Here is a 144,179-nt window from a genome sequence, read left to right as displayed (position 1 = left end):
CAGTCGGCTGTGACGCAGGAGAAGTTACCGGGCGAGTATTCGGTGCACAGAGTCCGAGCCCAGATCCGACCCGACCAAGAGTTGGGTACGGAGAGGGTCCGGGACTTGCCGGGCTTGAGCGCAAAGCCAGTGGGGGAGAGAGGCGCCGAATTGGCGCCGGAAAGTATTCCGGGCCATACTTGGTAGCGGCACTTGTTGACTAGCTTGAAAGAAGCTGAGTTCACTTCTGCAAGAACCAAAAAAATTTAGAGAAAAAATGAAATTTTGAGAAATGGGTTTTGATTTTCCGGGAAATATAAGAATTGGGTGGGAGAGATAATTTGAATTTAGAGATTTACCTGAGAAGAAAGAGAGTGCGAGAAGTGTGAGGAGAGAGGCAGAGAGTTGAGGACGATCCATTGAAGAAGAATGCCAAAGAAGCTTACTTTTCTTGAGAGAAGACTAGAAGCTTAGAAGGATTTTTCTTTTGCTTTTTGTGGTTTTTGGGTTAAACCAGTGGGGGAAAGCGGCACCGTGTTGGCGCCAAATTTTACCGGTCAAATTTTACTCGACCTTTTTCCATTGCACCCGTCAACTGTCTCCAATGCCTTTGTTGGGAGAGATTTGTATGAATATGGAACGGAACGTCAAGCCAAGCCGATGGTGTCTCAAGTAGAGTCTATGGAACGCCAAGAAATAGTTGAGGATATTATTTGAGACACTTGCACTTTAGCATTATTGATTTATACAAGCCATTGTTTATCCGGTTGATTAATTGAATTGAGAGGAAACTCTAGTGTGTACTGGTCCAACCAGGCTGTGTACATTTGGCATTGTCTGGGACCCGGAAAAGGAAAAAGAAAAAAAAGGAGAGAAATGCAGTGGCGACAGAAGCAAGCATGAAGCGGCACATGGCGTGAGTGTGATGCTACGAGAGGATTTTGTGTACTTCAATTATTATGGTAGGGCCTTTCTGTAATCTACATTTATCTCAATTACTTTTTTTTTTTTCAACGAACCCTCAATTACTATACATGCCACGTTCTTTTCATTCAATGCCCAATAAATAAATAATAATAATAATCATAATAAATATATGTCCGTAACTTGTCATCAGTTGTTTCTCTTTAAAAAAAAAAAAAAAAATACAAGTCCCTTTGTGTAAGTGGTTTAAGATCAATATCAATAATCAATGATTCTCTTTCAAGGCTTGCTTGGTAATGTTCTTTGTTTTTTTTTTTTTTTTTTTTTTTGGGTGAAACTAGAATATTCATTATTAGAGCAAAAGCCAGAAGTACAAGGAAAGCCTACAGTAAAGGCAAGCAAGCTGCAAATAAAAAAGATAAAAGGTAGTGAATGAGGTTACATTTGCTAAGACGTTGCAACTAAAGCAAACACGTCATCCCCCAACACCACCAAAACAAAATAAGCATTACGGAGGATAGGGTAAATCATCTTTGTTAAGCACATGAACCAATCAAGATGGACGTCGATTGACCCAAGTGTTTTCGCACATCTCCAAATTACTTAGCAATGCCAAGCAATCTGCCGTCTAATTGGCCGATCTTACAGTCCAAGACCAGCGACAGTCTTGGAAAGAATCCCTAAGCATCTTGATTTTCACCAAGATCGGGCATCCTTCCCAACTGCCATTTGTTATATCCCCCATTAAGGGATTGATTACCTCCAAAGAGTTGGACTCGAAGATGACCTGTTCATAAGCAAATTCAATAGCCAACTCACAACCATAGAGCAAAACCAACGCCTTCATAACCGCTACTCTTGGTGCCAAGATGGTGAGCTTCCTTGTAGCCATGAAGCAATCCTCGTGGTCACGAACAATCACGGCAGAACATCCACTACCATTGGTAAGGAACTAGCTGGCATCCACATTGACCTTCAGGAAGGCCTCGTCGGGGGAAGGGGGCACCACCAAGAAGGAGCCTGAGTGGTGCTCATGGACGCCTGGGGGGGGGGGGGGGTGTGCAACGGAATAGAACGATAGGCTTCCTAGAATGCAATAAGGTTGTGAGAGATACAAAGCACAACTTGGTTAGGGGTAATGGACTTATTATTGAAGATATCATTGCATCTTGCCTTCCAAATCTTCCAACATGTAAAGGCAATGATAGATAGCAGTCTATCCTTGTTTGGCATTTGACTATAATTCGAATTAACCATTGTTTAGAGCTAACCAACAAAGAATGTGCCCTGGTGTCTATCAATTTGAAGGCTAAGAGGCCCACCAAACTAGATAGGCTCCACCCAAGGGCAAAAGAGGAAAAGTTATGCCACTGACTCGTCATAGGATTTGCAGATAGGACACAACGAGGAGGGAGACGATCGGCGCATGAATAATCCCTCCATAGTTGCTAGTGCCTTATAGAGCGCCCGCCAAAAAAAAAAAAAATTAAAAAAAAAAAGGTCTGATCTTAGGTGGGGCTTGGATTTTCTAGATACCATTCCAAACCCAACCATGAATAATGCTGAAGGGTGATGTTTGGTGTTCACTGAGGGCAGTGTTCTTAGAATGGATCCAGTGGTAATCGGAACAGATCGAGAAGATACCACGACGATCAGCTATCCAAATTAGATGATCACGGTGAAAAGAGTCTCCAGTATGGGTATCCAGAATGGTATTCATCTCAGTATTAGTTATAAACAATCATAAGAATTCAATATCCCAAGTCTGAGTGGTCTGGCAGATGAGTGAGGAAACTCGAGTATTAGGAGTAACATGCCCATTGTATTGGGGGATGGGGCGACAAGGAAAGAGGGCAATAAGCCACCTATCCAACCAAACCCGATTGTCCTTACCATCCATAATCTGCCAATGCATCTCCGCTAAAATAACGTTGGGGCCCACAGTGAGGCTCAACCAAGCCCAAGAAGCACGATAACATTTCTTAGCATCAAGGAAAGTCGAGTGGGGGAAATATGTAGCTTTCAAAATCTGAGCCTAAATGGGACTTGAGGTTTTGGATAAGTCTCCAACATTGCTTTGCTAGCAACGCATCATTGAAATCCTGAAAATTCCTAAATCCCATTCCATCCTTCTTTTAGGGCAGCCCCAATTTGCACTAACTAATTCAATGGATCCGTCTTTCCCCCTTGCTATCCCCACCAAAACCCAGCAATAAGAGAGTCTAGTTCTTTACACAGTGATACAAGAAATTTAAATAGGTTCATTGGATAAGAAAGAATAGCCTGTATCACTGATTTGATGAACACCTCATTCCCAGCAAGCGAGAGAGAGCCCTACTTCCATCCCTTGATTTTGCCAAGGACTCACCCCTTAATGTAAGCTAGCCCCTGCCCTTTTGATTTTCCCCAAATAGATGAAAATCCCAGGTAGACCCCGAGGTCGATCATGGAGGGAATTCCCAAGATGGCTCAAAGCTGAGTTCAGGTGTCAGACGAGACATTGGTGCCAAAGTACACAATAGATTTTTGCAAGCTTATTTGTTAACCTGAGGCAAGGCAGTAGGAATTTAGGATTTGTACCAGGCTTCTCACAATTTTTTTGGTTGGCCTAGAGGAAGATGAGAGTATCATATGCGAAGAAAATATGAAAAATAGAGGGGCCATGAGGGTTCATTTGTATATCATTGAGAGACTCACTCGTCATTACATCTTGGATAAGTCTAGACAGTATATCGCCAATCAGGAGAAAAAAGTAAGGAGATAGGGGGTCTCATTGGCAGATACCCGAGAGGAAGATAACTTATTTCCCAACTGCCCATAACGATAACTGCAAACTTCACTGTTGAGACGCAGTTCATGATGAGGTTTGTTCACTCTCGACAAGATCCCATTTTTTGACATAACCGCCTCTAGGAAATTCCACTCTACTTGATCATATACCTTGTGTATATCGAGTGTGATACCCAGCTTAAACTTCCTTTTTACCTTTCTAAGCTTGAGAAAGTGGAAGAACTCATGAACAATTCCAATGTTATCCTGAATTTGCTTATCCTCTACAAAGGCATTCTGCATAGGTGAGATTAACGTAGATATCAAAGACTTTGGAGACGATCTTAAATGAGTAATTGCAGAGATTGGTTGGGTGAAATTGATACACAGATTCTAGGCACAACACATTGGGGACAAGGACCAAGTGCATAGAGTTTAGCTAGCTCGTATTGCCCATCCAGACATATAGTCTTTCACCAACCCGTTAACCTCATTCACTATTATCTCCTGAAAAGAATGATAAAAAACCCCTGAAACCCATTAGGGCCAGGTGCTTTTAACCCCCCCCATCTGGTAGATAGTAACTTTAATCTCTTTTTCTAACACCAGCCTAGTAAGTTCGCCGTTCATAGTCTCGGATACAGAGGGTAGGACGCAATCAAGGACGGTACCCTAATCCCTATGCCCATCCAACGTAAATAAGGTTTTAAAGTTATCCTCCACCAGGTTGGCAATCCATTGCGAGTAGTAATGACTCGTCCCAAATTTTTACGAATTTCAGAATAAGGGTAAATTGGTAATTTCAAGTTAGGAGATATTATTTTGTGTTTGTTTTTTTTTGGGCTTGTTTAGTGTGCCAGTAAAGGCCCACCCCTGCTTTTTGGTACCCGGCTCTCTCCCTCTATTCTTCTCTGTAAACAAAGAACATACTACCACCACCACTCGCCATTCTGGCAAGCACCTTTGCCAACCACCACCACCTTAAGACTTTCTCATTCACGATCTCAAACCCAGGCCAAAGCTGCAACACTCGACAGTGGTACAAACCACTGTTCACTTTCCTCCCTGACAAACCCCCAACGATGTCTCGCCACTCTTGATGTTGGTAATTCCCTAGAACATTTTAGAATGTATTTTAGGGTTTGATTAAGGTAGGTTTTAAGTCGTCTTCACTTGTTAGATATAGAAATCCGGGGATCCTAAACCCAGTTTTTGATGAGGGATTCTGTGACTTGCAAGCCGTTTTCTGGCCACAACGCATCTCCAAATTGGTATGAATCTCTTCTTCTCATTCTAAGCTTCATTTCTATAGCTAGAACGCTGAAAATGGTGAAGAAATGAGTTCGAACGAAGTTCTAGAACCTCTACCCAGATTCCAAACGACCCATGGCCTGAAACCAGGTTGACCCGACCCGTAATCCAAAATCGGATATAAAACCGAGCAACCGGCCTAACCCAGAACCCAAAACCTAGATTCGACCCGGATCCGACCTGATCATGACCCAATTCCCAGATTTCGAAGGTCGGCATGTAGGTGCGGGTGGAGGGTTGTCATGGCTGACATATAGAGCACATGTGCCACTGCTGAAAGTACTGTGGACGGTGGCGTTAGTGACTTTCCGGCCAATTTTTTCGGTGTGTGGGGGAACTTGAGGTCATTCTTTATGATTTTTTACGTCCTGAATCCGATAACGACGTCTATTTTCCCAAACTCAATCATTTTAATAGAGTTTTATTAATTGGTCTCTTTTAGGTGCGTTTGTTGTGACGACCTCATCCTCTCTAGTTTGAGCGGCTTTTCGGTGACAGAGTATTTGTGACTGGACCTCTTCCAAAATGCATGTTTTAATTACTAGAAAAGCATGATTTTATGACTACGTTTTATGAAACGCTTTATGAAATATCATGCTATATCGAATTTACATTATTGAGATATTTTATAAATATGATTTATGATATGATGTTTGAGCTATTGAGCTCCGATGAGATATATTTTGGAAAGATTATGTTCATGATTTTCTGTGCTTATTTAGTGGTTATTCATACTATGTGCCTACGGGCAGAAGATTTATATATGCCTTCGTGTGAAACCCTATTCCAAATTTAGTGTATTTTCATATTAACGGACTTATGAAATTACCTTTTTACCCTTGAGTTGACTTTATTTGACCGTCTCGTCAAAATGCGTAGTCTTAATTCAATTAATTTATTCTTATTGAATTTATCACCATGAACATGTAGGTGCGAACAAATTTGGATTTGGATTTATAACGAAGATTTTACGTTCGAACGTCGAACGTTTTCGGATATTTTGTGGTTCATAGTGCATGTTCTTAAATTGCGAACCAAGGGGACCCACATGGAGATTTTTGTCCTCTATCCCCTTACTGAATCCGAATCCCCTTCTACTTTTTGGATTTCCTCCTAACTCTCCTTCTCGTTTTAGCTGCCACATGGCAACTCCCATTCCCCATTTTTTTTCTCTCATTCTCTCTTCTCTTCCCCTCAAGTACATTCTCTCTCATTCTCGTAGATCTCTCTTTCACTCTTCTCTCTCCCCCGAGGACACACCCACCCACAAAGGCAACGACACCATACTTCACCATTACCTCACTCCGTGCTCTCTTTCTCCCTCATCCTCTGTGAAGCACAGAGAACTCAAGAAGCTCTTCGGCGAGCCGCATGGCTTTTGAGCCAAACTCTGACCAGCTTCGGTGACGACGAGGAACCACGAAGGTACGAACCTCTTCCTCTCATTCGTAGCTTCATTCTAGGGTTAGATCATCAAGTCTAGTGAAGTATCGGAGTCGATCGGAGCTCAGGAAGCTCCGATCTTTTCCCTCGCCGAAATAGGGTCAAACCCTACCAACCATCCAAGTCTGGCCCAATTTGTTGGGACATAGAACCAGCCCAATTGGCCAACCCAACTGGCCAACCTAACCTATTAACCCAATAGCCCAACCCATTAAACCTAAAACCCAAAACCAGGCATTTGGGCCACAGAACATGGGCCCAGGCCCAACTCAGAGAAACCCTTTGGCCTAGAACCATGAAACCCAAGCCCAAGCCCAGAACTGGACCGACCCAAACCCAGAACCAAGTTGACATGTGAACCTACACGTGGGAACGCGTGAAGGGCTGCATGTGCAGGCGCATGGAGTAGACGTGCCTCCGCTAGAGGTACTATACTCCGCCGCCATCTACGGCGGCGCCGATGACTTTTCCAGCCAACTTTCTGGCGACCCATCTCGGCTCGTGGCCGTTGGGGCTGCCACCTTGGGGCAACACATGAGAGTGCATGAGGGTACCATAGGTGCCCCTTTATGTTTTTCGACTTCCTGAATCCGTTTATGATGTTCGTTTTTTGAAATTCAATCGTTATAGTAGAGTTTTATTAATTGGACCCTTTATGTGCTTAGGTGCATTTACTAGTGACATTTTCGTCCCTCTTATTTCACATGGCTCTTCGATGACGGAGTATTTGTAAGTGGACCCCTTCTAAAATATATATTTTACTATTAGAAATGCATACATGAAAAACATGATTTAATGGTTCTGTTTTATGAAACGTTTATGAGTAAATTAGATTTACACTTTATGAAATATTATGCTTTATTGAATATTTTGGAATTCCATACTTTATCGATTTTTATGTTATTTGTAGTATATATGATGGATGACGATATCCTATGAAGATGTTTTAAGATATGATGTTTGAGTTACTGAGCTCCGTTAAGATATATGTACTTATGTTCGAAAATATTATATTCAACGATTTTTGTGCTTATCTAGTGGTCACTATATGCTTTCGGGTGCTGTAGGAGCCTATGGGCGATTGATATCTATATATGCCTTCGGGCGGGTGTTGTAGGAGCCTACAGGCGATTGATACTTATATATGCCTTTGGGTGGATGCTATAGGAACCTACGGGTGAATGAAAGCCATCGAGCAAATGAAGTTCTATATGCCTTCGGGCGAAGGAAGAGTTCTATATGCCTACGGACGATACTGATACCAGTGTTTAGCACACTATATATGATATATGTTCTTGACAGGTTTTATGGCATGCTAGAGTTTTCGGTAAGCCTACTACTTATTATGCTATATGAGTTTTCATAAACTTTGGGGGTTAGTACATTGTTGAATAATTATGTTAGTACTACTTATATATCAACTTGGTCAACTCATGTTTGTTTTGTGCCCCTTTAAGACATAGGAACAAGGCATACAATCCGAGCTACGAGGCATTCCCTTACCAGTGATATTGTGCCATCCTCTTTGTTTGTCACATCACATGTAATAACACTTTCTGTCACATATTCCGCTTGTATTCTGAACTAGATGTATGCTCTAAACATGTCATGCATTATCACTATCATTTTATTGACAGCTGAATAATATTATTATATCATTTTGGTAAGGTTTGTATATTAATATTACATTACGTAGTTATGCGCAAAATTTATATCCATGTTTCACATGTTCTCGGTATATGCATTCATTAAATGGCTTGCGTCACCCTCGAGTGTTGGCCAGCACGTGGCCATCCCACTGTTCCTCAGACATCGGGATCGGGACGTGTCACTTCGGGCGGGTGATGTAGAGCTTACGGGCGGAAGATTTATATATGCCTTCGGGCGGATGATGTAGGGTCTTCGGGCGGGTGAAGTAGGGCCTACGGGTGAAAGATTTATATATGCCTTCGAGCGAGCGATATAGGGCCTTCGGGTGAATGATATTTATATATGCCTTTGGGCGGGTGATGTGTGGCTTTCGGGCGATTATGAAACCACTACTAAGCACACTATATATGATATATGTTTTACGAAGGTTTTATGGCATGCTAAGGTTTTCGGAAAACCTATCACTTATTATCTATATGAGTTTTCTAAAACTAGGGGTTAGTACGTTTGAAGAATAATTGTTTTAGTATTACATATATTTCCACTCATGCTTTGTTTTGCACCCCTTTCAAGACTTAGAATCAAGGCGTACAATCTCGGCGTTAAGGCAATCCCACATTGGTATCTTCAAGTCCTCTCGGTGTAAGACCCATTCCTTTGTTTGTACATTTTCATAATATTCTTTCTACAATATTCTTGATTAGTTGTATGCTTTGAAATGTTCCCACATTCGCATATTCATTATTAGTAAAATTTACGTGTTTTATTTTACGTTCATTCTTTCTTCATATTTGTACATGCATGTTAATATGGCTTTGTCACATGCGAGTGTCGCTAACATGTGCCTACCCTGGTGTTTGGAGTGTTTAAATGTATAACTAATCTCCTCTAATTAGCTAGATTTAAGTCCTAACCTGATTTGAATAAGATAAGATAGGATAATGTTCGAGATAGGAAAGGATAAGGTTGGTTAGGATAGGATAAGATAAGGTTGGATAAGGTTCCTTATTTCTTGCTATTTCCTTATCTTCTTTGCATTAGAACTTCTTTCTCCAGATTTGTAGCCTTTCCTAGCCCTTCTTGAGTTCAATTTCGTCCATCCATTTTGCTCCAAAGTTAAGCTATCTAATCCATGCCCAAAACTGCTCCATTTAGCTTCACAATGCACTTTTTTGCTCCTTTTGCCATTAGGACCTAAAAACATACAAAAATAGCTTAAAAGACTAAAATAAATGGTAATTAACTAACTAAATGCAAGGAAACAACATAACCAAGTAGCATAAATATGCTCCTATCAAATATCGGGGTTGGGCGTGTCACGAGCCTTTTACCCATACACCGTTACCATCTTTAATTTTTTTTTCTACCTTATTTTGTCGCCGGCGTTGTAGGGTAGAACGATGGAATAAGGTAGTATTAGCATTTCCTTCTTGAACCCACCACATTCTAAAGCATTGCTGCCAATACTATTCCTCATGCTCCTGAGCATGTCAACACGGTTGGTCACGGTAGCAATCTCATCCTGATTATCCTCCCAATTTTCTTGCAAGGCATTGAGCTATTCTACCATGTGTTCAATTTCTAGTCCCCACTTTTTAAATTTCTTTTTACTCCATTTGACAAGTTGAGATCTACAGGCAGTTAGCTTTTTCTACCACGTTTCCCTTCAATTCCCAAGGCTACTTAAGTTCCAGCACCTCTTGACAATATATTTGCATTCTTCATCTTTGGCCCAGAAAGCCTTATACCTGAACAACCATTTTCCTAAATGCACGCTAGGTTCACATTGGACAATGAGTAGGCAATGGTTCGAGCCCATCATGATCCTGTGAGTAACCAAGGTATTTGGCCAGAGTTCTTGCCATCTATTGTTTGCAATTGCTCTATCCAGCTGTTCTTCAATGAGGTCACCATTTCGAGTTCCATGCTAGGTGAACTCTAGGCCTTTGAAGCCCAAGTCCATTAGCTCAATTTTGTTCATAAAATTCTGGAGGTAGCATAGACGGTTGTATAGAACTTCCGCACTTTCCTCGGCCGCCCCCCTCCCCAATTTCTCATGATCCTAGATAAACTCATTGAAATCACCCCCACACAGGCAGAGTATGTTAGTTAGGCTGAAGGCATTATCCATCCAATTCCAAAACTCAGCCTTTTCTGCACGATAGGATGTAACATACACCCAGGTAACATGCACCCAAAAATTTGAGTCATTCATACGGATGCAAGCATCAATAATATGCTGGAGGAGAATAGAATGTTAACTTTCAGAAAGACATCCCACCACATACTAAGACCTCATGCTCTTCCAATTCGAGTGACATTAAAACCTTCTAATCTATGATCTTTCTTTTTTATCTCAGATACAAAGATCATAGAGGGTCTATACTTCCAGATTAGCCCATGAAGGGCGCAAACTACCCTGTCCAACCTAAGACCACGACAGTTCCATAAGGTCGCGTTTGGTACGTGGGACGGGACGGAACAGAGTGGGACGAAGCGTTATGTCCCACGTTTGGTGTGCCTAAAATGAGTGGAACGCGCTGTTCCACGGAACAAGTTTTGGATGATTTTTTGTTCCACCTCCCCCACTAAAACGGGTTGTTCCACGTCCGTGGGACAGAAATTTCCAATATTTTAAGACAAAAATGCCCCTTGTCTTTTTCAAAATTTACAACATCAAAATCATATAACAAACCCTAAAAACTATCTTCTCTTCTTCTTAGTTGTTCCTCTTCACCTCTGCATCCCTCTCCCCTTCACAACCTTCCTGCTCATCTTCTTCTGTGTAGCCTCATAACCTTCCTCCTCGTCCTCTTTCGTGTAGCAGCTCTGCGAACTTAGTGGTCCTCAAGTCTCTCTCTCTCTCTCTCTCTCCTCTGTATTTTTGGGTAACTTGAATGTTTAAATTGGTGATCACAAAATCAAGATTTGTTTGTCAGTTACAGTATTAATAAGTGCCTGATTTCATTTGTAAACTAATTCTGTTTACAATAAATCCAAGTTGTTTGATGGGAAATCTGGTAAGAGGCTGAAAGTGATAGCCTTTCTGCTTTTAGCCAAGAGTACATGATTTCTTATGCCATTGTGTTCATCGGATTAATCCAGAGAAGAGTACATGGCCTTCCTACACACCGACACGGCTTGGACATGGGGCAGGGGCCTTTTGTAAAATATTTTGGGAGTAGTTTTGGAAATATTGAATGTAAAAAAAAAAAAAGGAGTCCCCGACCTCAACCTAACTTCAGTCATCTTTCTCTCTAATATCCCCTCCCTCTTCAATTCTCTTTTTCTCTTCAGTTCCTTAGTCACTTGGTTCTAGCATCTAGCACGAGTACTTCCCTATATTATAAATTGATATATGTAATGCTGTTATATTATAGTTGTTGTGTCCTAGTTGTGTCAATCTGTGCAACATAGCCTTTGACACTGATTATTCAAAATGTTTCATTATTAAATTGCAACAATTTTTATGTAAGGCAATATTAGTATTGAGTTCTACTTCAGTTTGCTTTCCTTGAAAGAAGTTTCCTTGGCTTGTAATTTTTCTGGAAGCCTACTTACATAAAGCACACATGGAACTACAAATGCAAAAATTGATGCCTGTCTAATGTAAAAGTAGAAAAAAGCACAATACAGCCACATCATAGACACTAGTCCTGGATGACCTAAGAACCATTCTTCAGAGTAAGAAGCCTATTTAACGCACCAACAGGCAACCATGCCAAAACAAAAGACAAAGGACAAGCTAATGAATTACTGAAAGACTCATACGAAACCTCATACTGCAATGCTCAAAAGTTGTCACATAACACTGCCAAAGTCGCAAAAATTTCTAATGAAAAGCTACATTAAATCCACTAACCATCAACTTTACTTCACAAGAAAAAACCAGTAATAATCCAAAATGTGCTAAATCACTTTCCCTTAGCTATATATATATATACATGAAACATATACATGTATATATGAAATTTCACCCATACATCTAACAGATTAATACATATGGATATAGTAACCCTTTTACTGGTAATTGCCCCTTCTGCTCTAATCAAATGAACCATAACCCGAAAAAATAAACTCATTTTCTTTCCAACAAATTACACAAACTCTTTAGTTTCTGGAAATGTTTCCTTTGAACCAAGAACCTCTTTTGTTAACACAAACTCCACAAAGCTGGTTGACTGTACTTTGTCTTTCTTTTCAAAATTGTTAAAAAGGAATTGGTATTGAAGACACTTTTAAGGGAAGATGATTACCATTAAACCGTAATATTATGTGACTATTGAAAAGAAAAGAAAAACTAAAAAAAACAAAATGAAAAAATGATTTGATGCCTCACACCTAATAAACAACAGATTGAGACATTATGTGGCTCTAAGTAACACTAAATGAGTGCTTGAAATGGACAAATATATATATTTTTGTAGGGTTTTTTGTTTTTTACTAACCCCATGATCTCTTGTCAACCAATATCTCATGTCAACTATTTTCTTATGCAATCAATATCTTATTTGTTCTAAAAAACTTAAGGTTTGTTATCTATAATAGGCTTATCAAGAGTCAACCAAAGAAAAGCGGCGTGCTCAAATTGCTCAAGGTTTCACTCCATCTCCCTTCTATTTTTCTTCCTTCCCATTTCTTGTGGAAGTTCTCAAAATTTTATTATTGGTTTTATGTGTTCATAATTCTTTAGATGGATGGAAACGTGAATAGAATTTGAAGTTAGAGAAAATTTGATATGTTGTTGAGTAGACCATTACCCTTGTAAAAAGTGTGGGACCTTGTTGTCATATTTCTCACTGAGCATTTGAGTTCATGATGATCATATGGCTCAATGGTTTCAAGCTAAGAAAGCAACGTCCATAAACATTATATATTATTACTTCCTTTTAATTTCAATGACTTACTTCATTAGTCGAAACCAAACCCTCCAAGTGAACTATTTTGCGTTGTATAGGTTGTTGGTCCTTGCTTTTTATTATACATTACATTATCATTATTACCAAGTCCAAGTATCTAAAATGAATTTAGCGTATGTTGATGCTCCACTCATTCATGTGTTGTTTTTTTTGCATGTGAAGGTATGGATGAATATGAGACTCAATTCTTTGTTCTTTTGAACATTTGGATTATAATGGCACAAGTCTTTTACTATGAATGCACAATTGTTGAGGTATAGACAACAACAAAGGAGACAACGGGAAATAGCTAGTTTAGAGTAGAGGACATTTGTTAGACTTCATGTTAGGAGAGAGGAAATAAATTGTATCACGCGATTGAGTGATACTAACTGTTTGTGGGAGCTACGAATGGATAGGAATGCATTTGCAGTTTTATGTGATTTACTACAAACTCGTGGTGGATTGGTAGATGATGGTCATGTTACAATAGAGGAGCAAGTAGCTACTTTTGTTAACATATTAGCCCACCACAATAAAAATAGGTCAATGCAAGTTAGATTTATTAGGTCTGGTGAAACTATTAGTCACTATGTCAGTAGAGTATTGCGTGCATTGCTCAGTTTGCAAGATGTGTTGTTTGCAAAACCAACCCCTATCCCAGAGGATTGCACGGAATCGAGATGGAAATGCTTTAAGGTAATAATCATAGTAAAATCATTAATAACATAATTATTTGTAATTGCTAATTAATATAAGTTTTTCTTTTGTCTAGGGTTGCTTAGGAGTGCTAGATGGAACATACATAGGGGTCACTGTGCCTGATGTCGATAGACCAAGATATAGAACAAGGAAGGGTCATATAGCAACTAATGTGTTAGGCGTATGCACACACGACCTCAAATTCGTATATGTGTAATCCGGTTGGGAGGGATCAGCTACTGATTCGAGAGTTTTTGGTGACGCTGTTACTACAGCTAATGGCCTCAAGGTCCCAACTGGTAAGATAGACAAGCACCTAGTATTTTTCCTTACCTTTGTTGGCCAACAACTAAAATTTATTATCAACTAATATAGGTACATATTATTTGGTTGATTCCGGATATATGAATGGTGAGGGTTTTTTGGCACCGTATAGAGGCACTAGATACCATTTGCAAGAGTGGGAAGACAATTCACGTGAACCTAGGAATCATGAAGAATATTTTAATATGAAACACTCACGTGCTAGGAATGTCATTGAGAGATGTTTTGGCCTCCTCAAACGACATTGGGCTATCTTACGAAGTCATTCCCACTATCCAATCAAGATTCAGGGACGAATAATCACTGCATGTAGTTTACTTCATAATTTTATCAGAATGTATATGGCAATTGATCCTGAAGAAAATGCAAGGCTTGCATTTGATGAATTACCTATAGGGGAAGATTTACTAGAAGTATTAGCCTACATTGAAACCGTTGAGTCAAGCCAAATATGGACTCAATGGATGGATGATCTTGTAAGAGAATTATATGATGAGTGGAGAGGAAGGAGGGCTTGAAAATTGGTTAACATGGTCGTTGTTGTAATTGTCTTTTATTGAGATGTGGACTCAATGCAGTTGTTGTAATTGGCTTGAATATTCGTAACATCAAGACTATTGAGATGTTTGTTATTGTAATATGGTAATTGGGAGTTATCTAGATTTTATGGCTTATTTGATATGTTTATTTGTGTTACTAAATTTTAATAAATTTTAAAATTAGGGTGTAGTTAGTTAGGATTTTGAAAGAGGATTTTATAAGACCTCTGAGGATTTTATGGCTTCTTGCATTCCTATTGTTGTTCTCTTCCACGTAGTTGTACTCAGTCCTGCAAACCTAGTGCTAAAACCTCTGAGGTTGATAAACCTAAGCTTTGGGCAAACCCTAATTTATATCTGTTTTCTGTGAAATTGGTTTTCAATTTGTAAAAGATCTATGCATTTTTAGGGAAATTTGACTCATCGTAGAAGCTTTTCTGCAAAACCCCATTCGTTAATTTGGTGGCTTTCAATTTGTATAGCTAATAAATAATTTTGATTTGGTAATTGATTAGTACAACTAATATAAATTTAGTCATTGTCATTTGATTGTGTTTCTAATTTAAAGATTTCAATGGAAACAACAACACATGAATGTGGTTTTCTATTCATTATATCTATGTTTATTTGTGTTACTTATGTAATATATGGCTTCTTTGATAGATTATATGGCCACCTCACGTAATTGGATTGATCATGAGGAAGATGTACTACTTACCATCCTCGAGGAGAAGGTTGCTGATGGTGTTAGGTGTGAGACCGGGAGTTTTAAGGCTGGTACTTTTGTAACGGTTGCCTCCAAGATGAGGGAACAAATTCCTGGCATTAATATAGAGCCGAAGCATATACAAAACAAATTGAAGCGTCTGAAAGAAAAGTATTCGTCAGCATATGACATGATGAATACATCTGGATTTGGTTGGGATGATGAGAAAAAATATGTTGTTGTGGATATTGACGAAATACTATAGGAATGGGTGAAGGTAAATTTTTTTTCTTATTCTTTATCAATTAGTTGTTTTGAAAGTCTTAACCTTGATTTCTTTAGGTTCTTATTGTAGAAACATCCCAATGCATCTTGCAAACCAAATAAGCCATTCCCGTTGTATCCACGGCTATGTACGGTGTTTGGGAGAGACCGAGCCACGGGTAGCATTGCTGAATCAGCAGCAGATGCAATTGAAAATATGGGTTTGGAAAGTGAGGATTATGAGACTTCTGAGATGCCTCCGCTTTCACCTACCCCATCTCCTTCTATTGCTACGTCTAGTGCTTCTCAACTTGTTAGGAAGAGGAAGAGGAGCAGGAATGATGGTGATGCAAATATTGTATCTATTATTAGTGAAGGTTGGAATAAAGCTGTTACTGAAATGAAAAAATTAGGTGAAAGTTTTACTTTTAGAGAAGCAAAAGCTAGACTACCTTCTGAGCTTCAGGCCATGGGTCTCCCATACGATCAGGTGTTAAGAATTTCAATGAGCTTAGTGAAAGATACCGATCTGATGGGTATTTGGACTACCTTGGATGACTCACAGAAGCCAGATTTTATTAAAGTGTTTATGGAGAGCCTTTGAGCATTTGTGGTTTTAGTATGGGGAACTTTATCAACTTCTAGTGTTTTCATTATTGCTTTAGCAAGACATTATTTGTTTTTTAAGTCAGGACGAATGTTTGATTTCGGATATTTCATGTTTAAGTTATGCATATTTCATTTTCTTTGTTTAAGTTCTAAATGTTTAAACCCTAAAACGTTTACGATATGCATGATCATTAAACTTATATATTTTTCAACATTTGTCATGTGCTCTTATGTGGTTTGCCTTGTTCCTGCAATGGGGAATATTTAGAGGGGTGTCCTTCTAAACAAGGCCAATTCTAATGTTTGTAGAACCTGAACTCCCTGAACAACAACCTACAATTGAAAGGGCCAAAATTAGGGACTAAAAATTGAATTGGGGTGTGGGTTTTGCAATTTGCACAATAAAATTTGATGGGTTTGTGTGAAAATTCGAATGAAGGTGTAGAAAACGAGAAAAATTACAAATTTTAAAGGGGTTTGCATGTGAAACACAACATATACCTATTAAAATTTGGACCAAGAAAAACAAATAATGGATAATAGTGTTCAAATTTGATTAACTTATAAAAAATATATATATATATAAAAAAAAAAAAAAAAAAAAAAAGAGTCTTGTCCCGTTCCGCCCATAAAATTGTACTAAACAACAGACGGAACATGGGTATTTTAGTCATTTTAATCTTTTGGTTCCGTTCCGTCCATGTGCTACCAAACGCAGGACGGAACAACCGTTTTGTTCCGTCCTGCGCGTACCAAACATAACATAGAACATCCATTCCGTCCCGTCCCGTCCCTTCTGCGTACCAAACGCTACCTAAGAGGTGTATTATGGTGGACCTGCAGTTGTTGAAGGCCAGCCGCCAACACTTCAGAGGGATCATCCCCTTTTTTGAGCTTGCATCTCCTTCTTTTCTACTCTCTCAATGTCTTCAAGATATTCCCAATACTCTTGGCACTCAATGGAAACCTCCTGTAAATTTTCCTCCGCATAAATGGCACGCTCGCCTTTCAGGCACATTTCTCTTATGCTCATATTTCGGATGCTCTATTTCCCTTTCTCAGATTAGTTACCCAGATCACCATTTTTTTTTATTTTTTTCTTGGCTGATAAAGTAACTTCAGGCACCTTTGTCTCAGAGCCCCTCTTGTTTCCTAAACTCATGAGTCTCATGTGTTTCCATTGTAGTTGAGCCAGAAGCTGGGTTGGGAATATTCCCCTCTTGATTTATTGTTTCGGATAGAAGGTCTTGATTGACGATGTTGCCCATCAGTAGTGAGGCTTTCTTGGTTACAAGACTTGGCTGGTGGATGAGTTTCTCCTAGATCTCCTACATTTTCATGGATGGCCCAATGTCCTGTTGGATTGGTAACCCAACCAAGTAGGTGGGTTGGTGGTGCAATTACCTTAGGCTTATGAGGAGTTGGCTATTCAAGCAAAGCAGATTATTATTCATTATCCATTGGATAGATTACCTTACATTTCCCATGCTTCTGATGTTTTTGCTTTATCCTGTTCTCTGCACATTCTTTGTACTGTGTGCCTCCTCTTGGTCATTGGGCCTCCTCACATGCCCAGCTTTCTCCAACCTCATATTTGCGTCCATGTTGCGGACTCGCTACTGCGAGTCGTCTTTCACCACCAATCTCACAACACCAGCCAACCTCCGCTCATTCGGGTTAATAGTTGTTGTTCTAGGGGCTTCCTAAATATCATGAATAGACACCGTTTTGGTCCATTCTCCATACCCAGCAGCACCGCCCTTGTTAGGTTCAAACGAGCATTCTGTGTCAGTATGCCTGATTCTACCACATCGATAACAAAAGTCTTGCAATCTTTCATACCGAAACTCGATCTAAGTATGTTTGTATTGTTCCCTTGGTAGCCAACAACTTGCAGTCAAGGGTTTGATGGTATTGACTATAACTTTCACCCTCAAGAAACCACGAGCCATGGAAAGGTCCTCCATTTCCTCAAAGTGCACAATCTCCTTGGCCAGGTGCTTGATATTCGATTCTGTACTTAGGTTCAGAGGGATTCCCTTTATTTAAATCCAAAGGGGAACCTGATCCATTTGGATTTCTTCTAGAGTAAGTTCATCTGGCCATCTCTTCACTGAGAAATTTTGCTTCATGACCGCCCAAGGTACCTGAGTAAGGATCTTGTTCGTCGTGTTCTCATCCGAGACAATAATGATGAATGTGTTGTCTCTGACCCATTTTATTTATACCTCTCCTAACTCTCTCCATAAGGATCTTAAGATATTCCTGACCCCCATTTGTTCAGGGCTCTACCAATCAGAGTAACACTCATTAGTTTGACCCCGTGCTATTTTGTTGTTATCTCTGTGGATTCTTCCAATTTGACCCCCTGACCCCCCATTTTTTAAATTTTTTTTTTTTTGAAAAAGAACAAGGAAAAATGAATAAAAGAAACGAGCGAAGAAACATACCTGAATAATTAACAAAGATGAAAGGGATGTGGATTGGAGAATTGTAGCCCTACTAGTTTAATACCCAAATTTAACCCTAAAATCATATTGGGGAAAGATGAATTGGTATATTAAAAACCTTTGACATCCATAGTCCAAGATCGAATACCTAACTCTCGAATTTCTTAACCCATGACACTACAAGATAGGAGAAGAAGAGAAAATGGAAGAAGATGGAAGGATTACCTGTATTTTTGCCTTACTGTTTGAGCATCTTTCTCGGAAACCAAATAGGGGATGTCCGAGGTGAAATTGGCAAAGTTATTGGAAGCACAATCGTGATTCGCAAACACCTAGTCTTGGAGGTTGGAAGCACAATCGCTTGCAAGCATCGTGCACTACAGTTGAAGAATTTGAGAAATGGGTAGACTAGTAGAGAGACAAAGTGACGACGGCTTGTTTTGTTTATGAAATTAGGGTAAGAGGCTGCAGGGCACGGGTTAGACTTAATCTAAGTTCTTTTATTTTTTTTATTTTTTTAATTAGTTTTTCCTTCTTACACTTATTCTTGTTTTAAAATGTGAACTTGTTGTACATGTGTCATTCTACAATACTCCTCACTATGGTTATATGACATATATGCTTAATTTGTTTTTAAATTTTGGACTTGTTGGATACTCTTTTTGCATTTGATCATTCTTTATTATCTTATCTATGGATTTCATACAAGTATAATTTTTTGAGTATAATTTTTTGTAAGTGTCAATATGCACTTATTTACAAGATATACAAGAAATTTACCTAAATCCGTCTAGGCTGCCTAGGCGCCCACCTAGACCCCGCCTAGCTGCCCGACTAGCGCCTAACGTTTTTTAGAATCTTGGATTCTTCCAGGTGAACCACCAGGTCATCCACTTACTGTTGAGCCATTTTGTCCTCTGCTTCTCTTTGTTGAACTCTTTCCCCTTTTGGTCTTGTGGTTTGTAACGATAGTGGGCTCTTAATCAGATTTTTTATTTGTTGTGTCTGATTATGTATCTCCTTTTGGCCTTCTCGGTTGTGATATGTGGGGTAGTTAGCAAATTTCTTGTAGTCTGATTCGCATGTTGGTCGAAGTTATTTCCAGATCTATTGGTGGTTGAGGCTAGATTCGTTTCAATAACTGACCAAGGAGGTTGGGGGTAATTACTCATTCGAATCTTTCTCAAATCATCCTCCCATCGTTTGCAACACCAGGTTAGAGTCCATCCAATCCACTAGGGTGTGAAACACGTAATAAATAGATAGAATGGGTCCCAGACTACAAGTTTCTCTTCCTTGCTCCCATTGTGACCCCATCCTAGGCACCAACACCAAAGGTTGCAGAAAAGCATTTCGGATTAGGGATTATTAGGGTATAAAGGACACATAAACAGGTGGGTTAACACCATCTTTTGTGAGTAAAATGTATTGACTGAAGTATTTCTAAAAATTGCAAAACTCGTGACATTAACATATTGTCCATATCGGCGTCAGGTTAGTACGATTTTCCTGCTACTGATTTTAAAAATAACTTCCACTCCTTCATGCTTTTCCACTATTTCTCTTGTTCTATCCTAAATTGTGAATGAAGGGACATAATTAAACAAACTGAGAATATGACAACAAAATAGAAGTGCAAAAATCTTTTCCCTACTAAAAAAGTGGTCAGAGTGGAGTAGTTCTAATTGGAATAAACTGTCATTTTATTTCTGAAATTGTCATACAATTCTCAATTTATTCATTATACTTATTTTTCAGTAAATTAAGGTCACAAACTACATTAAAATACTCATGCGGACAACTGTCTCATTTTTTGAGATTCCTTATTCCAGTGATCCAATTATTATATTTTGGGCTGCAAGGGAAATGGACAATGTTCTTCCACAAACCTTATGCATCTATGTTAAAAACCACAAGCAACATCATATTCAAACTATAATTGTGCAGAAAATTGTTATACTTTAGGCAAGGAAAAACAAACTAAGGCAATTACTTTGCTTAGATGTATTCCAAAAATAATAGATCCAACATACAATTATACTTTTCATTCCGTTTTTCATGAGTTGTATAATATTGTCAAATTGCAGCTTTAACCTGTGTTACTAAAGTTGTACACATTTTCTTTAATGATAGAATTCTTTGGCCCTAAAAATTGGTCTCAGGAAGGAGGGCCACAAAGCCAATCTAGCATTATTGTGTTTTGTGACATATATGTTCTTCAAATCAATTATTTTGCAGCAATAAATATAAAATTTGACCCACTTCTTGTATTTTGCTAATGGGGTTGACCACATTTCAATTGATTCTTTAGCACAAAACTAAGGACCCATTCGTTCTAATTGAATTTCAGGTCAATGTAGGGTTCCAAAAAGCCAAGTAATTCTCTGATGAGCACAAAAAAACACCCTACAAACTGTTCATGAACATATCAAGAAAAAAAGAAGAGCAAAAGTTTGACCAATTATTGAGTTTTAATCATTGGTAAGGATAAAGCAGTATGTAAGAGCTTACTTAAGCATATATTTCCCTCAGTAGAAAAAAAAATGTCTTTAACTTGAACAAATTAATACACCCACAAATTCTAAGTTAAGTTTAAAAAGAAAACCATGTTCATGTGTTTTCAGTTCATAGAGATACAACGTCCACGAATTAATGGGTTAATAACGTAGTTGGAGAGGATTTCAGACTGTTAGATAACATAATATATTTGTGTTGTTGGATTGTGAATACGTAAGTAAACTTGTTGTTTGATTTAAGTAAATGAATCTAATAAATATAATGGAGATCTTAACAAAAAGAATTGATGGGTAAAATGATGATTCATCATAATTAGTCAGCATTACTGGTTAATCTCAATGATATGGCTTTTGTGTTTTGGTCCCCCACCTTATTTAGACTCCAAAACATTAATGTATGGAAACAAAATTCATAGCAACTAACATGCTTTGTCTCTAGATTTGTCACACAAAGTAACGTTTCAAGAGATGAAAATTTCGGAGACAAAATTAAAAGGGATAACCATGCTTTGTGCCTTTGTCTTGGTTTTAGCCTTCTCGTCGTACTATAGCTTTATGAATATTAGAATTCAATTGTCTTGATTTGCAGTGTTGTTCAAGACCAAACTACGCAACTAGCAACTTAAGAATTGGGTAGGGATTTTGACAGACGCAGAGGTTAGCTTTTGGCACTCCCATTGCGAGAGAATCATAACTATAGTTATAAATTACTTAATTTGGAGTGTTAAAAGTTAAATTAAGAGTATAAAAATCAGTACCCTGACGTATTGATAGTACTTTTACAAATAGTGAATGCTAAAGATAATGGAGCAAACACGGCAATCTCATAGAGATCAATTTATGAATTCGGTAATATACGTAATAATCGTTGACCTGTACGACTATATCATAATGGGCACAATTTGATGGAGTTATTTCTTTGTTGATTTCACATAACAAAACTACAATGGCGACCTAACTAGGGCATCATTTTGCTCTGAAGTTGCTTTCAAACATTCTACCAAACCAGTACTAGACTGCTAGTATTAGTGATCTGAAGGGGAGTGCTAACCCTTGATATATATACATATATCTATCTGGTATCTGCCTGCGGTACTTTAGATCTCATATCATATGATAAACAGTGATACCACCAAGGGGTCTGGATGATAAGATGTAATATGTGAGAATAAGCATGCATGTATAATATGCAGAATCATATGGTGCTGAGGGCTCAGTCAAAGGAGACACAAGTCACAGGGAATGTTTCTGGTTATAGAGACTAGGAAGCATGCCCAAACAAAGAATAGGATGTACGTGGGTGCCCAACAAAACCCATGAATATGTTGCCCTGCATCCAAACAAAACTTTTTACACCTGATGAATTCGTGGTGATTTCTTAAAATCATTAGCACTACTGCATAAATGGGTTTATAATCCTAATTATTTAAATAAGGACAAACTCATCATCATGCTTCATCATCATTAGGTGGAAGATAATCATGTAATCTCTCTGGGTGACTTTGTTGTTCGAATTCAAAAACCCTATCAATCTTCACACTGCTTTGAAAAAGGTGAAAAAGTGGAGGAAAATATATACGTTCTTGGTGTAATATTATTACCGATAGTTACCCAAATGTTTGTCATCTGGTTAAAACGGTGAACTATATATATAATATACTGGACCTTTTACTCCTTTTTATTTTTCATTTATTTTATTAATCTAGTCTTTTCCTTTTGTTTTTGTTAAAGAATTATTGTAGCATGGTTTAGGAAGGCTGTCTGTTTTTGTTATTACGATGTTGGAGAAGGTTCTCGGTTTAAATCTTTTAGCCGACAATTTTTGAATAACTAAATTAAAATACGTGATAAAACTAGCTAGCTATTAATCTAGAAATACTTCTCATCCTAATGTTGAAATAAGTCACAAATTTTAATCCCTACAATCACATTACGAAAATGCAGCAGCAAGGAGTGATAATATGAAAGGAGATGCTATTTCCAAGCGCATGCACATGATGCAGCAAGCAAAACTGTGGAGACTGGTGTTTTATATTGGCCACATATTTTGTCCACGATGTGAATTCTAGTGAAAATAATAAGGAACCATGTGAAAGGCTGTGGAGTGAGTAAATAAGTAAGATTTTTTTCTGTTGCAAGGCGGTGAGATTTTCGATTGGAATTTGGGCTTTGTTTTTTACAGCAGCAGCGGTGGTGGTGGGAGCGGGAGTGGGGAGGTTCTGTTCTCGAGTCCACCACACCAAAAAGCAATTGAGGGAGGAGGAGATTTTGAGGTTGGCAAATACAATAGATAGCAAAAGCCATGTGAAAAAAGCAGCTTTTCTTCTTCTTGTAAAGTGACCACGCCCGTTTGGCTGCAATCATGTGGTCTACTTTGTTATAATTTCCCCCCTTCACTGTTTCCCTTGCCCTGTGTCCCCCTCCCTCCTAAGCACCTTGTTCTTCTACAGAAATTATGAAAAAAAAATTAACACGACTTGCATTTTTTGGTTTTACTATATTACCCTTGACCAAACTAAATCTTTGCTTGTTTTAATTTCCTTCCAAAAACACTCCTAAAATGTAAAAATATGCATGCATAGATTCATTAGGGAGCACATTCCACGCAAAAGAGAAAGCCAATGTAATTTGTACACATCCCTTGTTTGTTATAGGGTTACATAATTCTTCACTTGGATGCATCTGTTACTCTACATATAGGAATTTTTTTTACATGTAACTTGTTCCCTATTGCCTTTCTCGATCATGTGATGACATATGCAGAAAAAAGTGACATCAAATCTATATATGTAAGCGCAACTTGCCATTTTTATAAATAACTTATGCATGTTTTTATGTACATTTTATACATGATATCACATTATCATCTAAAATTCATTTGCAAGACAAATACAATAACAATTCTCTTGAAAAATTGCAACGAGACACTATATTTAGAGAAAACCTTGCCTACCACAAATTTATGACATCTTTATCTTTATTTTTATTCACGCAATGTGTCATAGAAGGAGAATATGAATATGAATCTATTTTTTTAAAAGAAATTTTATCATCTTTAGGATCCAATCAAGAATGCCATTGTAAAGATTATGTGTACTTTTATCTAAAAGAAATTGTGTGGCATGAAGGTGATTATGGATAGTAAACAAGGAGATTATGTAACTAAACAAGTGTAATAATCATCCAGCCAGCTCGGGAAGCGGGTAGACCCGCTCGTGCGGACAAGCCATTCACGCTCCACATAATTAATTAGTTTACAAACAAAATTCTAATTAACATCACATATTAATTTAATATTATGAACTAAACAACAAAAATTCCCCTAATTTTAATGACCAAAAAGGGCCCGAGAACCATCAGGTTTCGTCAGAGCCACCCACAAACCCCCAAAAGGGATTTACTCCCTTCCCAAAAATGAAGGCAGATTGTCTGCCTTCCAATTTAGTTGTCTTTTTTATTCTCTCTTATTTTATGCGATCATGATTAAGTTGAGTTAATATTTTATATTCATATTATTTTTTATTTTATTATTTTTATAAAAAAATTAATATAAAATATTAACGTGTCTTAACTGTGATCTCATAAATAAGAAAAAGATGAAAAAGGCGTCTGCCTCTCTCAAAAATACCCCCTTCACAAAGGCTGAGAGAGAGAGAGAGAGAGAGAGAGGAGAGAGAGGGGAGAGAAAGAGAGAGACAGAGAGAGCGGGGGGTAGACTTTCTCAGGCTTCCGAGAACCAGAACCCACCTCGTGCATTGTATATATATACCCCTCTCCTCACTCAACTTCGCCACCATTCAACTCAAAACCCACCACATTTCTGTATTGAACAAATTAAGACAACCAGATTTTAGTTCAACCCATTTGAGTAAAGGAGGGAACTCTTTAGCAATGGAGTCATCAGATAAGGTGGTGGAAACAGTGATGGTAGGAAATTATGTAGAAATGGAGGCAGATGGGAAGGCCAAGAGCTTCAAGAGCAAGCTCTCCAAGTTCTTATGGGATGGTGGGTCTGCTTATGATGCTTGGTTCAGCTGTGCTTCCAATCAGGTTTGTGAAAAGTCTGTTTTTGAAGAAAAAAAGTAGTCTTTTTTTTTTTTTTTGGTAAGTGATTGTGTTAATGTCTGTATGGGTTTTTGTTATGTGTTTTGCAGGTGGCTCAAGTTCTGCTTACTTTGCCGTACTCATTCTCGCAGCTGGGAATGCTCTCTGGGATTCTCTTCCAGCTTTTCTATGGCTTGTTGGGCAGTTGGACTGCTTACCTGATTAGCACACTCTATATTGAATACAGAACCAGAAAAGAAAGAGAAAAAATTGATTTCAGAAACCATGTCATCCAGGCAAGAACTTCATCTCACTCTCTAATTATAAATGTCAACAATAACGCGTCGTGTAATCGTTTATGTTATGTTGCTAGATTGTGAATCTTTACGACATTTTCCACGCAACCCATGTTTTTTTTTTTTGCCAAATTCTGACATGGGTTTTGTTATTTGGTGATTAGTGGTTTGAAGTTCTTGATGGACTGCTTGGGAAACACTGGAGGAACGTGGGGTTGGCATTTAACTGCACATTTCTTCTATTTGGATCTGTCATTCAACTCATAGCTTGTGCAAGGTACCTAAGCATCTCTAACCCTTATCTTTAACTCCATCTCCATTTTTAAATCAATTTTCCAATAAAAAATAAGTGAAAAGTAATAAATATCTGGTCCTTTTTCAATTTCCATGCAACTGTGGGCATCTTTCTAAATGTTGTTGTTAATTTGCAGTAATATATATTACATAAATGATAATCTGGACAAGAGGACTTGGACTTACATCTTCGGAGCTTGCTGTGCCACCACTGTCTTTATCCCTTCATTTCACAACTACAGAGTTTGGTCATTTTTGGGTCTTGTTATGACCACTTACACTGCTTGGTACCTCACCATTGCCTCCTTCCTCCATGGCCAGGTAAATAAATTTGTTAACTTTAATCACCTAATTACCCTACAAAATCTCCATACATGTTCATTGTTCATGGTAATTTCTGTGTTGTAAAACTGTAAAAAAACTTATGATAGGTTGAGGGAGTGAAGCACTCTGGTCCGACTAAGCTGGTGCTATACTTCACCGGGGCCACAAACATTCTATACACCTTCGGGGGACATGCTGTTACTGTGTAAGACGCAAGCCTCAGATTTAGAATATTGGCTTCTATTTTTCTGCATTTTAATTTATGTTTACACATTTAATTAAACCTTAATTTTCAACATCAATCCAGACCAGGACAAACTTGAAATGCAGTATACAATTTACACTATTTTTTAAATGTTGAGAAAAGAAAAACCCATGTTTTTTTTGTTAATTACAAAATTACACATGCTTATGTAATTTTTAAAAATTTTGAATACTGTTCATGGGACAAAAATAAGCAGAAAACAAGGGGCTTAACGTCATTTGAAAGTGACTAAACCTTCTGTTGTTGGGGACATGATCTAACCAGGGTATCTAATGATCAATCCTTTTCAAGAAAAATCAAATCTTCTTGTTTCCCCTGCTTGTACTCTCCCCAGTATTTACAACTATTTTTCAGAAAATTCCCATGATGCCCTCATTTCTTGTAGAAAATTATTATTACTTGCTGAAGATGATGATTTAATTTGATTAATTTTGGTGGGGGAAATTGAAATTGCAGGGAGATCATGCATGCTATGTGGAAACCTCAGAAGTTCAAGGCCATATATTTATTTGCTACCCTGTATGTGCTGACACTGACCCTTCCCTCTGCATCAGCAGTGTATTGGGCATTTGGAGACTTGCTTCTTAACCACTCCAACGCTTTCTCTCTCCTCCCTAAGTCTCCCTTCAGAGACATGGCTGTCATTTTAATGCTCATCCACCAGGCATGTACACATATACTTAACTCGTTACGCTCTCCAGTCACACGTCACACTTATGTTGTAAATCCGACTCATTGTAGTTTAGATTTACTGAATTTTTTTTATTGATTTGTGTAATCTAAACTGTGGGTTTTATTGTGTGTTTGCAGTTTATAACATTTGGGTTTGCATGCACACCACTATACTTTGTGTGGGAGAAAGCCATTGGCATGCATGAATGCAAGAGTTTGTGCAAGAGAGCAGCAGCAAGACTGCCTGTGGTGATCCCCATCTGGTTCTTGGCCATCATCTTCCCATTCTTTGGACCAATCAATTCCACCGTTGGATCACTCCTAGTCAGCTTCACAGTCTACATCATCCCAGCCCTGGCCCACATTTTCACTTACAGATCAGCTGCTGCAAGAGAGGTACCCCATTACACCCTCACACGTGCTCATGAATTTACAAATTTACCATCTTAACTGCATTGCATAGCGTATATTTTGTCCAAATCTGCAACGCCAGATGGGAAGCCTGAATCAAGTACTTTTATCAGTCTCTGTGTATTGAGTCATAAATTTTGACCAAACAAAAATATAAATTCATTAATCAATAAGATAATCATTAAAAGAATAAAATTTTAATTAAAAAAAGAGAGAAAAAAGAACAGAGAGGTAGCGTGTGGTCACAGTCTAGCAGACCAGACCCGGCTCTCCCTCCTTAATATTTTAACCTGTAAATTGTATGATCCTTTTGGATAACTGGGGAATTCATTATTTTTCTACTTTCAATTGATTAATCCAACAGAAAAAGCAATAAATATCAATATCAATATATGTATGTATGTATGCACAGTTCAGAAAAAGCACAAGATTCTTGCTGCATCAATTGGAATATCGATTTCGTACCTGATACAGTGTTGTATTGATAATTGATGCTCCTTTATCTGAGGAGGACTCTAAAAATCACCAACTGGGTTTTACTTTTTATTGATAGTTGATGCATTATATGTGCCGTACTCTCTGCGTGTAGTTAAATACTCAGATGCCAACTGTATGTGAAACCCTTTGTGTTAAAGCAGAGAAATTCTTTCCTAGGGTAGAATTTCTTCAGAAATTATTACCTAGGGTAAAACTTCTCGAGAAATTCTAAAGAGATTCTTTCAAAAGTGGAATTCTTCATAAATTTTTTGTTACCTCATGTTTTTGACACAATGTTTATTATGTTGACACGAAAATTAACATTAAACTGTGAAGTGGCAAAGAATCTAGTAGAGAGCTCCACTTTAAGAGTCTCTTTAGCATTTCTCAAAATTTCTTTGTTGGTTTCTGGTACCAATTACAGTATATGATTTATGGCAATGTTGTGTTCAGGGTCTACAGCAATAAACTTGTGAACCTTAATTGTTGGTCTATGCTGATATATATATATATATATATATTGATCATGTGTTGACAATGTGACATGTTTAGGGTTTACAGTCATAAATCAGTAAACTTGGATAATGCCTCTATATTTTTCTAATATCGACCATATATTGGAAATTAGGTAGTCTAGATTGATATATTATACCAGCCAATCGTGCCCATTTTGTGTATAAATTGTGTATACAATGTTTGTATGTATACACTTTGAATTTGTATACAAGAATTTTTTGACATGGTAGGCTTAACTATGATAGAGCAACTTGTTTTTTGCAATGGATTTGTTGTTTTAATCACAATGTGACTGATGGTTTTGTGATGAATGGTTGTGATGATGCAGAATGCAGTGGAGAGCCCACCGAGATTCCTAGGAGGATGGATAGGATCATACACAATCAATGTGTTTGTGGTGGTGTGGGTGTTTGTGGTCGGGTTTGGATTCGGGGGGTGGGCGAGCATTACAAACTTTGTGCACCAGATCGACACATTTGGCCTCTTCACCAAGTGTTACCAATGCCCTCCGCCGCTGCCGCCCATGGTCTTCAACACAACTTCCGCTCCTCCTCCTCTCCGCCACCCTCTGCCTCGCAATCACTCCCATACCCCTTGATTTATGCACTCCCACTTTTGGTTACTCCACGCCCGGTAGTAAGCCCAAATGGACACAACAACAAAGATGTGGAGTTGAATGAAAACCCATCAAGGGAAGGAAGAAAAATGCTTGTGGCCTATATTACGATTTCCACACCTTCAAAGTAGACACCCCCTATTTTTGTCTTTAAATTTCTGCCTTTGTTCTTTAGGGTTTAGGGTCATTGCCATGAGTCAAGAAAAAGGGGCAACAAATGTATGAAATATTTTGTTGTTAAATTTATAATCTTCGTTATACAATGTTCAAATGGTTGTCCTTCACCTCTCCAATGTGTTTAAATATGGGTCTCTTGATACTTTTTTTTTAATTTTTTTAATTTTTTTATTACATCGATATTTTTACACTAAGAGTAGGGGGAATTCGGCCAAGTCACACAATGGGTAGCCTAAATTGATATTGAATTCGCCATCCACGAGATTCGAACCTAAGACCTCTCACTTCTAAGCGAAAATGAATATCATCAGACCGTAGTACTGAGTAGCAAATAGTAGTAGTTCACTCAATCGAATGTTGCAAGAGGTCTGTCAAATGGTTCAAAGCATTCTTTGTATACATCTGAACTTGCGTGTTTGATTTTATTCTCGCCGGAAGATTGCCTCGTAATGGAATAACGAAATTAACCTAGTGTCACAATGTGAAAAGATGATAATCATGGATGCCAATTATGAAAGTGAAATACATACCAAGGCTATCAGTAAGGCACCTTCACAAATTGTCATGCATGACTACACTTTGTTACTCTTTTCTTCAAAACAGAATAATTTTTATTTATTTTTATTTTTATTTTTATTTTTGAGAAAATCAAAACAGAATAAGTTGAAAAATGTGAAGCGGTGCAAGTGGAAGAAGTATAATGATCAAACCCCACCCCACATTTTTCCTCTAATAAATAACATGAATTAAAGTATTTACTGTAATTATTAATTTAAACATTGCTCCATTCTGCCCTATATTCATATTTGGGTATTAATGGAGTAGACACTTTAACAGAAGATAAGTACACAATAAATTGAGGCAAATAATGCAAGATTATAATTACTTAACAACCTTGCTTCATCGAGTGTACTTTACAACCATGAACCAATGCCATACATTATCGATAGTTTTCATTTGTCAAACATATATTGTCATGAAATTACTCAGAATTCGAGACTAATCAAACATTCAATAAGAGTCAGCTTAATTATGGTTTAGATTCACAATACTATCGAATCCTAAACCACAATGACGGTCATGAATAGTATGTTGTTCTTTTGCGATACTTGCATATGCTGTCATGAAATGCTTACATTCTGAGACTTACCACACCTTCTAGCAATAATCAATCCAATCCAAATTCACACTATTAACGACCGATTTCCTTTGATTATTTTGGTCACTCAACAACTTAGCTTGTGCGTATGTGGATTGTCCTCTTGGAGCTCATGAAATTAACCTCTTAGATTCTGTTGTACAGTTTCCAGCACATCACTTTTGATTTTAAATTTCCTGGAATTCCAAATCCAATGCCTCCCACTTTACTCAGACCTTGAAAACGAAAATTCATCGAGTAAAAGCACATTGCATGCAGCATGCAAGCTATCCATAAGGCACAGAATATTGCTGAAACAGCTGATAGCTAGCTTCTCTCTCTCTCTCTCTCTCTCTCTCTCTCTCTCTCTCTCTCTCTACACTAAAATCTGCGTTAATTCCCAGCTCCCAGCAGTTTCCATGATTACGAAAGAAACCCTAATGTGCCAAGCACAAAGACAAAACCCTAACGAGCAATACAGAGAAAAGGAACAAGAAAAAAAGGTGTGCCTGACGTAAGGGAATGTATGATACAACTGATAAGGCTGCATGCATTGCAGCTTTTTTGTTTTTTGGTTGTGGAGACGAAATAAAATTGGATTGGTGGGTGTGGTGTGGGAATCTAATAATCGAAAAACCCTGATCACAGAGAGAAGTGTCGGAGAAGAGAGAGCTACAAAGTTCACTTTTTTGAGAGACCATATATATAAAAACTTTAGATTAGCATGCGGCCGGCCCCTCATGAAAAACAAAAGCTTTGCACCTTTTTTTGGTCTCTCTTTGCATGGTTTTGTTCTTGCTTTATTCGCTAGAGAACAGGACAATGATTCAATCTGGAAGACAAGCCTTGTGATATATAAGTGTCGATTATTGGTGGAATTTGATCCGCAGCTTTTCTAATGTCATTAGTTATTTATATATATATATATGGTTGCCACTGATCCAACAAAAATTTTGTGATATTTTCTGTTAAGTTTATTACTTATAATCAAAGCATTTCTTCTCTTGTTAGGACCACAATACAAATGGATGAGAGTTATTTTCCCCACTGGAGATGGACATTTGATACTAAATATTTTTTTTTTGTTTCCCCACTGGAGATGGACATTTGATACTAAATATTTTTTTTTTGTTGAAAAAAAAAATTAAAAAAATAAAATTTTGTATTAATTATAAAATAGTAAAATCAGAGAAAAAAAAATGTTCGGTAGGAGCGCCATGTGACCAGGCTTGAGTAATCACCCAATAATAAGATACCACGTTGTCAAACTAAGGAGTTATGATATAATCTCAAAGACACTTTGGCTAAAAAAAAAACAAAGAAAACATCACTACCAATAAGAAACCTTTCAAAAATTTAAAGGAGAAATCTTATCCCTTATTATTATTATTTTTTTTTTTAAGGGGCTTTAGAGATAAGGACTTATTAAAGATGATTTTTAGAATATAACTTGCAAGGTTTTTAACATCTAAAAAAGATCATTCATTTTAATGCACCATGACATGTCACCTATAATAATACCACATATTTTACCACAATTTACATGGTTGCCATCTTAATTTTTTAGAATGTAACCTACACTTCCTGATTTCAGAAACGTAATAGAAGGGGTGCGAAAACATTCATATCACATAATTGAAAAGAAGACATGAAAGCATGCTACAATTGCACCTGTAATCAATGAAAATTTTCAAAATTTAAAGTGGCAACTGTCACAACAATATTTTAGGTATTGTTACCTTCTACAACTCCATAGAAATATGTTTGAAGCTACAATAAAAAGAGAAATTATTGTTCGGCTTAACGATTGGCTACCTTCATCAGAACCTAAGAATCACTTGTAAGCTACGGTTTGTATTTTAATTGTTTTAATCAACAATGTTGTTGTTGTTGTCTTAATCATAAGCTATATGGTGTGGAAAATGTGTGTAGCTCTCATAATCAACACACTAGTTGATACTTGTGTTGCTTGTTGGTACAGTTGGTATGTTTAGGTTAGATAGTTTTCATTGTTTTAGCAAGAATAGATTATTTTGCAATGCATACCCTGTGTTTGTTGAAAGCCTATGTGGTAAATTTTCATTTGGTGGTTTTGTTTTTAATTTAGGTACGACCAATTAGGTTCGATCGATTTGGTACAATCAATTAGGTACATAGGATGTGAAGCACAGATGGAAACATTGTAAGTAGAATAGGATGTGATGTGAAGGTGGGGGGTGAAATCTCATTGAAAAATAGTTTAATGTACATCATAGCTGGGTAGGGATTTAGGATATGGCCTAACGTATTTGCTGGCTGTGAAGTGCCATCATTTTTTTGAATTTTTATATGGTCATTTAGGTCCCATTGATTCGGTATGATCAATTGGGTATGTTACTTAGGATAGGTTCAATCATTTCGGTACAGTCAATAAGGTACGAAAAACTTATGTTTGATTCCAAACAACACCTGATGACTTACATTTGATTCTTAACAATACTAGATTAACCATTGCTACAATTGAAAAACTTATATATGTTTGCTCAGTTCTCTGAGCTTGACAATGATTTTTACAACAATGGGTTTCCAACACCAATCAACAATCCCAGATTGGATTACGGGTTCAAAAGCGTGGAAATTGCCAGTCAATATCACAACAACTGTAGGTGCAGTTGACGATGAGTAATAAAACTAAAATCACCAAAAAGAACATAGTTCTATCGATTTCGGGTTCAGTATATAGAAAAGAAGTGTGAACATCGTCATTAGCAGAGAAGGAGGAAAAAACTTCATTGCCTCCAAAGATGGGGAATTCCATTGTAACCAAAAGAGGAGAGATATGAAGAATCAATAAATACAAAACATTAAAACATTGATGTGTACCTAAGGGTAACTAGGGAAACTAAAACTACAATAATTCTATAAAAGATGATTAAATATGACATGGAATACTATAATCTGACGTGGAGGACTATTTTTAGTTTTTAATCTTCCATACGGTATTACTAAAAAAAATAATCTTATTTAGGGATTAAAATGAAGTTTTCTATTTTTTTTTTAATTTGTCATAAACTAAAATTTTAAGCAATTTGTCATACCAACTGTTCGAAATCATGAATTTGTCATCTCTTCCTAACTCCGTTAAGTTTTCCATCCAGTATAAATCATGTGCCTCGCACATGACTTGTGTTTAGGGTTATTTCGGTCATTCCAATACCTTACTTCCCTTTTATTAAGTTGTATTCGACAAAAAACTCTAAGGTTTCTAAAGAAACAAAAGGGTGTACTGAATCCGAAAGATTTTTTTTATTTGGTTCTTTGTTTCATTCGAAAGATTTTGAACATAATCAGGCAACGAAACAATATTTTTGATGTGATAGCATTGAAATGATCATGCAATGTACTCTCTTTTGATTGCTCAAAATATGTAATGATAAACAAGTAGGAGTTTACATTTTAGCATGTCACAAAGACATAATTTCATATGGGCTCTATAAATGAGAAACAAGTTACGTTTTGTGCGATAAATGGAGTTGTAAATGTATATGCGCTAAAGAAAAATAAAAAAAATTTAAGTGTTTGTACTAAAGAAAAGAAAAAAGCTTGTGAAAAGATATTAAAATGACCTAAATAACCCTGAACACAAGTCATGTGCGAGGCACATGACTATATTGGATGGAAAACTTATTGGAGTTAAGGTGAGATGACAAATTAATGATTTTGTAAAGTTGGTATGACGAATTGCTTAAAATTTTAGTTTATATGACAAATTGAAAAATATGAACAAGTTCATATGACATTTTAAAAATTTTCCCTTTCATTAATTGGAACCTCTTATTCCTTTTCAATGATCCTTTGGTTTCTATCTACGTCATAATTTCAAAAATAGTAGTCACTTAATACTACGGTCTAGTAGTATTCCTCTTCACTTATAAGTAAGAGGTCTTAGATTCGATTCTCACCAAAGGCGAATTTGAACCACATTATTGATAGCCCATTGTGAGGTTGAACCCACTCTCACACTCTGTTAGTGTAGATAATAATGCAGCCGATTTGGTCAGACAAGAACACCAAACACCTACAAGCCACTATTTTTTAGGGTGATGCGTTGCCAGTGACGGAGCTAGGATTTCTTGTGAGGAGGGGCCTCACAAAGAAGAAAAAACAAATAGTGGTTATAAAATTACAAATGCAAAACATCATAATATTACATCCAAATAATTAAGTAGTCAAAATTAACATGTCCATAGATAATTTTATCTATTCATAGTAATCATAATTATCCTCAACGAATTTCATATTTTGAGACCGTATGATGTCATCTATACTATTGAAAAAAATAATAAACTCAATAGAGAGAATTACTAAAAATTTGCAAACCCTAAAGCTCAAGTAAAAGGTAGGATAGAATAGAAACAAATGTTTTTATAGAGGATAATAGAGTTTTAGAAATCTTACTGTTCTTTATTCAATAAATTTGAGATTTGGAATGGTTAAATATATGAAATTCAAAAAGAATAGGGGAATAACTTTGCCAATGCATAAGTGAAAGACAATTTTTTTTTTTTTAAATTAAAAGTGAATGATGGGTTTAATCTAAATGTTATTGATTTGTGATAAATGATGATTTAAAATATTATACTTAATTTTGGGATGGAATTTGTTGGATCAAAAATAGATAATGATTGGATTTGTCTAAAGTGTTGAGAAGGGTTGCAAAGCAAGGTGTAATACTAATCTTATTTTTACAAGTGAAGGTAGGCCTAGGACTACTCTAGTCCTAGTATGCCTCCGCCAATGTTTGTTGCTTGTCATAGCAGCCCTCAAACATGATGGTCAGGATGATTTTTCGCTGTTTAGAAATATATTACACAACAACGTAACGATGATTAAATAGTTGCCCCAGTGGAAGATTGAATTCAATGAACAGGAGACGAATAAAGTTGCACACAAGTTAGCATGGATGACTCTGAATTGCGTAAATCCTATTCTTTGGTTTTAAGAACCTCCTAATGTAATTTTGGGCATTCTCTTTGAGGATAGTAACTCTTAATTTGTTTGGTGCGGGATACTCTTTATCCCTTAGACCGGGTTAAAATCCTCGACAAGGTTTTTATCAAGACCCTTTGCATGCACTCTATCCTCATTGATTTGTATGTATTTCTCCCATTAATGAATATCGTACCTATTTCTTAAAAAAAAAAAAAAATTATAAAAAAAAATCAATAATAGTAGACCATGTTAAATCCTCGACAAGGTTTTTATCAAGACGCTTTGCATGCACCCTATCCTCATCGATTTGTACGTATTTCTCCCCTTAATGAATATCATACCTATTTCTAAGAAAAAAACAAATCAATAATAGTAGATTTACATGTCAACATATTTAAATTTTTTAATAATTTTCAAAACATTGCATTTGTTATATTTATATATATGGCTAAATTCGATATCATATATTTCTATTTATAATTTGCAACCATTTTTTAATTTGCAACTTTTAATCTGTACGAATTATCTTTTTAGTTTTAATGTGTACCATATATTTAATTCCTTTTTGTGCCCATATTTTTAAACTTTTATTTGTACCCTTAATTTTTAAAATATTTTATTTGTCCTAATAATTTTAAATTTTGATTTGCATACTAAATCAGGTCGGGGGTGCATTTTGTGGTTAACATTTTTCATTTTCGACATTGAGATTGGTATAGATTTTTTTTTAACAAAAATGAGATTGGTACATTCTTTTGACATAGAAAACGTGTATGGCTTGCTACATTTTTTTTTGACATTGAGAACTATATATACAGGTGAAATTAATTGTTTTTTATCCCACAAATTGTGGGTTTTAAGTAATATTATACATTTTTAATAGAAAAAAAAAAGAAAAAGATATCTCATAAAATGGGAAGTTATAAAATTTAAAATTTGTAACTCTCATAATAAGTTAATACAATAATAAATTACATTAATATTAATATGTTGAGGGGTAGAAGTCAAAGAATTGTGATAAAAAACCGAAAATCAATAAGATTTCAATTAAAGAACAATAGTGAGTAGAGATCGCATTCAAAATGTTCGTATACTTTTAAGACTATTATACCCTAGAAGCCTCGAGTCAAGCTTTCTTTTCTTGAAAAGTTGAAGCTCCCAGACCCTCCAAACAAATGATATTTAATAGATTACGAAAAAAATGCCGCCATGGTGTCCACACGAATTCAAAATAAATTCAAAACTGAAAATGATATAAAAACCTTTTAAATTACAAAAGTACATGCCATGATGTCGACACTAATTGATATAATGGTGATTTGGTGAATCCCTCGACTCAAATAGCCGGGATTAAAAGACACCTTAATCTCTATATGTATAGTGTCCCTGCTCTCTACAACATCTCGATTGGTGCCTTGTAACCCCTTGGAAGTCATGCCTGTCTTGTTCTTCTTCTTATGCAGGTAAGTGAAACTTTAGGTATTTTGCATGTATGCTGTGATCCTAAATCCATGTTGTTGCTCTTTGGTTATGTCTTACGAGTAGGTGACCTATATTTCGTCGCATTTTTATTTCGGTTCTACCCTTATCACCTTCTTCTTCTCCAGCATATTTACATAAACTCATCCAACTTTGAAATTTCTACACTAAAATAACGAAATTTGTAGAGCCTGAAAGAGCGAAAAAAATGTAAATTTATATATTTAAAGTGTCGCATAGGTTAGTAAAGTCGTGTTTAAAGTATCACATATTTAGGAATGCGAATGAAGTAATTTATTAGACCTTTAGGTTCGTCTGTCTCTTTTTACGAATTCGTAGAAAGCATAAGAAAGCCCAGCCCAGCCATATTAGTGCTTCACTACCAAACCCATCTATCAATATGCACTGCTCCATTAAACCGGGTCCACATTGAAATTGACAACTTATTTAACTTGTGGGTTCATGTCGGCTCTAAAGCACACGTCAACCTTAATCCAGTCAAAACACACCACTAATCTATCTTCTTTAGTGTCTGTTTCTTATTTAATTATCCTCCACATACTCCCAAATTTCTGAACTACATAAATTAAATCCATCACCAACACCACAAACTTCCAAGTTCACTTGCGGAGCTTATAAAACCCAAAAAAGCCGAAACTCTGATTTATTATTCAAGGTAATAATTATTGCTTCTCGGATTTGGATCCCTTCCGGAACTTTAGTATGAGGATCCTATGAATCAAATCATCGGAGCCGTTCACCACACATCCTACGATCGCAAATCATTTGAATTTTTAATCCGATCTACATGGCATAATGATTTTCCGACGTCGCGAGATATGTTGTGAGTGGCTACGGTGACTTGATCCTTAGGATCCTCACAACGAAAATCCGGAGGAGATCCAAATCCTACCCTCAACTTCATTTCTTCAAATTCTAAACACCAAGGGAAGATGGCAGAGGAAGGCGAGAGTCTAAAACCTGGTATTTTGTCTTCTCAAGAATTAGGCATATTTGTCGAGTTTTTTCAGACTTGAGTTTTTGAGAATTCACATGCCAAACAAGAATTTCCACTAATGCGGAGGAACGCATATATAAAAATAATCCCAACACATAATTTTTGGACTCGTTATTTGTAGGTTGAAATTTGAATGAAAGAAATGGATGCTACGTGCTAACTTCGAATGCGAAATAATCTAAAACATTTTGTAATTGGAAGAAAGTTTATCCCCTTCATTCCGCATGAAAAATTGGTACGACTTGGAGGTTTTGAAAATAAAAAATCCACCGCATCTTAGATGCCAATCGCTATCTAAATCAAGCCTTTGCCGCAAGTCACGGATTTTGTGCTTTGTGTAAGTTTCTGCCAAATTTAATTCGGAACAAATCACCTCCTCCTTGGCGTGAGTTGGTTCAGAACCAATTAAATGTGCAACGCATTGAGTAAGATGCTTTTCCACTCACCTACCTCAAACCAGATGACCCAACCAACCACAACATACATTATAACACAAATGCGTTGAGGGAGGCCCACAATCCCTAAATGGTACGTTCTGTAAATGGCCATCCCTTCCCAGGTGCATTATTGTCCCTTCCCAAACATATTAGGCCAACTGAAATTTCCCAAATCAGATAAACCCTAACAATCCATGGCAATTGGCGAAGAAACAAATCAACATTATCCCAAAGCAAGCCGATAACATTAAGGAGGAGCAGAGTATATTAATGTGTATGAATCAACATCCAACCACTAACCACAGATCCACATTTTCTGCCAGAATTAACACCAAATCCTCACTAAAAAACTTGACCCAAAAGAAAAAGAAGAAAAATTACTACACCAAAAGGAATCATCATCCCCTTCATGTTGAATTCCATAGATTGAAATCAAAGGACATGACCCATAGAACCGAATACTTCCAAACACTCAAAACGAGTTTTTCATTCATAGAAACCACGACTCGATTAAGCAAAAACCAAACAGACCACCACCACAAGCACAGAGACGGTGAAATGGAAATCACGGGTTTAACCCCTGTTCGGGCACTCCCTTGCGAAATGGCCCGACTCACCACACTGATAGCAGCCTCCAGAAGCACCTCCGCCTCCTCCACCGCCACGTCCGCCACCGCCATAGCCGCCTCCACCGCCGCCGTAGCCGCCACCTCCCTGAGAGCAGTCCCTAGCCATGTGTCCGGATTCGCCACACTTGAAGCAGGCACCACCGCCACCTCCTCCACCTCCGTAGCCCCCGCCACCACCTCCGTAACCACCGCCGCCCGATCCGTAGCTTCCACCTCCGTACCCACCGCCTCCACGGCCACCTCTACCCCCACCGCTACGTCCACCAGAACCACCGTTAAAGCCGTAACCTCCGCCCCCGCCTCCACCTCCGCGGCCTCGGCCACCACCACCGCCACCGCCACCCCGGCTACCCTGAACGGGACCCTCCTCTGGGCCAGTCACGTCGACAGCCTTGGTTCGGCCACCGGCATCCTCCTCGATGGTGTACTCGACCGTCTCGCCGTCTCCGAGAGTGCGGAAACCTTCGGATCGGATGGAGGACTGGTGGACGAACAGATCCTCGCCGCCGTCGTTGGGGGTTATGAAGCCGAACCCCTTCTGGTCATTGAACCACTTGACGGTGCCGCTCAGTCTCTCACTCATCTTTCTCTCTCAATCGCAAATCTCAAAACCCTAACCCTAGAAATTCCCCTCTCTCAACCACTGTGGGTCTTTGGGCTTCAGGGTTTGACAGCTACTTATACATCCAATTCGAGTGAAAGGGTCCGACTGCCACGTGGTGACCTAGAGAACCCCAGCGACGGCTCCCTTATGCCCTCACTCCATCCTACGGCTGGGATATTTCTTATTTGTACGGATTTATGTGGGCCGCTGGATTGGGCCTTGGAATGGATACGATGTAATACGAATAGTCCATTCACAGTGTCATTTTCGTCTTTTCAGCAGTACCCAAAATATCTTACCTCTTCTTTCCTCCATGTACTTGTTGTTATTTACCTTTAAGCCCGAGGTGGAGGGGCACTTTCGGGAATGTGGAACAATGGTGCTTGGTTTCAAGCAAAAATATCCAATAATTAAGTTAGTTTGTTGAGAAATATGGCAGTGAAATTACGTTTGGGCTCCCGGGTTCGCGTGAAAAAACGAGCTTTTCCTTTTCTGGTGAGGCAAGTGCTGCGGTCAAACAGTCAAATTGACGGTCAAAGCACCTGCAGGTAGAGTCTTATCTGCTGCGTCATGTGAGCCTGCGCAACTCTCTTGTCTTTCCAACGAATAGGGTTCGTACCTGCAAGATTAAATGGATGCTATCAATCAATTAGGTTAAATATTTTTATTTTAAATTAAATGTGAATAATATCTAATTAAAATTGACCGCATAATATGCGATAAACGAACACGATTTAAGGATCTTCAAGATTCTCACAAAGAGGATCCGGAGCTATCAATTTTCTCTAAGTGTGTGGGAGACACCTCTAATTCTAATAATACAACTTATATATTTTGACAAGGTCGGTCCAGAGATTTTTGAGGCACGGAAAGACGCTAAAAGATGTGCCCTCATTTCGTATAAAAAAATTATTTGTTTTTACACGTAAGACATCGATAAAATTATAGAAAAGCATTTCAAATTCAATAATTTAGAAACACGAAAAAACTAATTTATTTTGTATCAAAAGAAGAAAACCAAAAGACTTCAGGTTTACAAATGTTTTTGCATAAATCGTGAGGTGTTATTTTGTAATTTACTAACCTCGTCAATATAAGACTAAAGAAATAATGACATTTTCGAGTCTTTAAGAATATGTATAAGTAATGAATGGGCACCAAATTAAACATTTTGACAACACATCATATGATTTGCAAATTTGGTCTAAATATTTAGTCTGCGCATTATCCTTTGTTGAAGATTAGACTTGAATTTGAACGAATGTTTAAAAATAGCAACCCATATAGTTACTAGCTAGTAATTAAGAATAAATTAAAACCAAACAAAAATTCGTAAACATTGAAAAAAAAAAAAACATTCACATAACATTTTGAACTTTGGACCTCTCGTCAATTTTAAATATAAAAACCATTACTTCTAATTAAACTTTTGATCATTTAGCCAAATTTTATCAATTTATACTGTTATGAAAATAAATTTGTAAAAATTGGAATAAATAAGCACACATGGTATTTTGAACCCAAAACCTCTTCATTAATTTCAAACAACAAAATCAACGGTTCTAGTTAAATCTATTTGTCATTAAGCCAAATTTTATAAATTTACACTCTTATGAAAACGTATATAAATATGTCACACTAATAATTTTGGTGCCCCTAAATTTTTTTGGGCCTCGAACGGTCGCCCTGACAGCACTAGGCCTGGGCCGGCCGTGATTTTGATTCTAATTTTATACTTTAAGGTAAATATTATTTTACACTTTCAAGTTTTGATGCAATTGTAATCTCTTATTTTCTGTTTAAAATACTATAATATGATATACAAACTTATATTTTAGTTTTGATATTATACATTCATTAATTAATTCGTCAATTTTGCTAAACAATAATGTGGGAACTACGACTTCCACTTTCTTATTTCATGTGGCTATCAAAAATTTTCCACATAAAAACAAGCAATAATTTGTTGTGCCAACATTTTTTAAACATTTTTCATAGGAAACTAGGTATCGACCTTTTTTCCAAGATTATGGCAAGGCCGACTCAGATCACGTCCTTTCCAACCTCACCTTTACTTGCGACCTTGTCGACCAACGCCAAGGTCTGCAAGCTCAACCTCGTCCATTCTTGCATCAAGTTTAGCTCCTCCGAATCGTCAAGCACGAGAATTGCATTGAAAATGTCAACCAGACCCTCGACGCCTCGGACTACAAGTCCGCCTGATAAGGATTGTAATTTTGGGTTTTTGGCTTAATTGTTGAGGTTAGAAGTTTAAGTTTCTATTGTAGCTATTTCTATTTTTAGTAATTAGTTATAAGGGAATTCTCCAGCTGGCGCTCTTTGTGTGATGTTGGTTTAAATAGAGCAATAGCTCTCTTGCTTTGGGAACGGTTATTTGAATATTTTAATAGAAAATAGAATATACATGAGGCTTTTGCTTTATCTTCTACCTCTCGCACTCCTTCCATTGTTTCATAGGTCAAGGTTGAGAGAGGTAATCGATTTGAGTCTTATCATTGGTATCACCCAAATCCGATCTTGGTTTCCCTTACTGTTTTATGCCCCGCCACACCCACAACACAAGATTTTCCCTCATGGATGCTCGCATTGAAGCTTTAGAGGCTTCTATCGCTGCCCTTTCCGATACTCTGGAATCGAAACTCTCCATCTTTTTCGATCAATTTCGCCGGGAGATGGCTTTCTCCAGGGGTGGTGTTGGATCCCCTTTGGCCTATGCTCCGGTTGCTCCTAGTGTTTTACCCGATTTCGTCGATCATGCTAAGGTCGAATTTCATAGGTCCCCTCGCCGTGATTTATATGACGGTCCCATCACCAACAATGGCATTCGAGGATTAAGTTTCCCAGTTTTTTTCCTGGTAAGGATCCTTTGGCCTTGATTTACCGTGCTGAGCAGTTTTTTGCTTATTACTCTACTCCGGAGCATTAGAAAGTCGTAACGATATCCTTCCATCTTGACGGCGAGGCTTTTTAATAGTTCCATTGGCAAGACTGCTTACTGACCACTCCACAATGGGACGTTTTCATACGTGCTCTTTGTCGTAAATTTGGCCCTTCCGAGTTTGAAGATAGTGCTGAAGCGCTCTTTAAACTTTTCCAATCAGGTACTCTTAAGGATTACATATCTGAATTTCGCCGTTTGGCAAATCGCACTCTAGATTTAGGGCCTATATTATTGAAGAGTTGTTTTCTAGGTGGTTTGAAAAAAGAGTTGAAATATGATGTGAAGTTGTTACATCCAAACACTGTTCATGATGTCATAGCCATTACAGTCCAATTGGATGCCAAATTCACCAATCTTAAGGGTGGGGTGTCTAAGCCTTCTCCACCTCTCAGATTCCACACTCCTAACCCCATACCTTCATCCCTGGTGTTGTTTAAACCTACTAACTTCCCAGTCAAGAAATTGACTCCAGAGGAAATACAGAAGAAGAGGGAGTGCGACAAGTGTTGGTTTTGTGACGACAAATGGACTAGGGGTCATAGGTGTATTCATAAGCAACTATTGATGTTAGATTTGGTTAGTGTGGATGAAGGGGAAGTTAAGCCACCTTTAGCCGATACTTTGCCGGAGATACAACATATGGAACTGAGCAAATGCGCATTCTATAGTACCAATGCTAAGCAAATCATGCAAACTATGAAAGTTAAGGGTAGCGTTAATGGTCAACTTGTTACAATACTCTTGGACTGAGGCAGCATACACAATTTCATAGATTCTCGATTACTTAAAAAGTTGGGATAAGCAACAACCCCCACTCGACCTTTTGAAGTCATGATTGCAGATGGAGAGAGAGTAAGTAGCTCGGGTTGCTGTACTAATAATACTTTAAATATTGGTGGATACACTTATGCAGTAGATTTATTTGCCTTACCATTAGGTGGTTGTGATGTGGTTCTCGGGGTTCACTGGCTTTCTTCTATAAGTCCAGTTTTATGGGATTTCCAATTAATGACCCTACAATTCTCTAAGGAGGGTTGTCTATACAAGTTGGTGCATAGTCCCACTACTGCACCTTTCATTCAAGAGATGTCCATGTAGCAATTGGATAAGGAAATTTTCAATTCCAACCTGAGGCTCTTCTTGTACTCGATGGAGCATGACAAACTAAAGGCTTGTAGCTTGAATTCTAAGCAGCTTCAGCAACTACAACAGGTTTTCGGGCAATTTGAGGAAGTTTTTATCTTGCCAACAAGCTACGACCTAGCAGGGATCATGACCATAAAATATTTTGGCCCATAGGGCCCTCACCTCACTTATCCTCTCCCTCTCTTCCATGTGGTGTTTTCTTCCCCACAATTTTAAGGACTCTCTCTCTTGGCTCTCATCTCTCTCTCAGACTTTCTCTTTCTTTATACACTCTCTCGTCCCTCAACTCTGTCACTTTCTCCCTCTCACCGACACCACCACCCTGCCTCACCAATGGTGAGCACCACCTTCATAGATTCTTTCCCCAATAATTGATGATTGACTCATGAACCCAGATCATGTTGAAATCCTTCGTTTTCCTTCTCTCCCTCGTTGCATAGTAACGTCGCTATGCAAAAACCTAATCCGACGAAGGTAAGGCCTGAAACTTTCCTAAAAATTTTTAGATCGTGCCTAGGAGTACATTTGGTTGTTTTTGAAACATTTTGGTGTTGTTTGGATGTAGAAATCTCTTGGAAGAAATTTTCCCAGTTTTCTAGCTGAACTGTGTTGCTTTGCAGGCTTTTTCCGAGCAACGCTGGCCACAGCTTAGTCCTACTTAAGTATATTTCGAATCCTTATCTCTCTACCTTCATTTTGGATATTAAATCTTTGAAAATGGTTATGTTTTGAACCCAAAATGGAGTCGGTGAAATTTCGTGACCACAATTCTTATATCTGACCTTATTCTTCGTTAGGTCCGGCGGTGCAACTCCAAGCCCAAAGGGGTTGACCCGATCCAAGAAGAAAGAGAAATAGATGCAACCTGGATCTGGATCTGAACCCGGGATCCGACCCAACCCATTTCCAAAATGGATCCAAAATATTCTTGGAATATTCTCTGGAATATTCCTTGCATTGACTTTTCTAAAATTTCTCTCGCAAACCCTCCTAAGCTAATTTCAGCACCTCGAGTCCGTTTTTGACATCCATTTAGTGAAATTCCAAAGTTTTAACGTAGTTGATTGTTAGGGTGGCTCGGTTGACTTTTTAGAGTAGATCGTTGACTTTTCGTTGACTTTTTACAAAAATTACCCAAGACACTTCTTAGTGTAGTCCGAGGCCTTGATTCCAAATCCGCACTTTATTTTCTCAAATTTAATCATTGTAGTTGAGTTTTACTAACGGCTCCCAATATTATGCTTAGGTGCAATTACTATCGGAGACACCGGTTTTCCACGTTCAAGCAGCTACGACCTCACAAGTATCTATGAGTGGGTCATTCTTTTGTATAGTATATATATTTGTTTAGTTTTCACATAGTATTTAATAATGAATTTTCTACGTGATTGCTATAATTAAATTAATGTTTATAAAAAAGGTTGTAATGTTGAGAGTTATGAAATTATTCTAAATTATGCGGGATGCAAAGGTATGCATACTATTATGGGATGCCTTAATTATATTTGTGGCCATGAATATTGTTATGTTTACTAGAATTAACACCTTACCGTTGCATGATCATATTTACATTATATGTTCATCGTGTGCTGCACTGATGTTAGTACTCGCCCGGGCCAGGCCCAATCTTTCATGTGTATGTTCACTTCGCACCTTACGCTCACTTTGGATCCATTGTAGGTGCCAGTCATGTCCTAGATTGCTATAGGCAATTAGGACTCATATGTGATGCGCCTAGCGCCAGTCTTCATATGACTGTAGTATTAGAGCGTAAATCATTATTACACCCAACCCTGTTCATGTCAGATATCTTTGCATGACTCATGTGTCAGCATATGTCAATGAGCACTTGATATGATATATTTGTTTATGCGAAATTATGTGATTATCAGATGTTATGTGTTTATTTACGAAATGTCGTGACATATTGCATTATTGAGATATTGCTGGCTACAGTAAGTATTTTCATACTATACATTGTATGTTATATGTGGAAACTATACTGGTTTACGACGAGGGGTTATTAGGTTTTCAAAAAAGTTTTTACAAAGCTTTATTTTAGGCCCACTCACCCTTGTTTTCGCCTCTCTAGGTTTTAGTAGCTAAGTTTTCGTGTCAACGAAGATTCTTGGCAAATCTTGGCATAGGTGTTTACCTTCCAATAGTATAATTCTCATTCTGCTTTTACTGTATTGTACTTATGCTCTGACATCACGTGTGAATTGGGTTCAATCCCGCTCACATGCACACTCTTATATTTAGACACTTTAAGGATGAAATTTATTCACATTTTTCGCTCATAGTGCCTCATATTATTCAAATATACTAATTAATACGTCACACGTGCCACGAACACTAGGTCAACGAAAGTCAAACCGTACCTTTCTATGGGCAGTTGGTCAATTCACACACTAGGGAATACAATAGAAAACTATCGAGGCGGGTCGTAACGTGTTTACATGAGTTATATTTGACCTTCAAGATGTGGTTTTACTAAATACACGTAAGTATTGTATCAGTCCCGTAAATGTTACTTGTACATCTTAAATTTGCATTTCTCTATCGAAGATGCTTTAAGGCCTAGAATTCACTTGAAATCCCTATTAATCTAACAAATTAATTATTTTTTAAATCTTTTTATGATCGAATTTTGATTGAGTATATTTAGATTTAGATTTGTATAGACACCTTTAGAATCTGAATTGAATATTCTAAACTTATTAAAATTCTAATTAAACTAAATTTATAACTCTTCTAAAATACTTAAAAATTTTAAGTCGCAATAAAATCAAAGAATGTTAGGTAACAAAATTTAAGATATTGTTGTGGTGAGAATTATAGCATACGTGTGATTGTGTAACTTCTAGTAGATTGTATTTAAAATTCCTTTGTAATATAAAAGATCTTAGGCTTTCTTAGTTATAGGTCAAGTAAGTTCGTTATGTTTACGATAAGTAAAAGTACGAAGTAGGAGAAAAAGACACATATCCTACCCCTTTCTTTTCTCTCAAGTAGGAGAAAAAGACACATATCCTACCCCTTTCTTTTCTCTCTATGCCTGCTCACCCTCAATTCTTTAGTTAAATTTAAGCAACAATGCATATTAATTTTTTATACAAAATGTAAGATACGGATTCATCATGAAACATTGTTCTTTAATTTTGGAAGAAAACTAAACACATATGAGCATGCCGTGGAAACTAAATACATTTGGTTAGATTATTGTTCATAAATTGGGGGAAATAATTACCCAATTGTGATTAAATAAATAAATACTTGTGATATTGGATTTTTTTGGGGTAAAGATTGACCAAGGTGCTAAATATGGGTCAAATATACTCTAAAGGGTTGGTATACGACCGTGCCACCCACAGGGATAAAAAGGTTGAGCCGTGATTCTCTCCGGATTTTGTGTCTGCAATTTAAAATTTTAAAGATCCGAGCCATCGGAAAAAGAAATTCATACTCTTATCTTATGTAAAATGAGCTAGCAAAATAAGCTAATTAAGATTGCATGATTTAAAATGAATGATTCAAATCTTCAGATCTGTCGTTGTGAACAAAAAAAATTGAGAGAGGATCTCAATTCAAATCGGTTGAAAGCTGCAGCAATGCTGATGTATGTCACTTCACGAATCAAACAACAATCAAAATTCATAATAAAATCGGTTGAATGATTCAAATCTTTAATTTTTGCAGTATGTTCAGTGATATTTTTGTAGGTCCCTTGAATTGGGACTTTATTCAACATGAAGAGGAAGAATTTGCAGCAGGGGAAGGTTGGGGTGGGAGAGAGCCGGAAAGGGTTGCTGGGTTGTGTAAGATGTGGAACTACAGTGGGAGGGTGGATGTCCATAAAAAGATTTTGAAGTATTTATACATCTATTGGAGGTTAGCTTTAGAATTGGCTAAAATGGCTATTTCTTTAAGGGCTAGTAGAAGGATTCAACATTCGGTGGAAGACCATAGTCACGATCAAAATAAAAATGGAAGTTTTATGGGGAAGTTTGGGATGCTGGTTCAAATTCAGTTCATAACATGGTGGCGGCGGGTTGGTTGCTTCGAATTGAGGGCGAAAGAGGAGTTGAGGGGAAGAGAGCAAGGGGAACAGAGTAACGGAATGAGAGAAAAGACGTGAAACTCATTTGGCCGTTGGATTTGTATCGACGGATGAGATTATTTTGGCTATACTTCTCAGTTTAGTATAGAGCGAAATTGAGCCCTTTTTAACATTGATGTAGGGTAATTTATTTATTTATTTTTTTTCCAAGTAGGGTAGTTTATTAAGGATTGATCAAAATTGAGCCCTTTTTAAATTACGGTGGTGTTGTGTCTGCTTTCGGGGCTAGATATGTCTCCTCTTTTGTTTTTGTGAAAAATTTGTATAGTTTGTACTTTGTTCTTGTGGTAGTTTTTCATTGGTTGTGTAAAGATTTAATTTATTTGTTGATTGTGCAAATTAATCTTCTGATCAAGAAATTGATCACTGAATAAGATGTACCTATGTGGTACCCTTGTGTATTTGTTTATTAATGCAATCACTATACCGTTGCTTATTAAACAAAAAATAAAAATTTTGGATGAAGCTGAGCTCTTTACCTTTTTTTTTTTTTTTTTCTTTTTTTTTTTTTTTTTTTTTTTAACAAATGATATTATCTACACTTGAGGGAGGGGTTGGGCTTAGTTTTACAATGGTCTAGCAATAATGTGGTTCAAATTTGTCTTTGGTGAGAATTGAACCTAAAACCTCTCACTTACAAATGAAGAGGAATACCACTAAACCATAGTACTAAGTGGCAACTGAGGTCTTTACTTCGATTCAAAATTTTGGTATGAACTTTTTAGGCATAGACGGATTTTGAGTGGTTAAGATGGTTAAGTGCATTTTACTTCCTACCAGCTACTTAGATGATTAAGTGCATCGTACCCAAATTTCGGCATTTGTGTATATTCTTGTACAAATTAGCTTGCATTTAAGTTGTATAAGAGCATCTCCAATCATGTTCTCTATTTTATAGTAAAATTTTAGTTAAAACTGTCAAAAAGTTATTTTAGAAGCTTCTCGAAAAAGTTGTACTCCAACCATACTCTGGTTTGGTATTGCTGTGCTTTGAAAAAAAACTACTTTTGTTGTGCTGTGAGAACAAACTCATTTTTGCTGCTTCACATTTTCAACTTTTTTTCACCCAAAACTGTAAAAATAAGTTATTTTTTAAGTGTTTACCAAATACCTTTTTTACCTTAGTTTTTTTTTTATGCCCATTTTTTTTTATAAAAGTACCTTAGTACTAAACCAGTACTTACTTTAGAGAATTATAATGACTATGAGTCAATAATAGCCAATAAAATTATTATTTATTAAAATAATATTAAATTAATTGATATTAATTACTGAGAGCCACTAAAAGTTCATTTTCTTCGTCCATCAAAGTGTATGACATGCATTAGCCCATGTATTTTGTTTTGTATAGATTTGGACGCCCGCATGTATTCAAAGCCTCAAATAGAATTCAATTTCGTGAAAGTGTAATCTTGCGAGGCCATAAATAGCAAGGTTTGAAAATTTTAGCAATGGTTCTTTAGCTTTAACCTATTTAAAGTAATAGTCCATCAATTTTATTTTCGTGATCATTAGTCCCTCAATTTGTTAAAATTTGTAACTATAATCTTTTTTGTTAACACAGTCAATAATTCCGTTCAATTCAATCACGTGGGTGGCACATGGAGGCTGCTTGTTAGGGCAAATAAGAAAACATATTATTTTCCGAGGGTTGAAGTCAATCGACTGCTCCAAATCCAGACGCAACAAAATCGCCCCCGACTGCCCAAAGTCTGTGACCTGTTTTGCTAGTCCAAAAGACGTGGAATTCAAGGGAAGAATCCAATTTCAAGAAAATGAGTGACCACATCTGCTGTGTACATGCTCCAGCAAAACAAGATGAAGCTCTCGAAGCCATCAAAGAAGATAGAGATTTTACTTGAGCCTTTTGGTTTTGAGCTCCTTACTGTTTCTCTGGTGAGGGTCTGGCCGAAGAAACTAAATCAATTTGCTCCAATTGGATTGGTCAACATGGTGAGAATTTGAGGAATATGAGATTGGACATGGAGGAAGTTTCATTTGGAAATAGGTTTTGCATTTAGTCGACTTCAACCCTCGTGAAATAATATGTTGCCTTATTTTCCCTTACAATCAGTCTTACGTGCACGTGACTGAATTTAGTGAAACTATTGATTGTGTTAACAAAAAGAATTATAGTTGCACATTTTGACGAGTTGAGGGACCAATAGTTACAGCAATAAAGTTGAGGGACCATCGTTCCAATTAGGTTAAAATTAAGGGATCATTCCTATAATTTGCTCTAATGTTAGAGCATTTTAACAAATATTTTGAGAATAAAACGTCACTATCATTTTACATTTTACATCTCCCATTGAAATTGTTATGACAACGGATGAATTAGCATTTTGAACAAATGATATACAATTAGAACTTACAACGAGTTTTTTTAAGCAATATTAATTGTTACGCTGAAACTGGTAAGGTCAACAAAAGATCGAAGTGGTCAAATAAAATGGACATGGATTTGCATAATACCTAGACATGAGAGTTTGAGTGGTTCACCCAAAAAACTATCTACATTCACTGAGAATCTATAATGTATTTGTTGGGTTTCAATGAAAGAGAGCGGGAGGGGTCTTTACAAATTCAAGGTGAAAAGGAAGGAGCAGTGCGCTTGTTCAATCTCTCCAGAATCCAACCCTTTCTTTGGGTTTCCTCTCTACTTTATACAGGCCCGCTTACTCCGCACAAAATATATGCTCTGCGGTTCTTGGGCCCCCTAGTGGCCAAGTATGTAAAGGTTGAGGTCCCACCACGGATTCTCCATATCGATGACTGGCACACATTGTAGGTCCATCTCCCCCATGAGACAACGGTTCAGAAAGTGTTAGAACAAGCGCACGGTTGCAGAGGTCGAAAAGTTGTCGGAATGGAATGAGGGTTTTTTTGAATTTTTTTTGTGACGATTTTGAAGATCTTTAAATTATGTTTGTTAATCGTATATCATGTAATCAGAAATTATTTTAAATATTTTTATTTAAAATTAAATATGAACAGTGTCTAACGAAAACTGCCCATACGATATACGATAAACGGACACGATTTGAGAATTCTCAGAATCCTCACAAACAGGGTCCAGAGAGGATCCTCATAAGTCGGAATGAGCGCTCGGTTGTAGAGGGAAAAGGATCCTGGTCGGATCCTTTTCTTGGGGATCCTAGGGATCCCATGATCAAGACCATCCATCGTACATCGTGCGGTCATAAATCATTTTAAAATTAAAAATAAATATAAATAGTACCTAACAAAAACTGAACGCACGATTTACGATGGACGGTCTCGATCATGGGATCCCTAGGATCCCCAGAAAAAGTATTCAACGATGATCATTTTCTGTAAAGGTCAGCAGGTCAAAAGAAGTCCTTGGTCTAAAACTATTTTTTTTAATGAGGCCAAATGTCTATTTTTTTTTAATGAGGCCAAATGTGCCTTAGTTAACATTAATTACTACTCCTAAGCTAAACTGAAGGGACAGGTGATGGTTTGAATTTGGGATATAGTGAGTTGAAGAGAAAAGTCCTAGTCACTGGAACAGAGTAATCCATTATTTATGGAGATGGAACAATTTTAAAACATGTAATTTTCAATGTGATATCCCGAAAATTTTAAATGGTGGATTAAGAGTGGATCACTACTAGCCATAGTTAGTAAAACAATTTTACCTAAATTTGGTGTTCGGATCAGTTGATCCTTACTACAAGGCCCATTAAAAGATCCCTTAGACCATCTCCAACCGAAGAAGGGATCCTTTAATATCTGAAATCATGATTATCTTTATCATCTGCCATTGTAGGAGTATAGTCGAAGGTAAACAACTACTGCCGGATCATAATTTCTTTTTTTTTCCCCTATCAAAATAGGCTTTACTCATTAGAGTGTAATTCGAAGTGTTCCTTTCTATATTCTTATCATCCCTCTCTTCTTGTATTTGTTCAGCCTATTCTTCATGCCTACAGTTCCTTTCTTCTGCAACAAGGGCATCTTGCTCCACCATTAATCGCAATGAGGCCGCCACTTCCTGTTGATTGGTGTAATCATCATTTGCCTTACCCTTTTCCTTCAACCTTCGGGCCTTGTTTCGTCCCATAGCCCTAGGTATGGAACCTTCACCCGAAGACGGATTTTCTACCCTTGTTTGTTGAATGGTAGGAGATCCATCTTCATTCATATCTACAGCTAAGGATGCATTTCTGAACACCGGTGTAGGACCTACTCTATGTTGAGGTGGATCTTCAAATACCACCCACCCTTTACAAATTTCCCAACAACCGTGAAACTAAAAGGGTTTCGAGCTGCCCTCCATATATAAGTCCTCCACTTGGCGTACCTAGAAAATATAATTACAAAAATTAAAGGAAATTAATTTATAAAATTAAATGTAATATAATTAAATAGAATTACAAAAATTAAAGGAATTTAATTTATGAAATTAAATGTAATATAATTAAATATTTAAAATAAATTGTGAAAACACTTACTTCGTCGTAGTAATTGGCGCCGCTTTCATGTCTACTTGCTGCTGCTAATAGTGCTTGATGTCATTTGTTCAAACTTGGATGAAGATGTTTCTTCCATCTCGAAGAACAACTCTCGTGGTTTCGAGTATTCGGTGGAGTGGTGCCTTCGTAGAACTCTAAGTATTTTTTGGACACACGAGTCCAAACACTTTCACCTGTTTGAGAACTCCATCTCACACTATCTTCCGACACCCATCTATAAGCCCTGGAAAGAGCTTCATCTTTGTTTCAGGTCCAAGCCCTACCTGTCATTGCAGATGAGGTCATTTGAAAATTATTGGAAAAATTGAAGGAAAGATTATTGGAAGAGGTAAGAAAATATGAGAATTGAAATGGTGAAAATTTTGTGAGGAGTGGTGTAGGAATGACTTAGGTATTTATAGGAAAAAATTTGACCCAAATTTTTTTTTCAGAACTGAAGTAGTGATTTTTGAGTTTTATTAAGTAAAATGAGATTAAAATCGAGTTATAAGAGACGTTGCTAAAATAAGCCTAAAAGGAACAACAATTGTATTTGTATATAGAAATGAACAACATCTGTCAATTCAAACTACATTACAGCTTCAACAGAAAGTTCAGCTTGAACAATGAAGAAACTTGAAAAGAAAAATGACCTAGAAACTAAAATGCAGCAACTAGCGCTGGCCTAAAACCTAATTCACATGTGTATGCACATCTTAAGAGAATGATGAAACCAAAACAAAGCAGTCAAGAGTTAATACCGAGGTTAGTTTTTTGTGTTATATCCCCTAAAAAATTAATATTGTACAACTTGATTACATCAATAAAATCCTCTTGATCCTCTAGACTGATAAAGCTCCAGCCTACTTTTAGCTTCCGGTAATAATTCTTCGACTGACGGTTCATTCGCCAGATAAGCCTGCTTTGTCGACCACTCTAGCACAATCAGCACCTCCTCCTGAGCAAGCGTCTCGCTGTCCGGAATATGCAGCGCAATGTAGCACAGCAGAATCAATGACGGAATCTGCACCCCGGATTCCCCAAAATAAACCAATTGAATTAGATGCTTGGTTCCCCCGGCTTCTATAATCGCTTTGCAGTGATTTACGTGGAGGAAATTCTCAGTGCATGCAAACTTGTTCAGTGCAATCACAGCCGCTGTAGAGATATTCGGTTCTGTTTCGTCGAGCAGCTTCACCAATGGCCCAATGAATCGCGTCTCCGTTGCTCTGAAAGTTCTTGCTAAGTTTCCGATCGCTTGGATGCACGGTTCAAGCAGGTCGGAGTCTGCCTTTTTGACTATTTTCAGCAGCTGCTCGACCACTGCTTTGCAGGCGGGGGATGTCGGCTTGAAAGCCGACCGCCTCAAGTCCGCATTCTGCTCTGCCACCGCGGTGATCTCCATAAGCGCATTGGCCGAATTCTGCTGAACTTCCCAAGAACCTGTTTCTAGCAAAACCGCGAAACACAAAAGCGCTCTTGACTCCGTGATGCTACCACAAACACTCGCATTCCCCTTGGCAAGTTTCCACAGCGCCCTCGCCGCCATTGCCTTCATCTCCGCCTTGGTTTCGGGGTCTTCGTACTCCCTCCCCTTGATGCTGGCCCCGGACAGCGCCACGTGGTGATTGTGCGGTCTCGCGATGTGGTGACTCGGAGGCGGATGATGAAGGTTCTGGTGATTGTTATTTTGAGTCGGCTTCCCCTGCGCATGACCAGAGCCGAGGGGAGCCGGACCCTCATTGTTCATAGTCATTGTGCTTTTCACAACATTCTGCATCTGACTAAACATGTTTTGATTCCCAGTTATCGGGTGTGCCGTCTGATGCTCCGTGTTGTTGTTGCTCGCCATCACAATTGAGTGCAACGACATTTGTTCCTTGCTCGGGATAGTGTACTTGCTGTGCTCCTGAATCGTCTCAAAAGCGAGATGACTCACGAGCAATCGGATGACATTGTTTTGCGCAAAAGGGTCTTGGCATTTCGGATGATTCTCCGCCAATTCGGAGACCGCCCAAGCAACGAGCGCCTGGACTTTCATGTGGCCTTCTTTGAGGATTTTCGCAAACACTGGGCAGACGCCGGCGTTCACAATCTGCTCGACGCTTTCGGGGTCCTTTCCCAACAACCCAATTGCCCTGGCGGCGCTCTCCTGCCCTTCCTTTCCTCCTTCCTTCGCCACCTTCAGCAGCGGAGGCACCCCGCCTTCCTCAATGATCAGCCTCCCGTACCTGTCGTTGTCTCTCGCCAACGACACCAAAGAAGCTGCCGCATCAGATCGCTTCTCCATCGAGCCAGTGTAGAGGATCGCAATCTGTTCCCAGATAAGGCAGAGGATCGGTTCATTAGAGGCGATCGGGGGAAGCCCTAGATACTCATCATCACGGTCGTCGGCAGGGGCTGAGACTTGGAGGAGCCACGACACGTCGCCAATGTGGTTGTCGAGTAGCTGACCGATCTTTTTGAAGGCGCCGCTGGGGATGATGGTGAATACACGTTTCATAAGGCCGGTGGCTCGGCACTTGATGACGAGGGTGAGGGCCTTGTCGAGGGCTTGTTCGGTTTCGTCGATGATGCGACGCGTGGGGCGCTCGTAGAGATCATTGCTCGCACGCGCTGCCTGGCGGAGGAGGCCGGCGAGCTTCTCAGTCTTGGATTTGAGCTCCATGCACTCTTGTTTGTTAGATTGTGCCTCGTCGGCGGCCTTGCTCACCTGGTCTGCCAATTGTATTGGCCTTGCCAGGATCTCTTTCACAATCGCCGCCATGGCCAAGGCCCCCCCCAAACCTCCAAAACCTGATCAAACACCTTCAAACTGAAGAAACCCACCACCTCAGAAAATCCCAATCGAAGATGGGTTTTTGTCTTTCAACAAATGTCAATAATGAAATGCGATTGATCCTTTGATCATCACATATTCATGTTTATTCGATCAAAACATTACCGTAACAATGGTATCATTTCTATGGCAAATGAAGTCTCATTGGTGTCCCGGTGGGGGAAGATTATGGATGCGTTTGCATTCCCAATTTTGGATCAGTGATGGTGGTGGTGGTTCTTGAGGGTTGAAGAGGAGGGTGGCGCCGCCGGTACGACGAGGAGGAAGAGGAGTTAATTGTTAAGGTGAAACAGGTTTTTCTCCAACTTTCACGTAAAAAAACTACAATTCATGTTGACGTACGTTATATATAGCAAGTGAATTGATTGGTCTAACTTTCCTTTGGATTTATTTTATCCAAGAAAAAAAACTCTCTTTCAACAAAAAAGAAAGAAAGAAAAAAACTGTCTTAGATTTTCAAATGCATGAGAGAATAAAGTTAATGAAGTCTATGAACATGGGTCCAAATATGGCTTTACATTTATGATTTGAATAAAGTTTGACGTGCAAAAGTCGTCGCTCGAAGTTTAACCCGACAATATTTAGAATTCGTTAGGCAACTCTGTGTTTGCCTGACATAATTATGGACGATCAATTTGTTGCGCAAATCTGTGTTAACCAACTAAGCCCGACGAAAGGCATGCCCGACCAAATATTTTCCTCGACCAAAGTTTAAATTTACGAAAAAAAAATATAAACTGTATATTACTTGATGAAATTTCGATGGGTAAGCTTTATAAACAAAAAAGAATAAAAATGTAAAAACCTATACCGACGACATTCTTAGTCAGGTAACAATTATTTAATATTAAAAACAATAAAAAAAAAAAAAGTGTTGTAAACTTCTTATTTAAGTGTGATTGTATAAATCCTAGATTATATTTGATTCTAGTTATTCTTCCATATTAGGACTTGTATTCCTTGGAGGAAAAGGATTTCTGCTCTCCCTTATTACTATAAATAAAGGTACTGTGTAGGGGGAATAACACTCCTCTACACAACCCTACAAACACATCATTCTCTCTATATTTTCTCTGTGTCACCAGCCCCCCTCATTGTCAATTAAATATAGGCCACAACATATTATCAACACGCTCCTATCGCTGTGCTTAGGAATCTTACGTGGAAGTTTTCTGCATCAAACCAGTTCATCAATATCATCACGCAATCAGGTTCTTTCAAAACAACTGTTTTTATCTTGTATTTATGCAGCCATGATGGCATGAACATTCACCATAATGCATGACCCAACTTTACATTTTTCAAATTTTAGATTCTATATAAATTGTGCATGTATATCCATAATATGAATTATGTGAATTGATATTACCATAAATTGCATCATATATCTGTTAATGAATTAAATTATATGTTGAATATGCATCAAATTTCATTAATTTTATAATTTGGAATTAAGTTAAATTTTTTTTTTTAGGGTTTCGTTGAAACAACCATGTCACATGGACCATCCCTTTCCCCGAGCTGAGAAACCCAATCCTTTTCCTTGGAGGAAAAGGATTTCTGCTCTCCCTTATTACTATAAATAAAGGTACTGCGTAGGGGGAATAACACTCCTCTACACAACCCTACAAACACATCATACTCTCTATATTTTCTCTGTGTCACCAGCCCCCCTCATTGTCAATTAAATATAGGCCACAACATGTTATCAACACGCTTCTATCGCTGTGCTTAGGAATCTTACGTGGAAGTTTTCTGCATCAAACCAGTTCATCAATATTATCACGCAATCAGGTTCTTTCAAAACAACTGTTTTTATCTTGTATTTATGCAGCCATGATGACATGAACATTCACCATAATGCATGACCCAACTTTACATTTTTCAAATTTTAGATTCTACATAAATTGTGCATGTATATCCATAATATGAATTATGTGAATTGATATTACCATAAATTGCATCATATATCTGTTAATGAATTAAATTATATGTTGAATATGCATCAAATTTCATTAATTTTATAATTTGGAATTAAGTTAATTTTTTTTTTTAGGGTTTCGTTGAAACAACCATGTCACATGGGCCATCCCTTTCCCCGAGCTGAGAAACCCAATCCTGGAGCCACGACTACAGGCCTAAACCTTAAACCTGACGCCCAGACGGGGTCGCATCTCCTGCAGCCATGCCCAGCAAACACGGCTACCCTCCTAGACAACTTGAAGTTGTCATCGACGAGTCTTGACATAGATCCGTTTGAATCTAATTGGTTTTTCTTTCGAAATCCCGATTTAATTTTTAGGGTTCCTAAAAAGAAAGTTGAGATTTTTTACTGTTCATTCAATTTTTTGGGTTGCCAGTGAACCCACGATATTCACCGTGATTTTTTGTACATGACACGACCGCCTGAAGCAGTGGCGCCAGTTTTCTTCTATGACGAGCTCACCCAACTTACACTAGGGTGTCTAGATAAAAAAATCCAAGCCTAATTAAGCTTGGCCTATCTGTCAACAATCACTAGCCCCTTGGCCTTCGGTGCTTCTCTCGGCCCAATACCGGCCTATTGGATCCCAACCGATGTGTTGGTGTATCTGTGTCTGTATTGCACACGAGTGGCACCTTTATTTGGGCCATAGCCATCTGGGCCCGCATTTGCAGCCCACATTTGTGCATATGGGTTTCTTACTCAAAGCTTTACCTTTGAATGACACCATCCCAATTGGGCCTTGGTCTCTCAGTGTCCCCACTGCAACAAAACCCAGCCCCTGTAAGGCTCTCCAGGTTCCCTGCACCCAACCGCACTAAATCCCAGCCTGTAGCTGGTGATTCGGTGCACTTAGCATGCGACGCACTTGATTGTGCCCCCCGAGAACATATACACTGCGAAGCAACGAATTTGTGCCTATTTGTCTTGGACCTACAACCAAGTCGAGCCTAACCCAGCCCAATTTTTGGGATTGGGCTGCACCTTTTAAATTACTCAGCCCACCCGTGGGCTTTGGCTCAATATTTTGGGCCCTAAGTTTAAATGCTTTTTTTTTTAGGCCTTATGGGTTTTATAATTTTTTCATCCACAATTTAATTTTGGCCCAAAGTCCAAATAATTAATTCAATTATTATCAAGACTTGAAGATCTATTTGCATATTTTCTTGTTGCATATTTCTATAGATATATGTATGTATGTATTTGTCTGCAGGAACATATGAACCTAAAATTCATAATTATTTCGAAACCTGAAGTTTCTAGAAACATGCCTTGTTTGAAAACCTTAAGTTTTCCTTCAAAACATCACCCCTGAAAATCCAAAAGTTTTTTAATGTAAATTTAAACCAATACATGTCTATTAGAACCTAAATGTTTTACTCCTATGTGAATAGATTGATTTTTTCTCCATTATACTAACCATATCTTGTCCATTTATTTTGTGATAGGAACATGTCAAATTTGAACAAACTCGACTTCACCGTGTTGGAGGTCTTTGGAAGAAACTACCTCAAGTAGGTCCAATATGTGAAGCTCCACTTCACTGCAAAAAATTTGCGTCCCGCCATTGAAGACGAGGCGGACAACCCAGTTGGCGAAGCTGAGAAAGTCACTGCCATGATCTTCATCCGAAGACACATTCATGATGCACTGCAAACCAAATACCTTACTGAAGAAGATCCACGAGCACTCTAGGTCGCTTTGGCTAATTGCTTTGATCACCAAAATGATCTTCTTACTTGAAGTAAGACATGACTAGCAGCATTTGCGCTTCCAAGACTTTAAGTCTGTGAATGAATATAATTATGAAGTTTGTTGAATCTGATCACTTCTCGAGTTCTGTAACAAGACCTTCCAAAGAAGATCTCTTGGAGAAGACATATTCGACATTCTATGCTTCTAATATTCATGTAGCAATAATATAGGGCTCAAAAGTTCATTAAGTTTTTGGATTTGATCTCTGTTTTACTTCTCGATGAATAACAGAATTAGCTATTGATGAAAAATCATCAAGCTCAACTTACTAGGGCGACTGTTGTGCCTAAATCACATTATAGCACAAACCAACGCCCAAAACGCCAACATATACGTTGTAGGGGCAGCCAGAAGCCACCCCGTTAAGGTTAATAGAGCCAAGGCCCACCTAAGGGAGGAAACCGAGCCCAGAAGCTACCTAACATCGCTCCCAAGGCCCCAAACTTCAAGAATAATGGCAAAGCACCTGAAATCATGGTTGCGAACATGTGCTATCACTGTGGTTCAAATAACCATTGGTCCCATGTTTGTCGAGCTCCCCAAAAGGTTGTAGCTGAATATCATTCTCGTCATAAGAAGTTTGAATAACTTTGTGCAAGTGGAAGAACCGAAGAGTACCAAGATGGAGGTTTCTAACTTTCAAGAAGATACCAACCGTATGGAAGATTAGAACCCTATGAAAGATTAGAATCTTAGACATGAACTATTTTTAGTTGAATTTAGAGCCTTGGGGGCCGAATTCCACCTAGTGGCTGAACCCCCCTTGTTTTTGGTTTAATTTTGAACAAATTCCTTTATGTTTGGATTATTTGTTGGTGATTTGTTTTTTGGATATTAAGTTTTTATTAATTACCATCCTTGAATACTTAAATTATTTTGAATGGATATTTGTTTTTGGAACTTTTATGCATGTGACCGATTCAAATTCATTTTTATTTCTAGGTATGACTAGTGGGAAAGTTAGTTCTCTGGCAGATAGTGCAACCACACACACCGTTTTACATGAACGCATCTATTTCACTAACTTCATACCTAAGAATGCACCTCTGACAACCATCTCAGGCTTATCCAACCTGATTGAAGATACGGTAAGGGACGTATAATGTTGTCCAATGGTACAATCTTGACCATTAATGAGGCACTTTATTCTCTATGTTCTGGAAGAACGTTGTTGAGTTTCAAGGATATTAGAGATAATAATACCACGCTGAAACCTATGTAGAATATGGAGTTGAATTTCTGTGCATCACTTCTTACGAATATGGCCAGAAACATATTCTAGAGAAGATTGAGTGTATCCTGAGTGGTCTGTATACTACGACCATACACCCTATAGAAAGCCACTATGTGGCTAGCTCTACCTCTAGGACCACGCACGAAATTACACTTTGGCATGATCTTTTGGGACACCTTGGACGAACAGCGATGCGTTGTATCCTCAAATCATCACACGGGCATCCACTTACTCGAAGTTTAGGTTCGATTCAAAGAATCGCATGTCAAACCTTCTTTATGGGAAAGCTTATTATTAAGCCTTCTTATGACAAGATTCATTCAAATCCTCCTATTTTTCTACAAAGGATTCAGAGGGACATTTGTGGACCGATTCACCCTCCTTGCAGACCATTTAGATATTTTATGGTTTTGGTTGACGCTTCCACACGTTGGTCACACGTGTGATTGTTGTCCACAAGGAACACTGCATTCTCTAAATTGTTGTCCACAAGGAACACTGCATTATCAAGCTCATAGTTCACCACCCTGATTATCTGATCAAATATATTCAATTGGATAATGCTGGAGAATTCACATCTAAAACTTTTGATGACTATTGCATGTCGATTGAGGTTGAAGTTCAACATCTAGTACCCCATGTTCACACCTAAAACAGCCTGGCAGAAGCATTCATTAAGCGCTTACAAATGATTGCTTAATCATTGGTCATACGTACCAAGCTCCTGATTGCTGCTTAAGGCCATGTAATATTACATGCAGCCATATTGGCCTGCCTGAAGCCTGTTACTTCTCAACCATATAACACCATTCAGTTGGTTATAAGATATGAATCCGACATATCGCATCTGCCCATTTTTGGATGTGCGGTCTATATGCTGATTTCACCACCCTTACGTACAAAAATGGGGCCTCAGCGAAAGATGAGAATCTATATCGGATATGATTCTTCTTCAATGATACAGTCTTCTCATTTAGATCATCGCACCGCTCAGTCTGAGACTGAAGTACAGCACATATTAGATCTTCAGAGCATAGCTCAGAGCGTGCCAAATGTTTTCACTAATCTAACAAGATCACATATTCCAGCTGCGACTGTGCTTGTAAAGATGGATGTACCAACTGTATGACAGACTTCTCTCTTAGAGGCCCGAGCCGCCACTTTGGTTTATCCACGTACATTAGCGGCTAGCCAATCATCTGCCCTTACACACAAGTGTGGCAAACCACTTGGTTCAAAGGATTCACACCCCCGGAAGAGGAAACCCACTACACAGGCCCTTGAAGAACCTATCGTGAATCCGATTGTCGCCTACTCATTTTATCCAACTCATGAGGAAATTCTAAATTACTGAAGCGTCCTTGAAGAAACAAATCCACCTCTTGAGAATCGTGAGATTTCGGTCCATTATATTAGCTTGGATGATGTTTAGTGTATAAATGAGATGATTGTTGATAATGCATTAACATATGCAATAGCTACTGAGATCATGTTGAGCGATGACATTGAACCCTGTTTCGTTGATGAATGTCGACGTAGGACTGATTGGTCAAACTGGAAAGAAGCAATCTAAGTTGAACTTGATTCGCTAGCGAAATGTAAGATGTTTGGACCTATAACTCCTACTCCCCCATATGTGAAGCCTTTTGCTATAAGTAGGTTTTCGTTCGAAAGCGTAAAGAGAATAACGAAATTGTGTGTTACAAAGCTCGTCTTGTTGCGCAAGGCTTCTCACAACGCCTCTGGATTGACTATGACGAAATTTATTCACCCGTTATGGATGTGATTACTTTTCATTACCTTATCAGTTTGGTAGTTTTCGAAAAACTGAGTATGTAGCTGATGGAATTAGTAACTGCGTATCTCTATAGGGATCTTGATACGAAAATTTATATGAAAGTTCGAAAAGAACTTGCATTGATTGGATCAAATATTTCCAAACCCCAGACATGCTCTCAATTCGGCTGAGGTGTTCACTCTACGGTTTGAAGCAATCCGTAAGAATGTGGTATAACCGTCTGAGTAAGTATTTGACTAGTCAGGGATATGTGGATAATGAACTATGCCTTTGTGTATTCATTAAGAAGTCACATTTCGATTTTTCGATTGTTGCAGTATATGTCAATGACATGAATCTCATCGTAACTCCTGAAGAGCTCGTAAGAACTGTCATGCACCTGAAGTCGGAATTTGAGATGAAAAATCTAGGAAAAACTCAATATTGTCTCGGTCTCAAGATAGATCACTGTTTTGGATGGAATAGTACATCAATCGAACTACACCTAGAAAGTGTCGCACTGCTTTAATAAGGATAAAGCGAAACCTTCGAGTACTCCTATGGTCGTTCAATCGCTAGATGCAAAACAAGTTCCCTTCCGTCCGAATGAGGATGATGAAGAGATTTTAGAGCCTGAAGTTCCTTATCTAAGTGTGATAGGTGCTTTATTGTACTTAGCTCAATGCACTAGTCCCAACATCTTCTTCACTGTTAATCTTTTGGCAAGATACAATAATGCACCAACATGCAGACATTGAATTGGTGTTAAAGACATTTTCCACTACCTTAAGGGTACCATGGATTTTGGCTTGTTCTATCTCTACAAATCCTTAACTGATGTCACACGCGCTTATCTCAAGTCAATTATTGCCTTTTAGTTATGTCGATGCATGATGCTTCTGATCCGCATAATGGGCGTTCTCAAATGGGTTATGCCTTTACCGTTGGAGGCATTGCAATCTCTTGGAGGTCAACTAAACAGACCTTGTTGCCACTTCATCTAACCATCTTGAAATTCTCGCCCTACACGAAGCAACTTGGGAATGCTTTTGGTTGAGAGCAGTTATGGGCCATATTCAAAGCTTTTGCGATCTTTACCCCGTCATTGACGTTCCGACGATGATTTATGAAGACAATGCAACATGCTTTAAACAACTCAAGAAATGTTACATCAAAGGAGACAACACCAAGCACATTGCACTGAAGTTCTTCTTCTCACATCCAAACAAAAGCATCAGAAGATTTAAGTCACCCAAATCCATTCACAAGAAAATTTGGCCGACCTCTTCACCAAATCACTACCGAAGACAATGTTTTAGAAGCTTGTTCAAGGAATTGGTATGCGTAAACTTTTTGAGTTGTAACATTGTTAGTTCTCTTTAGAATTGTGTCAAACTCAGGGGAAGTATCTTGAAGTATACTTGCTTGATCTTAATGTACTCTTTTTCCCTACGATTAAGGGCATTTTTCCCACTAGGTTTTTGCTACCTAACTAGGATTTGACGAGACACCCACCTTGGGTTGATCAAATCCTTGATGACGTCCTGTAGACGTTTCATTTGACTTTGCATTACTCACACATTTTTCCTTAGACTATGGATTTTGTCCGTACTCGAGGTTTTTACCGTAGCCTTAGGGTTTTTTGTGAAATTTAGTTGCTTATGCAAGTTCCTACCTTATTGATACTAGCGTGTTCCCAGAATCAGTTCGGCGAGTCTACTTCCTCAACTACTTCATGATGCCAAATCTACTTGAGTATTTGCACACTTAAGGAAGAGTGTTATATAAACTTTTTATTTAAATGTAAATCCTAGATTATATTTGATTGTAGCTATTTGTCCCTATTAGGACTTGTTTTCCTTGGAGGATGAGGATTTCTTCTCTCCCTTATTATTATAAATAAAGGCACTACGTAGGGGGAATAACACATCCTCTACACAACGTTACAAACACATCTCTCTCTATATATTTTCTCTATGCCGCCGGCCTCCTCTCCTTGTCAGCTAAATATAGGCCATAAGAAAAAGATTAAATTATGTGTAATTTATTAAACAATTTTTATTAATAAACATTAATTAAAAAAATTTATTTCATTATTATAACCAAAATGTCCGTACAATTATTGCTAGCCTATTGTGAGGCTAAACTCACGCCTTCTACCTGAGCGTAAATAATATTGTTTGTTAAATAAAATCAAATTTATTCTCGATGGGAAATTGCTTTACTCATTCAATTATGGCGCCTCAACAGACGCCTATTTCCAGAATTTATAAATTTTGAAAATAACCACAGAACCAATGACACTTGTCCATCCTATTCTCAAAACCATAAGGTGACACGCCCGATCTTGATATCCACTGAACACTAGGGTAGGCATGTATTGGCTGACATCCGAAGGTGACGAAGCCATACTAGCGTGCATGAGAAGTAACGAACATAAATAAAACTTATAAATATAACTATAATGAATATGCAATTGTGGAACGTGTTCAGAGCATACAACTAATCCTGAACTGTAAAAAGGAATAATATAAAATTGAATGAACAAAAGGATGGGTCTTACACCAAGAGGACTCGAAGATGCCGATGCGGGAGTGCCTTGAAGCCGGGATTGTACGCCTTGAATCTAAGTCTTGAGGGGGCGCAAAGCAAAATATGAGTGGAATAAGTTGATATATAAGTAATACTGAAATAATTATTCATCAACGTACTAACCCCCAAAGTTTATGAAAACTCAATAGTATAATATGTAATAGGTTTTCCGAAAACCCTAGCCTGCCATAAACCTTCGTAAAACATATATCATATAGTGTGCTTAATAATGTAATCATAATCGGCCTGAACCCCCAACCCACACCCAGCCGAAGCCATATCGTATATTTCCTGACCAAAGCCATATCATATATCTCCCGGTCGAAGCCATAAGTTATATCTCCCGGCCGAAGCCATATCATATATCTCCCGGCCGAAGCCATATCTTATATCTCCCCCAAAACATTTGTAACATCAGAAAACACATATATAACTATAATAAGGTAAGTTAAAATGCTTGCACTGAAAATTAAAGTCGAAAATGAAAAATGGGTCTCGCCCAAGCATTCGTAACGTCACATACTTCGAGAACAGGTGTGCATCTTTGGGTCGAGCCTTAACAATAAATAAATAATAACAAGTATCATAGGCGGGTCTACTTATCCACTTGCTTAATGAACCCAACGAATAAGCCATCGCTATCACAATCGGATGCCCACGATATCGACAACACATTGTTGTCTCGATAAGCAAATAGTAATTTCCTAAAGGTGCAAACATACCAATTTGTCCAGCCACTAAGGTGACAACAACACAAGCACACAGTTTCTCCAATCGTAAATCAAACATCCGAAAACCAATTCACAAAACTCTAATATCTAACCAATGCTGCCAATAGAATCTATCATACCAAGTATCAAATAGTGCCACACACAAACTGAAAATAAAATCATCGTCGTAACTACTCCAAAAGAGATCGGTGCAAAATCTAATCGTTTAGAAACCACAAATCAAAAGAATGCAACACGTCTTTCAAGATCTAGCTAGTTCATTAAAAATTGTCCAACAGTCTGCAAATAAAGATACGATACAGGACAAACAACTTAGTACTCAAAACCTTCACGAAAACTTCACAAAACTTAGAAGCGACACGGGCATCACGACGAGGTACAAAAATGGCGATACATTGAGAACCAGAACAATGTAATCCACAGCACCTGTGCAAGCTGATTTATTAAAAATTTCTCTTGAATTTAGCGAAAAGCTATGCTGAAAGGGTTAAGTGAACATTCACAAATGTAAGGGTCAAAACAAGTCTAACAAATCTAAAGTATATGATAACTGGAGGGAAAGCATAGCTTTGATGTAAGAATACGTGTAAGTACCTAACGTCATTCTGTGGTGGCAAGTCGAGATGGTTGAATGCAAACTCGACTCGGTGGTAGTCTAAAGCAATCTGATGGACGGGAACTCAAACTTTTTCCCCATTCCAACTTTAAAACAACTTGTTACAACGATAAACTTAGGAATATTCAATCATCGGTGGTAATGATTCGCTTGATAGGATGTTAAAGGGTGATGGAACGAATGATGGTTCCGGCTAAAACTTTCAAATCTTAGTGGTTTTCCTGAATAGTTTATCTGCTTTAGAAATGGTATGAAGTGTCATAGGGTAAGTATGAACCCAAAGTCCACTAGAATGCCTTCCAGTACGAGGAAGTGAAACAAAGATTTTGGTCGAAATTGATGGTAATCAAGATGTCGATATAACGAAGTCTAGAATAATTTTTTTTTTTTTTTTTTTGCCAAGTGGTTGAAAGTATAATCCTCACGGACTGGTAGATAATACAAAGAGTGAGTTGATCAACAAATACCGAAACATTATCATAGTCTCCACGTGTATAAGGTGGTTTGTATAGGAACTCTATGGTGACATTCACGCATTTTCATTCGCATCCTTAATGGGTCCCCGACAACCCAAGAAGGACAAACATGGGAATTTCTTCCTACCTCCAAACAAGAATAGAAGGAAATTGAGATAAGCCCAAATGCTTCCATCTCACCGCTTCCACTTACCAGTAAATCAGACATCTACTCACATATTCAACGACATCCTATACATACAATGCTAGTAATAAAAGACGAAAACAGTGGTACAATTTAATACTACTAGCATGCATGGCATACGCTGAAATGTGAGCCTTACCAAAAAATTTCCTTTTTCCAACTTCATTGTCCTTAGGAAAAAGCAACTTGTTTTGTATCAAGGGAGTTCCAATTCCACGAAGAGAAAATGATAGTGGGACATGGATTGCTCAGATGAAAGTAAATTGTCCATGGGGTTTTCTGCCTAAGAGCATCAACTATTATAATTGCCTGACCACGATGGTACTCAAAGGTGCAAATAACTCATCGATGAGTTCCATCCACCTCTTCTGTCTCCAACTCAACTATTTCTGTGTGCAAACACACTATATCTTCTTCAATAAAAAAGGATGAAACATTTCTCGCCATAGAGAAAACGTCACCAAATTTCACAGCAAGGAAGATTGTTATTAGCTCTAGGTTAAAGCTAATATGGTTCACATCATGCAATTCCAAACATCAAGAGGCATACACGTTACTTGATCTTGCTGCATCAACATGCAGCCAACATTTAATAATACACCATCGTAGAAATTTGAAAAGTGTAAAAGCTAAAAACGAAATAAGTTGAAGCTCAAAAGAGTTGTCAGAAACACTTTTGAGTTGTTAGAAACGTCATGAGACAATACCCTATTGTCAGAAACTTCGTTCACCGTCAGCATCGCAATAAAGTTGATTGGTTTCTTAGCCAAAAAGGAAATAAGTCAAAGCTCAAAAGAGTAGTTAAGAACTGCTGATATGATTTGACAAGACCAAAGACATTTCGTATTTCAAAACATCTTGTAAGGATTTTCCAATTTCCAACGGTTGTAACCCTTTTTGGAAATTGATGGGAGAAACGTCTGTTACCCCAGAAACTCCTAAGAAAAGTATCTACTTTAAACAAAAACAACGTTCAAAGAATTTGACGTACAGCTGACTGTCGATGTTCAATGAACTTGACCTCGTGGTTGGAGTAAGCGAGAAGGTTATCGATAGAACAATCGCCGAGAATTGTTCTAAGGGTCCACACGAATTTCCTTAGCAGGAGCGAGTCCGAGGACATAGATTCAATCACACCAAAATAACACTTACTACACTTCGCAACATCTAGCGCTTACTTGCTTTCTCGAACATGAACTTCAAATGATTCGAACAATTTCCATAAAGATATGACTCTGCCCGCCATTGCTAGGGAACACATGTCACAGAGTGACATCATCGATTTGGATCTTCCAAACTTAAACCACTTAGATTTTTCATTTCACCACACTCCTATGTAGGTACGACTTTGCCTGCAATTCCTAAGGAACACATGTTGCAGAGTAGCATCGCCATCTCAGATCTTCAGTTGGTCTTAACTAGACTTCCTCATATTGAGATTTCTAATCCACGTCACTTCAAATGTAAAACCAACTCTGCCCTTAATTCCTAAGGAACGCATGTTGCAACATATCGATTCGATGTTGAAAGTCGTCCATTAATCCATTTCGTCACCGATGAGGCATAATCCCGACACAAAATTTCTTATTCTTCAATAGGATATGACTATTCACGTAGAATGAAGGTTGCACCATCGTGTTGAAGGACAACAAATCCGAAAGTAGTGACATCCAAATGATGTCATGACCGTCACACTACTACAGTAACAGAAGATCCTAAGTATGCTCCGAACAAACCACGCTCTAATGCCAAATTAACATGCCTAACCCTGATATCCACCAAACACCAAGGTAGGCACGTGGATGAGAAGTAACGAACATAAATAAAACTTATAAATTTAACTATAATGAAAATGCAATTATGGAACGTGTTCAGAGCATACAACTAATCCTGAATTATATAAAGGAATAATATAAAAATGAATGAACAAAAGGATGGGTCCTACACCGAGAGGACTCGAAGATGCCAATGTGGAAGTGCCTTGACGTTGGGATTGTACACCTCGAATCTAAGTCCTGAGAGGGCGCAGAACAAAACATGAGTGGACCAACTTGATATATAAGTAATACTAAAACAATTATTCATCAACATACTAACCCCCAAAGTTTATGAAACTCAATAGTATAATATGTAATAGGTTTTCTGAAAACCCTAGCATGCCATAAAACCTTTGTAAAACATATATCATATAGTGTGCTTAATAATGTTATCATAATCAACCGAAACCACCAACCAACACCCAACCGAAGCCATATCTTATATCTCCCGACCAAAGCCATATCATGTATCTCCCGATCGAAGCCATAACTTATATCACCCAGCCGAAGCCATATCATATATCTCCTTGCCGAATCCATATCATATATCTCTCGGCCGAAGCCAAGATAAGTATCATTTATCCGTAGGCATATAATGACCACTAGACAAGCACAAAAATCATTGAACATAATATTTCCAAACATAACTACATATATCTCAACGGAGCTTAGTAGCTCAAACATCATATCTTAAAACATCTTCACAGCATATAGTCATCAATCATATATACTTCTTTGGTCCTGATTTTACATTTTCGACCTAAGCAATCGAAGCGGTTGGATTATTATGAAAATTAAGAGGTTTTACTTCGCATTACTATTGATTTTAATAGTAGTAATTATCTTGAAAGTATCCTTAAATCTTGTAGAGATACGTGTGGGATTCTTTTGCAGATAATTAAGGGTTTTATCAAATTGTGGATAAATTAAAGGAGATTGCACAACTGGCTGCTTGCTAACCCTTTACAATTAATATGGCAGTAAGGAGAGTCATGGGAGGGTTTATCATGAAGCTTGGTATCTAGTAAGTTGCATGGGTTCCATATTTGAATGGATTTGCATGTAGAACCATGTGGAACAATGGGATAAAGGTGAAATTGTGAGATAGTGATGTGATGTAATTAGGATGATTATATCTAGGGAAAAGAGGTAGTAGGTTTCAACCTATGGACATGATGATAGGATAAAGCCATCATTTTTTGTCAGATTAAATATTAAAGATTTGTGGCGTAAGGAGACTCAGTGATTACTTCTTGGTAGTCATGATACCAGAGATTATTCTCTAGTAACCGTGACACATCAGGAGATTCGGAGATTTACGGCTTGGCCATTAGTGAGAGCATCATTATAAATACAGAGACACTGTGCATCATTAAAGGCCTTTTCTAATTCAACACACAAATTGCCATGCGCAAAGCTTCTCAAAACCTTTGCGATTTTATCCTTTTTCTCTTTCTTCTCACCAACACATCTTCAATTTGGATAAACAGCACTGAGAAGGCAACCGGCGACATCTTCAGTTTAAATAAACTGCACTGGAGGCGTAGAATCAGCCGACCAAGGAACACCTTCAGTTTGGATAAACAGCACTGCTTCGAGATCGACTGGTTATTTATCCAAGTCTCGATCAACAAGGATTTCTGAATCCTTATTGGTAGAGGTCATCTCTTCAGCATTCTCGGCGAAGTGAGGTGTTACCAGGTTACTACATTTGGCACATTGAAAACCAAATTTGAAATTGAACTTCATAGAACTAGCAACCTTGTCTTCAAGCTCTAGAACTCGAAGGCCGATGCATGTTTCTTCCTCAGCCGCAGTTGCAAGATCAAGAAGTCAGTAGCACGCCCAACGCCACATCAACATATTTTACTCCCCGGCCAAACTTGACCAACGAGTTGGCACGCCCCACATACAACCGAAGGACGTAGTTAGCTTATTAATTACTCGGCCTGCGCACCACATAGGCTTAGTAGTTTTTAGGATCGACAGTACTACAAAGAACGTAAAAATCGATAAAGCATGATAATTCATAAAGTGTGAAACCAATTTATTCATAAACGTTTCATAAAACGTATCCATAAAATCATATTTTTCATTTATGCATTTCTAATAGTAAAATCATGCATTTTAGAAGGAGTTCACTCATAGATACTCCACCTCTGAAGAGCCATGCAAACTAGCGAAGATGGATACGCCATAGTAAATGCACCTGGGCACATAAAGGGTCCAATTAATAGAACTATACTCAAACAATTGAATTTCAAGAAATGGACATCATAAACGGATTAAGGACGTCGAAAAACATAAGGGGGGACCTCGAGTACCCCCACGCCCTGCAGCATGCACCATTTTGGGTTGCCAAAAAAGTCGATAGCGCTGCCATGAACGGCAGAGCACAGTACCTCCAATAAAGGCACATGTGCTCCACAAGTCGGCCAAGGCATTCGCCTGTTCACATACCCACGTGCGACCAAAGACCTGGGATCCGATTAGGTTGGGCCGGATCCGAGTTGAACTTTGTTCTGGGTTCTAGGTTGGTAGGTTGGGCCGAAGGTTTTAGGCCAAGGGTTCTATGGGCCTGGGCTTAGGTTCAATGGGTCACCTAAGTGGGTTTAGGCCGGGGGTTCAATGGGCTGAAGGCCTAGGTTTGCACAGTCCAAAGGCCTGGGTTATATTGGGTTTGGGCTTAACAACTGGGCTGGGTTCATTTAGGTTGGGCCTGGTAGCTTGGCCTAAAGATTTGGGCTAGGTAATAACTAGGTTTCTGGGTGTGGGTTGGTTTGACTCAATTTCGACGAAGGAGAAGAGCTTCTCGAGCTTTGATAGACGCTGATTCTCAACCATACTTGGCGATTAAACAAAGGAAATGAAGCTACGAGTGATGGGAAGTGAAACATACCATTTCTAAGCCCAGCCATGGTTGAGAAATCCAAGTAGAGCCGCAATCTATCGCCGGAGGAAATCATTGGGTTCTCTTTGCTTCACAGATGAGAGGGAGAGAGGGAGAGAGAGGCCCATCATGGTGGTGGTGGTGGTGTCGTCTTGAGGAGTGGGTGGGTGTGTGCATTGGTCCTCGAGAAAGGAGAGAAGAGTGAGAGATAGAGGTCCGCAAAAAAGAGAGAGGTCTGAGAGAGAAAATGAGAGAGCTTGGGGAGAATGAGAGAAAATGGAGAGATGAGGTAGGGTTGCCACATGGCAGGCAAAGAAAAGGGGAATGCTGGGGACCACAAAGAAAGGTGGGCCCCGCCCGGCTCACCATTTAATGCCCAAAAGTAACAGCCCAAAATATCTTTCACCCATGAAATTTTCAAAATGCCTTGGTTCCAAAATCTGTAAATAAAAATTGAGACGGGTTGTTACATAAGGCGTATGAGTCATAGCTTCATCATGAGTTTTTAAAGTCCTGCAGTGGTTGCGCAACTCGTACTTCCACTCCCTGAACTAATCGTTCCATAACGAGGTTATGTATTCCAACATACTAGCACTTCCAGATTGATCTCAAAGTTGCTCTGAAATAGACAAAAAAAATGTTATTTATGAAAATACATTAATTAAATAAGTAATTGTCTCGAATATTGAAAATTATTTAAATATTGAATTAAAAACACATTACCAAGAGCTCTACCATCAACATATGCTTCAACTCAGGAAAATATTTCTCCATCTAGAGGTTGTCATGGGGCACCTCATGTGGATTGATCATCCAATATTCTAGTTTCAACAATTCTCGTTTTTTACACTTTTTCTTAGCTGCTTGGCCTGTAGTAGGTATCTAGTTCACCACCCGTGGGCCATTCTTCCTTTAATTCTTTCCATTCTACCAATGAATAAGAAAAATTTAAAACTAGAAAGCCATTTTAGAATTTTTATGAATAATTTGTCCAATCCTAAGATCTAATTTGAATGGACGATTTATGAATCATCTGATTACTGATTACTGAATCTTCGTTAGTTGGGGAAGAATCCGCACGAATCGGATTTTTTTAGGAACATATAGAGAAAGAGAGAGAGCTGGTTAGAATGAAAAAAAAGGGGAATATCAATGCATCAGGAGAAAAAACGATTGATCTCTATCAATAAACCTGCCAAAGACCCAAACCTAGAGTACTTACAACCAGTGCTACGGAGAGATATGTTTTTAGATCTCGCATTTTAAAAACTCCTCTTTCTGTATTCGTCATTGTAATTTTGTTGTAATTTGTAATCATTATTTGCAACAGTTCTTTACTTAGGAGGTTGGAATATATCTACTCCAGACATATATCTTTTTACAAATAATCTCTCATAGATTTATTGGCGATGTGCTTTTTTTTCTTGGCCGGAACAAGTTATGATTAACAAGTTTCGGGTTGACACGTTAACCAATAGGGGTGTTATCGAGTAACCCAATAAGCATATGTTAAAATAACATGTCAGTTTAGATATACACGTGAGTAACCCATTACACAATAAATAAATAAAATATTAATTTAATAATTTTAAACTGAAAAAAAAAAAAAAAAAAAAAAAAAAAAAGCATACTATAATTAGTAGCACTAATACAGGCTGTAAAACACTTATCTCATTTCACCTTCTCAACGCGACTCTATCTTAGTCTTTCTTTCCATCCCGCTCGAGTCTCTTCTCCTTCCTAGATTCCATTATTACCAGAACCCAAAAACATGACCCCCTAATAATGGATATTCCCTTATACCAAAACCCAAATTCGATATTCCCTAATAACAGAACCCAAATTCCTTTCCTTGCAATGGATATTCCCTAATAATCTTCAAATGCTAAGCCACTTCATTGCATGCAACCCAAGAAGTCTCATTGGCAAGGTTTTGACTTTTGAGCAAGGCTCCACAATGTTTTATTAAAAAAAATTCTTTCATTTTGCGTATCCTTGTATATTTGATATTTTGTAGTAGTGTACTGAATTTTTTTTTTATTAGGCACTTATTAAATCGTATGTAGTACTCAAAGACAAATGTATTTATATGGCATGTGGTACGTGCAAATTCTATAAGATATATTTTTCTTAACGGGTCTTATCATTTCACATTTTAATTTTAACGGGTAAAATGACACAACACATTAAGAACCTATTAAGATAATGGGTATGACATGAAACGACCCGTTAAGATAACAATTATTCAGGGTTGACCCTGAGATTTCAGGGGTCTTGTGCGAAAGTGAATTGGAGGCCCTAAAAGGTACTAAGAATTTAATTATTTTATATTTTTGTTAAAAAAAAAATAATTTTAGTTTTCAATTGAGCTTCTATAAATTCTAATAGCTCAAACAAATTTAACAAATCAACAAGTGGAATGTGGCATATTGTTTTTCCTTAACTATTTAGAGGGTCAGGGTTCAAATTTTCATGTCATTGTGTGAAATTTTTATATTATTTTGTGGAAGCTTATGCATTTAATAAAAATAAACTGAAAAACGATGGAGACGAGTTTCGAACCCATCCCCTAGGCTGATGTAAAAAAGCAATAATACCACTTTCGCTAAGACTCAAGTTTGTAACATTCTGCACATACTATTATATATACGTATATGCATGCAAATTTGAAAAATTGGTGACACCACTTGCACCCCCTCAGAGCTAGCCATACAATTATTACACGAAAACAAAATGAACACAGCAAACAACACTTGTTTGCCAAGCCTAGAGACAACCACATACCTTTTCTTTAATTTTCTTCCAATCCAATCATGAAACTACAACAATCAAAATTAATTAATCACACAATTAATAAAAAAATATTTAACAAATAAAAAAAACTACCTTAAATCAATTGGGAGAAGGATAGATGTGGGAGATATGGGGATAGATGGGGAGATATAGGTGTGAGGTGAGAGAGAGAGAGAGAGAGAGAGAGAGAGAGAGAGAGAGAGAGAGAGAAAGAGAGAGAGAGGAGGGTTTTTTTTTTTTTTTTTTTTTTTTTTTTTTTTTTGAGAATAGCGGCACGGGGAGGGGGGAAGTAAGGGATAAAGAAGAAAAGGAAGGAGAAGGGAGAAAGAAGAAGGCGCAGACCTTTTTAATGAATAGGGGTTTGCCCGACAAAGTAGTTCGTTGGGCAAAGGTAAGAAAGTTGTCAAGCAAAATTTTTGTCGGTGTTTTTTTACATGTCATTGTGAGCCTTAGCCCAGCGGTTGACCCAACGAACATATCCTTAGGGACGAATATAATTTCCGTCAAATAATCCCTTACACAATACACGCCATTTTTTTCCTTGGCAGTAAATTTTATCCTTGCCTTCCGAAATCATTTTGTCACGCAAAGCCTCTCAACAAAACTCTAAATGTTGACTAGCTTTGCTTGACTAACGTTAATTTTCATTGGGTAAAACTACTTGGCCCGACAAAATACCGTTCATCGGGTCAAATTTGGTCGGCAAATAGTATTTTCTGGTAGTGAGAACATATTAAGCACATGTAATGGTCAAAGGATAAAAATTTCCAACTTATAATTAAGTGTTCAAGTTAGAAAACTTGTCACGTGGTGTATCTCCAAGAATGACGTATAAAAAACTTCAAAATTCCCTTGTGCAATTATATAATTTAATTTTTAAAATAGTTAAGATAGTACACATTGTTACGTGGTGCATCTCTTAATTGTATGTTATCTAATATTCTAGTGGATAAGATATTGAGTTTCTATCCATGCATCCCGGTTCGAAATTCCCCATTTTAGTAAGTTATTTTAACAATTTCAAATCATATCCCTCTTCTTAATAATAATAATTTTCTCTCCTAGTTCTTGTCCTTAATATATCCAAAAAAATATATATTGTTTTTTAAAACACAAAACGATATCATTTTGAAAATAAGCACGAAATCAACACAAAAGAGTTATCATATGATTGTATTTCACATTATGAGGGAACGGAACACAAGATCTAATTAAGTTAGTAAATGAATGCTCTTAATCAGTTAAGTTGATAAAAGTTGTTTCAAATAATATTTTGTTGCACGAAGTTGTCCAACAATAAGTAAAAACCTTTGGTTTTTTTACTCTTTCTTTATAAAGGAATTAGAATAGTCACAAACGTTTGTTTTGCGCAAGAACAGAGCAAAATTGCATTGTCAAATTGTACTATGACAGATGCATATACCCATGTAGCAAACATTTTCTCTTTTGGATTTTTCACTGCCGATCGATTTCTCTACCAAAGATGACATAATTAATTTCGCTCAATGGCGCTATGGATGTTTGGAAATGATAATGCTAGAGAAATTAAATTTTTTAAACTAAACTTGCAAACCAAATGATATACATCAATAAAAAATAAACACGTTAATCAGTCCTTAAATAATAATATAATAATCAATAATCAATAGTCATGTTATTTGATTTGTAAATTTGATTTAAATATTTAATCTCCTTAGCATTACCCTTAACACTCCTTTCCTTCTTCTTTTTTTTTTTTTTTTTTTTTTTTTTTGAAACTGGGGAATTCATTACCCTGGCAAAGATGCCAGTCAATACATAGAGAGCCTACACCGAGGCAAGCAAACAGTAAAGCAAAAGAAAACAACGGACATCAGAGGGAGTTACAAAGAAAACGCCGTAGCCAAACTATCGCGTCACTCCCGCCATTGCTCCAATTACATTACGAAGGACAGGGTAACCCAGTCTCCTTTCCTTCTTGTTAGGTATAAGCCATCACATGTAATGCTGTAATCTATGGGAAGCGCAATGAAGATTCCAAAAAGACTAAGGTCAAGGCCAAGTTGCATCGCATGCATGATTCTGTTGTACGTGCTCTACTCGGACTAGGGCAATGCCATACACACACAATTTACGTGCATGTATACCGACTCGACTATTCAATCGTATAATTTTGAACACTTAATATCTAGAACTAATATAGTTTTCCTTCATCTAGAAAAAAAATAAAGGCTAAGTTGATTTTGGTGTGGTTTTCATCACAAAGTAAGCAGTTACAACAATTCACACATGTTAAATTTTACCGTAGACATGAGAAAAAAGTACGATGATTATGAAAGAGAAAAGTTTGAGGTAAAATTATATGTGATTAGTGGGTTTAAAACTTAAAAGTCTCTTGGAGCATAGATCCACTTAGAGAAGCTAAATTCGGAGAGTTAAAACTTCTAGACAAAAAAATGGCATTGTAAATGGTTTTTGATCCAATCAATAGAAGTATCAACAAGCTGTAAATACGACAAGAGTTGCTACAAAAGTAAATTTAAGCTAATTAATATTGTCCTTCTTCCACGCTTGATGTAATATGTATATTTGTGGATGTTTGGCCTAGGTTTCAGCTGTATAGCAAATACTATATTACTCTACGTGTAATTTGATCCAGAAATTTAGCATTCATATACAAATGCGAACCATGATCCTTGTGAGTTCGATTTTGGCTCTAATTATATGTTTTTTAAAATACAAGTGATACAGGAAGTAGATTAATCGAACAAAGGACCTCCGATACATGAGTATTTGCCCTTAATCATTTAAGCTGCAAGTTAAAACATCGAACTCTTCTCTTCAATTCACTCTATAATTCTAAATATCTTTTTGAGTGATGCGGTGATCTAAGTTCCACGTATGAAGAGTGAGTACCAATATTCCAAAATTTATGTTTTTAAGGCCCAAGATCAAATGGTTCATCCTCATGAAATTTGGTGAGCTGTGATGATTAACTGGGCTTGATGGAAATTTTGTTGATTCTTAACAGGGGCTGCCTTTAAATATTGGACTTTTCAACCCAATAGTTTAACTTATTTTTTTGGTCTTGGAAATAGTTTAACTTTGAATTGAATGTTTTTTATTTTTGACAGATATTCCTTTTTTTATTTTTTTATTTTTTTTTTTTTTAACAAATGATATGTTATGGGCTAGCATCAATAATATGGTTTTAAATTCGTCTTTGACGAGAATAAAATCTAAGACCTCTCATTTATAAGTGAAGAGGAATACCATCTGATCGTAATACTAAGTGGTGAATCTTTATCTTGTTTTGAATCATTTTAATTATGTGAGAGTTATTTAACTCGGATGTAAGGAAGCGGACACATTACCTTAACTAATATCTCAATTTTTCATTATTCCACACCAGTAATGTCTCTTGATTACCAGTTAACAGTTCAATCATACAAATAGAAAGTATCAAAATTGTTAAACAAATAAATCTTTAAAGGTTGCATAGTACGAGCAACTAATTGGAATCGGATAAGGTTATGGTTGATAACGGACTAATTGCGTGAGGTCCAAGCGAGAGTGTAGATGGGTCCATGTACCACAAAGAAAAAGGAAATGGAACATTGACATTGAAAGGGAGGTGCACCCTTTAGATTTATGTCTGGTTGTGATGAATTATATTGTTGATAACAGACTGATTTGTGGCCACGAACGAATAACTTGAGTTATTTTATTTAATCTTTACTAGTAATAGTGTCGATATTGTTGTTGTTGCACCTAAATCTCCCCTAAATTTAGTATGAAAATTTATATAAATTGTTGCATAAATGGCTTATGGTGTGTTTAGAGGAGACCCATTTTGTAGTCAAGATGTTTGATCATTTGTTTGCTGTAATAATTAATAGAATAAGTACGTATTACTTTTCCACAAATAGAGCGATCTCAAATATGAAAACTCTAGCAACCAAACGCATGACACTTAATTAGTTTGATTTTATCTGCATGTGATATAATATTTTAGTAGATTGGATGTAGGGATTCTACTCATGCGACCTAGTTCAAAACTCTCTATTTCTTTAAATTATGGCGATAGTTTCTACCTTTCCTCTTCCTCCTTAATAATAGTAATTTTTTTTCAAAAAAAAAATGGTTTTTGATTTTTATCCCATTAGCAACAAACAATATTTATAAGCCAACAAACCACAAAGCTAAAATGAATTTCAGACATTTATACATGCACATAATAAACAGGGGATCCTCTGTTTCCTCTGTTTTGAGCTACCAACATTGGTCAGTCTCCCAATTCCTATTAGTCCGTCGGGAAGACCCCGCCATTGCCGAAGCGGCCGCAGCCATGTTCGCCGACGAGTACGAAGATTGGAAAGGTTGGGGACATCTATAAAGATCCCTGTCGTAGTTTGCTCTTTTATCGGGGTCCGATAGCGTTGCGTAAGCTGCATGGATTTTCATGAACTCATTAGTAGAGTTTTGCTTTTGGTCCATGGCGACAACGTCAGGATGGCACCTTCTGGCTAGCTTTCTGTAGGCTGCCTTGATCTCATGGCCACTTGCACCCATTGGAAGGCCAAGAACCTCGTACAGTGAGGAAGTTGAGCTAGCTGCTGCAGCCATGATGAAGTTTTCAAACGTCGGGTTTGAATCTTTGGAATCTGTTTGGGTTGGTAGGAAGAGACTCAACTCTGGGGTTTTTTAAGTGCTAGATTTTTAGGAAGGAGATTGAGATAAGGAGTGGAGTGAGTGGGAGGTTGTGTTGGAGGGCTTGAGGATTGGGATAAATGGGAAGGTGTTTGTGTTGGTTTATATAGAAGTGGATATTATGTATCTTCTATTTGATTCTGCAATACGACTTCAACATTTGTTGTCGATAATTACATATATTCGAGATTCAATCAAGATATTGTACCAAAAACATCTCTATCTCGAACAATTGCATGGATGAATGATACATAAAAACATCATCTGCACTGTCGATTATAATATAATGTTATTGGTTTAAACGATCAACCAATGCAAAATTAGTAACATGGATTGTACACCATGAGAAAGTGTCCTTGGAATTGTGCAAAGGGCTTAAGAGCTTATCCATAGGAAGCTGTACTGTGCTGAGTCAGCTGTGCTGTTTATATGGATAGGACTACACTTTCCTCCAATGGACCCACTTTCACCTCCCTGCACCGGATATAAAGATAAAGTTAGGTGCAGTGAATTCTTGATTTGTTGTATTTGTTTTCATTGGCCCCACTTTTCACTTCCTTAAAAGCATCTCCACTTTTTACTTTCTTTTTTAAACGTCTTATCTTAAATTTTGTTTTCATAAATCTTTCAATATAAAAAGTTCAAATTGTAACAAAAATAGATTTCATCATTTATAAATCATTTATTAAATTAAATTTCTTTATTCACTTTGTCGAAATAATTTGATTTTTATAACATAATAATTTAAACTTGCATCAATTGATAAATTAATATTATATAATTTAAAAAAAATTATTTGAAAATTTGAAAATGAAAATAATAGTTGGGTCCACTTAAAATCTGTAATCAGACTCTTAAAATTTTCAGTATTGGATTTAACTCGTATGAAAATGTTATTTGAATTCTAAAGAAGAGAAGTACGATATGTATTGAAATAAAATAAAACATACAAAAGTGAAAGATAACATGTTTAAATGGGTTCTGATAAAAATTTTGTTGGAGCTTTCAACTCTATCTGAAGGAAAAGAGAGCATCCTCACCTGTAGCACTCCCTCCCCTCATCTCTCTCTTCACCGACTTCCTTGTGCCTTGACCACCACAACACCGGCAAGACCATCAAATATCGTGGCTCACCCTCTGCATGAGATTGGTAATTTGGTAGAGCCTCAAATCAGAATAGCTTCTCCCAAGACGCAGAGAGTGGTGGCGGCGACCGAGGAGGACGAGAAGGTGCCTATGGGGTAGTGTGGAAGTGGGAAGATAGAGGTGGGAGGGAGGAGAGGTTCTCACAGATTCCCATGAAGGGCAAGACATGATCTCTCTTTTGCCGGATATTGTCATCTTTGTACTGGATAATCTAAAATATATGTTTTAAGAAAGGGTAATATAGTAATCAACCTAGTTTTAATTCCGATTCAAATAAACTTGTAAACAATTATCTATCATTTCTACTTTGATTTTAGATAGTTTAGTAAACAACTTTAACATAAATCTCATTTTAATTTCATCTTAATACAATTCTTCGTCAATTTAATTTCTCTCATTCTCATTACAAATTAGTAAATTAGTCATTATTGCTTTCAAATGATGTTTGTAGTCTTGTTTATTGGTAGTGAGACTGTATAACAAAACAATTTGCCAAACATGAGAGTTTCTTGAAGGGTTTGATAGTGTTTCTATACAAGTTGAAGTTCTTATGTTTTTGCAATAGATTTTTCCTTGGTCTTGAACATATTTGGGTTTAGGTTTCATCAGTTGTATCGATCCTTGCTGAAGTTGCATGACAGCGAGGAATGCACTGGAGAGGAAGGATAGTAAATTGACAGAAAAAGGAAAATACTGTTTGTAGGGACAATGTGCCCCTATGGATAAAAAAAACTGTTTGTAGGGACAATGTGCCCCTATGGATAAAAAACATCTAACTCATCTCATAGAGAAAAAACTTTGCAATCACTTTGTAGTTCAACTATAAGTATACTGTATCTCTCTTATCAACTTAGGATACCGTCGCAATGATATTCCTGTTGCATGAAATTTCTTCTCTATTATATAATGTCATGGTTTTTTAAATAGCGTTATTGTACTCCAAAAGATGGGGAATTTGAGTCAACAATAGAATTTGAGTACGAAATTCCCATTTAAGTGGCTCAAACTTAAAATCTCAAACTAGAAAATGGAAAAAAAAAAAAAAAAAATTACCACTACATTATATCACTAAGAATTTTTCAAGCTCATGTTTTCCAAAGTCCCGAACCAAAAGCCTAAAGGCAAACAACCTATGACAAGTGACACGGGCCACACAAAAAACTAACGTAAAAAATAGAAATGTCAAGGAGACAACAATTTTGTATCACGTTAGATGACAAATGATGTGTATACATTACTGAATTAATAAATTTCTCTTATTGAATGTTGATTATATGGGTTGCATTGCTTATTATATGTGATTAACACATCAATATAATATAAATATGCAAGCTCCTTAACGTTACCTCAAACGAAACTTGTGTAGCGCCACGCCAGTGTGGGTGCGTGGAGAGATTGGAGTCCGCAAGCACAAAATTAAACCCAAACTGAAGTTGGCTGACCCATTAACAATCTTATTCTATAGACCACGATAATGTAACTCAGCTCATGGGCCTTTGAAGTCGCAAGCTAGAATGTGGGCGATGATAGTCGAACTTCAGCAAGCCCAAATTTCGGCTGCCTAACCCACAATTATCAGAAAGCGCATGTAGAGTTGGCCCATATACTAGAAACGATTTTAAAATGATTAGAAGCATTTTTGTTAGTGAATGCCGTAAGAATGGAAGCACTTTTGTTGGTGAATGTTGTATGATTAGAAGCACTTCTAAGTGCTGAGCATTCAGGTCATTCAGCGGGTGACAAGACGCGTTTCTCACTTGTCACCATACTACATTCAGTCTCAAATGTCGATGAACAAAATTAAGAAGAGGAAGAGAAAGGATGAGCGACCTGTGACCCACCCGAGAAACAATTACTCCGAGAACCCACCCGACTTCGCTCACTTGGCTTCCCTCTACCCCTGTTTCCAGCCCTTCGTCTTCTTCTCTCGAGATGGTCGTCCCTGAATCGACTGGACCGACTTCAACGCCACCTGGGAACTCACCCGGGTCCTCCTCCTCCACGACCACCGCCTCAATTGGTAATTTTTCTCATCCATATCTGCATTTGCCTACTTGGGCAGCTGTTAGAAATTAGAATTCATGGGTTTTGATTGAAAGTTTTAGCTGAATATGCCTTGGTTTTACTTGTATTGTGTATCTGCTCTGTCAAAAACTTTTAGTGATGTCACTGAATCCATAACCATTGCCACCCTAATTAGCTTCAATGGTAGTACCAGGATCCCAGTAGGTATGAAAGTATGAAACATTGCAGCCTATGAATTTAAGTTGGATGATCAATCTAAGCAGACCTATAATCTTGGTACCATCCTTATTACGCAGAATATAAAATGATAGCCTAGGTTTAATGTTACATTGAAGGACACATTTATACTCAGCTTAATAATGTAATAATGTGATAAAATTCTGGTGACTTAAGTTATTATATATCCAAGTCCGAACTTATTTTCACTCCTATGTCATTGTATTGTTCCCTCTCAAATTTTGTTGGCCTCGCCTTTTTGTAACGGGCTGGAAACCCAGGTTGAATCCTTGATGTCTATTCAGTTAATGAAGTTGCACTGTCATGGGGTTTGTATAAGTAGGACGTTCAATGTGAATTTGATTTCCCAGGAGGATTCCTGATGGGCAGCTGTGCCCTACTGTGCCCAATAGATCGAATTACATTCATTGGATTGAAGATCTTCTCTCGTCTGACATCATTGTGAAGACTACAAGCAATGGTGATAAAGCGAGGGGCTTTGATATTGGAACTGGCGCAAACTGCATATATCCGCTTGTTGGTGCTTCTCTTCTAGGTTGGAGCTTTGTTGGGTCAGGTTGTTTATTAGTTTTTCGTTAGTGTTTTGAGACTTGGTTTTTAAATACGCCAATGTCTTGCGCAGAACCTAAAAAAACATTTTCACTGACCTTGATTGCAGATGTGAGTGATGTTGCACCAGAGTGGTGTGTACTTACAAGCAGCACTATCTAACTTTTAACAGATCACGATGACAAAAGATCACTCGGATGCAATCTTGAAGGGTGAGTCACAAGATTGTGATAGAGTTATCAGTTGTGAAGATAAGCAAGATGCATCCACAAGTTCAAGCTGTTTGAATTTGCCTTCAATTCATCTAGGTTTTCGTGTTTCGGTACGATGCTGTCATTACTTGGCTTGTATGTGGTGACGTTGTCTTTAGAATTTGTGCTTGAGTTTGACGAAGTTCTCTTTCTTATAGGTATTTCAGCAAAACTGAGGGACACTTCTGGTGAAAGGCTCACTACAGCAGGGAGATAGTCAACTTTCAGGTCTTCACCTACCTATTTCTCAAATTCTATTAACATAAACCATTGTACTACGCCCTGGTGATGCGTTTACTTCCTTTTACTAGCTTTGAATTGTCACCAACTCATTAAGGATGACAGTGATGATCACAGAATAAGTAACCATATGCTGTTTTTCACTATTTCATGCGTATCTTTCATTTAATTTCCCAAGGAAAGAATAGTTCATCACTTCCTACGTATTAACTTGCAGGACCTCTCGCCAAATGTTTTGCAATGGAAGATTTATAAGATATGGTTTTATGTTAATTGCAGGAGAATTCTCACCAATATACATATATCCACATCTGATCTAGTTTTCTCATCCGGTCCAATATGTCCTCTGTTTTGTATACCCCAAACGCATAAAACGTAACTTCAACAGTGTTTATATCGCACTCGTAATTCAGTGTAGTGACCTGAACACTTTTGATTATCTTCTCTTCACTTTGTTGTATTGAATGGCATGCTCCTGAGTCCTAATTTAATCTTCCCTCACCACATGATCAAATTAATTACTTTGTTTCTTGTAAAGTGATTGGTTGGTACAAGTTTGAGATAAGTGAATCTTGTACGTAATGCCAATGAAAAGAGAAGCTGCCTCATCACCTATCAATGTCGTTTCTATGCTTGATCAATCTGATATGTTGTACTTGAATGAACCTTCCACTTCCAGGGTGGTAATTGCAAGTAAATACAACTTATGGACACAGTTTTTGTGGACTCATTTGGACACTAATAATTGGTTGTTTAGGTTCTCGCATTTTATTTTTTATTTTTTTTAATCAATGTGGAAGAGGGGATTCCAACTTAGAACTTCTTATAATATTGAAAATAGGATTTACTACTAGATCAACAGCTAGTTGGTCGGAAAAAGCAAAGAGCTACTAGGTGGAAGTTTTTTCCTTAACTTTTATTTACCCAAGGATAATTCTTTTCTCATTTGAAAATTATTGCTATTTCCTTTTTCCTTCTCTCTTTTTCCTTGAACCCTTACAGCTCCAATGCTGATTTTATTCATTAGATTGGTAAGTAAGAAAATTATTTCCTTAATTCAATTAGGACCGTTTATTTTTTTATGCTTCTTGAAGAAAAAATTGCAGCTCCAAGGTTGATTTTCCACTTAAGATTTGTAAACAAAATTATCGTTCTCTAGTGTATTAGAGTTGGGGATCACTTGTTAATATCTATGCGGGAAACACTTTTACTCATAAGCGCTTTGGTTATAAGTAGAACCAAGGTTCTAAAACAAGCTAGATACTAGTAGGGAAATAGGTTAAGGCCTAACACTTAGGCAGCTAGGCGAGACCCTAGGTGGTGGACTAGGTAGATTTAAGTAAATTTATTATATATCATAAATTAGTGCATATTTATACTTACAAAAATAAATAATTGTATTGGAATACATAAATTGCAAAAGAAGATGGCATATTAAAGTATTCTAACATATTGGAAATCCAAGTATTCAACAAGTCTCAAACATTGTCTAAATGAGGATCGCGATCTAGGTGAGTTTAGGCAGGCTAAGCGTTTGCCTAGGCACTCTTTTTTAATTTTTCAATGCATAAGGGTTAATCGGGTTGGTAATCGCCCGCCTAGCTCCTAGGCAGGACCTAGGCGGCGGTAGGTGAAAATTTTTATAGTGAGTAGAACATAACTTTTATGAACAACTCAAAAGTACTTCGACGTTCCGGAGTTCCGGCATGTATGTACATTCTCCAGCTCAAACTTACACGCTGCAGATGATTAGATTCATTAGAATATGTAGTTTTACAGCAGAGATTAGAGAAATATCAACTTTTATTCACAAAAAAAAGGTTTCTTCTCCAACAAGAATGAAGAATGTGAGATCACTACATCTTCTTTACTCCCTTCATATATTACATTACAAACACATAAATAAAAGGATTGAATTACACGTGATATGTTCGGAACAACGCAACCTTGACATCCTCGCTATTCCTTAAGAATAACAATGCAAGCTCTTTGGATGCAGAAAATGGTAACCAAGTAGAAAGGATTGAATTACACGGTGGGAAGGAAGATTTATCAACAAGAAAACAAGAACAAGACTGCACAGACATGGAAACTTCATGCTTTCCCTTCAACTCTTGCATATGTAACCGCAACGCAAGCATCCACGAAATCCTCGTCTATAAAATCTGTAGAAAAGATCTGCAATCTATCCGCAATACCTCTAGAGAAGCACTGAGTTATAAACAGCCTCGCGAATCCATGAATCCTTCCGGTCACAGGCTTAACACACAAAACAGGGTTATCAGCCTGAGGCGTGACCGTGTTCTCCACCCTGTAAAAGAACTTCCTTGATGAAGCCGGCGGCTGATTACTCAAATTCTTCAGGTTGCTCTCGAATTTGGTGGATGGCAAATCCGTGTCAATCCAGTCGTCCTTCAAATGCCCTGCATTCCACAGAGGACTCCCTGCCTTTGGCTGAGGTGACTTCCTCGGCTTCCACACGCATATCACTCTCTTCGGCAGCAGTTCTGAAATAGTCTTGTCGAAAACATGATCGTCCTGGGGGACTAAAAACTCGCCGAGCTGATCAACCAAGTACTTATCAAACTCAGGTGGATCTTCATGTCCAAATTCAGTTCGGATTTCGAGTATTATGATCTCATACTGCGTTTCCGATAAAAACTTCTTGACGTCGTTGATCACAACATCAATGTTGTAAGTGAGGAGGATTCCGTGGCAGACTTTTCGGTCCTCCTGGATTCGAATATCGAGAACTCTATTGCCCTTCTCGAGCTGCTGGTAGATGGAGAGATTTTGGCATTGAGCAAAAGGCCTAGTGATGCATGGAACTCCAATCTTGTTGGTTGCAGAGTCGTGAGTTCCCGGCCATACGATCTTGTTTATGTGAAGTTTCTCAGGGTTGACCCCAGCCATCCAATTTTTTCTGTCTGAAGGCTTGTAGGCACATGATGGAAACTCTTCACCACAGCTCTGGTGAAGATCACACAGTGTTTTTTTCTCCGCCGCGATCGCCTTTCTCCGTTCTACCTGTTTCGAGACCTCGGAACCCATCTCCAATATGAAAATAGAAGAACAAGAAGAAACTTTTTTTACTACCCTTTCTGGTTGTAAATGGAGGATGTTGTGCAGAAAACGGACATTTTATTGTTGCAAGACCTATTCATGTGTACAAAAAGTCAAAAACTGATTATTGTTTCTATCAAATGATTTCCTCTCATCTTTTATTCTTTCGGGTCACTCTGTTATTTTTGTTCCTTGATTTTTCTCTAATTTATTCAATCCGAAAATAAAATATAAACAGAAAATGTGGAGTGAGAAAAAGGGTTTGCGGAAATAGTTTACTTTGTTTATTAGTGCATAAATATATTTAAAATTATCTTCAAGGTTTGATTAAGAACAGGACGAAATGCAATTATCTATTATCTTGGTGGGTCGCCGGTTTGATTGAATTATTGGTGGATTGTCACAATCGATGTATCTGTTTTAATGGTCCGATTGTGTTCATCAATATTTGATTTGTTTTCTTTGGTTGGTCCACTTGTATGGCTGTCCTAAGCTGAATGAGCTGTTGGCTTTGATATCCATCCTTCGTTTGTTGTTTCACTTAACAAGAAACTGTATTATTTTAATCATTTAGGGAATATTTTTGCTCGCCACTTTTTATGAGGGTGTACAGTTACTAATCCACTCGATTCACGTTACAGATATCGAGTCGAATAGTAACATTAGGACCTCTTTGTGAAGTTTGATAACTGTTTGAATTCAACCATAAACTATGGCCCAAAAGGATACCCACCTAATAAAGTCAGAGCACAAACGCTGAATAATTGAAGGAAATTGCAAGAATTATGGCTTTAACAACAGTGAAATTGACAAAGAATAAAACAACACATCTGTTGAATGTGAACTCTAAACACTGTTTTGAAGGCAAGAACAATGTTTACCTGCCATGTAATCAGTAATCATCGCTAAAGCATTCTCCGATCAGACAGTTTTCTCTACTGTTACAGCAAAAGGTTTCAAAATTTTTTGACAAAGAGAATGTTAATGCTTGAGAATGGTCATGAATCTGGAAAACGTTTCAGTCGGAGAAAAGACGTGAATGAACTGGAAGGTCATATGAACAAAATTAGACAGGCCAAAGCAATGGTCCGCAACGACAGTCCTAAATTAGACAAGCAAGAAAATTGACAAGAAGCTAAAACCATGTAGTTTCATGGGGGACGCCATGTGAAAATACTTCCCCTTAGATCCGAACTCTATAGAGTAAGTTCGTATTCAGGATAAGGATCACCTGCAATCTCGATTGAAATAGAAACAGAACAGAATCAATTAGCAAGGGGTTGATGAGATTATGAAACTTTCTTGGGAGGTTTAGCAGAACATCAGCTGCCACAGTTTTAGCAGCATTAATTCAACCTTTCACTTTTCTTTCCATTCTTTTCTCTTATATGCAATATCACTTATCAAATCTTTTTGTATTACTTCCTTAATCTTGATCAGCCTCTCAATCTGTTATCTTCTATCCTATTCGTTTTTTATTTTCGGCTATAGATACTTCTAGTGATCCATGTGCACAATCATTAAGTCAGGTGAAACAGAAAACCAAATACTAGACAGGCACAAAATGTTCAAATGTTGGAGCCGATTTGGCTACCGAAGGCGAAAAGCCTGAATCCAATTCGACAAACTAAATTTAAATAGAAGCCCACCCCATGCCTAATAGTTTCTACCCATGTTCACTTCTTGTAATCTGAATGAGAAATAAGCATACTTGGCAAGTTTTCAGTTACATGCACATAATTGAAAAGTTGAAATTTTTTATGTAGTGTAAGACTGTAAGTGGTAAAGCCCCTCAAGTGTGGTAGTCTTTAATGAATAAACAGAAGCAAATGATGCAAAAACTAAACACAACACCTTCCATGCGATCAGAAATTTAGATTTTATTGAACAGATCTCGCACGTATATCATTTTTTTGAGATTCAAATCTAAAGAATATGAAAACGGTAGCTTTAAAACATGTTACAAACTACAAAATGGATATGTTATATCACCAGTTCTCCCTATTCAAACCCCAAAGTAACAAACCATCAAACTTTTACCTCACAGAATTAGGTACCGAAACATCTTCTTCCATCTGGCCAGCTAATTGTTCCAAAGCTGAGTATATATCTTCTTTCAGAGGATGCAACTGATCCGATACAGTGAACGCATTCACTCTATTTTCAACTTCTATCCAGCTAAGGGCCCGCTCTTTCCTCACTTGTCTCTCATCCATAAGCTGTCTCACCTTCTCCACCAACTCCCATTTCCCATGTTTGGCATATATACTTGAAAGTAGTACATAGGCACCAGAAGATTGAGGCTCCAACTCAATAAGGTGTTCGGCCACTTTTCTTCCCAGCTCTGTGTTTTCATGAATTCTACTAACACCGAGTAATGCATTCCAAACTTGATCGCCAGCTTTACATGGCATATTCTTGAGCTGGTTGATTAACTCGTCAAAATGTCCAGCTCGACCCAAGAGATCAACTAAGCATGCATAATGTTCTTGATCAGGAAAAATGCCATGATCACTAGTCATGGACTGGAAAAAACTAAGCCCTTCCTGCACTAGACCAGAATGACTACATGCATTGAGAATGACCACAAAGGTAGTCCTATCTGGCTTCACTCCTGATCTGACCATCTCCTCAAACAATCCCATTGCCTCTATACCGTTACCATGCTGCGCTAAGGCAGATATCAATGTGTTCCATAATACAGTATCTTGCTTATCACCCATGAGCTTGAAAACTCGTCTTCCTGCCCCCAAATCCCCACATTTTGAATACATGTCGATAAGAGAGCTCACAACAATTGTGTTGGGTCTAAAATTACTTCGTATTAAAGATGCATGTACTTGTTTACCATGCTTAAGTGAAGCTATACTAGCACAAGCACAAAGGCAACTACTAAATGTAAATTGATCAGGTCTAACTTGATACATCATCATCTCTGTAAACAATGCAAGGGCTTCATGCCCCAAACCATTTCTAGCATAGCCGGAAATCACAGCTGTCCACGATATAGGGTTCTTCTCGGGCATCCGATTGAAAAATTCACTAGCTGATTCCATATCACCAAATTTCGCATACCCCGAAACCAATGTTGTCCAAACAAGAACATCCTTCACAGGCATGCTATCGAACACTTTCCTCGCATCTCCCATCTCCCCACACTTGGCATAAGCATCAACAACCGAACTAGAAAGCACAACATTTGACAAAAACCCAGCAACCAAAACCTGCCCATGAACTTGTCTAGTAAGGCCCAATTCCTTCAACTTCACACAAGCAGTCAAAACACCCGCAAAACTAAACTCATTGAAACCAATTGACAATCTCCTTAACTCTCTATAAAACCTCAAAGCCCCATCACATACTCCACTCTGAGCACAACCAATGACCATGGTGTTCCACGACACGACGTCCTTTTCCGGCATTTTTTCAAACAAACTCCTGGCCTCACTCAACTTCCTCATCTTAGCATACCCAGAAAGCATATTGTTCCAAGAGTACAAATTCCTCACTGACATTTTATCAAACACCCTGCGGGCTTCTACATCATCGGCACATTTAAAGTACATATTTATCAAATGGTTTGCTAAAAACGTAGAGGGGTGCTTGAATCCAGTGAGCTTCAAATGGATGTGAACCCATTTGCCTTCTCGGAGGGACCTGGCAGCGCCGCATTGTTGCAGGAGGAAAGCGAGAGTCTTGGCGGGTAAACGGATACCCCTTTGGACTAGAAGGTCGAGGGAGGAGAGGGCTTGCGAGAGGTGGCCCTGCGAGCAGAGCTTAAGAAGAGACTGGACGACGCAGGGACGCTTGGTGACGGCGAGGCGTTTGCTAGGCTTGGTGAGAGGAGGGAGAGGTGGGGAAGAGAAAGAGGGCATTTCAGAGTGAAACCATGAGAGGTTTGGATTGAAGTCTTCATTTAAAGTGGGTTGGCGGCGGCGGTTGGATCGGTGGGTCTCGAGTGTTCAGCTCCGGCGAGCATTACCGATAGTGGTGACGATTGAATTGGCAGTGACGGTGTTTTCCTCCTGCGCATTATGTTAACTCGGTTGGGCCTTACCTAGGACAATCGAGTTTACGAGTTGTTGGTGGGGACAAGTCATACAACAATTCAATTGGACTGTTGTATCTTAAAAGGTACATGTCAAGAAATTGCTGCGCTAGTTCGCAAATTTTTGTCAAATTGCAGTGGGTTTGAATTTTCTTAAAAAAAAAGAGATATTCGCATTTTAGTCTAATTATTTACGTGCTTTTTGGAAGAATTCTGCAACTTTCTTGTAATTTCTCTAAAACAAGTTGTTTGCATGCTCAACCCATTTTTCATTAAATTTATACAAATAATGACATGATAGGAAACAATGTGGTTAATAACTTAATGTTGGATCATACATACATCCAATTAGTAATATTTTAGTTATGTTTGAGGAACATGATATTAGTTTTCGAGTTTATTTGAATTGCATAAACGTTTAAGTCTTGGGCTTCATCTTCCACTTTTCTTATTCTTCTCTCATGACATCAATCATCATGGTAATGGTAATTAAGGTCCTTGGAGTCTTTTCCAATTAAAATCGTAACCTATTTTGTGATACCGAAATTTACATGTCTATATGAAAACAATAAGAATTGATTTTGATTAAAGAAAGTGAAAATTTTATCCTCGCTGAATTATACTTCTCGGTTGATTTGATGAGATTCGGAACAAGTTAAATAGATTGAAAAATTGTTCATTTATTTTTTATTTTTAAATTGAGTACTTACAGATTCTAATTCCTAATACACATCAAGTAAGAAAAAACTCGTGGACAAAACAAAAAAGAAGAGGCATCGCTTCAACAACATGATGACCAAGAGAAAGATGCTCATTTGCAAACAAGCAAGATCAAAGATGACAAAGAAATATCTTCGTGAACATTGAGCAGATAAGCAATGCCAACTATTCGATAACTATGAACGTATGTACGAATATCTAGCTTTCGTAGTATGTTTATCTTTTAAACAATGAGCAGTTGAACACTGCCTTCTTTTGATAACTATCAACTTATGTACATAAATCTAGCTTTCGGCATCTCTATCTTTTGAACAATCAGCAATTGAACACTATCAAATTTTTGACAACCATGAACATTGTATATAAATCTAGCTTCTATAGCCTCTGTTTCATGTATGTGTACATGTTCAAAACATTTTGTCTAAAAATATCATTTTCGAATTAAATTATCAGGCACATTGTAACATCTCACATCGTCCAAGGAAGTGGATCATGTAAGTCTTATATGTATATTCTCATCTCTACCTAGCACGAGACATTTTGGGAGCTCACTGGCTTCGGATTCCATTGGAACTCCGAAGTTAAGTGAGTTTGCGCGAGAACATTCCCAGGATGGGTGACCCATTGGGAAGTTCTCGTATGAGTTCTCAGAAACAAAACTGTGAGGGTGTGGTCGGGGCCTAAAGCGAATAATATCGTGATATGGTGGAGTCGAGCCTGGGGGTCCAGGCGGGGATGTGACACACATTTTTTTGACAAAAAAATAAAGCAAAATTTGTTTGTTATTTTCATTTTTAATCATAAAATTGCAAAATTTTATTTGTAAAAGTTTACTAAAATTGTATTTTTTTTAATACGATAGATTTGAAGATTTGGGCTAATTATTTGAACTTGGCATCCACAAAAATCGATATTAAAATTATTCACTTACAAGTAAAAATGAATAGCTTTATATTATGATAATATTGTTGGTATATTATTCACTTAAAATTAATTATAATACTATTTGAACTTGGCATCCACAAAAATCGATATTAAAATTATTCACTTACAAGTAAAAATGAATAGCTTTATATTATGATAATATTGTTGGTAATACGTTTCAATATTAGATAAATGAGCCGCTGCCCAAACTCCAAAGCAAATACTTGAATACTATTTTCAATGTGAAGATCTGGTTGGAGTGACTTTTTAGATAAGTTTTTTTTTCTTTGGTCAGTGGAGAAATCATTTTCCTCCACCACATTTTTCTATTTAAAAGATCGAACAACCCAAGTGCAAATGGTTCAACAAATAAGCCTTTTTAGTTAAAATATTTTTTAAGATTGATATAATTCATCATTATTTAATAATGAAAATCGATAAAAGTGGTCTTTATGTTTCTTTATCGTAAATTATTGTCATTCCATGAAAAATTTGTCAATATCCTTATTAAGTAGAGAGATTAGGTTGATAAAAAATATCTATAAAAAAAGAGGCCACACGGTCGTTTATATGACAATTTAACGAGAATACTGACAAATTTTTCAGAAAATGACCAAAATAATTTATGGTAAACAAATTTAGATATCACTTCTATCGATTTTTAATGTTAGAAATCAAATTAAGGAATTAATTCAATTTTAGGGTCTATTTTAACTTTAAAAACTAAATAATAAAGTGAGAGAGAGAGAGAGAGAGAGAGAGGAGAGGGGCTCGTGGAACATGCTTCGAAAATGGTGCCCAGAGTTTCCCACGTGACGAACACGTGATATCATTCATCTAAAATGTACAAGCAAATCAAACAAACATTTTCCGTGAATTGATATTAAGATCTAATGGTTTTTTTTTTATTTGTAAATGAGATGTTTTAAGTTTAATTTTTATAAAGATGAATTTAAATTATATTACTAAGAGATCATTGTAAGGTTAAACTCACCCATCCCTTGTAGATAATACCGATTGTTCTCAGAAAAAAAAAAAAAAAAAAAATTTCACTCCCCTCGTCGTGAATCCGTGATCAATCAAAAGTGTTGATCATCGAGTCGTCAATCGGACGGTGGGCATAAGTCACGTGACAATTGAAAGAGCTACCAAAGCGGCAGCTGATCCGCACGTGCGCAAAGCCCAAAGTGCAAATAGTAGACCCAAAGAGGAAACCCTTTTTCCAGTTTCTCGCCCACGTCATCCCGATCAACGACTTTCACGATGAAATCGATGAAATATTCTTGACCGTCAGATCAAATCCCCACAATCACTTTTGACCGTCCATCGGACTCTTATCCTTAATTACTCTGCTGGTTTAAGCCTAGTAGAGATATCTAATACACAAATAGAAGAAAATCCCCGAGCCTCACTCTCTCTCTCTCTCTCTCTCTCTCTCTCTGTGAATCGAAGCGAGACGAAAGGCAGAGCCTTTATCTCTATCAACCCAGAAAACCTGGTAAGCTTTTTATCCGCTATTTATTGGTTATTTAATCTCCTTTATGCATTCATTTAATTTGTCTCGTATTGGTTTTTTTTTTAATTCCTTTTTCTGCATAAACCCTAATGAAAATTCAAGGTGGGATCTGGGGTGTTTCGTTTCAATTGTTTTTTGTTATTAGTGATTGATAGGTACATACTGGAAATATTAATGGTTTTGTTTGAATGCTCTTTTGTTGTAAAATTTGGAGTCTTTTTTAGTTGTGATTAGTTTTTTTTTTTTTTTTTTTTTTTGGGGGGGGGGTGTGGATTTGAGTTGAATAATCTGATAATTGGCTTTCTTCTTCTTCTTCTGGGTTTTAGTGAATCTAGGGTTTTGAGGCTGCATATTGAGGATTTGGGGATGGAAAATGGTGATAAGATTGCCAGTGGGTCTGAAGTGGGGGAGAACAAGGGTGTGGATGTTGAGGTTGTTGAGGAGAGGGTTGTAGAGGGGTCTAATGGACTCAAGGATGATGCGGAAGATGAGGTTTTCGAGGAGGCAATAGAGACGCAGGAGAATTTGCTGGAGCAGGGCAGTAAAGATGGTTTAGTGGATGCTGCTGTTGTTGGTGAAGAAAGAGAGACTGAGACAGTTGGTGGCTTAGGGTTGGCGTCTCCTATTGAGAATCCTAGTGTCGAGACATTTGAAGAGGCAATTGAAGTTCCTGATGAGGTTGGGAAATCTGATGATGATGATGATGATGATGATGCTGAAGTGAAGGTGGAAAATATTGTGGGTGGGAACAGCGATGATGAGGTTGGAGTGGCAGGCGGAATTGATGATGAACAGACTAAAAATGAAGCAGTCACTGAGGAAACAAATGGATTGACAGATGATGGGTTGGTGGGCAGCCAAGAAGATGGAGTAAAAGAAGTTACTCAGGTTGAGGCTGGTGGAGGAATATCAGGTTTGACAGGTGGGGATGAGGCTGATGTAAAGTCTGTAGTTCTCGAGAATGTGAAGTTTGAAAAAGACAATTTTGATTTAAATGGACTTGCGGATGGTGGCTTGGTGGGGAGCCAAGACGTTGAGGTGAAAGAAGTATCTGAGATTATTACTGGTGCGGAAATAGTAGGTTTGACAAATGTGGGTGAGGTTGATTCAAAGCCTAATGTTGTTCTTGAAAATAAGGAGCCTGAGAAGGATGATCTTGATAATTCAACTTCAGAGCCAGTATCTACAGATGAAAAATTAGATACTGAAGATCTTGATTCTCCTCAAGTAACTGAATTTAATAAGGAGATTTTGAAGGAAGCTGGTAATGGTCAGGAGTTAGAGGAGAATTCCTTGAGCATGGAGAATCAGGATGAGAAGACTGTGGATCTAGTAAGTGCTTCAGATGGCGTTCCTTTGAAGCTTGAAGATGATAACAGTGTGGAACTGCTTGATAGAAACATGGATACAGTGCATCAGGAAGGTGATAGTGCTGAATCAAATGATGCCACGCTTGGCATTGAAGAAAAGCAGGAGTATAATAAGACTGAAGAACTGAGAGATACTTTGACTTTTACAGATGCAGAACATGAAGGTTTCAGTAATGGGGAAGTGAAAAACTCTTTCACTGTGCTGGGTTCAGAGCATCACGAGGAAAAATCTGAACCAAAAAGCATTTCATCTGATAAACAACTGTCTGGGGAGGATAGTGAGGAAATGATTGTTACGTCAGAAAGGGAGATCTCAGCTCTTTCTGAAAGATCTGCAGCTGAGAAGACAGAGAAGATTCAGGATGGTGCCACCAATTTGAGAGCACAAAGTAACAAAGATGATCAACCTCAGCGAGCTGATGAAATTGCTCCTGAAGTTCGAGACAACATTGCTGTGCCTGAAGAGCGTGAAAAGAAAGAAAACCTTCAGGCAGAAAAGGGAGTCACAAAAGTGAACAAAGAACAAGAGATTCAGCCTGTATCAGCTCTTTCTTCATCTGGAAATCCTACACAACCAAGTCCCCCTCCTGCTCGTCCAGCTGGCCTTGGGCGTGCTGCCCCACTATTGGAACCTGCGCCTAGGGTGGTCCAGCATCCTCGAGTAAATGGTACAGTATCTCATGCTCAAAACCAGCAAATTGAGGACCCCGTTAATGGAGAGACAGAGGAGTCTGATGAGACTCGTGAAAAGCTTCAGATGATAAGAGTGAAATTTTTACGTCTTGCACATAGACTTGGGCAGACTCCGCATAATGTTGTTGTGGCTCAGGTTTTGTACAGATTGGGATTAGCTGAGCAGCTGCGTGGTAGAAATGGGGGCCGTGTTGGTGCCTTTAGTTTTGACCGTGCAAGTGCCATGGCGGAACAGCTTGAGGCATCAGGGAATGAACCCCTTGATTTTGCTTGTACCATTATGGTTCTTGGAAAGTCAGGAGTTGGTAAAAGTGCAACCATCAATTCTATATTTGATGAAAACAGGTTCGCCACTGATGCTTTTCAGATGGGGACAAAGAAAGTTCAGGATGTTGTGGGTACTGTGCAAGGGATTAAGGTACGGGTCATTGACACACCTGGACTTTTACCTTCCTGGTCGGACCAGCGACAGAATGAGAAGACTCTCCTAAATGTTAGGCGTTTTATCAAGAAAACACCTCCAGATATTGTGTTGTATCTTGATAGGTTGGACATGCAGAGCAGGGATTTCAGTGATATGCCACTCTTGCGCACCATCACAGACATTTTTGGGCCCTCTATATGGTTCAATGCAATTGTGGTTCTGACTCATGCTGGATCAGCTCCACCTGAGGGCCCAAATGGTGCTGCTTCTAGTTATGACATGTTTGTCACTTCACGATCTCATGTTGTTCAGCAAGCCATTCGTCAGGCAGCTGGGGATATGCGCCTCATGAATCCTGTTTCATTAGTAGAGAACCACTCTGCTTGCAGAACTAATAGGGCTGGGCAAAGAGTCCTGCCAAATGGTCAGGTTTGGAAACCTCATTTGTTATTGCTCTCCTTTGCATCCAAGATTCTGGCTGAAGCAAATGCATTATTGAAGTTGCAAGATAGTCCACCAGGAAAACCTTTTGCGACTCGAACTAGGGCACCTCCTTTACCTTTCTTGCTTTCATCACTCCTTCAGTCAAGACCACAGTTGAAGCTGCCTGAGGAGCAGTTTGGTGACGATGACAGTTTAGACGATGATCTGGATGAATCTTCAGATTCTGATGATGAATCAGAATTTGATGAATTGCCCCCATTCAGACGTTTGACCAAGGCCCAGGTGGAAAAACTCTCAAAAGCACAAAAAAAGGCATATTTTGATGAGTTAGAGTACAGGGAAAAGCTCTTTATGAAGAAACAGTTGAAGGAGGAGAAAAAGCGGCGGAAGTTGATGAAGAAAATGGCAGCTGCATCAAACGAACTGCCAAGTGATTATGTCGAAAATGTAGAAGAAGAAAGTTCTGGTGCAGCATCTGTACCTATTCCCATGCCAGATTTGGCATTGCCTGCTTCCTTTGATTCTGATAATCCTACTCACCGTTACCGGTATCTAGATTCCTCCAACCAGTGGCTCGTAAGACCTGTTCTGGAACAGCATGGTTGGGATCATGATGTTGGTTATGAGGGTATAAATGCAGAAAGACTGTTTGTTGTTAAAGAAAAGATACCCTTATCTTTTTCTGGCCAGGTTACCAAGGATAAGAAGGACGCCAATGTCCAAATGGAAATTGCTACTTCAATAAAGCATGGAGAAGGGAAAGCTACTTCATTAGGGTTTGATATGCAGACTGTTGGAAAGGACTTGGGTTATACTCTACGAAGTGACACAAGGATCAGTAACTTTAGGAAGAATAAGGCTACTGCTGGTCTCTCAGTTACTCTCCTGGGTGATGCTCTATCGGCTGGTATGAAAGTTGAAGACAAATTTGTTGCTAATAAACGGTTCCAATTGGTTATGACTGGTGGTGCAATGACTGCACGTGGTGACGTTGCTTATGGTGGTAGTTTGGAGGCTCAGTTAAGAGACAAAGACCATCCTTTGGGTCGTTCCCTATCAACCCTTGGGCTCTCTCTCATGGATTGGCATGGAGATCTTGCCATAGGGTGCAATATACAGTCTCAGATTCCAGTTGGACGGCATACGAACCTGATTGCTCGTGCCAATTTGAACAATAGAGGGGCAGGACAACTCAGCTTGCGCTTAAATAGCTCGGAACAGCTTCAATTAGCATTGATCGGCCTCGTTCCTCTGCTCAGAAAGTTGTTCACTTTTCCTCAACAGTTGCAGTATGGACAATGATGATAGTTGTGCGGTGGAAGCGTTGCGGTATAGGTCTCATCAAGAGTGAGTGAGGAGTTCACCTTGTGATGGTCATCACCACAAGTGAGTGATTCTAAGCTGCTGGTTTCAAATCATTTCAATATAGTATTTCATTGATCCTAGTGATTTTAGCTTCTTAACTATATATTGGCAATTGGTAAATTTAGTTTTGTTAAGGTACTGGGCTCGGTGTTGCGCCTATTTCAGTCAGGCCTTTGTCTTAATTATCCGTATAGGTGTGAAATTTCGTTTATATTGCCAAAGTTGTTGATTGCTTGGCCTCTCTCATTCTCTGCTTATTTAGGTTCTCATGCTCGTAGTTCAATGCTCATCTCATTTACTTTAAATTGTTTGTGTATGGTTGAGGGCTTTGAATATACAGCCGAGTGTTCACTGTCAGTCATTGATATTGTTTGTACATGGCAGAGGGCTTTGAAAACAACCAAGTTTTTAGTCTTCTGCGGGTTGGTGTTTCATCAATGTTAGCTGCACCTAAAGGAAGCCAGAAGTATGAATAATTTTCTGCTTGAACCCCGTCCTTGCACTCGTTACTGTGAGCGAAGGAAAGGGGGAATCATCAGCAGGATGATGGAAAATGACGAGGGTATCTTCTGCGCGACGCTGTTTTTCTTGTCCTTGTGTTTGTAACGCAATTTTGACAGACTTAAGAATTGTGCGTCAGTTGGACTATTGTGAACTCTTCTTTGTAATGTACCGGGAGTTCTAACCTTTGAGTTAAAATCTAAAATTTTTAATTCAGAAATAGTTTTTTTCCTCCAACCCTTCCGGATTAAATTTTAAGTCTAAGATTATTAAATAATGAATTTAGGATAATTTTTTTTAAAATAACTTAAAAAAATAAATTATGTAGATTATCCTAATTTAATTTTATGAACATTTTAACTAAAAAAAATATTAGATTCTGATAAATATTGAAAAATCACTAAACAGGCCTACGAAACACATAAAATAAATTTTTTTAATTACTTTAACCGTTGGATTTAAATATGGACTATTAGATTTTTTTTTCTTTTTATTTTTTGTGGATTTGATCAAATTAGATCTTAGCTGTTTAATTCAATGAATTTATAAATATAAAACTAAAAAAAATACATATATGTAATGGCCCAGCCCCACTAGCTCAGAAGGAATTCTGGACTAAATTTGCTCCAGAAATAAGTTTTAGGTTTTAACTCATATTTGCCCCAAGGATTGGAGCAAGTTAGGATAAGTTTAGAACTTAAAATTTGAGTTTTACTCCAAGGGTTGGAGTAGGTCTTAGAGGGACTAGCAAAAAATATATTATTTATTTATTTTTTCTAATATTGTTTGTTAATTTATTTTGGGGTTGATGGTTAAGAAAAGAGAGAAAGAGAGAGAGTGAGTTTAGAGAGTAGTGAAAAAAAAAAATAGCAAAAACTTATTTATGCAAAATTACTTTAATGCACACATTTTTTTATTCTAACATTTTTTTTTTATTCTGACAAAAAAAACATTTATTTTCTTTTCAAGCAACTTTTTTCAGGTATGTATGAAAGGTTGTAATTGTAAATTCATTGGGTATTTTTTTGTTGACAAGGGAAGTCCTATTAATATGTAGTTTAGATTTGATATTGTTTTGAAATATCATTGAAGACAAGTTGGATTATTAACGACGGTGTTAGGTGTTGGGAGCGGGGAGAATCAAACACATGACGTATGATATCTGACACACCCCGACCGAGATCAGGGCGTGCTGGCCGTCACACGAAGGTGACGTAGCCATGTGCGCGTGCGGAAGCTAATGAGAAGGTAGTATAAAAATACGAAGAATTAAAACCTACTAGCATACAAAGTACTAAGACAAGTGCTAGCGTATGTGAGACACAAATTCAGAGCAAGTCTACAGCAGTCAAAAAGGAAAGTTGCGACATATATACACCTGAAGGTGACCCTACAATGGTGAGTGTCTGTCAGAAATGCCGGGACGCCCTCTGGGAAAAACCACCGAACCCGCTAGACCACTAGAACCTGGAGGGGCGCAAAAACAAAAGCGTGAGTGGGCAAAAACAAAGTTCTTTTAAAACTCTTTAGCAAAATACATTCTAACCCCTCGCCGTAAAACCTGTATACTTCCCAGAAAATGAACATATATACGTATGTATAGATATGTCAATCATGCTCCATGATATGCCATTCATGCTCGAGAATATGCCACATCGGAATCTCATAATCAAATGTAAATGCTCAAGCGTAAATCACATCAATAACATATAATCTGGCAGCCGGGAGTCACCTAACGTGACCTGTACGGCTGCATATAGAGCTCCAATCTCAACTCAATAATTGAATCTGCACACGAGTCGGAACCACCTAACGTGGTCTGTACGACAAGACTGGGTGTATCATATGTACGCTCTAGTGCTACGATCACGTGAAGACTGTGCGAATAATCGCGGGTCACCTACGAGTCGGAACCACCTAACGTGGTCTGTACGACAAGCCTATGCACCTATTTTGGATCCAAGCTGAGCGTGTGGTGCGGGTGAACATCACGTGAAGGACTATGCCCTGGCCCCGGGCGGGAGCACTAACACCGGGGTGCAGATTATGAGCTCTCTAAGCATCTCAAACTACTATTGCATAACAACATGAATACCGCTTACTTGACACTTACCTGTGCGTCCACAGCACCAAATACACATATATATATATATATATATATATATATATATATATATATATATATATATATATATATATATATATATATACCACTACTAATACATGCGATGATGCGTAAACGACATTCATATGATGCATGGCATAAAACAAATAACCTTTTCTATTTAATTTCTGGGAATATAAATGTATATAGGTATATACGGAAAACAAAAAGCCCACTCACTGATAAGTGGAAGGGTCGTAGCCCCCCTGCCTCGAGTGCGTACGCTCGTCCTCGGAATACGTATCACCTATACGCGAAAAAGCTACGAAAACGTTAATTTAAAAGCACATAACCAACTCCTCGTAATAACTTCTCATACATTGCTCAAATTGGACAATTGAATATACCAACGTGCTCTACACAACCTCAGAATCACACCCATATTTTTAAAATAATTTTTGGACCCCGCACGCGCCCCCACGCGCCGTCCTAAGCACGGACCTACGCGCCCCCACGCGCGGCCACGTGCCATGCACACTGACGGTGTCAACTGACGCCGTCAGGAATATTCCGTTAAACTGACGGAATATTCCGTTAAACTCACTGCCGTTAGGAATATTCCGTCAGATTTGACGGAATATTCCGTCACCTTCTCCGGCGAGACTCCGGCGCCAGCGCCGGAAAACTGGGAAATTTTCAAACTTAGTTTTCTCCTTCGTTTTTCAACCATTTTTCACGATCTTTATACCAAAATGAAGCTTAGGACTAGTAGAATCACGATAGGCTAGTTTTAAGGCCTAAAAATCACTAGATCATACCTGCAACAACGATCCAAGTTCGGCCAACTTTGAACAGGACGATCCCGACGTCCAAACTCACCCAACGAACCACTCCGAGGCTCCTTGGGACCTCACAAACACAACTACAAGCTTCAAAAGTCCAAAAACTAAGTAAATTAAATTTGCATGAACAGTAGCCAAAACTGAGCTCGTGAAATCGACGTGAAAACGTCGGAGTTCCTACCTGAAAATGGCACCTCTGAACTCCTCTCAGCCTCACGAGCACGAGGGTGGTCTTGGTTTCTTGATTCGTGAAGATTTGAGTATGTTTGTGTGTGTGTCCGTATGTAGAATGAAGAAGAAGAGGAACTCGGGGAAAGAGAGAGACAGAGACAGAGAAAGACAAAGAGTGAGGGAAAGAGGGAGGGAATCCCGGGAGAGAAAGAGAGGGTATGAGTGTGTGTGGTCCTACAACACCACACAACACAACACTAATGTGTAAACGAACAAATTAGGGGTAAAATCATAATTTCCCATGTACGTTTTAATAATCCTGGGACGGGATGTTACAATATCTGTAAAAACTATTAACTACTTGAGCTCCAAACCATTTGTAGTATGATTTAGAATTATTAAGAATTTGGATTGTGGTGTCATGATTTATGTTGTTTCCTTTCTCTAAGTGCAATTATGAAGCCGTTTGCAAGTATCATATAATGGTAGTTGCTCATAGTTCTACGTTATCAAGATCCACATGTGAAGGTTCTAAAAGACGTTAGGCGTTAGTCGGGCAGCGGGTTAGGACCTAGCGCGTAGACAGATTGAAGTAAATTTATTAGATATTGTATAAATAAGTGCCTATTTATACTTAAAAAAGCACATAATGTATTGAGATAACATAAATTGCAAAATCAAATAGTAGATTATAAAGTATTAGAATATATTGAAAATATGGGGAACAAGCATATAATGAGTGTTCATCCAAGTATTTAATAAGCTTCTTACATTTTATTGTAAAAATAAAATGCAAAATAAAATGTATCGATTTTTTGTCTAAGTAAGAGTTGCGACCTAAGCGGACATGCCTAAGCTGGTCTAGGCGCACTTTATTAATTTTTAATGCCTAGGGACTAATTGAGGCAGTGGCCAACCACCCAGTGCTTAGGCGGGACCTTGGCGGCGCTAGGTGAGGTTTTTTAGAACAGTACTCTGTTTATGTTTCCACCATGACAGTTGTTGCTGTTTCCACCACTACCATTCCCACCACCACCGCCATCACCATTTCATCCACCACTAACACAGATGTACTCATTTCTAGATTTGTACCTCCGTCAAGTTAGAATTATTAATTATGGAACTTCAAATCTCATACTTGAAATTCTGTCATTTTCCGATTGAAATTTCTTTCAAATCCCTTAATGAAACAGTAAAAAATGTTGTACTTTTATTTATTGGCGTAAAAGAGCAAAGTTAAACGTATAAAACAATCTCATTTTTACTACATGAAATGAATTGGAGTCATTGTGACTCCATGTGTTAACTAAAATATGAGTACACGAATCATTTCACTTTTTAACTTTTTTTAATGTTTATTAACACACAGAATTGAACAAGTATGAGTTTCCCCTTAAGCTCCGTAATCAAATACTTAACAATTAGAAATCAGATCAACTAAGAGATAGTTGATCCAATTTTCTTTCTTTACTCTATTTATAAATATCTAATTTTTTCACTCTCATTTATGTTAAGTAAACCAACTCTCGGAAATCTTTAGTTACAAACATATTCATTTGCAAATTTGTCTCAAATTTCAATCCTCATTTTTTAACAAGATGCTTTCAAATCGTTTGCCATATCATTAAGTGGTTGTGCTTAATAATTTAATAAAGTTTTGATGATTCTAGCTAGTATTATTGTCTTAATACACCAGTGGCCCATATAATTAAAATTTTTTTAGTGTATAATACATTCGTATCGCCAGCAAAGAATCAAAACTTTGCTCACCAAATCCAATATTAAATACAAAATGTCGCCAGCAAAAACCACAAGGCTACTTGTCATTTGCCAAGGTCATATAACTCCAACTTTATACAACATATTAAAATTCCAAAAACCTGCTGTCCTAGTGACCTCATTTTGACCGCATGTGAGCTCCTTTTTTAGATAAGTTCTCAGATTAATTTATACACAAAATACTAATTTATACAACAAAAAACAAAAAACAAAAAATAAGAAGAGAGAAGAAGGTTTCAGATCATGTCGAATCTTTTGCATCTACAAAACCTAGTCTCCTCGTCAAATATTTGAAGCCAGCAATCCAATTGCATAAAACCTAATAACTTTACACATCCAATCGTTTATCAATAATATTCAAACTCAATTAGTTACAAAGCACCAAAAAAATTTGAGATTGTGTCGTTTAAAAAATTGGAATCCCCTTCTTGAACACGTGAACCATTTTTTCATATGAAAATTTTCAACAATGGTGAAAATTTTGAAATAGATCCCTCTCCCTTTTCATATGCGAAAATGAAAAAAAATAAAAAAAATAAAAAAACCTCAACAATAGAGAAGGTGAGTGAACGATTGAGAGAGAGAGATGGAGAGGGGAAGGGGATGTGGAGTAGAAGAGGAAGAATGCGGAAGTTTTCTCAGAGAGAAATTTTTTTATAATTTAATCACTTCCCAAAATTATTGTCTTTCGTTGTAACATGGATTTTTTAAGTTAACAGTTTAACCTGTCATAAGATTAATCTAATGGCTCATATAAAAAAGAACTTCACAGGTTTTTAAAATGAGGACATTAGAAGAGCAGTTCTCTTCAAAAGACAACGAAACCTATCGCAAATAGGAACTAAATGAAAAATTTTTGCATGCAGAATATTTTCTACGTAATGTACTATTTTTCGTGTTATAATATAAATAAGCGACATAAATAATATATTTTAGTTATAGAACATATTAATAATAAATAAATATTTGTGTTATAATTTGAATATAAGAATACTAATTAGAACGTTGTGGATACACCAGAAACATATCTTAAAAAATAAACCCAGATTTACACCACGAATCTCATTCAATAATGCAAAACTGCAACATTATATTCAACAGTGGCAACACTAGCATTAAAGAAATAACTCTTGGCCAACGCAAATCCACGTGCCAACCGAAAAACACCGGTTCCGCCGACGATGGGCAACTCTCTAACCGACTGCCCAACCCGGTTCCGCCCCAAAACGGTGAGGCTGCTGCAGTTGTGCTTCCAACTCCTGAAAACAAAGTTCATAGCCATAAGCAGGCTCACTTCCTCCTGTGAGGTAAACCCATATAGCCCTTGCGCCCGACCCACGAGCTTGGAACCAGGTTCGGGTCCCTGGGTCAAGGGGTTGTCGAAGATGTTGACTCGGCCGAAGAAGGTGGGTGATGTGAAAGTATTGGATGCATTGGCCACCGCCACTACGGTTGGGTGTGGGCCGAGAACTACGTCGTGGAAGTAGAAATGCAGCCTGGTCAGCTTCTGTTTTACACGGGGGAGGTTTTGGAACCATTGGTCAATGTTCTCCCTAGGGTTTTCAATGGTGCTCTGTACCATTAATGGCGTGGCCAGGCATATTATGAACAAATGGTTGAGAAATATTATTGAACCGACCTTTTCCATTTTTCTCTGTATATAGCAAAGCTTGAAGGGCAGGGAGGGATTATACAGTGGAACTGTTGAAGCATAAAAAATTATATATTATATATTCTTCTGTAGCTGTTTTGATTGTTTTGCCCATTGGTGGTGGCCCTTTTATAATATTTTTTTTAGTAATCAAATATGATGAACAAGGATTTGGTAATTGGAGAATCTGTATTCAGTTGAACCCTTCTTGTAGTCGTGTTGTAATGTATCAATGAACCTTTTGTTAAAAAATAAAAATGATGGAATCAACAAAGAGTTGTTTTATAACCATTTCATTTTCATTTTTCGCTTTTTAAAAATTAAAGAGGAATGATAACCATGAATCTTTTTCTCCTCTTACACCCCCTTCTTTATTTCAGGTCATAAGTAGATGAAGTTTTGTTTCTGTACAAGAGAAATGTTAAGAAGACTATCTCAAAAGTGAGACTTTTCATAAACTCTCAGACACTTTATATTTTTGGCACAATGTTTTATAATATTGACATGATAATTGACGTTAAATTGTGAGGTGACAGAAAGTCCCACTTTTAAAAGAGCCTCTTAGTATTTCTCATGTATAAATAAACAAAATGTGGGATGATAACTAAAGGTTCATGTGTACCACTTACTAATTAAAAAAAAAAAAAATTGTTATCAAACAATGGCTTTAGATTTTTTTTATTTTTCCCTAAGGGTAATGTTAGAGAGATCAAATTTTTAAATCAAATTTACAAACCAAATGATGTGGTTGTTGATAATTAAATTACTACTTAAACGTTGATTAATGTGCTTATTTCTTATTGGTGACATATCATTTAGTTTACAAATTTGATTTAAAATTTTGGTTTTCTTAGCATTATCATTTCCCCTAGTATCATCTTTAGTTTCAATTAGCATAATCCAATGCGCACGGATCAACTCCCTATTTCACGGGGAGAAATGTGTTCATCGAGAACGAAAATAAAGAACCTAGACTAGTCAATAGATGCCAAATTGATGATGGGAGTGAAAATTTGGCTCATTAAAATAATCCAACGCATGGTTTGCATGGCAAACAACGTTTAAACACCAAAGACATTTAGCCTTGTGGTTTTTGCTGGCGACATTTTGTGTTTTATACTGGACTTGGTGAGCAAAGTTTTGATTCTTTGATGGTTATATGAATGTATTATTGTTTGGACCCAAATTAGTTTTTAGGGTCAACAATTATACACTTAAAACCACATTTCTATGGGCCAATAAAGAAAAATGAAAACTAACGAAAAGTCCAAAAAAACTTTAGTTTTAATGAAAAATGATAAATAAATATGTAATAAATAGTACCAGGAAAAGGTAAAAATGTGGTTTTTCGTTAAAAGTGAACAATACCGGGAATGTTTCATTAAAACTCCCAAAAAAAAAAAAACACTAACGAAAAGTTCAAAAAAAAAAAAAAAAAAAAAGAACAACATTATCTTTTTCTACTTCATTGAGGAAGTTAAAAAGAAACTTCAATCGGAAAATGACGGAGTTTCAGGTATGAGATTTTTGTTTTTGTTGAACAAAAGATATTATTTATACTAAAAGGGAGGAGGTTGGGCTTAGCTTGACAATGAGTTAGCAATAATGTGATTCAAATTCGCTTTTGGCGAGAATCGAACAGAAGACCTCTTAGGAACCACTAGACTGTAGTACTAAGTGGCAAGTATGAGACTTAAAAGTTCTAGAATTAACCTAATTTTAACTTGACGAAGCTCAAAAGGCATTGGATTATCGGCAAAGTGCAAACTTAAAATTGGGTAAATTCAAAGACTCAATCCATGAGCTAAGATTTTGAATTTCATGATTTCCACAAACGATTAATGTAGAATACATAAGTCACACCTTGATAATTAGTCGTCAATTCATCTACAATCTATGTCTTGGAGCGATCCATAGACGAGCCATTGGTGTGGAGGAAATTATGATTTCTCACTCTAGCCTTACTTGCACGTTAAAATTCAAATATGTGTTTTCATTATGTAAACTATTATAGGCAGAGAGATGACCTGTTTTTCAATGAAGTCCATCATCAAATACTTTCAAAAGAATATTCATTAAATCAAATATCTCACACATGGACTCTATCATGTGGGCCATTACAATATTGAAATACTCTTACATTCTCCCACTTCACTCATATGATACATATGCCTTATGTTTTAATAGAAATTAGACGCACATTATATTTGAAAGCACCTTTATTATCAAATAGCCAGCATAAATATTGATTTTAAGTAATTCCCTAATGCGAGTCGTGGCGGTTTTAAATCTACAGACATAATTCCTTTCATGTACCACAACACTAATAAATCACTCAAAACGGTTAATTAGTGAGAAATAAATACAAAGATCCAATAATGTCTTTGTCAAAGAATATTTCTGTTATCAAACAGCCAATCTCATACATGCATACATATATTGAAAAACTGAAAATATAAAAAAAAAATCACCAATTATTGAGCTCAGGGTGTTAACTTAAACATTTAAACATTATGCACCCGATCATTACTACTGTCATGACTATTCCCATAATTCTTTCAACATATTTCATTTATGTCTTCGGTCACATCTAATTCTTGATGGGGTTGCAAGTATGAGTTTTGTCATCATGACACTTTGTTTATGAATCTCTTTTATAATGACAAGGTATTTTTACTTCTTCTTTCCGTTATGTTTAGCATCCTTATAATAGTTGTCATTATTGGAGGAAGTTCCGATTACAACATTACTATAAATTCTCGACGGTTTGGTAATAAAACATAAGTACCAAGTCCAAGATAAAATTTGCAACTGTGGCCTCAAAGCAAGCCACAATCCCTACACTACATAATTCTTTTCATAAATCGATGGCCCAATTTTTTATGGATCATAACGCTAAACTTGTCCCTTACCGAAGTGGATAATTGTGGAGCAAGCAAAAAATGTTTTCAAAAATTATGGAGATGACATATGGATTTTTTCTAAAGACACGAATGCTCTCAATAAATGGCAGGTTACACAAATGTTCACATGTGCAACTTAGCATCCTGAAGGTCCAAGCAGCTGACTGCGACTACTCAAAACTCCCCTGCTCGTGGCATAGAAAAGTCAAAGGCATTAAAGATAGGATTAATTACTAACCATATCTTTAATACATTCCCAATTGAAGATCAACTCCATCAAGTAAGGAATTTCAATCACAATTAATCATGAATGCTTCCATCATCATCGCAAGATATCATCTCTTAATTAATATCTTGGGAATATTATTCCTCATTCATCCGAATGAGGCATCCAGACTAGAAAATCCTCAAGAGAAATTTTATTCCAATGGAGCTCCAACATGTGGAAGTGCCTTAGCCAAGCCAACTACATGTAGTCTGATCGGAAATGCTCATGTATGATGCATAGGGTATGACAAAAGGATTCAAAAAGTGTTTCTAACCTGCATGCAGGCGACCAAATCCCTAACAAAACTTCGTTTAAGATTTACTAGGGATGAATCAGCAATTTAGACTAAGAAGGAAATCCCTTCTTGGTTACATGTTGCACTATTGAAATCATCTAACCTAGAATGGGGGCAAGGTGAAAGAACAAATGGAATAAACAAACAAAGACAATTCAAACATGTCAAACTGACATTTAAATGTAGAGGTCATTCCGGGTATGATCCAACACTTTCTTATCCTTAATCCAGTTTATGCATTACCGTGAGCCTGGTGCAAAAGGTTTTCCATGGGTTTAATATTTAATACCTGGTATCGGAGTAAGGTGGTACTCCAGATATCGCGATGAGAATCTTTATAAATATAGGTTTGGGAGATGATATTCTTCCAAATTAACGTCACCGGGAGAGGGCTTTTGAGCTCTGTCCCAGCCCCACAAGCTTACTTGTGTTTCGCCTTAATACTCCTTACTTCGAAGTTACCTACTTTGAAAGGATTGACGGATTAAACTAGGAAGCAAAGGATGAAAAGTTCCAAGTGTTTTACTCTAATAGGCTTAATGACGATTAGACATCAGTGAAGAATATTTGAGGTAATTTCTTATTTTTTGTGCACACACAACAAACACAAAGTCCCATCATTACATACTCTACAAGCATTGGATCGCCACACGAAGAAAGAAGACTAAACGGTACGTATTCCAAATACATAATTAGGGACAATTGTGAGACCATGATTTTCAGAGGCATGAGTAAAGCTAATTTGAATACAGTTATTTCAAAAATTCAGTCATGGACTTAACAAATTCAGATATAGCAACGATGCCATTATCACCTTGTTCCGGGGCAATAGGCGAAGTTCGAGCAACTTTGCTGGATGACCATGCTTGTTTTGCAAACGTGCAATCTGATCTAGATATCTAGATATGGACACAATCAGATCTTAAAGTCTTGGAGTTCTTACAATCTATGAATTGGCATGCATTGCAAGTAATCAAAATTTCTAAGAAGGTGCAATAACTACTTCTAGAGACCACCTAGAATTCTCCCATACTAGAACGAGGATTCTATCCTAAAACTATAGAATGAGACTTTCATTATATTCTTTAATGTGAACTGCTCTCAACATCCCAGTATTTTACTTGTATGAAACAAAAGGGTTTCATTTAAAGATATGATAGATGTGGAGCCTAAAATAATCTTAAAAATCCTAGAGGCGACATATGAACTTTTGCTCAAGAAAGACAAGATTGCCCTCATTAAATGGGTAGCCTTCTTAGATATTCCCACGTGCAGCTTAGCACCCCTAAAGGTCCAAGCAGTTGAATACCTACAGTTCACCTACCCATGACAAGAAAACATCAAGGCATTAAAGATAATAATTAATTACCAAATCCTATCTTTAATGCATTCCCAATTGAAGATTCACTCCATCAAGTAAGTAATCCCTATTTAAATCAATTAGGGATATTTGAACCATTATCTCAAGATATATTTCATATTTAATATCTTGAAAATATTCTCTCAATAAATCTTGGCCAATAGGATGCTACCATGTGTAGGGTAAAACCCTAACACCATGGCCAGCCACTCCCCTATATATACTTCCATCTTTACCAAATTTTGGTAAGCTGCATTTTCGTCAAAGCAAGAAATGGTGGAAATTTGCATCGAAAATAGACAATACATCACTGTTCATGGTTCAAAGACAAAATTATAAAAAGTAATTTGGGTTCTAAAGCTTCAAGGTAGAAATGTAGGAAACTTCCTAACTTTAATAGCTTGCTCAAAGCCATGGCAATATGTATAAGCTTTGGCTCAGAACCTTTTAGCACCCCAAAAGTTATCCCAAATGGCACAACCCTTCTTGTCATACGCAACAAGGACACTAATTACATGTAAAGACCAAAATGAAAATTTGTACATATTACTTACCACACCCAACAATTTGAGGTTGAAGGCGATTTCATTTGCTAACGATCGAACCAAAAATACTACTAGGTCTTTTAGATATGCATTTAAGGCTAATTTGAACTCAACCAGTGATGCTATTGCGTCCCCGCTCAAATTGAAGTTCAAGATAACATCAATGGTTGGCTATTTCCAGATGGTCTACCAAAACAACACTTGCTTGTCTGTAATTTGCTGAAAGAATAGGAATAACAGTTAGGAAGTGCAAATGTTTTTAGATTAAAGTCTTGAAATGTTTCTTAAAGGATTGAACTCGGAGAGATCCACTGCGAGAAGTGAAGATCAAATTCCTAACTATTCCCAATCTCTTTGCTTTAAGTCCATATCTCTGACGGAATTGTTTATAGCCACCATGTCGAACGTACTTGGACGTTTCTTGGGTTGCTTGATAGTTGTAATCATAGCCTACAATGGCATCAAGAACATCAACCATGTCTAACACTCTTCTCGTGATGTGTCTAATATAGTTAAACACAACGCAATTCATTAATAGCCATTGCATAAATATATTGTTGAAACAAGTAATGAACATTACTCTTGCAAAACAAGTAGGTTCTTGAATAGAGCAGAAATGTTCAGGAATGTTTGTTTTGATTAACATAACATACCCAATGGTGTCATGTCTGGGGATTAACGGAATCACTCCCGCCCGGCTTGTGAGACCAACAGTTGATTTGATGCCCATTACAGAGTTGAAACTTGAGGATAAATTATTAAGATATGTCCCTAAGGTTCTATTTAGTGTCCCTATAGTTCTATCTTGATTGAAATTTTGCAACCGGTTATATTTGTGCATATTCTCTGTCAAAACTCAAGAGTTCACAAGCATTTGAGAATAACTTCATACTAACCTTTCTTTGATGACCTCTGGCACTCTAACCAGCAGGTGCTGTAAGAGACCTAAACTAAGTCCACTCACTCAAGCTAGCCTTCCCCAATATGATGGATCCGGTATTCCTTAACTTTGCCACATCCTGAGGCACCACGAAGCCAATCAGAGTGAATGAGCTAGCAGTGGTATTCAGCTTATCTTTGGTTCCAATGTTGTCCTTATTGAGGGTAAAAATATAAATGCAGGTGCAAAAAATCTTCCTTAAATATTGGATAGTTTGTTATAGTTGTTTTTAGTTAGTTAGAATGAGGTGTTTCTCTCATTGGTTGAGAATAATTGTATAGATACAAGTTGTAATATTATTATTAAAATCAATGAAAAGTTTATTCCCAATATGGTATCAATCACCTTCTGTCTCATGGCTTGATCTAAAGACGCTTCACCGCATGCAATTTCTTCTTTCTTATTTCTCTGTGATTGCAATCACTATCTCTACACTTTCTCTATCTCAAAACCCTAGCCTTTGACATCAATGGCAACTTCAGTTTCTCCCTCATATGACTCCACAACTTGGGTTCATCAACCTTATCCGATGACTTCCTCTGTCACGATCACACCTCCAACGACTTCTTACATCATGATTTAGAACATTGGATTGATGGTGCTGATTAAGCTCACAACTATCAATTATCTCACTTAGAGTACTTTGTTCACTCTAAGTTTTCGTCGCTACAATCTCACCGGCATAGTTGATGGATTGACACCTCCACTGCCTCAAATGCTACTTGATGATTCCGGTAATTGCACCTCTCTTATCAATCCAAAGTATGTTTTTTGGTATGAAAATGATTAAAATATCCTCATCTGGATCAATTCTACACTTTCTAAAACCCTAATTCCTTATACTGTTGGAGTTCATTCCTCTCGAGAACTTTGGGCTAAACTGGAATCAAGACTGACTGGTGCATCTCAATCTCACATTCATGATCTCAGATCTCATCTGCATAACATCACTAAAGGAGAATCCATAACAGCTTAATTTCTCCAACAAATTGAGGAAATCGCATACGCTCTTGCGAGTGTTGGAGCTCCAGTTGAGGATTCAGAGCTTATTTCCGTCACGCTTCATGGATTGCCATCAGAGTATGATTCCTTTGTTGATGCTATTCAATTTCACATCGGATCTACTACAATTGATTAATTACATTGCATTCTTCTGAGCAAAGAGATTCAATTGAACAATCGCAAAAAATCGCCTATTACTCCTCATTTTCAGGCGTATAATTCCTTTGTCGGTCTTTTTCCCACACCACATGTGAACTCTCAGGCATAGAATGCTCAAAATGCTTCTTCACACAATTTCTCTAAAGGCTGTTCTCATAATTACTCTCAACATCATGGCAATTCTTAAAATCCTAAAAACTATCAAGGTAGGGGTAATTTCATGGGCAACTCACAACGTAACAGTTATCGGCAGAATAATCAACATTTCACTCGTGGTGGTCGTTTATACTGTAATTCCTCTAGCAAACGAACTCCTTGTCAGATTTACCGCCAATATGATCATGAAGCAATTGATTGTCCACGAAGAATGAATCCAAGCTACATTGGCACTTCCTCTCATTTTGCCATGGTTACAAATACTGGATCTACCTCTTCTGCACATGGTTACAAATACTGGATCTACCTCTTCTGCACCTACTTGGCTTGTAGATTCTGGTGCCAGTTCACACATGACTAACAACTACACCAATCTTCAAAATCATGAAGCTTATCATGGTCATGAACATGTCTACACTGGTGATGGAAAATGTTTGCCTATCTTTCATTCTGGCATCTACCTTAAATACTAGTACTCATTGTTTTCAGTTGAAAAATGTTCTTCATGTGCTTGATTTAAAGCAAAATTTGCTTTCTGCAAACCAATTTTTCTTGACAATTGGTGTTCCATGCATCTTTATCCTTTTCACTTCAATGTGAAGGATATTTCTTCCAAGAATATGCTTTTTAGAGGACTAGTTTGTGATGGTGTAAACACAAAAATTATGTAATGAAATGAGAACACGTGTACAAAATAGATTTGTATTGATTTGAATTTGTAGGTTACAATCTCTGTTTACAACTTTTCCTTTAATTCAATCTTCAAATTTGATGTAGATGCATGATTGTTGATCCAAGGGTCGCGATGACTTGATCTCGAACGAACGGCTGAACGATTGCTTCAAGTTTTGAGCTTGAAAACAACGCGTGGATGATCTTCACCTCAAGAGTGCTGCAAAGGTAGTGTTTGGTGCGGGATTTTGTTGCTTCAAAGGTCTTGGCAACTTGATCTTGAAACAAACGTTGCTACAAGTTTATAGGCTTGCAACAAAGTCTTGAAGGAATTGGCACGAGTGCTTGTTGATTCTTCAAGGAAGTGCTTTGACTTTGGTCCAGAGAAAGCTTTGGCTTTGGTTGAATGTTCTTCGAATAGAGCTTTGACAACATATTAGTCTTAAAAGGTTTGTGAAGAGGTTATTTTGTGTAGAGATTTTTCGACCCTTATGCTTGTGTGAGGACCTTGTAATTATAGGCTTTTCAAAGCTTGCCATTGGGTGGATTTGGCTTTAATTTACATCCTAATTTGTCCATGGGAAAATTTAGGCATGTCTTGTGTCTTAATTTCAGCCACTTTACTCCCTTGGCCAAAATGATGAGGCCTTGTTGCCTAATTTGTGAGCAATCTTCAATTCTTGCTTGTTTTATGAAGATGCCTTAACTTTCTGTCCGGTTTTAGGACAAATCTAGACCCTTTTGCCGAATTTAAGGGAATTTTCTCCCTTGTGCCGATTTTTAGGAAGATTTTATATTTCCTTTGCTTGATTTGTGCCACATGTCATTGATGACTAGTCCATTTGTGATGAATCATATGCCACGTGGAGCTTTATGATGCATCATTTGTATGCAATGAAATTTACATGTCTACAGATGGCTTCTACCTTTTTCATGCATCATCATCTATTGTTGGTAATCACAAAGCTTTTGTTGTTGTTACAAAGGCTTTTAGGGATCTTTGGCATCAAAGACTAGGTCATCTTTCTGTCAAAATCTTAAATAAGTTGGTCTCAAATTCATTTATTTATGTGTCTAGTCCTATAAATAAAGCTTTTTGCTCAGATTATGCTATAAGCAAAAACTCTAAGCTTTCTTTGTCTCTGTATCTTGTACTACAAGAAAGCCATTAGAGCTTCTTCACACTGATGTCTGGGGACTAGCTCTGTCATCTCTGTCCATGGTATTAGATACTATGTGATCTTTGTCGATGACTATACCGAGTACTCTTGGTTTTATCCCTTGAAGTATAAGTCTGATGTAGTCTTACATTTGTTCAATTCAAAGCTCTTATTGAAAATTAGTTGGAAACCAAGATTATTTCTATACGATCAGACTCTGGTGGTGAATTCTTGAGTTCAAATTTCTCTAAGTTTTTACTTGCTTATGGTATTACACATCAACTAAGTTGCCCTCACACTCCAAAACAAAATGGGTGTGCTGAGCACAAACACAAACATGTTGTTGAGATTGCAAGAACTTTATTGACAATTTCAAGGGTTCCACATTAGTATTGGGTCATGTTTTCTCTACAACAATTTATCTCATTAACAAAATACCCACTACCACAAAATCATCTCATTGGGAATCTTTATTCAAGAAAGCTCTAGAGTAAACCATTCTCAAAGTTTTTGGTTGTAACTGCTTCCCTTGGTTAAAACCTTACACTACATCTAAGTTAGAACCAATGAGCAAACATTGTGTTTTCTTGGGATACAGTTTAAATCACAAAGGGTATAAGTGTCTGGATCGTATCTCTAATACGATCTACATCTCCAGACATGTTATTTTTTATGAGGGTAATTTCCCTTTTCATAAACCATCCCCATCAAATTCATCCCTTTACCATATTCACTCTTCATCACAATCACATCCTATCCCATGTACTGTAACATTCACCTCAGTTAGTCCTTGCCTACAAACATCAACCCTAACACCTCATTCTCAAGTCTCATCCTTTATCTCCCACTCACCAAATACTCTTTCAATTTCTCATTCCTCTCCACCACTGCCTCAACCAAATACCACCATTCCAACCTCCTACATTAATCTTAATACCAACATTCATCCAATGCAAACTAGATCAAAATCTGGTATTTTCAAACCTAAAGCCTTAAGTGCCACTAAACATCCAGTCTCATCTCATCTCATTGTTGATTATGTTCCATCTACTTATCTCCAGGTATCCAAATATCCCCATTGTAGAAAAGTAATGCAAGAAGAGTTTAATACTCTTCTAAACACTGGTATTTGGTCCTTGGTTCCTTCTTCTCCATCTCAGAACCTTGTAGGCTGCAAGGGGGTGTTTTGAATCAAGAGGAAACCTGATGGTTCCATAGACAGGTATAAGGCTCTGCTTATTGGAAAGGGATTCCATCAACAAGAAAGGTTAGACTACATTGAAACCTTCAATCCAGTTGCACAACCTATAACAATTCGACTTCTTTTCACCTTGGTTGCCCAATATGATTGGTTTTTCATACAACTTGATGTGAGCAATGCTTTTCTCCATGGTAACTTCACAGAATCTATATTCATGCAACAACCCTCTGGATTTGAGGATTCTACACAACCTAATTCTGTTTGCAAGTTACATAAATCCTTGTATGGACTCAAACAAAGCTTTTTGAGCTTGGTATGAAAAACTTAACGGTGCATTACTTTCTTTGGGATTTGTTGGTTCACAATCTGATCATTCCTTATTTGTCAAGAAAGATCATCAGTTGGTGTTCATTCTTGTTTATGCTGATGACATACTTGTCACTGGTCATTCTCCACAAGCCTGCAAGCAAGTTATTGGACAGTTGAGTGCTTTATTTCCAATCAAGGATCTTGGTTCCTTACATTACTTTCTTGGCATTCAAGTTAAACGGTTTTCAAAGGGTATTTTCATTTCTCATACTAAATACATTTTGGATGTGTTGCATAAGGCTAAAATGGATGGTGCAAACCTTGTATTACTCCACATAGCACATCCAAGCTTGATCATAATTCTCCATTCTTGGATAACCTTACTAAGTATCGATCACTTGTTGGAGCACTACAATATCTTTCCTGGACTAGACTAGACTAAATCTTTCATTTGCAATGAATCTTGTTTGCCAGTTTATGCACTGCCCTAGAATGTCTCATCTTCAAGCAGTCAAGCGAACCTGAGGTATCTTAAAGGATCCAATGATTTTGGCCTCTGGCTTTCTAAGAGTTCTTCATTACCAAGTATCAATGCCTACTCAGATGCCGATTGGGCATACTGTACCCTTGATAAAAAGTCCATTGGTGGTTTCTGTGTGTTTTTGGGCAACTCCATTATCAATTGGAGTGCCAAAAAGCAGTCTACAGTGGCAAGATCCTTCACAGAGGATGAATATAGGTCATTGGTTAACATAGCTGCAGAGATAACATGGATATGAAAATTTCTTGTGGACATTGGTTTTCAATTACCTTGTAATCCGAAGCTATGGTGTGATAATGCCACAGCCATCTCTTTAACCAAGAATCCTATTTTCCATGCAAGACTAAGCATGTTGAAATAGACTACTACTACATTCGTGAAAAAGTTTTGGTAAAAGAGATTTCTTTGCATTTCGTTTGTTCACAGTATCAAGTGGCTGACATTATACATACACTAAAACTGGGTTCCCCTGACACAGTTTTTCATTGTTCGTGAACAGTGAAATGGTGGAAATGCGCTTTGTTTCTTCTCACTTCCACGTTTTGTTGTTTGTTTGGTACAACAAAGTTCTGCCCATCTTTGCCACAGGTCACTCATCGTTTAACCCTCTGTTTTTGTTCCTTTTTCTCGATCTTTCTTTCGGCTACCGCTTCTTTCTTTCTTGGCCATGCATCAATCATTGTCGAAGGCTCCGCTCAGACTTTCTTCTCGACTTTTCCTTTCGTTTCGATTTCTCTCTCTGCGGTCTTCTCTTTTCTTATCTCCTCATCTGTCACTCTTCCTTAGATTCTTCTCCTCCACTGAAACGTTTGAGACCAAAGCTTAAATATGGTTCTTGACACTGTTTGGACCTCTCAGGCTCACACATTCTTCTTTCTTTCTTTCTTTCTTTCTCTCTCTCTCTCTCTCTCTCCATTTCTATTTGGCTTCTGTGGTGGCATTCTGAGATCTGGTAGTGGGATCTGACGATCAAGGGTGAGTTTTTTCATCTGGGTTTTGCCTCATTGTGGATGGTTTTTGCCTTTTGCTGTGAAAATTGATTTGAATTTTTGAAAAGTTTAATGCTTGATGTAAATCTGCATCTGGGTTTTGTTTGGTTATCATTGAAATTGCAAGGTGAAATCGTTTTTAATTTTTTGTTGGTAGAGAGTTTTGCTGAAACGAAGCATGGCGATGTGACGTTCTCGGAGATCAGCACCACCATTCTTAAGAAGATTTGCAAGTACTTTTATTGGAACCTTCAATATGCTAGGTTCAGATTATCTCTCTTAATTTATTGTTTGTTTAATTATTTAAATTTTAAATTCATTCGCCTTTGTTATAATATTTGAGGTATTTACATGTCAATGCTTAGAAGATTGATGGGTTTCTTCTGAATTGGAATTCATATTGATCAATGTGTAAAGTTAGTGGGGTTAAATCTCAATAATGTTAATGTTTTGTGATACCAATTTTACATCTTTGCTTCTTTGAAACCTTTCTTTCAGTTCTAGCCTTTTTAATGTGGAATATTGGTGAAAATAAGAAGTGTTTTTAATGTGCATAGTTGTTATATTAATGTGTAGGCATTGATGGCAATGCCCTCTCTTGATTTCAACCTTCTCCTCCAAATTCCCAAAAGAGTGGTATAGTTCTCTCATTCACTTCCTTCTTATTTCAATACATACTTGGTTACAATTTCATTATTTTCGTTCAAATGAGTGATGGAGATTTCAAATAGGTTGTGCACTCTGTATTCTGCAATTTATAATTCCTCTCCTCATTTGAGTTTTCCTTATCATAATTATTTATGATCTTATTTTTCATTGTGCACTCTGTGTGAAGTGTTCTTTATAATAGCAGTGTATCTTATGGTGGGTTTATAATAGCAAATGTGAAGTGTTGTTTGTAATAGCAGTGTATCTCATTTTATGTCATCAAATAAGGAGGGGAATTTTGAATACAGTTTTCAATTCAAATTGTATGTGGAGTGTTATTTATTGTTTGTTTGTTTTTTTTTTTTTTTTTTTTTTTTGTTTCTTTTTCATACAATTATCATCATTTGGTCATAGTTGCCCGAGTTTGAGTAGTTTGTGTGTCCAACTTTCGGATTGTACTTTATGTTGACAATGATCTCATTGTTTCTGATGTGGGACAAGGTTTGAAGTTGGAGAGACCAAGAACTAGGCACCCTCTATAGACTGCAGTACTACTACTCTTGCTGAGGAATGTGAGATGTTAAAATACAGTAATTTTATTCTTAGTCTTGCTGTTAAAAGTTGTTTCATTGGTGTATTTACTCCCTTTTTTGTTGTAGATCGACAGGTCCAGCTCAAGATATAGATAAAAGAATACAAGCTCTTAAAAAAGGTATAATTTATTAACCCTTTTGGCATGCTAGGAATATGTACCCCTTTCCTTGCTTCAGTATGACTATAGATATTGTTTGGTAAGTTAGGAATACGTACCCCTTTCCTTGGGATTTTTAGTGGTGTTTTTAATAGAATTATAGATTTGAGTGATGAGTTTTTTCAATGGTGTTAATTTTTTAACAATTTATGATGCTATTTGTAAAATTTAGTCAGAATTTTTATTAACAACTATTATATCGTTTTTTATTCCAATTCGCAATTACTTCTTTTGTTAAATTTAAGCTTGATTATTTTAGTAAATTTTTATACCTTATGTCCAAATACATATATTGTATTGTATATGTATAGTTTTCATAATGTTGCTGAGCATTTTGAGTATGCATTTTTTGTGTAGAGAGTGAAGAATGTACTGTTCACAAAGGCAAAACAAGGAACAACAACTACTTTATATGGGAAGAAGAGGTTAGTTAAATTGTAAATTTTGTTTATTTGGTTAAATTTGAAGTTGGTTGGCTTGCATCTAATTCGGTCATTTGCTGGCACAGGTTAAAGTCACTGGTTTTATAAATGCTGGTGGCTGAAATCAATCTAAGTTAATGTTAAAACGATATCATTATTTTTGTTATGGTGAGGACTAAGAACTTATAAACCTTTTCTTTAGGGAATTGTTATTGGCACTCCAAAAATCTCATTTTGCACTACAAACTTTCTATATTTAGAAAGAAAAATACACTAGTGAGGAGTGTACAATGAGATTTTGGAGTGCTAATAACATTTGCCTTTCTTTATATCTCTCATTTTTTAAATTAAGATATTTACTTTTTTTTATACCTCTTTTGTGATCATTTACTGAGAATTTGTTAATTGTTTTATTATGTATGAGGTAGGATTTCTACGTTCATTTCTTATCTTTAGAGATTGCTAGATTTCATGTTGTCGAGTAGTTTATGGATTTTTCATATTAAGTGCATCAATATGTCGTTGCAATAATTCAATTAGATGTGATATAAGTTGATGTGTTTACACCTTTAAACATAAAATTTTCACACAATTTCAGCAACGCGCAGGCAAAACTTTCTAGTTTGTAGTAAAGCGTTGTCCAAATCAAGGTTATTCTTTCTTAGGGACAAACTTGCTCTTCGCCAGCCTCAGTTCAGTTTGAGGGCAGATATTGAGGGTAAAAATGTAAATGCAGGTGTAAAAGATGTTCTTTAGATATTGGATAGTTTGTTATAGTTGTTTTTAGTTAGTTAGAATGAGGTGTCTCTCTCATTGGTTGAGAATACTTGTATATATACAGGTTGTAATATTATTACTAAAATCAATGAAAAAGTTTATTCCCAATAGTCGAGTAAAATTGGAATTGTTTGGTTTAATATTTAAACTTTGGGCTTCAATGGAAGGAAGCCCAAATGAGCACAATAAAGAAGGTTTGCCCGAAGCCTAGAGTCAAGCCCAGGACATCCATCTTAAGACGAAGTGACGGCCCCCCATTAATGCAAAGGCTAGGCGGTTACAAGAGAAGTGACAACCGATGGAAACCACCTACTCCCGGCCAAAAAAGTACTTTTGGATGACAGAACATGTAAAAATGTTGATGATTCACTACCTTTCAGTTACTTTCGGGCAAGAACAGAAACATCACAGTTGGGTTAATTCATCTATAAAAGGAGGAAGAAGGCCCAGAGACAAGAACACTCAACTAATCAAACAAACAAACATACAACTTGTCTCTCAGTGAAGCAAATACTCAGAAAGCTGCGCTTTGTCCAGATTCTGCACCCTTTTAGCCTTAGATTTCCCATAGAAAGACATATGTTGTCTATGTAAAAGCTCTGCTACCATCCCCAAATGCTGGAGTATCGATTCTCTTGTGTAAACTCATTTACCCCTCGTCCCTCTTTATTACTCAACCCTTTGTAACTGCAAAGAGAAGAGATTGCAAGATGTTTTAACCTTGCCCGACAAGTTGAAATCTTGCCCGACTCTCTTTGTTTTTGCCTTAATATATCCCTTAATATATATATATATATATATATATATATATATATATATATATATGCAAGTCATTTTTGGTCTCTTGATGATCCAAAGTTCTATTAACTTTCAGATCTAGTTCACTTAGTACTTTTACTATCGTAAAAGTAAATGAAACTAATGCCTTGATCAGATCTGAACCCCTACCCTTTAAAGCATACACGATAAACAAAAGTCCTTGATCTTAAGGCATAGAAAAGAACTTAATGTGGACTTAACCCATCCCCGACAATCATTTGATGATAAGAAGTCAGAATAACTTGAGGCGCAAGTAATCTGCTTAAATACACTCATTCTACATCTGTCATACAAAGATGGCAGTGGCACGCCTCAACACTTAGTCAGTTTTGATTGCGAGCCTCACGGCCTATACCTAAGGCCTGACAAAGGCACCTTTCAGAACTAACTCTGTCCTCTTATTGCAGTCCAACAAGCGAGCGAGAGCCCGACAGCTAACCAAAGTGCCAACTCCTCGGGGAGTTGTGTGCTCGAGCCAGGGACCCTTCCTAGCAAAATTCTTGCCCGAACATAGTTTTGGCACACTCGGTGGGACACAAATCTTGTATGCTAAGAAGACGAAAGAAAGAACAAACCTTCAGGTGGAAAAAAGAACGGAAACCACCCCAGTATACACCAAAGATCTAGCATGGCAAACTTCCCCAAAGACTTGCAATGACCTGTCCTGACGGAAAGCCCGACTCATTCTAAGAAATCAGGAGGGAAGGTCACAAATGAAGACTTGCAGGCTACCATGATGGCTATCATACAAAGTATGGAAAGAGATTCTCTACGAAGAAGTCAGTAGACTCTTTTCCCCAACAAAGAGTCTGCAAAGAAGGCTAGATCTGAAGTGTTCTGCCCCAGGAAATGATCGTGCTGGAAAGATAATGAGGGAATCCAGCCCAGTGGAAGAGCCAGTTATTCATTTGTTTCCTTTACTTGTGGAAAAAATGAGTGAAGAGAAAAACAAGGAAAAATCTGGAAATTGTCAGCCAGTGTTCAAGACAATCAAGTAGCCAGAGTTGCCTGACCCCGTGTTATTGGATAGCAAGGGGCAGTGCGGGTCAGAAATAAAGCGGTTACTGAAAGAACCACAGGTTAATGTGACGATAAATGCTGATTCCTTTTTACAAACCCCGATAAACATGATCAACCTAACATGGGCAGAGAAAGGGAAAAAGAAAGCTACCTGGGAGGTAAAAGCTGAAAGGTGACAAGTTGATAGGCCGATTGAATGAGCTATCAAGTTGCCTAAAAGCCTAAAGCAGTAATAATCAAAGGGGTGGTTTTGTGCAGTAAATGTCAATGTGAGTGCGAGCTAGAGGAACCAACGGCAGAAGCCATCCTTGATCAAGAGTTGATCAAGAGAAGGAAGAGAGAAGAGCAGGAATCTAGTAGAAATAGTATACAGGCAACTGAGAAAGAAACCTCTCGGAACATCTTCCAGAGGTTGGGGGGAGACTCGCAGCCTAAAAACTTGTCAAAAGTATTCAGAAACTATGAAGCATCAGAAGAAGCAGAGGACAAGGAGGCCAAGGTACAAAGATGGGTAGATGTGAGGCCACCCCAACCAAGTTATGACGATGAAGATGTTAGAATGAAGGAAAAGATCGAAAACCCGGTCACAAAGAAGAATCTTGCCCGATTTGGGTGGAAATGGTACATAATCGGAAAGAATGAGAAGCATGTTAAAAAAATGGGAGCCTCTATAATCAGAAGGGTCCAAAGGCAACATAAGGCCCACATGAACTCATTGAAAGTCCCCACCACTTCAGAAACCTCTGAAAATGTAAAGATGGATAAGGTACTTGATGAGGACAAAAATCTACTTCACTGGAGAACCAAGAAAGAGGTAGAGAAAGCTAATAGCAAAACCGAGGGGGAAGAAGACCATGCGCCACCAAGCCTTCATCCAGGGAAGTATAGAATCCTAAAAGAGCTTAGGAGGATATGGTGATGATGCTAAGACCAAAGTGGAGCCCGGAGTTATTCTGTTTCGGAAAAATCTCACCTGAGAAAAGAATACCCTTACCATTGCTGGTTGATACTCTCTATGAGAGTCCAGTGCAGGCACAGAACTTTGGCATAACTAAAAAAAAAGGCGTTGTCTGAACTAATGCTGCCAGAAGAAGCAAAGGCTTGGTTAGATGAGTTTATGAACCACATCGAGGACAAGGAGAAAGATTTACCTAGACCCAGCAACTTCCATGTACACATGACATATGTTTTATCAGCCATGTTTCACACCAAGCATGATCAACCTTTCATGATGGAAGGTGATTACTTGACGACGGAACCTATGATGGCACATGTTAGTGTTAAGGAAGTGGAACAAGGAGAACCTAGCCATGCATGATTGCTTAAGCAACGAATAAAAAACCCTGAGAGAATATACTCAAACAAAATGGTCTTTATTCGCCCGAGTTCGACCCTGGCCAACCATCTAAAGCATAATATGTAACTGTGCACCTGGAAGGAGTACCCTTCAAGAGGGTCTTGATTAATGAAGGGGCCACGGTCAATGTGTTGTCATATAAGCAGATGAAGAGAATGTGCAGGAGGAAGGAGGATCTTATCCCCACCGATCTTATAGTTTCTAGTTTCTCGGGAGTTAGCACCAAAACGTATGAGATATTGCCATTAGAGGTGGACTTAGGTTCGAAACAAATCATGCTAGTCTTTTTTGTTGTGGATAGTACTTCCACTTATGGGGCTTTACTGGGCAGAGATTAGATTCATCAGAGTCTCTCTGTGCCATCTACCTTACACCAACAAGTGGCTATCTACCATGAAGAGGGAGAAACAGGACCTGGATTCTGGGAGATGGTGGAGGCCGAATCACGGCCATTCTTATCTACAACCAAGATCGCAGAAGCTAACTTCTACGATCCCAGTATTGGGATTCTTTAGTGTTCAGGATCTGATAAGAATGACCGCCCGACTAAGGTGACGACCTTAAAACTTCTAGAACAAGGGTTATCCCTTATAAGGGAACAATGGGATCCGCCCTATATCATCTCAACTCCTCAACACCATTAATGTTAGAACAAAAAAGGAAGGACCAAGTGATTGAAGTCAGGTCCTTAATAAAAAGACTGTTAGTATATAGGAGAGAGAAAAACAAGAAAGGGAAAACTTAGCCATGAAAGAGGAATAGTTGAGGGGAGAGGCTTCGAGTAGCTAGAATCGAGAAGTAGAGTCTTATAGGGAAGAATTAGAAGCAGCCATCCAAATGGCTGAGTGTATATATAACCTGGAAGGACCAGAAGACTTGCTCGAGAACCTGTAACTAGTCGAATTTTTGTGTGCAAAACCTGACAAACCAACCCCAAAAGTATAAAACCCCTTGAAGAGCATTGACTTGGGAACTGAGGAGGACCCAAGGCCTATACAAGTCAGTTGTTTATTGAAAACCGAAGATTGGGCAAGGATTGTCAACCTTCTGCATGAGTTTAAAAACTATTTTGCTTGGCACTACACTGAAATGCCAGGTTTAGATCCAACCTTAGTAGAACACATGATGCTTATCAATGAGGGGTTTAGACTTGTCAAGCAAGCACCACGGAGGATGTCAAAAGAGATCGAGGAAAAGGTCAAAAAAGAGATATAGAGGCTGGTAAAGGCTAGATTTATTAGGCCTGCCAAATATGTTGAGTGGTTGCCCAACATTGTACATGTATTAAAAGCTATAACTAAAGCGGTTAGATGTTGTGTTGACTACAGAAACATTAATGGAGCCACGCCTAAAGATGAATACCCAATGCCCATGACTGATTTATCCATAAATGCAGTTACCAAACACAAAGTTTTGTCTTTTATGGATGGAAATGTCGGATACAATCAGATGAAAATGGCCAAAGAAGATACACATAAAACAACTTTTAGATGCCCAGGTCATGTTGGGCTCAAAAATGATGATGCAACTTATCAAAGAGCAATGAACGCCATTTTTCATGACTTAATCGACCATAGTATGGAAGTGTATATCGATGACATCGTGGTGAAATCCAAGACTGAAGAGCAGCATTTAATAGATCTCAGACAAGCCTTAACAAGAATGAGGATCCACAAGCTAAAAATGAATCTAAAGAAATGTGCTTTTGGAGTAAGATCGGGCAACTTTTTGGGATTCCTTGTTCATAAAAAAGGAGTGGAGGTTGACAAGAACAAAGCTCAGGCAATCATGGAGACACCTCCCCCCACCAATAAGGTACAACTGCAAAGGTTGCTAGGGAAAATTAACTTTTTGAGAAGGTTCATCACAAATTTAGCGAGCAAGATTCAGTCGCTAACCTTTTTACTCAGGTTAAAAGACAAAGAAAAGTTTGAATGGGACCCACCACATCAAGAGGCTTTTGACAGCATAAAAGCATACTTAGCCTCTCCTCCAGTACTCATGCCACCTCAGAGGGGGAAGCCATTGAAGCTTTATATCTCTGCTTCGGAGAGGTTAATTAGGAGCATGCTGGCCCAAAATAATGAAGGAGGAAAGGAACAAGCCGTATACTACCTCAGTAGAATCCTTATTGAGGTAGAGACAAGATATACTCTAGTGGAGAAACTATGTTTGGCCTTGTACTTTACTGCTTGCAAGTTAAGGCATTACATGTTACTTTGCCACATCCATATCATTGCCAAGACCGATGTGATCAAATATATGTTGTCAAAACCAATGTTGACAGGGAGGATTAGAAAATGGATCCTAGCACTTTCAGAGTACAGCTTCCAGTATGTACCTCAAAGGGCAATTAAGGGGCAAGCAATTGCAGACTTCTTGGTCGAGCACCAAGAATCTCAAGAGGAAATGGTTAGCATCTCAGGAACTCTGGAAGTAGCAAGCGTATGGATCCCGCCAAATAGAGCCTATTCGGGCAAGGAAGAATGGGTCCAGCAAGAAGTGAAAAGAATAACTAGTCTTTAGATCACTCTTTGGAAACTATATTTTGATGGGTCTTGCACTCAGAATGCTGCAGGAGCTGGGATTGTCATCATCGATCCCAAAAGCTTTCACCATTGTTATACATTCCTCTTAGATTATCAAGAGACTACTAACAATCGGGTAGAGTATGAGGCACTGATAATTGGCTTGGAGATTCTAATGGAATTGGGGCAACCAAAGTAGAGGTGTTTGGCGACTCAGAATTGGTAATTAATCAGCTAAATGGGGAATATAAATGTAGACACATCACTATGGCCGATTATTACTTGGCGGCCACTCAGTTGTTAAGTTATTGGGGCACCGAAATATCAGTCGGTCACATCCCCAGATAATCAAATGTAATGGCCAATGAGATGGCCCAATTGGCTACAGGAGCCTAGATTCGAGAAAGAAGATTTGAAGTAGAAGTAGAGGTGCAAAGAAGAAATCTCCCTTTTATCTTTGATAGATGATTCAACTTGGATGTAATGACCGAAGAGCCCAAGATAAAAGATTGGAGATCACTCATTATTCAATACCTGGAAGATCATTCTTTTCCCACAAGTAAGAAGAATAGGCAACAGGTAACTAAATATGTGTGGTGGGAAAATAATCTGCTAAGAAAGACCCCGGATGGATTGTTGCTAAAATGCTTAGGCCAAGAAGAATCTATGAGAGTCATGGCTGAAGTATATAAGGGAATCTGTGGAGCTCATCAAGCTGGAACCAAAATGAGGTGGCTGCTTAGAAGATACAGTTATTTCTGGCTTAAGATGGAGAAAGATTGCAAAGCTTATGCTTGAGGGTGTGAAGAATGCAAAGGGCACAGACCCCTCCAACATGTGCCCTCTATGCCCTTAAACCCCGTGGTCAAGCCTTGGCCTTTCAGAGGGTGAGCAATGGACTTCATCAGGCAAATTCACCCAGCTTCTAGCAAATGACACACATTCATAATTGTGGCAACAGATTACTTCACCAAATGGGTAGAAGCTTCAGCAGTAAAAACCATAACTTCAGTTACTGTTAAAAAATTCATCGAAACTAAGATCTTACATAGATTTGGAGTACCCGAAACAATTGTCACAAACCGTGGACCATCTTTCATTTCAAAGGAAGTAAAAGAATTTAATGGTTGGTTCAAGATAAAGATGATTCTATCCAGTCCTTACTACCCCCAGTCAAATGGTCAAGCAGAAGCCAACAATAAGATCTTGGTTAACATTATCAAAAGAATGGTGGCAGATAGTCTAGAGAAGTTGGGAGATACTTTGTGGGCTTATAGAACTTCCATGAGGGCAGGAACTGGGACTACAACTTACGCTTTAAACTTTAGGCAAGATGCCGTGATTCCTATGGAAATTAACTTGAGTTCGGTCAGGATTTAGAACCAGTTTAGGCTACACAGTGAAGAATACATTGAGGCTATGTGTCAAGGAATTGAAGATTTAGATACAGCCTGAATTGAAGCCTTAGACAAGATTCAAGAAGGAAAGAGAGCTGTTGCCCGAGCTTACAACAAAAGGGTAAAATTGAAAACTTTCGAGGAGAGATGCTTAGTATGGAAAGCAATCTTGCCCTTAGGAGCCCAAGTGAGGGGCTTTGGGAAATAGAGTCCGACCTGGGAAAGCCCTTTCATTAGTCATCAAGCATTAGATAAGGGAGGATATTACTTGGCCGATTTAGAGGGAAATTCACAGAAACATCCAATTAATGCTAAATTTCTGAAGAAATATTGTCCGACTTTATGGGATATTAGGGATTGTTACGTCGAAGATGGTTAATTGGTTTGAAAGATCTAAAGACTAGCATCTTCATCATAGTTGAGTTGAAAAATGAAAGAGCAAGCTAAGGTAAAGTAAAGAGAACATTTTCATTTCATTAAATGATGAAGTTACATGAAGATTCTACTCAACTCCTCTGAAGCAACTATCCTAGGATGATATGCCAACATAATAACAAAGATTCTACTTAACTCATCTGAAGCAATAAAATCCCTCTGCATCCACGCTTGGAAGACCCATGGAGTTATTTGGGTACACTAAAGTCTTTTTGTGGAATGGAAAAATTGGGGGTAGAAACTGAGGCTAAGACTCATTACCAATCTCATGGTTGAACCCATTATTCGAATCAACGAGAAACTGATAGATAATTTGACGCTTGAGGAGAAGAAGGCTTGGGCTGATGATAGTCCTTCTGAAACTTTGGTATTGATCCCAAAGCATACACCTATGATGATGAAGTGACCAAGAATACAGAAGCTATGATTTTCCTTAAGCATATTGTTTTTTGTGGCTATTGAAACCTGAGATATCCATGTAGGTTCCAAGGAAAGCACTACGTCCTCATCGAAGAAAAGCTCAATACGCAGGCCAACCCGAAGGTGATGAGGGCTATATAGCAAGCGGTGCATAGTGGAAATCTCCTCACTAATCTTACAAGAGGGCTGAGTTCAAATTTTAGGTGATATCAAGAACTGAGAAAGCTAGCGACGATTTTCTAGAAATTATGAAGGTTCTGAGAATTCTGAGAAGTTTAGAATATATTGCACTAAGTAGTCAAGGAGGGAATTTATAGTAAACATACAACTTAGAGATTGTATTCGTGGGTTAGCGCAAGGGTTTAAAGTACAACGACTGTTTTAATTAATACAAGTCCTGAGAGAAGGCGTGCGCTTACGACTACTGTTCAATCATTATTAGCGGCTCGAGTTGCAAGATTAACAACGATTGAAGGGGACACTATTTAGGTTAATATTTAAACTTTGGGCTTTAAGGGAAGGAAGCCCAAATGAGCTCAATAAAGAAGGTTTGCCTGAAGCCTAGAGTCAAACCTAGGACATCCATCTCAAGATGAAATGACGGCCCCCCATTAATGCAAAGGCTAGGTGCTTACAAGAGAAATGAAAACCGATGGAAATCCACTTACTCCCGGCCCAAAAGTACTTTTGGATGGCAGAACATGTAAAAATGTTGATGATTCATTACCCTTCAGTTACTTCCGGGCAAGAATAGAAATAGCACAGTTGGGTTAATTCATTTATACAAGGAGGAAGAAGGCCCAGAGACAAGGACACTCAACCAATCAAACAAACAAACATACAACTTATCTTTCAGTGAAGCAAATACTCAGAAAGCCGCGCTTTGTCTAGATTCCGCACCCTTTTAGCCTTAGATTTCCCATAGAAAGACATCTTTTGTCCATCTAAAAGCTTTGTTACCATCCCCAAATGCTGTAGTATCAATTCTCTTGTGTAAACTCGTTTACCCCTCGTCCCTCTTTATTACTCAACCCTTTGTAACTAGAAAGAGAAGAGATTGCAAGTCGTTTTAACCTTGCCTGACAAGGTGAAATCTTGCCCGACTCTCTTTGTTTTTGCCTTTCCATTAATAGATTTGGTGTTATAATGTATCCCTCAGTATATATGCAAGTCATTTTCAGTCTCTTAATGATCCAAAGTTCTATTAACTCTCATACCTGGTTCACTTAGTACTTTTACTATCGTAAAAGTAAATGAAACTGATGCCTTGATCAGATCTGAACCCTTACCCTTTAAAGCATACAAGATAAACAAAAGTCCTTGATCTCAAGGCATAGAAAAGAACTTAATGTGAACTTAACCCATCCACGACAATCCTTTGATGATAAGAAGTCAGAATAACTTGGGGCGCAAGTAATCGACTTAAAGACACTCATTCTACATTTGTCATACAGAGATGGCAATGGCACGCCTCAGCACTTAGTTGGTTTTGATTGCGAGCCTCATGGCCTACACCTAAGGCTCGACAAAGGCACCTTTCAGAACTAACTCTGTCCTCTTCTTGCAGCTCGACAAGCAAGCGAGAGCCCGACATCCATCCAACGTGCCAACTCCTCGGGGAGCTGTGCTCGAGCCAAGGACCCTTCCCAACGAAATTCCTGCCCGAACAAGAATTTCATGTAACCCAGAGTAATAACCAGGGCCCTTACTCTTTCGCTGATAGTCGGCCTATTAGTGTGTAAAGTGCGCCCAGGTTCACCTCTATGACAGCATTGAGGAGAGGGTTTAGCCGGCAGATTTCTTGAAAGTCAAACTCAACAAGTTTGCTTGAAGTGAGTTGGTTGTTTTTGAAAGCTTGTTGGAGGTCAAATATTGTAGCTTCTTTGATATAGAATCCATGGACTCTGAAAGTTAGGGAACCAAATGAAGTTATAGCCAAAAGAATCAAAAGAAACAATGGGAAGAGAGAAAGTTTTGAGGCCATGGAAAAACAATGTAGTAGCTGATTTGACGAAACAATTGTACTTGCCTAACTTTTTGGTCTAGAAGTTAAATAAACAAAAACTCTGGACCAACTGGCAATTTATAATCTCAACTGGGCATGGTCTATTTGCTTAGTTCAAATAAGAGTATGATCCACAGAGGATATTGCTTGGCTCCTTATGTGCAAATCAGTCCGATGCGTGTACATGGAACTCACTTGAAGCAAAAAAATTTATATGAGCATATCAAACTATAATTTATCTGCAAGAAGAAAAAACTCCCGAGTATTTTCCCACTTGGGATTAAATTTTAGCATTTTTCTTTGATGTAGAAACTTGTGTGTGACCATTTCGTACCCCGGCAGTCCCAGACCGAGTAAATATAACTTCTACTGCATAATTGCTTGTATTTGGGATAATCGGGGTTTTAATGATACAACCATATCAATACAACCTGCAAAACCATACACTCACAGGTGCTAATGACACATTATTTATTCACCAGAAGCATAATTGTTTTTCCGTTCGATATACAGGATTTGGACCTACAATCTACAACCTTTCCACACAACAACAATCACATTAGACTTGACTTCTTAGAGCTCATGGACATTGAGCGGCATAATTAAACTGATTCTTCTTAAAACTGCCCCAAGTATCCTTCTAGAGAACTTTATGTCGACTGCTGTCATGCAACCGCTTTCCTTGGAGGTTCTCTTGAGTGACTAGGACGGGTCTTCTTGTGGCTGCAGCAATGGTGGGTATTGATGACTCAACTTCCGGAGTGGGAGTAGCGGTGGTAGAGAGGAGTTGGCCTTGAGAACCAACGGGCGGAGGCTTTCTGATCTTAGTTGCTTGCTCAAATGCATACGCAACCTCAATCAGCTTTGGCTCCGAACCCTTTAGTCCCCCAAAGCAAATGCCGAAAGGGTACTTGTCATCGTTATGATATCCTGCCGGCACAACAATGCCCGGAAAACCACCAATTCCAAGGATTGAATGAGCAGAGTTGGAATAAGTCACCAGCGCGTCTAGGTTCTCATCTTTCATCAACTTCTCGAATCCATCTCTGGACAGTCTTGCTAAATTTGACAATATCTCTTGCTCTTTTGCTCCTATACCGTTAGTCTTCTCAGCAGCTTCTAAGAGATCTTGTCCATATTCTTTCATCTTTTCCTGTAGGTGACCATTAAGTTTCGTTCACTGTTCGTTTGTGGTTATCGAATGCATCTAATTTAAACTTGTATGCCACACAATATTTTGGAATAACAAAATGACAAAGACATCAATGCATAAACAGAGTCTTGTACTCACTACTCAGACACTCACCAAAACTGAGTTGTTCTTGTTGAATGCTATCACATCTCTCAAGGTTCTCACCGGAGATTCAACTAGTTCACTTAGGTATGGGTTCAAGGCCATTTTGAATTCCGCTAACATTGCTACAAATTCACCACTCAAAGAATAATCGAGAATATCTTCAATGTTGGCTATCTCAAGATTTCCAACCAAAACTGCACCTTGTTTCCTACGTTGCAGCAAGGAGTAGTATGTCATAATTATAGACTAGAAAGTGCACCGAAAAATGCATTCTGTTTATCTGTTACCTCAGTGTGGTAAAGTGCTGCTCAAAAGTTTGATTCAAGAAACAATCATCCTTGACTTCACGAAACAAGCGACTTACTATCCCCAATCTCTTTCCTTTGAGACCATATTAGCCTTGAGAAACTGTCCATAGCCACCCACTGGGATGTACTGTGATGCTTCATGCGTTGCGATATCGTCGCTATCAATACCGACAATGGCATCCAGGACATGAACAGCATCAGCCACTGTTCTACAAATTGGCCTGTTCTAAGTTCCAAATGATCACTTTGTTACTCACACTTTTGAGCTAATTAGACAAACAGATGTTACAATTGATCAATTAATCCAAATTACCAAAACTTTCAGCAACGGAAAGTGTCAATGCGTGATCACATAAAGAAACAGAAAAATTTCAGGCGCAAAGTAAATTTGTTAGATAACATTAAGCACATCACGTACCCAACTGTGTCCTGTCTCGGACTCACTGGGATGACTCCAGCTCGACTAGTGAGACCAACGGTTGGCTTGAAGCCTACTACCGAGTTATAACTGGACGGACATAAGATGGAGCTGTCAGTCTCTGTCCCTAAAGCCACAGCTACCATATTTGCAGATACAGATATTGCTGGTCCACTACTTGATCCACAAACTTCCAGCGATGAATTATAAGGATTCTGCATATAGCAACAAAACCACACGTCTTTGATTCTGGTTCATGCCAAATTCATATATGAAATCCACAGATAAAGTAGAATTTAGTGACTGATTCATGCATACCGCAACCAAATTTCGCAGTGCTTAAATGGCAATCACATTTACTAATCACAACGCTTAAATGAAACACAGAAACGTTCTAAAGGTGATGACAACTCGGTGCAAACGCTAATTTAGCAAAATATCTCACTAGTTTTCGGGATCGTTAACAACTAAATATCAACTTGACAATGATCAAAACTCAAAACTTTATAATGCTACTGCATAGATATATCATATGTTAAAGTTTCAAAGACGGTTCAGTGGCCCCTACTAATCACACCGATACATAACATTTAAGCAGCTGATAGTCAAGTCTAAGTCGAACTCACCACACCCTGGCCGCCTCTGGCACTCCATCCGTACGGCGCGGAAAACGACCGGATATACGACCACTCGCTCAAGCTACCCTTCCCCAGAATCACAGCCCCAGAGCTCCTCAGCTTCGCCACAACCCCGGCATCCCTCGGAACTTTGGAACCCAACAGCGCAAAGGAGCCGACGGTGGTGTTAAGTTTGTCCTTGGTGCCAATGTTGTCCTTGAGCAAAATGGGAATGCCGTGCAGCTTCGGCAGTGCTCTGGTTCTGGCTGATGGGTTCGATTCCCATTTCCGGCGTTGTTCGTCGGCGGAATCGGCTTGGGAAAGCGCATCTGGGTTCACCTCCAGGACCCCTCTAAGGTGGCTGTTGAGGGTTTGGATTCTGTCCAGGTAGAACTGAACCAGTTGCCGTGAAGTCAGAGTCTTGAGCTTGAAAGCGATCTGGAGGTCGTCAATGGTGGATTCTTCAATTGGGGTTTCGGACCCAGATGAGATTTTGGATTGAAGAATTAGAATAAGAAACGAGAGGAGAGAGAAAAGTCTCTGCCTTGAATTGGTGGTAGCCATGGAATTGATGAAAGCTAGAAATTGATGGGTTTTTTTGCCATTTAAACAAAGGTTGTTTGAAAATCAATATTTTTGCGATTTCATTTGTTTATTGTTCCGCAGCAGGTTTAAGTAATTTGCTGATGTCCCCAATTGCAAGCAATCTAATTGTCAGGAACAAAACGTTACGAACGTTATCAATTCATTGTCGACAATATTTTGACACCAAATTTGTTGTTTAACAAATGACCAACATCTTAGTAACAGAGTTTACGATGATCACAAAATTCCAGTTTATAATTATTTGGAAACCCGAAACCTGTGTTGAGATGTTGAACAGTTTGGAGTCGAGAAACTGTCATTGCGCATACTCAATAAGATTTGATGTCATATGGTTTTCTAAGACAGAAATATTTACTAGCATATGAATTTTATCATTTCATTTTAATAGACGTCCCCCCGAAGCAAGGAGCCTTCTTGTTTTGGGGTCGATTATATTTGACCAGTTTCTTGCAAGAGACTTCCTTGGGGGTGCTCTTGAGCGGCTAGGCCAAGTCTTTCTGTGGCTGCAGCGATGGTGGATGTCGCAGACTCAACTTGATCGGGAGCAGTAGGAGTGGTGTTACTTGAGATAAGTTGGTCTAGAAGCGGAGGCTTCCTGATCTTAGTTGCTTTCTCAAATGCATACGCGACCTCAATCAACGTTGGCTCCGAACCCTTTAGTCCCCCAAAGCAAATGCCAAAAGGGTAGTTTTCAGTGTCATGATATCCCGCTGGCACAACAATGCCCGGGAAACCACCAATTGCAAGGATAGAAGACGCACTGCTAGAATAGGTCACCAAGGCATCTAGTCTGTTATCTGTCATGAACTTCTCAAATCCATCTCTCGACAGTGTCGCTAACTTTGACAACAGTTTCTGCTCTTTTTCCCCTATTCCATTAGTCTTCTCGGACGCTTCGAAGAGCTCTTGTCCGTATTCATCGATTTTTTCCTGCGAATGACCATTCTTCCTTGTAAATCTTACGCAAAAATGAGCCGTATATGTATGTATTAGCCCAAAAATTATCCACTAGACTGCCATATTTAGTTATCAACTGAACATGTAAAGCAAAGTCTACGACGAGAAATTGAAAGGAATAAACTGAGTCCTATTTGCTTACCAGTTTCAAGTTCTTCTTGTTGAAGGCAATCACGTCTGCCAAGGATCGCACCGGGGAATCCACCAAGTCATTAAGGTATCTGTTTAAGGATACTTTGAACTCAAATGACAACGCATGTTCGCCACTTGCACGGCAATTGACCTCATGAGCCATTTTCAAATTGTCTACCACAACAGCACCTCCTTTCCTAAATTGAATATATATAGTGTTGTGTCATCAGATAGACCGATGTCTCGAGTTGAGATTAATACAAGAGGGGAAAACTACTTACCTCAATGTGTTGACATGTTGTTCAAAAGTTTGGGTCAAGAAAGTATCATTTAAGTCATAGAATTTTTTCAATATCCCTAATCTCTTTCCTTTAAGTCCATCAAGTTTGAGAAACTGTGCGTAGCCACCGTCAGGGATGTACCGCAATGCCTCAGTTGTTGCAATATCGTTGATGTCAATGCCTGCGATTACATCAAGAACATAAGCAGCATCTGATACTGTCCTGCAAATAGGCCTGTTCAATCCAATACCAAGAAACAATGAGAAGAAAAGTAGTCATCCGACAATAAAAGGTATCCATTAATGTTACATAGGAGCATAGTGAAAAAGAATTGACATTGATCACCACCTACCCAACTGAGTCCTGTCTTGAGGAGATTGGGACAACCCCTGCTCGACTAGTAAGACCGACTGTTGGTTTCATGCCAACTACTGAGTTAAAACTGGACGGACTTAAAATTGACCCATCTGTCTCAGTCCCCAGTGCCACCACTGCCAGATTTGCTGCCACCGATATTGCTGACCCACTGCTTGAGCCGCTAGGCGTCACCTCAATATTGTAAGGATTCTACACTCCACGTAAATGGTTTAGTCTGTTGATTTTATTCTTGTCTGGTCTAAATTATAGAAATGCTTTCACACCACATTACTATGTTATATTATCAAACTGTCAATCTCGACCATTAACCAAGCGGATTCTTGTTTGAATTTGAATGTACTTTTCATATTGAAAGGTGTAACATAACATAGCGGGCATCTAGCAAGAGAACTTAACAGTACAATTTAAGCAAACAAATTAAAGTGAAGGTATTCTATATAAGAGGGAATTAAGGATCCTCAACTCACCCGCCCTAGGCCGCCTCTGGCACTCCAACCGCTAGGAGCACAATTGGACCTCCAATTCGACCACTCACTCAAGCTGGCCTTTCCCAGTATGATAGCTCCGGCATTCCTCAGCTTGGTGACAACGCCTGCATCACACGGCACAACTGAGCCAACCAAAGCATAAGAGCCAGATGTGGTGTTCAACTTGTCCTTGGTTGCAATGTTGTCCTTGACAAGAATGGGAATGCCATGTAACTTGGAGAGTGTTGCGGACGGCGCCTTAGTCTTGCGCTCATAGTCAGCCTTGTCAGCAAGGTCAAGCGCATCCGGGTTCACTTCTATGACCGCCTTAAGGAAAGGGTTGAGTCTACTGATTTCAGAAAGGTAAAATTGGACAAGTTGCCTTGAGGTGAGTTGGTTGTGCTCAAAAGCGAGTTGGAGATCGTCTATGGTGGCTTCCTTGATTGAGAATCCATGGACTGTAGTTGCTTGTGTCCCGAGCGACACTATAAAGAGAAGAACCAGAAATAAGGATGAAGTGTGAGGGAGGTTTTGTACATGATGCTACTAGTTTACATGTCTTGAATAATATAGGTTGAAGACAGATGATGTTCATGAACCTAGAACACATAAATAGAATGTCACGTGATGATCTAACAGTCACACTAAAGAATTTTTCCAAACTAGATAAGATTTTACATGACATTGTTGAGAGGGTAATGCTAGAAAGATCAAAATTTTAAATCAAATTTGCAAACCAAATAATATGTCACCAATAGAAAATAAGCACGTTAAGTAATAATCTACCATCAACAACCACGTCATTTTGTTAGAAAAATGTAGTCTCCCTACTGAGATATCGACGACGTTACGCGATATTTTTGAAATTTCCTGATATCAGCAAACACACCCAGAAGAAAGAAAGAAGAATGCTTAAAATCTAAAATAATTTATAGTTTTTAAACAGAACGAATATAACTACATTACTTAATACTCATTAGTTTCAAAAACAGAAAAAAATTGGATAAGAAGAATACCAAGCAGGCTAATTTGTGAAGGTATTCATCCAGAAGCCAGGAAAAAGATGCAAATTGAAACCAAATAATCTGTAATTTAAGTCTAATGCAAACCAAATTAAGACAAAAGTAATCAAACTAAAAACCCAGTTAAAACTAAATTGAATCGAACAAACAAAATCGAACTCACCTCCACCCGTCAAGGGAAAGTCATCCCCTGCTGCCATTGACACACTACCTCACCTTCTCTCCTCTGTCTGGTGCTATATGCTTTCGAGGCTTATGGGAATGGAGTCGTATAATTCATTATATTTTCAACTTTATTTTTGTACTGCTGCATTTTTTCGGTCAAAATTTGCGGAGGAGGATTCCTATCTTCCTAATTTCTCTACCCTTTCATCCTCTATTATTTGAACGATCACGATTAAGCTACGTGAATATTTTATATTAATTTTTTATATAAAAATAATAAGACAAAAAATAATGGGTAAGAAAAAAGAATTGAAAAGAATAAGAATAAAAGGGTAAAGGATCTTCCTTCAAATTTACATGCTGCTTGGTGTTACTTTTTATGGTCTGCCTGCCTTGTTTAATCTTTTGCTTTTGTTGCTGACATAAATTAAGATATCATATATTTGTTGTGTGGTTATGACAGGCAGCGGTCTGAGTTTATTTACCCCTAACTATTTAAATTTTTACCTGTACAAACTTTATTCATTGGATAATTAAATAAACGAATATATTTATAACTGTTTATAAACGGTTGTTCATAATCGTGTATGCATTTAGCCGTAACCGTATATCTATTTATGTTTTTTAACAAGTTAAAAAATAAAAAAGAAATTTGTTATAATTTTCTTTTCTTGACAATTAAACGTCGTTATTTGTACATTTAACATGCATTTTTCTATTTCAATCTTTTAAGTCCTTATATCATTTCGGGAATTGAAATAATAATTTACTGACGATATTTTTTGCTATTATCAATGAAGGTAAAATAATATATTTGTCAAGAATTGATCGGGATACTAACAAAAGGCCACTCATTACTTGACCAAGTAAATTCAAATTTCATAATAGTATTTCCTTTTACAAACTCAGGTATATTGGAAAGAAAATTTATGCATTTTCAACATACTTTTCCTCCATACACAAGCAAGTCTTCAATTATAACATCTAGACCAATAGTAAAATAAAACAAATTGAATTTGTTGGTTGGTTCTACTTAGGTTTTTTTATGAATTTGTCGCAGTGGCTTGAATTTAGTTAAAAGGATCAGTTTGCATTATTTTAAATTTGAAAGTGTTTGGGCCCAAAATACTATTGTTGGGCCGAGCAGCAGGATGTGCTCGGTCCAAGGTGATGACAAATACTATGGGCCGAATAATAAATCCTGGGCCAGATGGTAGGGTCAGCCAAATCTTATCCTAAGTAGTCCGGATGAATAGAAAAGGTCGAGGAAGTCCTAGTGCGACCAGGATTCTCGACCGGCAAGGAATGGAGTCTCGAAAAGAAGGAAAATTCATAATCCCAGTGGGAGTAGGTTTGTTCAAGTTAGAGTCGAAATGGGACAAGGACTCCCAATCCAAATCAGAATTGGTTTCATGGAATGGGGTACTATAAATACAAGAAATCATGCAACAGAAAGGCCCCCTTCAAATCAGTATACAATTGCCCTGCGCAAAACCTCTCAAACACCTTGAGATTTTTCCTTTTCTTTTCCTTGCCGACACACCTTCAGTTTGGATAAACAGCACTGTGGAAGCACCCGGCGAGCACATTCAGTTTGGATAAACAGCACTGCTGCCGCAGAATCAGCCGACCGAGAAGCACCTTCAGTTTGGATAAACAGCACTACGTCGAGGTCGACCGGTTATCTATCTAAGTCTTGGCCGAGAAGGGTTTTCGAACCTTTATTGGCAGAGGTCACCTTGCTAGCCCTCTCGGCATAGTCAGGTGTTACAAATTGCACTGCTCGGCGTACTGGACGCCGAGTGATTTTATGATTGGATACTCGCAAGTGAGTTTCAGGGTTCGGCATTCCGATGGCCGAACTACGTTTACCATCAAGACATACATCACGTTTGAGTACCTGTGCCCATATAGTTTGGTCTCGATTCGGCGTGCTTATACTCTTACGAATATAATCACAGTGACCGAATCGGGCTCCGACGATTTGTGAACTCCGCAGAATTAGTAGCCTTGTCTTCAGGCTGTAGAACCCAGAGACCGAGAGTGTTCCTTCCTCGGTCGCAATCGCAAGATAGAGAAGTCAACGACGCGCTCGAAGCGACATCAACAAATTTTACTCCTCGGCCAAGCTCGACCGACGAGTTGGCACGCCCCACATTCAACCGAATGACGTAGTTAGCTTATTAGTTACTCGGCTTGCGCGCCACGTAGGTTTTGTAATTTTTAGAACCAACATTTTGGCACGCCCGGTGGGACATTTGTGCTAAACCTTCGGAGTTCATGACCGTTGAAACACGATCTACAAAGAAGAAAACAACCATGGGAAAGTCAACAACTGACTTGCCAGTGCAAGGCCTTGGGCAGGATTTGCACCCTACAAAAAATCCGATCATTGTTGCGCCGCCCGAGGCCACAAGTGTAACATGCCGAGAAAATGAAATCTGTCTCGGCGGACAACCTCACAACTCAGCAGTCCCGAATCAAACGGTGGGCATGTTTGTGGAAGGGATAGTGGAGGATTGTGACGACGATGGTGGGGAAGGTTCCGATCCACCAACTAGGACATTCCTTCGGAGACGACTGAATGAACAATATCGTCAGGTCGAGCAGTCGATTGGTCAAAAGATGAATGATTTGCTAGAAGCAATACGAAGTAACAACGATACACAGACCACCGCGCGAGCCGTTTATCAAAATACGGCGCAACTTACACCCTCCATTCCTCGGTGAATCCTTGGAATACATGCGAGAGTTTCATAAGAAATACTCCGCAAATGATTTGTACGGACTACCCAAGGCGTGTCAGGAAGCCCTCGACTTAGCTTTAACCTGCCCTGATGCCGAGCAAATTATCCAGAAAACTTCCAACCCAGCAATTAAAGCTAGGTTCCAACATATACGGGAGGCTCGGGTCCTTGGTTTTGAGGTCGATCCTTATACGGACATCGACGCCGCCAAATTACCCTTTTCGCTCGAAGACCTTCAGCATTTGCGCTATCATTTCGAAGTTTTCTCGGCGTATCGCTCTTCGACCTCACGGCCGACGAGGAAAAACGGATAGCACGATTGGACACATATCTAGACACGAGGAACGCCCGTATTGCATATGAAGAACGAGCCCGCGTAACAAAAGACCAATGTAAGTCTTCGGCAGTCAACATCGTCGAGGAAAATAGCCCACCCGCACTCGATTTGGTTCCTACGTCTCAGATACCGGTTCTCACCGAGGAACTCAGAGGTTTGATCGAGGATGTTCCGCCAACTGCTACTGGGGTTAGTTCTGCAGAAGACGACGACCACGATCCAATGGGTCCCTCGATCCTCGAACATATGGAGATCAGTATGGTCCATGTCCTACCAGCTGAATTCCAGCCAAGTACCCACCAGTCAAATTTCTTGGACGGTGACGTGGTTGCCGAGGAAGCAACACAAGTAGACTTCGACGCAAACGACGACGACAGAAACACCCGAAGCAGGGACAACCTTAAGGCGGCTTTGGCCGAACTATTCCCCCGCTCCCCCTCGGTTAATCTCCAACACCTGAAGCCGTTGTACGTCACGACTCACATCGAAGGATTTCCCATTTCTAAGGTGTTTGTCGACTGTGGAGCCACAGACAACATTATGCCAATATCCGTCATGAAGGCTTTACGCCGTTCTGATAATGAACTCATTCCGTCAGGGATCACTATGAGCAGCTTCGTTGGTGACAAATCTCAGACCAAATGAGTGCTCCCGTTGGAAGTGAGCATTGACGGGCGTCAACACATGACGGCATTCTTTATAATTGATTCCAAGACTGACTACAACGCATTACTTAGCCGCGACTGGATCCACCAAACCAGTTGCATTCCTTCATCACTATACCAAGTCTTCATCTTTTGGGATGGCAAATCGGTCGTAGTCCACCCAGCCGATAACCAACCATTTGAAACCAACATGATTCAGGCTCGCTATTACGATGATCACGTCGGCTACATCACCCTCCAAGGCCTTAACGAGGATGGGCGACCGACGAGAATTTCGGTACAGAAAGTAATTGAGGTCGGCGCCGAAACTGTCCAACAGGATTCGGCGAGACTTGGCTTGGTAGATTTAGTCATCAATGCCGATGATTGAGCACACCACGCAAGAACGGCATCAGGCCGCGGTTTCATCTACAATGGAACGTCTGCTGGCCTATTGGTACGCCATTACCAAGCAACCACATTCCGGCATCAATTTAATCGAATTTCTGGCCGAAGCAGATAACGGCCCCGTTCTATCTTTCGATAAAGTTCAGGCTGCGCCGGCCGAACTCGAAGACCATCGGCCTCAAGTCAAGGACCCGTTAGAAGAAGTTAACGTGGGCACGGCCGATGATCCTCGAACATTGTTTATTAGCGCGTTACTCCCGCCGTCCATGAAGGTTGAACTCCGTAAGTTACTCCACGAATTTAAAGATTGCTTCGCGTGGAGCTATCATGAAATGCCAGGCCTCGACCGAAACCTTGTGGAGCATGAGCTACGCATCAAGGAAGGATGTAAGCCTTTTCGACAACCCCCTCGCCGATTTTCGACTGAAGTACAACTCGGCATTAAAGACGAATTAGTTCGGTTTCTAGAAGCTGGGTTTATTAGGACCGCTCGGTATGTCGAATGGTTGGCCAATATCGTCCCAGTGTTGAAGAAAAACGGTGCCCTTCGCATTTGCATCGATTTCCGTAATCTCAATCTGGCTACTCCTAAGGACGAATATACAATGCCAATCTCTGATTTATTAATTGATGCCGCAGCTAATCATGAACTGCTATCTTTCATGGACGGTCATGCAGGTTATAACCAGATTTTCATCGTCGAAGCGGACGTCCACAAGACGGCTTTCCGTTGCCCTGGGGCACTTGGTACTTACGAATGGGTTGTTATGCCATTCGGCCTCAAAAATGCCGATGCCACATACCAACGAGCGATGAATATGATATTCCACGACTTAATGGGTACAATCGTCGAAGTTTATATCGACGATGTGGTCGTAAAATCTAAACGCCGTCAAACGCACCTGGACGATCTGCGGTAAGCGTTCCTTCGCATGCGCAAGAACAACCTCAAAATGAACCCGGCCAAGTGTGCTTTCGGTGTTTCGGCCGGTAATTTCCTAGGATTCTTGGTGCACCATCGCGGCATCGAAGTCGACGAAAATAAAGCCCGCGCCATCATTAGCGCCCCACCTCCAACGACAAAGAAACAGCTCCAGTCGTTACTCGGGCAGATAAATTTCCTCCGTCGGTTCATCGCCAATTCGGCCGGTAAGATGAAGGCATTCTCCACGCTCCTTAAACTTAAGGATACCGACCAATTTGAATGGCGCGAATAGCATTAAATTGCATTTACGTAAATCAAGGTGGCCCTTTCCACCCCACCTGTGCTCGTTCCACCTTGTCGCAACAAACCTCTTAAATTGTACATTTCGGCAGCTGCTGAATCCATTGGGTGTCTCCTCGCACAAGATAACAATGTAAGACGCGAACAAGCTATCTTTTACCTTAGCCGAAACCTGAATTCACCAGAGCTCAATTATTCACCTGTCGAAAAACTTTGCTTAGCGTTGTTTTTTGCCGCATCTAAGCTTCGGCATTACATGCTCCCATCAGTTACGCAGGTCATCGTCCAGACAGACGTAATTCGGTACATGCTGACTCGGCCCATTGTTAAAGGCCGAATCGGGAAATGGACGCTCGCCTTATCCGAGTTCAGCCTTCAGTATGTACCCCAAAAGGCCGTCAAGGGGCAAGCCTTCGCCGACTTCTTGGCACAACACCCTTCCCCTTATGGTTTTGAGGGAGGCGACGTCGACATCGGTTTCGTCACCACACGCGATAACCATTGGACTATGCATTTTGATGGTTCCAGTACTTCGACCTCAGCAGGTGTCGGTATCGCAATTCAGTCACCTGACCACTGCCGATGGTATTTTTCTCTCAAGTTAGATTTTAGCTGCACCAATAATCAGGCCGAATATGAAGCCCTCATTATCGGCCTCCACGTTTTACACGATCTGCGGGCCCCCCGCGTTCTCGTCCTTGGAGATTCCGAACTTGTGATTAACCAGCTGAACGACATGTTTCGTTGCATGAGTTGTACTTTAGCTCCCTATCACATGGTCGCCACCTACCTGGCCGAGTCGTTCGAACGGATCACATTTGAACACATTTCCTGTATCCACAACACTGACGCTGACGAACTCGGCCAGATCGCCTCCGGAGCACAACTCATGGGGGGCAAACTAGGTCGAATTATGGGAATTGCAACCACGGGTCAACGCTCGTACCCCGCCTTGATCAATCAGCAAACTCTCCAGCGTGCACACGTAATACGCACAAGGGTAATGTCTCTCCCATCCCTACTAGAACGAGGAGATCCCGTAGAAGTATGTGTCGTCGAAGTAGAACCAGATGATTGGAGAATGACGATGTTACGATACCTCGATAACCCCAATGGGAAACACGACCGGAGAACGAAAGTGCTCACCACGAATTACGTGTTGTATCAAAATGAACTATATCGCAAGGGCGAGGACGGGTTACTACTATTGTGCCTCAGCCCACACGAGGCTGCCCAAGCAATGGCCGAGGTACATGAAGGAATTTGTGGGGCACACCAGTCTGGACGAAAGATACGCTGGTTGCTCCGACGACACGGTTATTTTTGGCCCAATATATTAAAGGATTGCATCGAATATGCACGGAGATGCGTACCATGCCAAATTCATGGACCTGTGCAGAGAGCCCCGCCCGAATTATTACACTCGGTTACTAAACCATGGCCGTTCAGGGGTTGGGCAATGGACGTAATTGGCAAAATCACGCCATCATCAGGGGCAGCGAAACACGCGTGGATAATTGTAGCAACTGACTATTTCACTAAGTAGGTCGAGGCAAGGTCATACGCCGAATTAACTGCTAAAGAGGTATGCAATTTCGTAGAGGAGAATATTGTGACCAGATTCGGCGTGCCAGAAACGATCATAACTGATAATGGCACTATATTCACGGCCGATAGATTTAAGGAATACGCGGCAAGTTTGAATATCCGACTCGAGCAATCTACACCGTACTACCCACAGGCAAACGGGCAGGCCGAGGCAAGCAATAAAGTGTTGATCCGCATCCTTGAAAAAATGGTAAAAGAGAAACCTGGGTTGTGGCATTTGAAGTTAAATGAAGCATTATGGGCATACCGAACTTCACCCCGGTCGGCCACTGGAACCACTCCTTACGCGTTAACTTATGGACACGACGCTATGTTACCGGTCGAGTTGAGTATAAGCTCGTTACGAGTAATCGAGCAGAGTAATTTGTTCAGTGTTGAATATTGTCAAGCGATGCGACAAGAATTAGAAGACTTAAAAGAAAGTCGAATCGACACGGGTAACTTATTGGTAGCACAAAAGAAAATTGCCGAGCGAGCGTATAACCAGCGTGTAAGACAAAAAACGTTCGACGAATGAGAATTGGTTTGGCAAACTGTGTTGCCTGTTGGGATTAAAGACCCCAGATTTGGTAAGTGGTCGTCGAATTGGGAAGGGCCATTCATCGTTCACAAAGTCCTCGGCAAGGGGGCATATCATCTAAGAGATCGGACGGGTTCAGTTCACAAATTGCCGATTAATGGAAAGTTTTTAAAGAAGTACTATCCAATTACATGGGAAATGCAAGAGTAAGACCATTGTATTGATAGCAAAACGACCATTGTATTGATAGCAAAATGACCATTGTATTGATAACAAAAGAATCATTACAAGAGAACAAACACAAATACAATAATAAAATTCCTAAGGGGTCGATGGGAGGAAAGTCTCAAGGGCAGCTTTTAGCT

At 38.3% G+C, this 144,179-nt stretch overlaps 10 protein-coding genes, 1 long non-coding RNA gene and 3 pseudogenes across 13 annotated transcripts in view; 4 read left to right on the top strand and 10 right to left on the bottom strand.

Moving 5' to 3' along the window:
- LOC137729531 (thaumatin-like protein 1b) overlaps positions 1-669 on the bottom strand; it is a 2,606-nt gene extending 1,937 nt beyond the window's left edge. The window contains exons 1-2 of the mRNA XM_068468506.1: positions 339-669; positions 1-226 (exon numbers count right to left, since the gene is read on the bottom strand). The exon at positions 1-226 is cut by the window's left edge and continues 465 nt beyond it. Coding sequence (XP_068324607.1) covers positions 1-226; positions 339-399 — 287 coding nt within the window. The 5' untranslated portion in view covers positions 400-669. The remainder of the gene's footprint in view (positions 227-338) is intronic.
- A 24,192-nt stretch (positions 670-24,861) lies between these two features.
- LOC137728656 (auxin transporter-like protein 2) lies at positions 24,862-29,273 on the top strand. Its single transcript, XM_068467382.1, has 8 exons — positions 24,862-25,134; positions 25,239-25,424; positions 25,589-25,701; positions 25,856-26,039; positions 26,150-26,247; positions 26,764-26,971; positions 27,118-27,375; positions 28,712-29,273. Exons 1-8 carry the CDS (start codon positions 24,976-24,978, stop codon positions 28,979-28,981), a joined length of 1,476 nt encoding a protein of 491 aa, XP_068323483.1. The 5' UTR covers positions 24,862-24,975; the 3' UTR covers positions 28,982-29,273.
- Positions 29,274-38,461: 9,188 nt separating this feature from the next.
- LOC137728657 (glycine-rich protein 2-like) lies at positions 38,462-39,506 on the bottom strand. Its single transcript, XM_068467383.1, has one exon. It carries the CDS (start codon positions 39,429-39,431, stop codon positions 38,793-38,795), a length of 639 nt encoding a protein of 212 aa, XP_068323484.1. The 5' UTR covers positions 39,432-39,506; the 3' UTR covers positions 38,462-38,792.
- Positions 39,507-52,831: 13,325 nt separating this feature from the next.
- Positions 52,832-54,953, bottom strand: LOC137727404 (uncharacterized). Its single transcript, XM_068466271.1, has one exon. The coding sequence runs from the start codon at positions 54,923-54,925 to the stop codon at positions 52,979-52,981; it is 1,947 nt and encodes a 648-aa protein (XP_068322372.1). The 5' UTR covers positions 54,926-54,953; the 3' UTR covers positions 52,832-52,978.
- Positions 54,954-78,097: 23,144 nt separating this feature from the next.
- On the bottom strand, positions 78,098-78,451 carry LOC137728241 (chaperone protein dnaJ 11, chloroplastic-like). Its single transcript, XM_068467087.1, has one exon. It carries the CDS (start codon positions 78,449-78,451, stop codon positions 78,098-78,100), a length of 354 nt encoding a protein of 117 aa, XP_068323188.1.
- A 2,926-nt stretch (positions 78,452-81,377) lies between these two features.
- LOC137728240 (uncharacterized) lies at positions 81,378-82,654 on the top strand (annotated as a pseudogene).
- Positions 82,655-82,668: 14 nt separating this feature from the next.
- LOC137730347 (uncharacterized) lies at positions 82,669-83,747 on the top strand. The gene is made up of 3 exons (XR_011068120.1): positions 82,669-82,814; positions 82,902-82,971; positions 83,263-83,747. It is a non-coding gene; the product is annotated as an uncharacterized lncRNA (long non-coding RNA).
- A 1,075-nt stretch (positions 83,748-84,822) lies between these two features.
- Positions 84,823-86,157, bottom strand: LOC137727269 (uncharacterized). Its single transcript, XM_068466136.1, has one exon. It carries the CDS (start codon positions 86,032-86,034, stop codon positions 85,078-85,080), a length of 957 nt encoding a protein of 318 aa, XP_068322237.1. The 5' UTR covers positions 86,035-86,157; the 3' UTR covers positions 84,823-85,077.
- A 1,744-nt stretch (positions 86,158-87,901) lies between these two features.
- On the bottom strand, positions 87,902-90,136 carry LOC137727268 (pentatricopeptide repeat-containing protein At2g21090-like). Its single transcript, XM_068466135.1, has one exon. The coding sequence runs from the start codon at positions 89,919-89,921 to the stop codon at positions 88,083-88,085; it is 1,839 nt and encodes a 612-aa protein (XP_068322236.1). The 5' UTR covers positions 89,922-90,136; the 3' UTR covers positions 87,902-88,082.
- A 2,994-nt stretch (positions 90,137-93,130) lies between these two features.
- Positions 93,131-98,288, top strand: LOC137728053 (translocase of chloroplast 120, chloroplastic-like). Of its 3 annotated transcripts, none has more exons than XR_011067922.1 (3): positions 93,131-93,236; positions 93,581-97,571; positions 97,935-98,288. XR_011067922.1 is itself a non-coding variant. In XM_068466936.1 (2 exons), exon 2 carries the CDS (start codon positions 93,621-93,623, stop codon positions 97,485-97,487), a length of 3,867 nt encoding a protein of 1,288 aa, XP_068323037.1. In that variant the 5' UTR covers positions 93,131-93,236; positions 93,581-93,620; the 3' UTR covers positions 97,488-97,718. The 3 variants fall into 3 exon arrangements, 1 of the variants encoding a protein (XP_068323037.1); XR_011067923.1 differs by having other exon boundaries at positions 93,158-93,236; positions 93,590-97,571; XM_068466936.1 differs by lacking the exon at positions 97,935-98,288 and having other exon boundaries at positions 93,581-97,718.
- Positions 98,289-104,013: 5,725 nt separating this feature from the next.
- On the bottom strand, positions 104,014-104,595 carry LOC137727669 (dirigent protein 22-like). Its single transcript, XM_068466489.1, has one exon. The coding sequence runs from the start codon at positions 104,593-104,595 to the stop codon at positions 104,014-104,016; it is 582 nt and encodes a 193-aa protein (XP_068322590.1).
- A 4,221-nt stretch (positions 104,596-108,816) lies between these two features.
- LOC137728239 (probable amidase At4g34880) lies at positions 108,817-129,656 on the bottom strand (annotated as a pseudogene).
- A 468-nt stretch (positions 129,657-130,124) lies between these two features.
- Positions 130,125-133,069, bottom strand: LOC137728073 (probable amidase At4g34880; annotated as a pseudogene).
- Positions 133,070-133,200: 131 nt separating this feature from the next.
- LOC137728074 (probable amidase At4g34880) lies at positions 133,201-136,487 on the bottom strand. Its single transcript, XM_068466961.1, has 6 exons — positions 136,324-136,487; positions 135,139-135,623; positions 134,646-134,860; positions 134,294-134,527; positions 134,023-134,209; positions 133,201-133,853 (listed from the first exon to the last, which is right to left on the bottom strand). Exons 1-6 carry the CDS (start codon positions 136,358-136,360, stop codon positions 133,353-133,355), a joined length of 1,659 nt encoding a protein of 552 aa, XP_068323062.1. The 5' UTR covers positions 136,361-136,487; the 3' UTR covers positions 133,201-133,352.
- Between the last annotated feature and the right edge of the window lie 7,692 nt (positions 136,488-144,179).

Source organism: Pyrus communis, chromosome 3 (assembly GCF_963583255.1).
Source record: "Pyrus communis chromosome 3, drPyrComm1.1, whole genome shotgun sequence".
NCBI classification, from domain to species: domain Eukaryota; kingdom Viridiplantae; phylum Streptophyta; class Magnoliopsida; order Rosales; family Rosaceae; genus Pyrus; species Pyrus communis.
This window is presented reverse-complemented; position numbering and strand designations above follow the sequence as displayed.

What these genes read in the sequence shown, in the direction of transcription:
- LOC137728656 (XM_068467382.1), top strand. Translation starts at nt 24,976, where the DNA reads ATGGAGTCATCAGATAAGGTGGTGGAAACAGTGATGGTAGGAAATTAT. An exon ending in CAACTCATAGCTTGTGCAAG is followed by an intron (nt 25,702 to 25,855) that starts GTACCTAAGCAT and finishes GTTAATTTGCAG; the next exon opens with TAATATATATTACATAAATG. An exon ending in TTTTAATGCTCATCCACCAG is followed by an intron (nt 26,972 to 27,117) that starts GCATGTACACAT and finishes GTGTGTTTGCAG; the next exon opens with TTTATAACATTTGGGTTTGC.
- LOC137728657 (XM_068467383.1), bottom strand. Translation starts at nt 39,431, where the DNA reads ATGAGTGAGAGACTGAGCGGCACCGTCAAGTGGTTCAATGACCAGAAG.
- LOC137727404 (XM_068466271.1), bottom strand. Translation starts at nt 54,925, where the DNA reads ATGGCGGCGATTGTGAAAGAGATCCTGGCAAGGCCAATACAATTGGCA.
- LOC137728241 (XM_068467087.1), bottom strand. Translation starts at nt 78,451, where the DNA reads ATGGCTGCAGCAGCTAGCTCAACTTCCTCACTGTACGAGGTTCTTGGC.
- LOC137727269 (XM_068466136.1), bottom strand. Translation starts at nt 86,034, where the DNA reads ATGGGTTCCGAGGTCTCGAAACAGGTAGAACGGAGAAAGGCGATCGCG.
- LOC137727268 (XM_068466135.1), bottom strand. Translation starts at nt 89,921, where the DNA reads ATGCCCTCTTTCTCTTCCCCACCTCTCCCTCCTCTCACCAAGCCTAGC.
- LOC137728053 (XM_068466936.1), top strand. Translation starts at nt 93,621, where the DNA reads ATGGAAAATGGTGATAAGATTGCCAGTGGGTCTGAAGTGGGGGAGAAC.
- LOC137727669 (XM_068466489.1), bottom strand. Translation starts at nt 104,595, where the DNA reads ATGGAAAAGGTCGGTTCAATAATATTTCTCAACCATTTGTTCATAATA.
- LOC137728074 (XM_068466961.1), bottom strand. Translation starts at nt 136,360, where the DNA reads ATGGCAGCAGGGGATGACTTTCCCTTGACGGGTGGAG. An exon ending in CTTTCCCTTGACGGGTGGAG is followed by an intron (nt 135,624 to 136,323) that starts GTGAGTTCGATT and finishes TTCTCTTTATAG; the next exon opens with TGTCGCTCGGGACACAAGCA. An exon ending in CAACATGTCAACACATTGAG is followed by an intron (nt 134,210 to 134,293) that starts GTAAGTAGTTTT and finishes TATTCAATTTAG; the next exon opens with GAAAGGAGGTGCTGTTGTGG.